Source organism: Chionomys nivalis, chromosome 3, assembly GCF_950005125.1.
Source record: "Chionomys nivalis chromosome 3, mChiNiv1.1, whole genome shotgun sequence".
Classification (NCBI taxonomy): Eukaryota; Metazoa; Chordata; class Mammalia; order Rodentia; family Cricetidae; genus Chionomys; species Chionomys nivalis.
Window position 1 is genome coordinate 66,850,231 of NC_080088.1, and position 113,187 is coordinate 66,963,417.

At 38.3% G+C, this 113,187-nt stretch overlaps 1 protein-coding gene across 3 annotated transcripts; it reads right to left on the bottom strand.

The window, feature by feature from the left end:
• Positions 1-47,687: 47,687 nt before the first annotated feature.
• On the bottom strand, positions 47,688-112,830 carry Ccdc50 (coiled-coil domain containing 50). 3 transcript variants are annotated; one of them, XM_057764171.1, is made up of 12 exons: positions 112,610-112,830; positions 83,947-84,009; positions 82,860-82,986; positions 80,109-80,199; positions 72,225-72,342; positions 66,941-67,459; positions 60,897-61,012; positions 60,151-60,195; positions 59,966-60,070; positions 58,317-58,393; positions 53,120-53,226; positions 47,688-51,569 (listed from the first exon to the last, which is right to left on the bottom strand). In XM_057764171.1, exons 1-12 carry the CDS (start codon positions 112,656-112,658, stop codon positions 51,550-51,552), a joined length of 1,437 nt encoding a protein of 478 aa, XP_057620154.1. In that variant the 5' UTR covers positions 112,659-112,830; the 3' UTR covers positions 47,688-51,549. The 3 variants fall into 3 exon arrangements, with proteins under 3 accessions (XP_057620154.1, XP_057620152.1, XP_057620153.1); XM_057764169.1 differs by lacking the exon at positions 66,941-67,459; XM_057764170.1 differs by lacking the exons at positions 66,941-67,459; positions 82,860-82,986; positions 83,947-84,009; positions 112,610-112,830 and adding an exon at positions 82,586-82,745.
• Between the last annotated feature and the right edge of the window lie 357 nt (positions 112,831-113,187).

Here is a 113,187-nt window from a genome sequence, read left to right on the forward strand (position 1 = left end):
GGTTATCACAGAGCACAGATGTATAGTTATTTATAGGAGTATGGGTAGCACCAAAGCAGCTGCATGACCAAAAAGTCATACCCCATCATAGATGGGAGCCTCGTAGAAGATAGATCATGGGATTTCACTTTCATTTAATCTTCCATTTCCTAAACACTTTAGTATTTCTTAAGATCTCTTGCAGCTGGGACTGGGTGTAGATTTGAATAATATCTGGAATCTTATGTGATGGTTCTAGGATTCCTCCCTCTTCCTACTGAAGAATGTTAGCACCTTCTTTATGACGATCATAGACTTATCACTATTGTTCTGCTCAACTAGTTACCATGGCTACCGATCCAAAGTAATCTCTACTCTAAAACGATGATTAGATGATAATACAGTCAAAAGCAGTGGCAATATGCATTTGGAGTCTTCTTGACCAACAACATACAGAAAGACAGTCTCTCTTGGCACTAGGATGTTCACTCAACAACCATGCTTTTTTTTACCCATTTAAGAAAAGAAACTTTGATTCACTCGCTGCTGTTTTTCTCATGTAAGACACTTGGAAGTTAATATTTACCTTAGTTTACTCAATGCCACTATGAGAAAACACTGACCAAAACCAAATTGAGGAGAAGATTTATTTGACTAACAGATCATTGTCCATCCTCAAGGGAAGGCAAAATCAGAACCCAAGGCATGAATTTGGGTTCTGAAGCAGAAAGCATGGAAGAATGCCTCTTACTGGCTTTATTCCTGAATCTGCTTGGCAAGTTACCTTAAACAACCTAGGACTCCGGCCCAGGAGTGACATTTCCCGGGAGTGGACAAGGCAACCCTCCATTAATTAGCAATCAAGAAAATGCCCTGAAAACATGCCCAGAAACCAATCTAACAGAGGCAATTTGTCTGTTAAGGTTTTCTCTTCCCAGATGGTTCACATTGACACCAATAGCCACCACAGTGCTATATTGTCCATGTGGTAGAAATATGTTTGGTAGAAGGTGGTAAGGAACTTTGAAGATGTACTGTTGCCCATTCTAAACATGTGCAAAATGGACTCAGGAGTCAGTAACTAAGCAGATAACAAGAGAAAACATTAGCACTGTCTAATGCAGCATGAAAACACCCTGTTGCTTTTATCATTTCTTCACAAGATTAATTTTGGGTATAGCAGCCAAGATCAGAGACTATTCTTCTTCTTCTTCTTCTTCTTCTTCTTCTTCTTCTTCTTCTTCTTCTTCTTCTTCTTCTTCTTCTTCTTCTTCTTCCTCCTCCTCCTCCTCCTCTTTCTCCTCCTCCTCCTTCTCCTTCTTGTATTTTAGATTTACATAATACACAATCCTCTTTTCCTCCATATCCCGGGATACTGCCATGGGGCCACCATGAACCTCCCCACCCTTAATAAGTGCACTGAGTCTGTTTCAAGCTCCTTGGCCTCACTTGGTTTGTTGTACCTGCCACACAGGTTAGCTACTCATGACAAGTAGGCTATCGGACAGCAAGAAAGTTATGGCTAGTGCCATGGACTCTTGGACATGGCAGGCATTTGAAGGCACTCTTGACCAAGCAGGTAATATTCATACCCAGTGTACTGTTTTAGGAGATAGTTTATCCCTCCAGTTTTCTCTGGAGTGGTAACTGACCACTCACATAGTGTTCTAGAATTTATATTAATATGACTTCACATTGAGAAAACACTGTGCACCACGGTTGTCTTTAATATATGCTTTGCCTCCCGTTCCAGTTAATGATCAGAGAAGACCCAGCCATGATTATAAGATTTTCCTACCTTAGTCTTAGGCAGTCCATAAACATGGTCATCTTTAACTCTTTCAGGTCCCAGTCCCAGATGACACTTTGAACAATTTAAACAGAGACAAGAGACTGGAAGTCTGATCATTTGGGAAGATGGGAGATTTATACAGCAAAGACATTAGCAGATTATTTCTTAAACACACCAGTGTTGTTCTTCTCGAATAGTTATCATCCACATTGAGCCTGCCTACCTGACAAAATTATAGTTCTTCTAATAAGCGCACAAGGGACTAAATGGCAGATCAGGATTTAATAGTCTTGAGCTGCCCTTAGAGACATGTTCTTTGATATAGGGAAAGGCCTAATGGCCAGGCTTAAGTCAGAGTTTCTTTGTTTGTTATGGGAGCGGAACCTAATTGAAGGTCAATCTTGGTGAGCAAACATTAGCATCCTAACATCCTTAGTTTCCCTATCTATAACAGAGTTCATTAGCATACAAGTTATCTTTTGGGTCTTTTGGAGGCAGCACTCGCTCAGCTAAATCCTACTTTGTATGACTTAATGTCTCCTAAGCAAATATATTATTGAGTCCTTATAGCGTCAGTTCTATCACAAATAGATGATCAAATCTGTGTCTTTTCTACAATGCCTGAATTTTCTTAGTACAAATAAATTTACAAAGCACAGCAGTTGTGTTGACAGTAATTTTCCAAGTACTCTTGATTACCTTAATAGCTAGGTAAAGTAAACAGGAAACATGGGTTCATCAAGTTCAATCTTAATTGCTAATATTAACTCTCAGATCACATGCTTTATACACACACACACACACAAGACAGAGTGAAAGGGGATTAAACAGAGTTCAAGGAGTTTCAAAGATGCAGTGGCAGCAGTAGGATGCTGATAAGAATGTAAGGAGAGTCTTGTTGGAATTGGATAATGAGCCCTAGCATATGTCTGCTGAGAGATACGCTGTAGAGGTATATCACAAAGTCAGAAGTTTTAGATGAAACTTGGGACTGAGTCAAACTAAAGGAGAGATGTGTTTGATCATGGAAGCCATAGAGGTGAATGGTCTAACTGGGTCTTGATAGATAGATATCTTCTACAGAAGCAGGCACATGGACAGCTGGTCCATCAGAGAATGCTGCATTAGGTGAAGATGGAGCTGAACTGAAGCCCCCAGTACAGTTGAGATTCTCTGCCTGGTGTTCTTTAGACATACATAACAACTGGTCAGATGACAGGTTGCTGGTGACTAATGCCATCACCTTGATAGATGTTCATTATCTCAGCTAAAGGTGTTTCACCCTTTTCTCCAGTGTCTTGTAGATGTTCTTGGGTGTTGTGTTCTTGGTATTATTTTAATATTTCCCTATTATTATGAAGCCCCAATATACTTTGATAAGTTTATAAAATTTTCTCCTTTAACAAATAACTCATTTTTTGCCTCAATTAGGGACTTCAGAAAAATGTTTGCATTGCCACCAAGGTGCAAAATCATCCGCTAGGTTTACACTCAAAAAGGAGTTTAATTCTATTTTCAAAATGGAGTCTTTCAGGGTAAGGCATAGTCTTAAAACATCAGTATTTTATACTATGTGAAGTAACTTTAAGCAGAACTCAGCATGATCGTTTGCAATTGCAGGCTGAGGAGACTGAAGCAAGAGGAAGTCATGGCTGGAATCTAATATGAGGCTCCTATAATAGTGCTTTCATTTATCTACTAGGGAGTGTCAATAGCTCCATTACCAGTATACAGAAGTGGTTATTACTGCTTTGTTCTATTCAATTAGTTACCATGGTTACTAGGCCAAGGTAATTTCTACTGCAAAATAGTCATGATCATTTTATACCTGGAGGGAGAAATCTATGCTTCTACAGGACTAATGATGATCTTAGAAACTCTCAAAGTAGTTTTATAGAGGTAATAATAATAAAATTTTAAGTTGCCACACCAGTCTCAGATTTTACACAAATAAGGGTATTGTCTTGAGAACACTAATCCAGAAACAATATGCTTTTCAAAGATGTTTGTGTCTTTTCACAATGTTGTAATTTATTATTGAATTAGAATAAATTCACCAGGTACAGCATTTTAAAGGCAAAAATTTGACTGATAATCCTGCTTTTGTGGTACTCTGACCAAGGTAAACAGTTTCTTCTTTTACAATATTGATTACTATTAGTAACTCCTGTTTATGTGTCAAACATAACACAGTTAATAGAACTATCTTTAAGTAAACACGTGTGTGTGTGTGTGTATTTGAATAGATACAAAAGGTTAAAGCTTCAAAAAGTTTCAGCAGTAGGCTGATAGAAATATAAACAGAGGCTGTATCAATAAGTGTCCTGAAAGCAGTGTGCCAGAAACATAGGTGTATATATTTGTATTTTCCACAATAGCAGAATTTAATTTATAACAATAAATTCACAAGTTTCAAGAGATTTTCCTTGCAACAATTTGCCTGATATGACCACTTACCTTAATAATATACCTGATGTGAGTTTGGGGTCTGTTACTCCTATTTCAGTTACTAGGATGTATTCTCATAACATATTTCTCATAGCACACAACAAATCATTGTAATATAACAATGTAATGTGTGGTTATCTAAACCACGGTAGGAGGAATTTGATAGAGACATTTTGTTTAGGGCCTAGTATTCCAAGGCCTCTTACTTTCTGTATAGCGTGGGTCTCTATTTGTTCTCATCTGCTATAGGATACAGCATCTCTGATGATGGCTGAGCAAGGCATTGAAATATGAGTATTGCAGAATGTCATGAGGAGTCATTTTATTGTTATGATTTTTGTTTATTTTGATTGTTTTGGTTTTATCATTTTACTCTAGGTTCTTGGGCTACATATTTGTTGCAAGGAGGACTGCTTGTGGTTCCCAGCTGCTTAGCCCTGAAACTATATTATTTGCAATACTGTTTGGCCAATAGCCTGGGTGTATTTCTGCTAATTCATATCCCAAATTATGAATCTCTATTAATTTGTGTATTGCCACATGGCTGTGGCTTACCAGCTAAACCTCCAGCATCCATCTCTGGTAAGGCTACATGACTTCTCTCTGACTGCACCTCCTTTCACCCAGCATTCCAGTTAGTTTTCCCCACCTACCTAAGTTCTGCCCCGCTATAGGTCCAAAATAGTCCTTTATATTAATGAATGATATTCAGAGCATAATATTTATATCTACTTTATCTCTTATCATAACTAAAAAAACTATATTACTATCTAATTTTCAACTCCATTAAAGACTCCAGAAGGATATAATATTACCTAAGTAAACAGGAAGTACATTGCAAGCAACTTCCAACACTCTAGAAATGACAGAAACATCTTGCTGTTTGGACAGTCACCCAATGTTCTTTTGTACCACTGGGGCATCCATCTTCAGCCTACAGACCCATAGTATCCAGCAGACTTTTTCATGAGGCAGGAAATTTCAAACACATTTCCATCTATATTGGCAGTTGGTCAGTCACTTTTTTCTGTGTCCTATAGAATGTTTTGCAAACTCTTTCATGAAGCAAGAGGCCCAAAAGACTGTCTTATCTTTAGGCAAGTTCAGCAGTCATTTTTCTGTGGGTCCTGCATGTCCAGTTCATTAAGCAGTCCATGCAAGAGCAGATTTTTACCCAAATGGCTAACCAACTCCATAAGGAATCTCTTTGATGTCCATCTTCCTCTTGAAGTAATTGGTACTGCCAGGAGCACGCATATTTAGAAATATGAGCTAGTTCTCTAGACTACTTTTTGCTGATTGGAGACACTATTAATCGGGTTTTTCATAGTGTATTCCATGTGCTAGGTTCATTTTACTCACCAGTTGGTCAAAATAATTTTTGAGGGGTGTTCAAAGTAACCTTTCATGGGGTGTTGGTCCATCAAACAACATTAGTCTGGAAGTCTTCCACAGGTTCATATCCTTTGTGGAAACAAAAGAAGAAACTCTTTTCCAAAACAACATATCCTTATACCCAAATTCTGAAGTCAAGATACCTTTATAATATACATCCTGGTTTATCTTAGCAGCCCATACAATGAAATGTCTCTCTGTACTTAACTACTTCACAGTCAAAAATTCAAAGAAAACACAGTAATATACATAATCTAGGCTTTCTGTGAATTTTCCATCTATACATGGCTTATTTTTACTCTATTAATTTTTCTGTACTCTGTCTCTTTAAAGACTTTGTTTTAATTTTTATCACTCTTTATACCTTTTTTTCTTTTCTCTCCCAAGCCTACATACATTCATCCAATACTGTGACCCATTTAGAGGTCTTTTATGTCTAAATCTTTCCTGTTGTGTATCTGTAATTTTTTACTGTCCAGGAACACTTCTTAAAATGCTAAGCACTTTTTAAAAACTTAAGCTGCTGCATTACTAGGGCATATATAGTACTTCCTGCCTGTTCTGCACAATCCAGCATGGCAGAGCTGCTCATTGCCTCCAAGAGCCATGCACAATGCTCCATCTCTAGGCACAGAGCAGGTTCATGCTGTCACTAAGCAATCTGTAGCACATTGCTCACAAACCCCCATTCAAGTGCTTGGTCTCCTGAAAGAGCCAGAGGTTACACTGGTAGCAAGGCCCAGAAAGCCAGCATTTCAAAATGGCTGTGGCTTTTTTTTTTTTTTTTTTTTTTGGCTAACACTGAGTCAGGAAAACCTCTCTTAAAGGAGCTGTGGCATGCTGCCAGCAAACAGCAAGGAGCTATATTAAACTCTGTATGTTTGTGTCTAGAATTCCTTTTCAAGCTCTATCAGGTTTTAGGCAGATTTTAGTCAATCACATTGGTGCCAATGTGTAGGAGGAGAGAGTTGCTTGTTGGTTCCTGGCTGCTCAGCCTTGAAATAATCACACAGAAACTATATTATTTAAATCACTACATGGCCCCTTAGCTCTAACTTCTTATTGGCTAGCTTTTACATCTTAATTAAACGCATTTCCATTAGTCTGTGTATTGCCACATGGCTGTGGCTTACCAGTTAAAGTTCCAGCATCCATCTCTGGTGGGGCTATATGGCTTCTCTCGGACTCTGCCCTCTTTCTCCCAGCATTCCATTTAGTTTTCCCCACCTAGCTCTGTTCGCCTATAGCTCTGCTGTAGGCTAAAAGCTGTTCCATTATTAACCAATGATATTCACAGCATACAGAGGAGAATCCCACATCACTCTGGATCACGTTCTTAGTCACTCAAGCAGTTTCAGGTATGGGTTATAACTCTTGGAGTGGGCCTTAAGTCAAACCAGATATTGGTTGGCTACTCTTACAAACATTGTGCTACCATTGCACTAGCATATCTTGCAAGAAGGACACAATTGTAGATCAAGGAGTTTGTAGCCAGGTGGTTATGCTTTTTCTTTGGTAGTATATAGAGCACCTTCCTCTACCAAAGACACTATAGGGGTAAAGGCTTTATGTTGGCACCAGCTCGATTTCTCCATGCTCAATGAGTTGTGTAGGTACTATGTTCAGTAAAGGGGCTTAGCAATTATTTTGTAGAAAACAACCTACAGTTGATATATCCTGGGTTCTTTGGGGACCTCTTTGGCCAACAACTCAGCTATAACCCGATCCTGGTACTGGAAGTTGAATTTAGTTTAAAAACCACTACTGTGAGATAACGATCTTGTACCCTATGAAGATTTGTGACTTGTATTGATTTAATTAAGCACTGATTGACCAGTAGCCAGGCAGGAAGTACAGGCAGGGAGACCATATGAAGAAAATTCTGGGAAGAGAAAAGGCAAAGATTCTGCCGTCATCAGCCAGATGCAGAGGAAGCAAGATGAGAATGCATCACTGAGTAAGGTACCAAGCCATGTGGCTAAACATATAAAAGAATTATGGGTTAATTTAAGTTGTAAGAACTAGTTCATATTAAGCCTGAGCTAATAGGCCAACCAGTTTATAATATAAATCTTTGTGTGTTTTGTTGGGACTGAATGGCTTGTTCTCCTTTCTACATGTTATACTGTATTTATATATTTATTTATTTACATATGTACAAATATTAGCTAGCTACCACATATGAGTGAAAATATACAGAATAACTTATGGCTTATAAAATTCTAGGAGTAATAGATTTTTTAATTATCCTGATTGATTCATTTTATACAATAAACCCTATCAAAACATTACATTGTTAAGTGTATATTCACACATATTTAAAATCCATATGACTATTATTTCAAATAAAAAAATAAAAGTTTAATAATATTATTTCTTCAGATTCTGTAAAGCATATGATAATGAGGTATGATGTGATACCTAACCCATTTATTATCACTATGCCCCTGCTATATTATCATAGAGATTAAGTTATATTATAAATGGTCTCACAAAGAACTAAGCTTTATTTCCACTCAACTGCTATATTATTAAATAAATGAACAAACTCTGTGAATAGCCTTTTTTCTTTAGATTCTCTTATATACCCAAAAGGGGAAAAAGATCAATATTTTGAACCCAAGATAGAAACATTCTAGATTATTCCTCTAAGAGACACAGGAACACTGAGTTCTGCATGCCAGTTTAAAAAAAATTGATTATAGGACTCAGTTTATGAATAAAGACTCACCCAAATATTTGTCACAGTAATATAAAATAATTTGAAAATATCTCATTCCACACAACTTTTTGTTGGAAAAATATTTTGTTATGCATGCCATTTAAATTTAATGAACCATCAGGAATCAAAGTGCTAAGAAAATAGTGTTAGAAATTTTCAGAAATATATCCTTTGCATCAGGCTTCTTGATTCACAGAAGGAGTGTCCTTGGGTCATCCCTTGGTTTCCTGACATTCCCCCACCACTGTCTGTCAGTAAACAGCAGCACCTCCTCTGGCTCTTATCATTGCTCTCCAGGCTCCTGTGAAAGCTTATCTGCTATCAAGTCTGAGTATAATAAACTCCAAACTGTGCCCTAAATCTTACTCTTCTCAGCAACTTCACAGCAACCTTTCTGTCAGTGCCTGCAACAGCCCTCCACCACTTCAATTTTCTTCACCTACAAACAGGCAGAAATCTCCCTTTTTTCTTGTTTTTCAGAACTTGAACTTGCAGGACCTTCTGGTCATTTCCTCTATACTTAAATCCTTTATAAGAAGCCTACATATTTTCATCCCCACTCTGCCATCACCTGGATGCCATGAGATTTTTCTACTTCTCTCTCCAAGGCAATTTTTCTCGCCAAGCAGTTATTCTGTTATGCCATCGTTTCTGATAAAATGGACACATACCATTGTTACCGTTTCTTTCTGGAATATGTACAAGTCTAGAAAACTATAGTCCTGAGTGCTTTCAATCAGTGAAACCAAAACCATACCCATCCCTTCTCTGTCAGTGTAATTATCCCACCTTCTAATCCAAACCACAGAATTTGATGCAGTTCTTTCTTCCTACTTATTCTTCACAATCTCACCAAGTGCTAAGGAGTAAGGCCACCAAAGTCCCTCAATTCTGTTGGATGATTCTCTCCTGAACAGTTCCAACACTTTTTTTAGCTCTGCTCCTTGCCCCTGGCTTTCCCACCATTAATATAATCCCTATGATATTATCGATGCAAACTTTCTGAAATGCAAAGTCAATCAAGCTGCATTTCAATTTCTCTAGCTTCCAAAGAACTGAGTTCTTCCACTCTCCCCTGAGGACTGGCCGCCAGTGCAGAACTGCCAGTCTTGGCAGCGTCCCCTCTCACTACATTTGCCCTGCAACCAAAGCTTTACCACGCTGAAATGCACCCAACAAATCCTGACATGTCAGTCGTATTGGAATGAATGCTATGAGTCTCTGAAAATGCATGCCCTTTTAAACATTTGCAGCTCAACACATCCTCCTCACTTCATTCAGCTGGAGCCTTGCCCAGTGCAAAGATGACTGAGCACAATCTCCCGATGTTCAACCTCAAAACTCATTGAGCCAATCTTAGGCCCTGCATCTTGTTAATTATTATGATTGTTACGTTGTTTACCTGTGTGTTCTGCAGGCAGATATACTCAGTGTTTCCTAAGATCATGGACAGTGTCTTCTTCACCTCTCTGTTGCCTTGTGAGATGTTTGGCACATACCGCATGCTTCATCTGTGAAGAATGAAGTAAGTCAAGCACAATTTATTAATATTTTTAAGATAATCATGTGATGAAATGGTGCATTTGCCCTTACATACATTTATAAGTGTTTAATTTTATGTAAGTGTACTAGTCAATTTTCTCACTACTATGACAAAATTATCAGACAAACAACTAAAGGGACTGATGTAATGGCATAAATGAATTCAGACAGATTATAAAAATATATACAGCTTTAATGGGGAAATAGACTTACAGGACCACAGGTTCCCGTGGAGAACAGGGAAGCAGAAAAGGGGGCTGCTGGGATCACGCCCGGCAGATTTATCAGTAAAACATTAGCCCAAGACGAACACGCCCCCAATGGGCAGGGCTTATCCCTACATCTCCCCCTTTTGTCTAAATAAGACAGAACTAAACCAAATACAACTATATACAATAATAACGAATAATAAATATAACAAACAATATTGAGGACAAAAGTTCTGCTAAACATTCTATCTCAAGGAGTGTAAATAACGTAGAGAGTAACTACAAATATATAATCTTCAACTCCGTCAAAGGTCTGAGAAGGGAATAAATATTACTTAACAAACGAGAGATATCCAAAATGTGCAACAATTGACAGAGACAACTGACTACCTGGGCAATCACCCAAAGTATCGTTTGCAATGTTGAGTCAACCAACTTTGGCTAAGGCCTAACATAACTGACATACCATTCTTAGAACTATGCTACCCTGTCTTGGCAGAATAAGACAATCCTGTTTCATCCACTTAGGGATATTCTGTATCTTTGTCAGAAGTTGAGGTATGGGCTTTTCTTAACACAAAGGCCAGTTCTGCCAAGAAGAAAAGCTCCCAGTGGAGTGTCTTTGGTGTTCAACGTTCTCTCGGGAATAGAGTGGCATTGCCAGGAGTAATTGTGTCTCGTTGGCACAGAATTTTAGGTTAGATTAAAGGCCATTTTCTACAGCTCTTCGAAGAGGCTGAAGATTATACTATCTATACTAAATATAATCTCTATGTTTCTAAAAGACCTGATTAACCTAAAAATAAATATGACAAACACATAATTCTCAATACCTATCTAACTTGAAGACTAAAAGAATAAACAACTGTGCAATATATGAAGACAATGATCTTCAACTGTAAACAGTGTCATTATATAAATAGTATCAGAGGTAGAAATGTACATTGTAATATGGTAGATGTATCAATACAATATAGACAAAGTTATAAGCATACCCTTATACAAAAATAGAGGTAGGAACACTCACATTCAATATTCAATATATCAATATACAAAAAACAGTACCAATACAATTTTCTAAAAACAGTAATTCACAAATACCAATCATCCCATAAAACCAGTTAATCCCCCCCTTTTTTTGAAAATACCCCTAATTTCATAAAATATCACCCCATCCCCTCAACCCTAAAACAACCACTAAAAGATGTCCCTAACCCTGAGGGCAAACTCTGTTGGGAGAGGGGATGTCATCCTCTAAGATTGCTTCTAGCTGACATGGGGGTAACGTTCTTCTTAGGGGGTTCTGTGAAAGCAAATGATGGTAAAATTCCCAAATTAACCTTTGACCTAAGAAAATTGTAACTAGTCTCTGAGCGTTTTGAGAAGGTCTGGCCAGAGTGTTGTCAAAAATGTGCACTATTCGAAATTGTCTCGTGTAGTTGGTACCAAAAAACAGGTCTAATATTAGCGCTTTAAAAAAAATTCATGACATCATAAAAACCAGATTGAGTTGATGTTGTGGGGCCCCATCTTCATCCTGGAAACTTCAAAGATTACTGTAGGAAAATTTGTTGCTTGTTATGGGAAATTTAAACATTAACAACAAGGACATATACTGACATATAAAGAAAGACACAGATATGAGGAAAGGCAAAGAAAGTTTATCAAGTACATAATTATTCTTATTCTGTCCCATTTCATGGCTCCTGACCTGAGACAGAAACTCTGAGATATATCTCTTATCAACAGGCTTGGAATTGAAGAGGGACTGAGCTATAGTCCAACTCCAAAACCAGCCCTACACATTTATAAAGAAATGTTTGATAAGACATATATAAAAAAATTAATACTTACAACACACGTTTAGTTTTATTGTTGATCACTAGTGGGTCGTAACTAGTTTCCATCCATCAGTAATTAAATATCAGGGTCCCTTAAATTCTTTGAAGATGGGCATTTTCCTGTGGAGATAAGAAAAGAAACCTGCCCCCAACCTATCTGTATTACTTACCATCAGTATGATCACCATCCTTGTGATTAAATTGTTATTTATCTTTTCCAAGTGGCTCCTCTTCATCAAAACGAACCTTTATTAATTTTGACGGAATCCACAAATTTCCTCACCTGTGGAGACAAGAGCAAATCCCCTTCCCCAATGCAGCACATCTCCTGGCTTCCATTGTGAGGTCAGCACATCCTTGAAATAAACTGGTTGATTTAGTTCAGTAGACTTTTCCATTATTCAATGTCTTTCTGGAGCTGATGTTCCCTTCTCATTAACGTTGAGAAAATTCAAGGTTAACAAAGCATTATGTAATCTATTTCTGGGGGTGTTTTACACCCCTTTCTGTTTGTTCAACATATCCTTTATAGTTTGATTTGATCTTTCTATGACTGCTTGACCTGTAGGATTGTATAGTATACCTGTAACATGCTTGATATTGTAATAATCAAAAAACCGTTTCATTTTCCTAGAGACATAAGCAGGACCATTATCTGTCTTTATTTGTGTAGGTATACCCATGATAGCCATGACTTCTAATAAATGAGTGATTACTGAATCAGCTTTTTCTGAGTATACCCATGATAGCCATGACTTCTAATAAATGAGTGATTACTGAATCAGCTTTTTCTGAACTTAAAGCAGTTGCCCACTGAAAGCCTGAATAAGTGTCAATGGTGTGATGAACATATTTTAATTTGCCAAATTCTGCAAAGTGGAACACATCCATCTGCCAGATTTCATTCCTTTGGGTGCCCTTTGGATTAGCCCCTGCAGGTAGTGGTGTTTGGTTATAGAAAGAGCAAGTAGGGCATTTCTTTACAATCTCCTTAGCTTGTTGTCATGTAATAGAAAACTCTTTCTTCAAACCTTTGCTATTAACATGATGTTTTTTATGAAATTCAGAGGCTTGTAGCACAATACCAATCAATAATCGATCAATTTCTGCATTACCTTGTGCTAGAGGACCTGGCAGACCCATATGGGATCAAATGTGCATTATATACATAGGGCAAAGCCTGTTCCTGATCAAATCTTGTACCTGGATAAACAATGAGGTTAGTTCTGTATCATCAGTTATAAATTCAGCAGTTTCAATATGTAAAATAACTTTCTGCATATTGTGAATCAGTAACTATATTAATAGGTTTTTAAAATACCTTAGCACCATAAGAATGGCATATAATTCCACCTTCTGGACTGAATCATAAGGACTTTGTTCCACTTTACCCAAGTCTTCTGATTTGTAACCTGCCTTCCCTGATTTATTGGCATCAGTATAGAATGTAGGGGCTCCAGTTAGTGGAGCATCATGGATGATTCGAGGAAGGATCCAAGAAGTTCTCTTTATGAAGTTAAGCCTCTTGCTTTTTGGATAGTTGTTATTAATCTCTCCCAAAAAATTAGCACAAGCTCTTTGCCATGGTTTATTATCTTCCCATAATTTTTTTAGTTCATCAGCAGGGAAAGGCACTATAATTTCTGCTGGGTCTATGCCTGCTAGTTGACGAAGTCTCAACTTGCCTTTTATTATTAACTCAGAGACTTTTTCCACATAAGTTTTCAGTTTCTTACTTGGTTTATATGGTAAAGAGATCCATTCCAAGATAATATCATTTCTCTGCATTAAAATTCCTGTAGGAGAAATTTTTGATGGTAGAATGATGAGAATACCATCAAGCACTGGATTTACCCTGTCCACATGTGCCTGTTGTAATTTTTCCTCAATCATTGTCAGTTCTTTTTCTGCTTCAGCTGTTAATTCTCTGTGACTGTTTAAATCTTTGTCACCATCCAAGGTTTTGTTCAAATGAATTATTAGATCAGGTGTTTTCCCAATAGCTGGTCGTAGACTGGAAATGTCTCCTAACAATCTTTGAAAGTCATTAAGAGTCCGTAGGCGATCTCTCCTAATTTGTGCCTTTTGTGTCTTAATTTTTTGCAAACCTATTTTATAACCTAAATAATTAACAGAATCTCCCTTCTGATTCTTTTCAGGAGCAATTTGCAATCCCCATTTAGGTAAAAGTATCTTTATTTCTTCAAACAGTCTGTTCAAGGTATCCATGTTTGAATCGAATAACAAAATGTCATCCATGTAATGATATACTATCGATTTGGGAAATTTCGTGCGTATTATTTGCAATGGTTGATTCACAAAATATTGGCACAGGGAGGGGCTATTTAACATACCCTGGGGGAGGACGGCTCAGTGGTACCTCCTCAAAGGTTGAGAATTATTATAAGTAGGCACTGTGAAAGCAAATTTTTCTCTATCTTCTTTTTGTAAAGGTATAGTGAAAAAACAATCCTTTAAATCAATAATTATGAGAGGCCGTCCTTTTGGCAATAAAGAGGGCAAAGGAATTCCAGATTGCAGAGGGTCCATAGGTTGAATAACCTTGTTGATAGCCCTGAGATCTGTCACCATTCTCCATTTATCTGATTTTTTCTTAACCACAAATACAGGAGAATTCCAAGGGCTGGTAGATTCTTCTATATGTCCAGCATCTAATTGTTCTTGTACCAGCTGTTCTAAAGCCTGTAACATTTCCTCAGCTAAAGGCCATTGCTTTGTCCATATTGGTTTCTCAGTCAACCATTTTAGAGGCAAAGCTGTTGGTATCTCTGAAGGGACATCAATTGCTTGTTCTTGTACAGCACGAATGGCCGGTTTTCTCCGTTTGTAATATCTTTTAATATTATTCTCAGAAATATAGGCTCTAGAAGTAGCAGGAATGCTAATTTGGGTATTCCATTGTTGTAATAGGTCACGACCCCATAAATTCATTGCAATATTGGCTACATATGGCCTTAATTTTCCTATTTGTCCTTCTAGTCCTATACATTCAACCCATCTCGTGCTCTGCCTTACTCGAGATAGGGTTCCAATTCCCAGGAGCTGAACATTTACATTCTGAAGAGGCCAATACGGATGCCAAGATTCTAGGGGTAATGATACTTACATCCGCACCTGTGTCCAGCAGGCCAGTAATAAAAATGCCATTTACACACACTCTTAGCTTTGGTCTTTGATCATTTATAGGAGTTTGCCAAAACACACGGGATTCATCCTTCTGATCATTATTGCTTGTAACAGTAGGCATGGAGCTTCCTAATTGTCCTGATGAGGCACGTTCTCTGCAGTAACTGGAAATGACTGAACCATGTTTGCCATGGGGGCCTGTGAGGCCCCCCTCTCACGTCTCACGTCTGTATCAGGTTGCCTTGTCTATCTCTTGTAGACCTGCATTCATTCATCCAATGTCTGCCTTTCCTACATCTTCTACATAAACCTGAAGGCTGAGTCCTCCTATTTCTGTTATTTCTAGAAGATGCATTATTATTATTTCTGAAAATCCGTTGTCTACAATTCCTTTTCATATGACCCATTTTGCCACAGTTAAAACATTTAGTATTCTGATGTTTCCTTTTACCATTGGAAATTGCTTCTTCTACCCATGCTTCAGTGCCATAGTCAAATGTATCAACATTCATTGTATGCAAGACCCATTCTTCCAAGGGTGCTGATATGAGCTTTAAGGGCCCCAAAATCCTTTTGCATTCCACATTTGCATTTTCATAAGCCAAAGACTCAATCATTATACGTCTTGCTTCTGGGTCAGATATCCCTATTTGTGCAGCTTTAGTTAGTCTTTGTAAAAAGTCACTAAAGGGTTTTCTGTGACCCTGTTTAACTCTCACAAATGATTCCATTCACTGTCCTGGGTCTTGCTCCCTGTCCCAAGCCCTTAAGGCTGCTGTAGTACACATGGAGAATGTGTTTTCATCCAAATTAGCTTGTTCCTGAGGGTCAGAAAAGAGCCCCTCTCCTAGAATTTGATCTAGGGAAATCTCAATTCCCTTCACTCTTTCCTGCTGTTCTAAAAGTCCAGCCTCTTGCCTGAATAAGCATTTCCATTTCAATTGCAGTCCACTCTCAAGTACTGCAGAACTCAGCTGTAACCAGTCAGAGGGAGCTGCTTTGCTTGTCATGGCCCAAGATTTTATCATCTCTTTAGCAAAAGAGGCATGCATCCCCAAAGTAATTACAGCCTGTTTAATTTCTTTGAGATCATTCATACAGACAGGCTCCCATGTATCTTCCTTGATGACCCTAGAGTTTCTGGAACCAACCACTTTCTCTGTTGTTACTACTGGAAAGGCAGGTAGAACTGTAGGTAGAGCTTTGTGGGAATTGTCCCGGAGAGATTTACCCACAGATGTAGTTAAAATTTGCCTTTCTACCCCTTGCTCTTCTTCATCAGAATTTAGAAATTCCTCAATCTTTTCAATTCTATTCACCATTGCCTTCTGCAGTGTCTGAATCTCCTGTCCAGAATTATGTTCCAAAGCCTTCATTGAGGATTCTAAAGTATGAAGTTTGTCCATTAAAGATAACATCTCATCTTTGGACATAATTTTTATAGCATAAACCGTGCCTTCTTGTATTGACAATCTTTCCGCCAATCTGTCATAAGCTTTAGACAAAATCCGATTGTCACATTCAGCAGTTTTGATTCTCTCCATTAATGTTTCAGTTCCTACTGAAAGGGACTGAATTTTATGATCAAATCAGCTGTTCCCTCTTCCATAGTAATGAATTTCTCCTTAATATCAGCCATTAATGTCAGTTCTTACAGAAAGGGACTGAAGCTTACGATCCAAATCAGCTGTTCCCCCTTCCATAGTAATGAATTTCTCCTTAACATCAGCCTGTACCTCTTCTAAATTTTGCTCAGTTTGTCGAGTTGTGTTAAACAAAGATCTGTTCTCTGCCTGGAGAACTTCAAACTGATTCTTGAGAAGATTGTTGTCATTCTCAATTGTTTTGAAGCGTTCAATCTCGTCTCGTAAAGACTTTATCATATTTCTATTATCAAACCATATAGTACCAAGGAAAACTACGAATCCCAGAAAAATCCATATCTGTGGGGTAACAGACACTTCTTGTAAAATCTCCCACATGGTACAATCAAAAAGACTGTTAAAGTCTTGAATGGTAATGTTTTCAGACATTTTTCTTGTTTATAAAAGAAAATTATTTACCAGTAATGATGTTTTCCTGCCAGTGGTGGCAAAAGAAATGCACCTGAGTCCATGTGGTCTAAGCCAGAGCCAGTCTGAAACAATTAACTCAAAACGAAAATTATTGTACTGCCTGAGAAGTTAGATTGGTCATGGAAGGGGTCACTTTGACTGCTGCTGTGGCGGCTTTTGCTTCAAAACCGCAGGTGTTTGAGAAAGCGAGCCAGGAGCGTGCAGTGAAAGCTAGCAGGCTAGGCTTGCTGGAGCCCAATCGCACTTCCCGAGCTCCAGTAGCTAATTTGCTCACAAAGGCTGGGAAAGAGCGAGTTTGCCGACCCCCCCCCCCCCCCCCCGTTCCGGGTAGGTGCAAAATAGCCCGACATTGGATGCCAAAATGTAACGGCGTAAATTAATGCAGATAGCTTATAAAAATATATGCAGCTTTAATGGGGAAATAGACTTATAGGACCACAGGTTCCCGTGGAGAACAGGAAAGCAGAAAAAGGGGCTGCTGGGATCAGGCCTGGCAGATTTATCAGTAAAACTTTAGCCTGAGGTGAACACGCCCCCTAATGGGCGGGGCTTATCCCTACAGACTGAGAAGATAGTTTAGTGGGTATAAGGCTTCCTGTGCAAGCACAAGCACCTGAGTTTAAATCCCCGGTACTTACAGAAAATGTAGGGCATGGAGCCATGCACTGTGGTGAGTGGCAACAGCTGTAGCTTGCTGATGCCAGTCTAGTTCCAGGTTCAGTGAGTGATCCTGCCTCAGGAGAGTAAGATGGAGAGTGAGAAACAAGATACCAAATGCCCTCTTCTGAACTTCATGATTGGGAGTGAATGCATGCACATGCAAAAATTAGCATGCACATACACACATACAGAGAGCAGGGCAGGAGAGAGCGCGTGCATGTAACTTAAGAAATTTAGTGTGAGGAAATACAGTTGATCACAATGAGGAAATGAGGAAGGCATGGTAACAGGAAGCAGCTAGTCTCATTTCATTTGAAGATATAAAGTACAGATTAATGCTGGCATTTACTTTGCTTTCTCCTTTACACTCAGTCCTGGGCTCCAACCTGTGGAAGCATGTCATCCACATTTAGGTTAGGTCTTCCAACCCCAAACAACACGATTTAGAAACTCATCTGCAGATGTACCCAGAGGGCCCTTAGGTGACTATATTTCCTAACTATCAAGTCGACAATTCAGTTAACCACCTCAGTAAGAATATAAGCCAAAATTAAATCAGAAACGTTTCCTTGTCGTGAACATTAGCATTTTTGTTCATAATTTTGAGGCTTATTTCATAATTTTGCGTACCCAAGTTCATATGCACAAAAGTTTCTCATTACATAAAAATACAAAATGCTCTTATAGTAAACATCAATTTGCAATTTATTAAAACTGCTTTTGTGAATATGAAAGATTGCGATAACTAGGCACATATAACTGAGGAATTGTGTATGAAAAGGAATTCCATCTACATTTGAGGAATTACAGTTTTCTGGTAAATACTTTTCTTTGGAGACCAGGGCTATGTATTATAAGAAGAACGCATGCTTAGCATGTACAGAGCACCTAGTACAAAATGATAAAAGATGGAGAGATAATTGCACAGATACATACATAGATGATAAATGAAATTATTTTAAACAGAAACATTATATAAACATCATTAAAACATTATTTTTACAATCAAATGCATCTTAGAAGTTAAAGGAGACTTTAAAATGTACAGCTCAATCTTTTCATATTAAAAGAAAGAAGAAATTGAATCTTGAAATAACAGTGTGAGTAAAAATATACGTCTTGTAACTAGAAACATCAAAAGATTTTGAAGTTTAAAAGTTAAGTTTGTTCCGTTCCTTTATTGTAAATGCTGTGTTTAATTTTTAACTTTGTAAGCTCTGGGGGCTTTTATGGAATTTTAAAATCCCACTTAGACTTTGAAGATCGAAATCAAGAGTAGTGATTCTCTCTGGTACCACTCAGTCGGGACTAAGCTCTTACAGGAAAGTGTGATGGGTAACAAAAGAGCAATCCTGTTCTCAAAATTAAGCTCCTGACAGGTGTGAGGCCTAGGCTGGGTAGCAACCTGGAGTGAGTTAGTTCTAGTGGAGCCTGAAGTATTCTAAGAAAACATAAAACAGTGATTCACAAGAAAAAGGTATTCAGAGGAACAGAGTTTCCAGACTTACCATTTGTGAACCCTTTATTTCCACGATCATAGTAACAGTTAAGATAGAGAATCTAGGCCAAAAGACGTTAAGAAGCTAACCGTGTTGTGTCTATCATAAGAGTATTTCCACTTTCACTGCACTGCTGCTGTAAGGACTGTAGTAATTCAGTGCATGAGGCAGATTATTTTATGTTTTGCTTTTTATTAAATGAGATAATACACAGGGAGCAACAAATAAGACATTTTGTAAAAATTTCCCTGACCCAAATCTTCACAAATTTCTCCTCCTTCCTTCTCTAAAGTGTTAGACATTCTAGACATTTTGGGGGTTCATATTTAAATATGATCTTAAGTTATATGGATTCTTATTCATTAAGAAAATATTAATAACTTCTACAACTTAATCTAAACATTACAAAATGGGTTCATATAGATGTTTCATGGTCTCTTACAATCTTACAAGCACACTTATTTTTTGTTGTGGTAGGTTAAACAATATTCTACCAATTTGCATAGCCATATACATATCAACTGCAACCCCAAAATTAACCTGGTGTCTTTGGGCACCAAGTTATTTACACTGCTGAATCCTACACTGATGTTAAACACATAACAAGATACAAAGAACAATTCACTTTTGCTTCAACTAAATTATTCAGAGTAAGTAAATTAATATCAATCTATGTTTTCAGTTGTCTTCTTTTATTAAGGTGTACATTCATCTCAAGAAAAAAATACCCTTACTTAGGAGTTTAAAAGAAAAATCACTTGGAAATAAAAAATAGTTTAAAGATAAAAATGAAAAGGGAAGGGAGGAAGGAAGAAAGAAAGGAAGTGAGGGAGGATGGGAAGGGAGAAAATGGAGAAAAAATGGAAAAAAATGATGCACTAAACACCTGAAAAGTAGACTTCTGAAAATGCCCAGTTCATTATTAGCAAATTCTAATGCAAAGCTCTCCAAGTGCAGCATGCACAGTTTTCTGAGCCGCATGCAAGGCTGTCACCCAGGGCACCATACAGCATGATCTTCAAAGGAGCTCACCCCCTAAAGTAAAGGATTACTGATGTGGGGAACACAGACAAGGAAAAAGAAATTTTCAAGGAGTAACAGAAACTGGGAAGAGGTTGTGAACCTTCAGAAATTTAAACTGAGTCTCAAAAGAGGGGTTGGATTTCATCAGGAAGAGAAAAAGAAGCAAAGGAGTTTCAAGCTGAGAGAAAATGGGGGGCACAGACCCAGTGAGAGGACATCCAGCGGGTCTTTCACCACCCACTAAGGAGAGTGTGAGCAGGAATGAGAATGAAGGCTGCTGAGAAAACATTGAGTCGTGGACAGTAACCTCTGAGCCGCAGAGAGCTGCCTGGGATCTCTGTTCTTACACAGGAGAAATGAACCCCACTGCTAGTTTGAACTCTCTTCTCCGAGCTCTTAGGTGGCAAAGATGGACTGCAGTCACATTCTCCTGATAAGGCTCTGCTAAGTGAATCTATGTGTACTTCTGGCCTCACTATTCTAAGCTATTTGATGATTCCTCTGTTGAAGAATTAAAACAGTTCCCTCCAAGTACATAGAAGGAGAATACTTTCAAAATTATTATATAGACAAAATAATACTTGTCTTTTAATCTAGTGTTCAGTAGAGGGCCATTTGTTTATTTCCAAGCCACCCAGACTGCAAAATAGCCACACAGAAACTTATTAATTAAATCACTGCTTGGCCTATTATCTCTAACTTCTTATTGGCTAGCTTTTACACCTTAATTTAGCCCATTTCCATTATTTTATATTTTGCCACAAGGTTCTGTCGTGTCTGTCTCCAATGGCGGCTCCATGGCTTCTCTTCTGATTCCACCTTCTTTCTCCCAGCATTCAGTTTAGTTTTCTCCACCTACCTCTGTTCTACTAAGCCACTGGCCAAAACAGATTCTTTATTAACCAATGGTATTCACAGCATACAGAGGGGAATCCCCGGTCACTAGTGCATATTATAATTATAACTTAAAATATTTTAAGATTTTATTTGTTTTTTATTTTATGTATACAGAATTTTGTATCACATTGCATGCAGTACACAGAGGCCAGAAGACAGAATTGGGCAGTCCCTGGAGCAGGAATTACAGAGAAGGACCTACCATGTGAATGATAAGAATCAAACCCGGGTTTTCTGAAAGAGTAGCAAGTGCTCTTAATTGCTGAGCCATCCCTCCAGTTCCCAGTTATAGTTTGGGTGGTGTCTCACTCCTGTTCACTATTTTCCTGGTTGGGTACCTTTTACTTATTCTTATACTTCAAACATTCCACACTGACACAAGTCAAGAAAACTGGGCTTGAAGTCATGTGTGTAGGGAGTAAATCTCTTTCATCATTTTCAATACTATCTCAGTAGAGCACTAAATTCTTTCAAGAAAGAATTGACTTAAGTGAAGAAATGATTAGAAACTTAAGGTCTGTCCACTAGCTAAGCTGTCAAAGGCTCTACAAATCCTATTTATTAGTTTACAACCCCAGAGTTTCTTAACTAAGGAAAATCATTTGTCATTATTTTTACTCTTTTTTAAATTGATTGTTTATTTTTCTTGTATTATTATACCAAGTGCAGTTATACCTTATATAGAGAATCAGTTATAAACTAGTACATGAAAGAAAAAATATTCTATACTTTAAATTATGAATGTTAAAATATTCTCTAACCAAAACAGAGAGGTAGAAACTAATGAATTAGAGAATCAACCCATAGTGTCTTCATAAAAAGAATAACATATAATAATAATAATAATAGGAATAACAAAAATTTGACAAATTTCATAGTATAAGTATTTACATAGAAAACCCAGCAATGATGATACCATATAAATACAAAATATAGTGATAATTACTCTCCTTGTATTTGAACTCATGTCTATGTAGATTATTATTTTCTCTTTCCTCTATACTGTTTCACTCTGAGATGAGAGGGTTCATAGCAAACTCCATTTCCAGATTCCTTTGTCAGGTAACTAGGTGAATATTTTTTAATCAGGCAGAATTGCGAGGAACTATGGAATATTACAGGGAACTATGGGAAATCTACAGGGAACTATGAAAAAGTAGGAAGAGAAGGAAAATGACATCCATCTGCCTTACCTTCTTCTCTCTAATTTCTTAGTGAGTGATGCTTCCTTCTGTGACCCTCCAGTCAGACACAGAAGGTCCCATGCTGTCCTCCTTTACTCCCAGGATTGTCTGAAACTGTCATCTTAGTCCCACGGGAGATCCATTTCTCCTCTTTCATCTCAGCAGCCTCTGCGTGACAACCTCCCAAAACAATCCACTGTATTTTAAATTAGCATGTTTCCCCTTTTCCCACCAGAGTTCTGGCTGATACTGCATGATTTTCAAATGAATGGCATTCTGCCAGTCTTCACCATCTTCTCTGATGACTATAAATTGGGTTTGATTAGAAGACTCAGAAAAAGCTAATGACAGTGGCCAGCTCTCTAAAGCCAGAAAATGGTACAGACACAAATAGGTGCTGAGCCCAGTGTGCTAAAGACATATTCTCTGAAGTCATGCAAGGCAAAGCTGACCTCTCTAAACATCAGTCCCTCAGAGGAGAGGAGGGGAGGGGAGAGGAGGGGAGGGGAGAGGAGAGGAGAGGAGGGGAGAGGAGAGGAGAGGAGAGGAGAGGAGAGGAGAGGAGAGGAGAGGAGAGGAGAGGAGAGGAGAGGAGAGGAGAGGAGATGAGAGGAGAGAGGAGACCGATATGATAAAATAGCTTTCAACTCAAAACTAGGACAAAAGCGAGGACAGGGGTGTTGGAGGGGTAAGGAAGGATTTCACTTTCTTTACTTTGAAAGCTTCTGCATTATTTTATGCTTTTCAACTTTGAAAATTGCCTGGTTCATAAAAGTTTTAAAGGATAATTTAGGTATTTTCTTTAAAAAAATACAGAATACACCATGATTTTCTGAGCTCAGAGCTTTTATACATCAACAACTAACTTCTGATTACTTTAAAAGTCACTTCAGAAATCTCAGTCCCATTAGCTACTCATATTATTTTTAGTGAAGAAGCAAAGGAAAACAGGTTGAAGCCATTGATGTCCCTTTGGGAATAAAGGCAATGTTTTTTTTAAAGTTTGATATTTTAGTTCCAGAAGACGGAATGATACCTGAAATTTATTTTAGAATGAAAAAAATAAATAGAAGACATAGGTCACACATAAAGGTCCATTTGAAACTTGGTTTTATAGTTTCATGGAACTTGAACAAGTTCAAGGATTCCACGTACTGTTCTCTGGAAACCCCACTGAGAACTACCAACCCAAGAACATGCAGCCTATCAGGGAACCAGAGCCAGTAACATCTTGAAAACACATACACACAAAGTCTACAGAAGCAAGAGTTAACCAGAGCCTTTCTACTTGCCTTCAAGGGTTTACACAGACATAATAGTTAATTATATAAATATATCTAGGGACAGATTAACCATGTACAAGCATTTTGCTCCTACTAATACTATTTGACTTTTTTTCAAATATAGTAGTTTTGTGGGGTTTTTTGGGAATAAAATGTTCATGTAATTTTCCTATCTCACGTGGCATGATGAACATAACACTCTGGCTTAAACAATGAAAAATAAATCAACGCCCATAGGAAATTAGCGCTTAGGCATGATAACACATCACACTGATATTGTATAGGTGATGGCTCAGGATATAATCAGCAGGAAACTCTGGAAGGTGGTCCACCATGTTGCCAAGCAGAAAGGGCTAGTTGGGCACTATAAAATGCCTCTTAAAGGAAGGGGAAAGTTTTACGAAGAGTTTACTCCAGAGATGTCAGAGCAAAAATTATTTCAGCTATATTCCAGCAAAGTTTCATCCTATATTCACAGGGAAATAAAACCAAATTATTGAGCTACACACCTCCCTAAGGAGCTAAGGTTTTTCTTTCAAAGAAGAAAGTACAGGAATAAAAACTCTAACATAACCTAGAACTACCCTTGGGTTATTCAAATATTCTATTATGTATAACAATATGCAAGGTGTTGAATATATTCTCTAAATTAAAAGGCAATGTGAACTCTTTCATCATAACTACAGAAGTGAAGAGTTTTCAAGACCCCAGGGTAGTCTGGAAAGGGGAATTCAGAACATCTCTCTCCATCAATAGCTCCAGGCAGTCAGTCCATCAGAAGACACTATATGCTCATAAGGATCAGAGGTTTGTTCCCTATCCTCTGGAGGCTGAGAAGTCTAAAGTCAAGGGAAATTCAGGTGCTGGTGCTCTGAATTTCCAGTGAGCACTTACTGACTTGTTCTGAACAACTGATCCTAGGTGCAAAGATGAAAGGGGTTCTCCGGGGTTCCTTAGATGGGTATTGAATCCCCTTGAGGAGGGCAGTGCCTCATTACTCTCACAGGCTTTAGAATTCAACATAGCAGTGGAGGAACTTAACCTCAAGTGATCAGTGCCACTCAGGAGCATGTTGGAAAAGTGAGTTTGGTTATTTTTTCTTAAGCACAGTGAGTCACAAACTCTGTAGATGGCACCCAGAAATCTACATTTTACATATTCCTTCAGGTAACTCTGGTGCACATCAATGATTAAGGACACCTCTGGGCTAATGAATGGCAGAATTCCACACAAGGTCGAATGTGGACTTTGTGAAAACACAACCATTTATGTAATCTTGAGTAGGTGAATATTCATCAGAGTCAAACTTCCTCAGCAAAATGAATACAATCATTCTTCTGTATTATTTTCAAATTTTAAATAAAGAAGAGCCACTGCTTTGGCACAGAAAATACAGTTCAGATCTACCCTAAAGAAAGAAGAATATCAAACACCATTTCACAAGGAAGTTACAACGGAAATAAACTCCCACGCATATCCAATTCACTGTGAGAAACGCTGGGGCCATAAAGGTTTAAAAAGCACAGATCTATCCTAAAGGCTCCACATGGGGAAGACCATTCTAAGAATACGAAACATGGTTAATATACTGAAAGGCAGAACTTTGGTTGCATCCGTTTCATCCATATTGCATTACTCCCTTAGAGACAGAATGTACAAGATTTCAGGCCATAAATAATTTACATAAACACCCACGGATCCTCTAAGTATCAGGGTTGTCCTCTTAAATAAGCCAAGACCTGTGAAATTTTGCCAGAGAGCTAGGCATGCCCACAAGCAAAAGCTGATCTTTAGTGAATCCTACAGCAAGCAATGTGATTGCAGTGGACTCTAGTGTGAATGTCATCTTGGAAACCAGGAATTTCTACAGGCTCTTCCCATGGTATCTGAAGTGCCCCACATTCCTTATGTCTTACCCATTGCTTGTAAAACAGATGACAAGCAGCCAGTAGAGATCGAGTATTCTAGAACTTCATATACAGGCTAATTGGCTGCCTTGACCCCAAACATTGGGTGTTTCCTCTCAGCAGAATGGAGGGAAGTGACTCACTTTTTTTTCTTGGAAGAGGGAACTGCAAGACTTCTTTCTCTCCTGAGATAGTTTTAATGTGTTTCCCAACTGTAAACAACCCCCTTAGTTGAAATGCCTAATCTTAAATTAATTCATGGCATCAAGAGAACTTAGGCCAATAGGATCAGGCACATAGCATTAGCCAGTATCCTTTTTTAAAAAAATTCACCAATGACTGTGAAGATATCAAAGCTGGTACCAGAATCCTCAAATCAATCCTAGTGATGTTGACACTGTTAGGAACTGAGTTAAACCTGTAACTGTAGACTACGCTCTGTTCATATCAAAAGATCTCCACAATTACCCTCAGGCAAACTTACTCTAGGAGAGAGAAAAACAGAGCTGTGTGTGTGTGTGTGTGTGTGTGTGTGTGTGTGTGTTTGTGTGTGCTTTGTATTAACTGCTATTCAGTTTATAATAAATATGGCTTCCTATGTGAACTTGCAGGAGATTCCTGGGGAATACTGGCCCTATGTAAAGAGTCATGTGAGTGGATATCTCTTTCAGTCTCGAGATGTTGGTGTTAGTGATGCATATTACAAAAATAAAAACAATTGAGAATAAGTATTTAGAAGCTACTCTGCATGGGGAAGCTAACTCCTGGAAATCTCTATTTTCCCTGCATAGGGTATCCAGAGGAGTTTCCCTACCGAGAGCATGCAAAGGTTATTTATGTGCCCTAACATTTATAGGATGAAATCATCACTCCAATGTGAGTATATTATCTGTATACTATTGGAATAATTAGGTCATGAGAGTAACATAAATGGGTACATAACTGAAATTAATTCTCTTACAACAGGGACCCCAGGGAATTCTGTTCTCATCTCCTACTATGTGAGGTTAGTTAGCCATGGACAACCCAAGGAGCCCTTGGGTCTGGACTGTGCCAGCACCTTGATCCTGTCCTTTCAACCCCTGGCATCAGAACAAAACTACACTCCTGTTATTTATAAGCCAGATACTCAGCCATACTTTGTTATAGTACAAACTGACCCAGACAACACAGAAACTCTCTCAACATGCAAAGAATCATCCTTTAGTAAATGTCTTCCAGGGACCCAAGAATTTGCTGAGACACACACTCCTGTAGGCCTTTGCCCAAGACTTGACATTTTAGCCAGGCTTCTGGTGAATCAGGAGACTTGTGAGCTTGAGACTCTGCTTCAGTTGCCAGGGTCAGTTCACAGCCCTGGAACTCTCTCATGCATGACAGGAGCCCTCATCATAATCCTCTTACTTTTGTTTAGCCTTTCTACTGAGTTATTTCTAGAAACATGCTCAAGGTTTAGAATTCCCCTGTAGAGCGAGCCGCCTGCAGAAGAAGGTGGGATGCACCTGTTTTATTCTTGTGTTCTGGTCTCTGCCTCTTTTGGTGCATCTGCCCATGCTAAATATTCTCTCCTTCATCCATCCAAATCTACTCAGATTTACTTGGGCCCCATTCAGTTCTTTTCATCTGAATCCTGTACTCATCTCTTCATTGTCTCAGTTTAGAAAAGTAATCCCATAAGGCCAGTACATAAATCCCTATAAATCTGTGATCAAATTTTTATAGAAAAAAAAAACTGAATCCTTCAATCCTATAAAATGTCTGTCACCCTAACCTAGCTTCAGCTGGAATGCTATCAAATCAACTTAGTTCATTAGAATCCTCCTCACCCTAGATGTTCCCCTCACGCCTTGGCTATCAGTTTCCAGTTGTGCTAGGTCCATGCTGAACCCAGCTCTCTTCCTGGCTTCAGACTGTGCTTTTAGCACTCATACTCTGTATCACCAGCCTTCTTTATTGGCCTCCACGTGCACTTTTAGCCTTCATTCTTTTTTTCTTTCCTATCTTACTATATAAATCTTTCCTCAAAACAACTTTATTACTTTTTTTTTCTCCATTTCCTAAGGGACTCCTCCCACCCCCCTCCCCGCCTTTTTAGGTGTGCCTCACTTTAGAAAGTTCCTTCAAAGGTGTTGCTGAAACAAGGCTTTCTAGTCTAAAGAGAGATATAGATAAAGAAAGGAACCCACTCATGTTGACTCTTCCCATAATTTAGCACTTCAGTGGAAGACAATCTGCTACATGAGAAGCATGCATAACCAGCAAGCACCTTAAAAGATTACCTTTTTTAGTAGCCAATACTAGGTATCTTATAATAAGATAATGTTTTTAATTTCTCAAGTTGACAAACAGTATCCAGGGTTATGCAGGATAAATGTGTCTTTCAATGTATATAGTACTTACTCTATATTATCTACGCAGCTTAGATTTTTTGTTTATTTGTCTGGTATTTTTTTGAGGTGTGGGTAGTTTTTAGTTATTTGTATGTGTGTATCTAAAACAAGCAAAAACTGTCTGTGTGAGTGTATGGACCATGTGTGTGGGTGCCTGTGGAGGCCAGAGGAGGGTATCAGATCTCTTGAATCTAAATTAATAGTCAATTATGAGCTGCCTGATGTAAGTGCTGGGAGCCAAAACCAGGTCCTTTGCAAGAGAAGCAAGTGCTCTTTTAACTGCTGAGCCATCTGTCCAGCCCTGGTAAGCTGCATAATAGTTTGCAGTCAACTCTGCAGATTTTTTTTCCTAAGAAAACTATTTAATAATTTACATGGGTAGCTAACTTTAGGGATAGTCATCAAAGCATTACTATTAGCAGAGACAAATGGCAGTAAGCTGGAATAAGAGACGCTTAATAAACGTGAATTATTTTCAGTTGCTCATAAAAGTTTTCCTTCACCAAAGTGTTCAAGGTAAATGGGTACAGAGCTATTCAAAACATTTAATTTGTCCACTTTTAGTAGATACAAAGAAAATTTAAATGTCAAAGTGGTTGAAACTATTGATGAAAGTTTGGAAAAAAAGAAAGGATTTTTTTTCCTATGTCAACGAACTACTAAGCAAAAGAAAACGTGAAAGGAACAACTGAACAACTGAAAATTAGCAAGGTAAAAATAGACACTGATTTGTAAACTAAGATGCAAAGCAAATCCATTACCTGTAATATTAATTTCCAAGCAAGGTGGAATAAATGAAGAGTTTGCAAGTACAATACATTTATTCTTTTCATTTAACAAATAATGCAGTCATCTGAGTAAATTAAAAGTAACTAGTCAAAAACATGTTTAAATCCCACTTAAAATTCACTGACAAGGAAGAACCATTCTTACTGTTTACAAGCTTACCATCTCAAATGGTTTTCTATCCCTGATAGATAAGTATATACAGCTTCTATCTCTTGCATCATGGTATGCCTATTAGTTTAGGAGTTTTATTTTATTAAAACCTAAGTCATGAAGTACCACATGTTTTCTCTTATATGTGAAATTAAAAAGTATCTGCCTGAAGTAGAGATTGGGAAGTATGTGGGTGGAGGAGAGAGTTGACGAAAGCAGATTGTATCAGTGCACACTATACACACAAAGGAAAGTATCACAATGTGTGCAAGCAATGTGTGTTAATTAAAACAGTCATGCTGGACAGGGCAGCACACACCTGCAGTGCCAGCACTCAGAAAACTGATGAAGGAGGATCACAATTAGAGGTCAGTCTAGGCCAGATAAGGAGAACCTGTTGCAAAAACAAAACAAACATAGTCATGAATGTGACTATGGAGATTACTATGTTGTAATGAAAATGGGATACCTTAAGGATAGTCAAGGAGACAATCTGGTGAGCAAATTTAAATAACTTTGCATTTTCATTTTGAAAATTAGACTCAAAGCATAGATGTAAACAACACAAAGAAACCCTAAAATTAAAGTCGGGCGGTAGTCACACACACATTTAATCCCAGAATTTGGAAGGCAGAGACAGGCAGATCTCTGTGAGTTCAAGGGCTACCTGGTTTATATACAGAGCTGGTTCCAGGACAAGCTCCAAGGCTACAGAGAAAACAAGTCTTAAAAAAACAAAGAGAAAGAGAGAGAGAGAAAAGCAATCCTAAAATTATTTTGCCCAAGGTCGTTACTGTCCACACCTGTAGCATGTGCCATCATTCCCATCCATGCTTTCTGGGTTGTCGCTTTTGTGAAGTTAGCAACAGCATGTCTGAAACAATACCTGGGCAATTTTATCAAATGATTCAGTCCTAAAAATGTACATACAGTAAGATACAGGCTGAACAGGCTATATTTAAGTATGTATATATATATGTGCATGAAATAATGAAAAAGAGGCCAAAAATTTGAAGGAGAATAGGTATGGTTTGGAGGGCAGAAAGGAAAGGGAGAAATGTAATTGCATTGTAATCTCAAATAATTGTAGTAAAAGTGATTTTTTTCCCCCTCATAGTTCTGGAGGCTGGCTAGGAAACCCAAGAATCAGGCGTTGGCATATGGCAGTGTGCCTCTTGATTTATCATGACACAGAGAAAGTGGAATGGACAGAGTCAAGAGGAATGACTTGTCCTTTTAGTATTCGATTGAGTATTGTATTGATGTCATTCCCATGTCTTCCTTTCTCCCTCCTCTCTTTCCTGTGTGTCCAGAAATATTCGCTCACAAATTTATGACCTCTTCTTTAATCACACGCACACAAAATCCCCTGTGTCCATTTAGCATTGCTCATATGCACCTGTGCTTAGGGCTGACCGCTTGGGACTGGATAACATCTCACGAAGCTCGTTCCTGGAGAAGACTGGTTCTCTCTCCCACAGCAGCCACTGATAGCCTGTAGCTCTTCATATGGGGGTGAGACCTTATAAAATTTTCCTTATCCATGTTGGCCCATGACAACCCATGTTGTCTTTATACAGCCTTGTTTGACAACTGTACTGTTGAAACTTCATGGGTATAGATTTCCCAACATATCTAGAAGTCACAGTCTCACCACATGTGCTTATACCTTGCATTTTAACATTGCACTTATTGTATGCATATTAATCTGAATATAGAAGACCGGGTAACTTACAAATGAAAGAAGTCTATTTGGCTCATAATTCTGGAGTCTGTTCTGTCTATGATAGGGCAGCTAAACCTGGTTGGTAGAAAAGCTGATGGACTAGTGGGCTTCCATCTTAGAGTATTAGAAAAGTAGAACACAGAACACACAAGACAAAACTAACTACAGGGTTGATTTATGACAAGCTTTCCATGAGAACAAACCCACCACATCAAGAAAGACACGAAACCAGTTTAATTTCCTAATTTCCATTTAATGGCCCCACTTCTCAGCACCAACACTGTGGCAATCAAATTTAAAGTGATCAGAAGGGTAAACCACGTTCTAACTATAGCACCACTCAGCTATGCACAGACCTAATTGCCCAATTACCTCTCAAGATTCCACTTGGCATATGGCAATCAGATTTCAATAAATATGGTAGAAAATACAAACATTTGAAATATAGCATGTCTTTTTTTGTCCTCCTCAGATAGGCCAATACCTTCATTCAGTCCCAGCAGCCTCAGACATCTTGACTCATACCAGCATCAATCTAACCCTTGACATTGAATAAACTATGGGCTTCTATTTTTTTTTTTAATATTTATTTATTTATTATGCATACAATATTCTGTCTGTGTGTATGTCTGCAGGCCAGAAGAGGGCACCAGATCTCATTACAGATGGTTGTGAGCCACCATGTGGTTGCTGGGAATTGAACTCAGGACCTTTGGAAGAGCAGGCAATGCTCTTAACCACTGAGCCATCTCTCCAGCCCCTGGGCTTCTAAAATACACTATGAGAGCAGTCATAGGGAGCACTAGGAAAGAAGGGAGGGGTTACAGATCTCAAATATGTCTAAGTCGATGATATTAGACTCTCAGCCTTGAGAATCAACTCAGACTTCATTCACATCCTCCAGTCCAGATACATGAGGCTGAGGACTACGTTCATTCCCAAGGTTTTGCTGGTCTAAGTTTGCAAGCTCTCATTTGGTGTGGTTAGATGCTTGCATTTTTCTTTAGCTGGCAATACATCCCTTTGCAATTCTGGGGTCCCAAGTGACATCCTGCTTCCAGGGCCTCACTAGCAGGTGATGGCTCTAGCAGCTGCTTATCTGCAGTTCTTGTCTGCCTGACCCTAAGGATCTCTGCAGCATCCTTGAAATCTGAGTGGACGAAGTCATGGGTGTGCAGTAGAGCAAACCTCCCACATGCTAAACAGGAGAAAAAGGAAACCACACAAGTTTACTATTTTGGGCCTCCAAAATGTCCCCCATTCTTACATCTTGCAGCAGGAACAAAATAGTTTTTAAATTTGCACCATCAGACCTGCCTTTACAGCTCATAAAATGCACTTATATGAGAGGTATGAGGTTTTCCTGGCCATCAACCTGTTTGTAGAGGATATTTAAAACCGAGGTTATAATAAATTGCTTATTCTTCAGAGAATAATAATTTTTATGTTTCCTATCTTTTGAGTTTAAAAAAAAGTCTTTGTAAAACTTTTACAATCCCTTATTAGTGGACACCAAATTAAGACAGACCTAGAGCAGAAGCCACAGGAGGCAGCTTTAGCCAAGGTCAGCATGGTGTACCAGCCATTTTGAGATGTATGTGCTAGATAAGGTCATCATCTACTTGGGACAAATCTGTGCCCCAAACATCTGTCCTGGAGAAACCTAAGTTGGTGAAATGGAATTTCATTACTTTGATACATTTCATACTTTGATGCATTACTTTACAGTTTCATAAACCCTCAAGACCACACTCTAAAGAAATACCATCAATTAAATCAAAAAGCCTTACTTGAACACTTCATGTTTCAGTTACTTCAGATTGCACAGGTATCTGCTGGGACTGGTTAAACTTCAAATTCTGTATCCATGGGTTAAAGACAGGCACTAAGATTCTGTGTCTTAACGTGCTGCCTGGGGCATCTGGGACACTGGCTCTCAGAACACACCTTAGATAACTAGATGCAGAAGTCTCTTATTGATTAGCATTGAACAACAGGTCTTTATTTGAAAATGGAGGCATGACAGAAGTCTGGAAAGATGAGGACAGTGTGGGTCAAGGGGAAGGAATCCGAGGCCTTCCTCAGCTCTTAATGCTGTGGGTGACATGGGCACAGCTTGTAATTGTGGAGGCCAAACTGTCCTCCATGTGGATATAAAGTGCTCTTGTAGTAAATAACTGTTTTCATTTTTGTCATTAATGAATAAACATTTTATAGTCAGTTTAATAACAGTAAATGTATTTATTTTAAAAGGTTAACTGTCCTACTGAGAACCCATCCCAGTAACTATTTAATTATAATGAAAATGGAAAATTAAATTATCTTCCTGAGAACGTGACCTCTTCTCTTTACATAGTCACATACTGAAGGAAACAGCCAGCCAGTAGAGAGTGTGACCAAAGAGCCACGAAGCAGGGGATTACAGTTTCCCTTCTCCTTCAAATGGTTTTTTTTATTTCACCTCAACATCTGGCTTTTAATTAACTGATAGGAAGCCAGGAAGACTCTTGTGTAGTCTCCAGTGTGTTTAACAAAGTCCTAGATTTCCCCAAGAAATGATTAGAGTGCAACTGGAATAGACAAAAGTCACAATTGCACATGATGCTTGGCAGCTTATAAGTGGTATACGATGAAGAATCAGCTTTGAAGAAGAGAAAAGGAGATGGGGGAGAGGAGAGAAAGAAAGGCCAAAATGTAGCATTTATCTTCACAGAGCCTGCTGTGAGTGAGCACACTCATTTTCTAGGTCTTCAGGATCAGTTCCATGTGGAAGCATCCACACATCAGAGGGTCACCATTCCCCAGCTGCCCGAGCCCTGTTGCTTTTGATCACCATCCCTGGCAGATGTGATATGATTCTTTTTTGTCAGTCTCCTCTTCCCAGCCAGCTGCTTGGTGCACAGACTCTTCCTACAGAAATATCGTTGCCTCTCGGTGACACTGCTAACTTCTGTCATAGGCTGGTCTCCTCAGTAGGACAGGGTCCTGTCATATCCTGACAGGCCAGGCTCCCAGAGCATAAGCAGCTGCTCCTCTGTCCCTTCTGCCCTAGTGTCACATTAAGAAACTTGAACAGCCTACATCTGTAGAAACACTCTCTTAATTGTGACAGGTCATAACTGCCGGGTATGCCAATTAAAATACAACAAGAGAATACAGAGAAAGAGATTGATGGTCCATCATTTACCAAGAAGCCCGTTTCCTAGTGAGTTGGTGGTTTTCAGTGAACACCATGACACTATCTGATTGATGGGTTGGTTTTATCCCCCCAGACCTTGAGCATAGCACCCATTTTCAGTCGACTTTATTAACTTTGACTATTATTGGCTTTTCTCTTTCCCATAATTATTCCTCTTCTTTAGCAACAAAAGGATTTGTCTACTTCAGATTTGCTAGAAATATCTGATATTTTCATCAGCAGAATCTTTCAACCCCCACACATATATCAGAGCACAGAAACTCACTTCCTTTCACTGGCTAAGCCCTCTGTTTTTTCTCATTGCATTTCACTTACTTAACTAAGGACTTAATTCTATACAGCTAGAATAGGGCCTTATGCAACAAAGCCAAATAGATGGCTAAGTTGAGCTGGAAGAGTCAAACTTACCATGGCTACCTAGAAGCACAGACAATGGTCCTGCTTCCTATCTAATGCACAATTCTATTTGTACATCATATGCTACATGTGCATGTTATCCATGTCTTTAAGTTCCTGGTTTAATACCCATTAAAATCAAATTGTTTAAAACTGTACCCATTATGCCGCATTGACCTTACCACTCCACAGCTTCCTCCTTCAGCATGGCAACCTCATGATCTGTGAATTGAGATTATCAGAGCTTGTTATACCTTCAAGTCCTAACATCCAGTGATAGATCTAGATTATTGATTGTTTCCTATGTGCAGATTAGGATCCATTAACAATTAAGCATTATTAGTTTCCTTAACTTATTTGGCGCATCTACCAAACAAGCTGAAAACTGACTCTCTCAAGCAATAGATTTGTTATTTTTATTTTTTCCCATTTAGCATGCCAACAGATTAACAGATATCACTTTTCCAAGTGGGAAAATAAAAGTATTTCCATTCATTAGCATACATGCCTTATAAACTAAAAAGGTTAACTTCAAAATGCTAGATAAGAAGAACATGGTCAGAAAGGAAACTTTCCCCTAAAAACGACCCATTGCTCTGACAAGAAGAATGTTCTCATAGAGCAGGCTCAGCACACACACTGCTGTTTGCCAGCCATTAGCTCTATTTTATCCCTGCCAATAAAGAAGCCAGACACTTCTGAAACCTCCTTCCTCCAAGCTTCCAGCGTGTGCAGAAAGATTCGAATCTCTGCTGTTTTAAAGGAACAGGCATGGTCCAGAATAACAAATGAAGAAACTGCTGGACACCCAAAATTAAGCCAGTGTTCATCAAAGCTGCACATGAATTCAAGTTTTCAGAAATAAGATACACACCAAAACAACAACAACAACCCAGCAAGACATAGTAATTTAATCAAATTGTATCTGTAAACAAATCTAATGAAATTAACCTGGGAAAGGGGAAAGATAAGCCCCACAGTGGCCAAACCCCTGGGAAGTCAGTAATATTGGTGTGTGAGCAAGAAGAGTGAAAGGTTAGGGAGGATCTAGATTGTCAATCATTGTAGTTTGCCAGTCAATGTAGGTTGTCAATCAGGAAAAGTTGCTAATGCATGGACTGTGCCCGTGTCTTAAAAAGTGTGTTTCTCACTATGTTTTCTGTAACTCAGACCCTGCCTGCAGGTGATGTGCCAACAGAGACTGCTTAAAGGAGGAAATCAGAAGGGCAGAAGCCTTGGGTTGTATTAGGAAAAGTAGGTCACTACTTCATGAGGATGCTTTGCTCCCTTCTGTGCCACACATTGGATTTCTACACTGGATTTTGTTTGAACAAAGCATTTCTCAAAACAGCTGTTTAGAATTCATTGCACCAACCAGTGACTAAGGATTGTCCTTTGCTTGTTTCAGGGTTGCATTGTCATGTCAGTTGATTATTTTTGGTAGTGTTGGGGATTTAACCTGGGACCTCTTGCATGTAGGTAAGCTACCACTGAACTACCCTGTCACTAGATTCGGCTTGGTTGCTTGCTTGCTTGAACAGCTGATGGTGAGACTTTCCCTAACAGTAGCACTTAGGGAGGGGTCTAGACTTTGGCTACAAAAGCATTGTTGAGAAGTGAGATAGTCAAAGGATGAAAGCAAATGTTACACCAGTAAGAAGGCAATTTTGTTACTAAATAACATGAATTAATAGCTGTCAATTCACATGGAGTTTTAAAATTTAAAAGTGTGCATATGCACCCTGTAGCATTTGGCTTCAACTAAAACTCTATGTAGAAAGCAAGGCCCGAGCTCCTTTTTACTGAGGTGTAATTGAGGCACAATGTTGAGTTACTAAATGAGGGATGTGTGACTAGAACCCTGAATTTCTGGATTTTAATCTTAGTGTCTTTCCAAAATGAGTGTTAGGTCAGACACTGTCTTACAGCTTAAACCTAAGAACACAAAATCCAGTTCACTTCATTATCCATAAAGAGGTTCAGGAAATCAGATCATGTGCTTTATCACATGAGTGCACACACGTTCATGATAGACACTGTACTGAAGTTTGCTTTCTTCTATATACTCTCCAGAAGCAGGCCAAGTCCCAGTCACAGCCAAGATGTTATGGGATAATGTCTTGACGGCACATTCCTAGCTTACATTGCTGAGAAGATTTCTTCTTCTAAGGGACACCTGCTCTTCTTCCTACTATATCTTCTTTTTTTTCACATAAGAATACATATAAATGAGGGAGAAAAAGCATGCTTTCAACGGAGGATCTACCAAATGCCTTCTTTACAAGGAAATGTTACCTTAGAACTGAGAAGGATGAACAAACAGCAAAACAGTTTGTGGAAATTAAGGTGACCTCTGTACCAGGATAACAAGAACACAAAAGTTCTGAAGAGGGACTGACCAGAAATTTTTAAGGGATTATTTTTTTGTCTTCAAAAACTGTTGTTCAAAGCATTCGTTCATATGCACACTGGCCCTCACTTATTATTAATTTATATAATCATAAACATTATTCAGTATTAAAAAAAGAAAAGTAGGTCACAACAGACAGTGGAAAGAGCATAAAGCCTCAAGTCTACTCAAAGAACTAAGTCAACTAAGGAATGCTGAGGTGGGGGAAACAGTCTTCCCCAGAAGAGAACACACAGGTTGGTTATTCAATACGAAATGTTCAGCCTTGAAAACACACATACACATAACATTATACAGATTGAATATCTTATGTTTAGGAGTAAAGGTATACATACATATTTGCATTGTAAAAACAATTAATGAAAAGAGGGGCAATGAGGGGTATTTGGGAGGGGTTAAAGGAAGGAAAGGAAGAGGAAGAATGGCATAGTTATATTATAATCTCAATCATAAAATAAAAATTCTTGTAAAAATAAGTAAAATGAAGAAAAAAAACCTGATGGCCCTAAAGTTTCTGTTTAGGGAACAGGAAATTCATGAAGGATAGTTGCTATCATCAATATGCTGAGAATTGTCACAGAAAAGATCAAAACAATTAAAGACACAGAAAATAAATTTCTTGCATTAAAAAGAAGAAAGACACATGCTTTGTAGGTATGCCCACCTGTCTTAATTAGGGTTTTATTGCGGTGAAAATACACCATGACCATGGCAACTCTTATAAGGAGGCTCACTTACAGGTCCAGAGGTTCAGTCCATTATCATCATAGTGGGGAACATGGCAGCATGCAGGCAGACATGGTGCAGGAGCTGAGAGTCCCATATCGTACAGCAACAGGAAGTTGACTGAAAGTCACACTGAGGGAAGCTTGAGCAAAAGAGACCTCAAACCCCACTCCTACAGTGATGCATTTCCTCCAACAAAGCCACAACTGCTATTAGTTTCAACCCCTTTGGGGGTCATTTTCTTTCAAACCACCACACTACCCCAACTTCTCTGCCCTACCACCACACAGGCATACACATACACCAGGAAAAAAAAAGTCTGGCAAAGAGCAGGGCCGAGTAGTTTTTTGAATGGTAGTGAGTTCTCCACACTGAGGTAGGCTCAAAGGGGAGATGAGATAAAGCTCCATTTATAAATAACAGCTATGCTTAAGGGGTTGGAAGGCTAAGGATTCTAACAAGGAGACAGAAGATATTCCAGGGTCTGCCTAGTTCCTATCATATGACTTTAGCCATCACTGAGGACATTTGTTCAACAACAAATATATGGGTGGTTTTCTTTATCCTTGAATATGGTAAACTATAACTTATTAAATAATGTCATTGAACGTATCACTATAGATTTTTGCAATAGGTTATATTGTTACCCCAATTTTATAGAAAGGGAAATGGCATGATGGTCAATTGTCATTATTAACCTGACTGAATTTACAATGACCATTGAATCACATCTCTGAGTCTGTCTATGAGGGTGTTTACCAAAACATCTAGCTGAGCAAAGAGGAATCAACCTGAATGTGGGCTGAACTAACCTACAAGTTGTGGTCCTAGACTGAATAAGAAAAGGAAGGTGAGCAGCGGGTAGGCAATCCGTGATCAGCTGCCTCAGTCTGCCATCATTCTAGCCCTCTGGATAAACCTTCAAATTGTGAGACAAATAAACCCCTCTCCTTTGATTGTTTCTGTCTTTTGTTTGGTCACAGAATAAAGAAAAGTAACTAACTTATTTTAGGGTTTACACATCATTTGATCAACACAGTTCTAACCTAAAACTGTCTGATGTTCTTATATTATCAGTACATGGCTTGATAGCCGTTACAATTCATTAACCTGAAAGTATTCCCATTTTTCTTTCATGGTCCCTTTTCAATACCAAGTAGTATGCCTAGAAATTTATACAAATTGTGTCAGGATTTACCTGGAAAATCATCATTAAGGGATCATTGCTTTCCCTAGACTGATTCTACAATATCAGTCCAAACTTCCATGATGGTCGTTTCTTCCGTGCTCTAGAGCTCAGTGCTCACAGAAATGGTGCTTTTAGCAGCCTTAAGCTATTTGTCCTTGAACTCTTGTTTTGGTTATCTTTCTCCTCTACAGTTATTACTCCTTTACCTACAAGCCTATTTCATATCTAAAGTATCTGTTTTGTGACCACAGTAATTCATTCTTTAGACTAAGCTCTTTACTTCCTGGTCCATTAACTCATGTATTACTACAGTTTCCTGTCCTTTGACAATATTACGTCCTTTCCCTAGCCCCAGTCACTTCCAAGGTGCTTCTCCTTAATTTGTTTTCTTACATCCGGCCCTGCACTGCCCTGTTGCTCAATCCCACTTCAACCTCGGCGGTGGGTCACTTTCATCCCTTTATTTCTGCTTCTGCACATGGGTTGCTGATGCAGCTGCTAAAACCAAGCAGCCATGAAGATTGATACCACCATAAATGCATGGAATCCGATCACAGCTGCTCTCTACATCCACCATACTCAGCAGTTCTCAGCCCAGGCCCTCCATCATTTCCCTCAGTCATTTTTTTTTCTAAACTGTCACCATTTTTACAAGCCCCTAGATGCCACCAGCTTAGTTTTGACTATAACTTACCCTCTCACGTTGCCTTCCTCAATCTCCCAAAATGTCCCCTTTATTCTTAGTATGTGAAATACTCTCTGCTTTGAAGAAGCTTGCTTTCTTCCACCCCTACGTGGCCTATGATTTACCCATGGTTCACATGCAGTTCTTTCTCTATACAGATGTCTAAATGCCATGTTATACTACATGTCTCCCGTTCTTTACACCAGAACTTTTAGTTTATACTATACTTATTTATATTATTAAGTTATTTTATCATACCCATTTAGTGTATTTGTAGACAAACTAGCTCTTTGTAAACATCTGATTTCTTTTCCTATAATCTGTTCTGCAAAATCAGTTCATCAGCTTTCCATGGGAAGCCTAAGACTGTCTCACCATCTCTGAGTGCCCTCTGCTGGCAATCTTAAAGAATAACACAGAAACTTACCTTAAAGCCCATAACAATTTCCCCATAGTGGTCTAGTGGTATACCTGAAATCCCAAGACTTAGCAGGTACAGACAGGAGGATCAGAAGTATAAGACAAACTTCATCAACATAATGAGGTTGGAGCCAGCTTGAGATATAAGAATGAACAGAGAAAAACGTATATTGCACTATTGGGAATATCTTGGAGGACTGGGCATTGTTGTTCATAGGCTGTACAGGGACTACAAGTAGTGATTGTGGAAGGTTGCATAGCATCTTTAGGTAGTGGGAGAGCTAATCCTTGAGGATGACCCTTCAAGTTTAGACCCATATCAAATCCTTCAAGTCCTGCGTATGAAGTGCATGACACTCAGCAATAGGATTCTACTTCGAATTTCTGGGAGGAAACCAGGACAATGACGATAGTCTATATTGTTTTGGGAGTCCGTTGGACTCTTATGACCGACAGCTTGAAGACAGGGTTTTCATTCCTAGTGTGGGAGCTTTTGTTCAATGGTCAGTTGTTCTCATTATTTTTACAATGGGGTCCATGGTTTAGATAAGTTTGTTCAGAATGACTACAGAAGAGTGGTGAAAAACTGTCTGCTTGATGTGAAGCCTATCCAAATAGCCGTGACCAGAAGGAAAGTACATTTGCCCATTATGTTAAAATTTTCCTGGTGTGTGTGTGTATGTGTGTGTGTGTGTGTGTCTGTATATATATAATTTTATTCAAAGACATTTCTGAAAACTACCATAGTCTCCTATCGCCTTTATTTAGGAATTAGTTAAAATACTTCCATCAAAGGCAATTAATCCTTGTTACCTATTCATTATCCTGAGGTATAGAATCTTGTTTTTCTTAGACCAGGATAATTATTCAATTATCTACATTACTTATAAGTTTTCAAAACAATGAGTTGGTCTACAGCTATGCTGTAGTAGATTAGCAAATATTATTATGGCATGACCTGTGTTTGGGTTTGTGGGCATATGCCATGGTGAACATGTGGATGAAAGGGACAAGTTCAGATGTTGGTTGAATCATACACCTTGTTTAGATGGACATGTTTTTACTTTTCCTTATTATTAAAATATGTTTCCATGCAAGGTATTTTGATCATCTTTCCATTTTCCCAATTCCTTCAGGATCCTCTCTAGCTCTCAAACCTACCCACATTTGTTCTTCTCTCTTTTTAAAAGACAACAAAACTAAGAAGTAGACCCTTACACATAGGAACACAAAATATATCCACGGAAACCAAGACCAAATACAGAAACAGAAGACTGATCAGAAAAAACAATTCCCAAACTAAGCAAATGAGACAGAAAGCTCCAAAAAATACCATTAGTTTTATGTCGGCCACCTATTTCTGGGCATGGATCCTGCCCTGCGCTGTGGTTAATATGCCTGGGAGAATCCAGGGGAGAGAACTAACTTTTCCTCTGCCAGTACATAGCTTCTTGATTAGGTGTGGGAGCCCATACTCACTTTTCACTCTCAGTACTAGGACTCCATCTCTACAGGCCCAATACATGTTGCCACAGTCTCTGAATTCATTGATGCATCATGTCTGTTGTGTATGAAGACACTGCTTCCTTGTCATAATAAATCACATCTGGCTCTAACAACATTTCCACTCCCTCTTCCACATATACCCTGAGCCTTGGAGGGGTTTGATAAAGACATCCCACTCGAGAATAAGTGCTCCAAAATCTCTCAGTCTCTCACATTGTCCAGTTGTGGGTCTGTGTTAGATCCTATCTACTGCAAGGAGCAACTTCTCTGTTGATGGTTGGGTGGCACTGATCTCTGAGTAGTCTTGTCATCAAGAGTCACTATATTGCTATTGTATCCTTTGTGAGAATAACAGTATTTGGATTTTTCCTCAACTTATCCAGTCTCAGATTCTTGACCACTTTAACAGTATCAAGTATGGGTTCATTCTGACTTACGGAGTGATGCTTAAATTCAATCATAAAATGATTAGATACTACCATAACGATTGTGTATCTAACAGGGAGGTCAGTGTTGTACTTCGTAGGGTCAGTAACTGGATTGATTACCTTTCTTCTTTGATCCATACAATAGATGGTGATATAAATTCTAGTCACTAGGAATGAAGCTTCCAGTTAGGCACCATCTTGTCTTCTCCGTGTTTATGCGATAGGCATCTTAACTGTGAGAGAGGCATTTTTCACGACTGCCTCCACCAAGCTGGATCCCCTGAAAGTTCCAGTGATGGAGGAAGGTCATTGGCTAATAAAGAAACTGCTTTATTTATTTATTTTTGATAGGCCAGCCTTTAGGTGGGTGGAGTAAACAGAACAGAATGCTGGGAGGAAGAGGAAGTGAGCTCAGACTCGACAGCTCTGCTCTCTGGAGCAGACGCCATGCTCCCCTCTCCCCGGCAGACACAATAAAGCTCTGGCCCAGGATGGACGTAGGCTAGAATCTTCCCGGTAAGCACACCTTGGGGTGCTACACAAATGAATAGAAATGGGCCAAGCAGTGTTTAAAAGAATACAGTTTGTGTGTCATTATTTTGGGGCATAAGCTAGCCAGGAGGGAGCTGGGCTATGGGAAGAGGCCCGCAGCTCCCTATTTCATTCCAGCTGTTCTCATGTCTTCGTATTTTCAGGTAGGGGATATCGGGATCCTAAACACTTGAACTACTGCTTCCTACTTCCACACTGGTTCTTGGCTTCTAAATGGAAGCTCTCAGGTTTGCAAGTCAAGTGTGATAACCATTGAGCTATCTCTACAGACAAGCTCCCTGCTTGTTTTTGAGAAGTATATTATTTTTAGTTTTCTCTTATACATTTAAAACCCCAAAGTGACCAGCCATTGTGTGTATGTTGTCTTTTGTAAGAAGTATTACATAAAAATCATTGTATGACCATAAATGGTAATTTCTATTGAGTTATTTATTGTTTCTAGCATTGTTAGTGAAGTGATATTGTTGAATATACTTTAAAAATATTTGAGTATATGGAGAGATAATTGTCAGGGGTGATAGACAGAAATAGGCAGAGAAACTAGGGGGCTATAAATTTATAGGTATGTAGAAAAAGGCAGAGAAATGAGAAATGTGGTTAAATACATAGGTACATAAATATTGGCAGAGAAATGGGCAAATAATCATATAGGTACATAGACACATGACTAGAAATGGGGGTGATACATATACAGGTACATAGATACAGACTAATAGGAGAAATGATATATAACATTTAAATAAATGCAGACAGAGTAATAGAGGGGTAAAATATACATAGGTACATAGATATAGGTAGAAAAATAAATGAGGCAATAAAACATAGTTACAAAGATACAAACAGAGAAATTTAGGGTTAATACATAGATATATAAATATGGAGAGTTGAAATAGTTTATTGTATACAAAGTTTACTAGTTATAAAACTTTGCTTATTTAGAATACCTAATTCTAATAAAATCTTCAAAATCAAGAATATTCTATATATAGTTTCAATACCTCCAATATCACAACTTACATCTCTATAGTTAACTTAAAATTTTTCATTATCCACTTCTCTTACTCTAATTATATGTACAAAATAGCATCATCTGTCTATTCAGCTTTACTAGATATAACAGCTCCAAGCATTTTCCCAATATACCCTATAGATGATTCAACAATTAAGATACTCATCAATTTAATGGTTAACAAGCATTTGATAACATAATAATTTTCTAAGTTTTATATGTAAAATATTAAAATCAAAGTTCAGTCACAAATACACAAAACACTTTTCTTAAAACAAATTAGTAGAGATCATGCCATTGGTAGGACAACTATGAATCCCGCTCCTCACAAAGAAACACAAAAAACATGAATCTGTCAGAACACTGTAATTCTAGAAACTGTCCAGTGAGATGAGCCCATGACTGGTTATACAATATCACGTGACCAGTCCTAAAGTGGTATATGGAGGAGCAACATTAAACAGGTTCAGGGGGGATAGGCTCCTGTAACACACTGATTTTGCTTTCTTTTTGTTTGCATGTCAAAACCTAAGACCCAAGCCGGGCGGTGGTGGTGCATGCCTTTAATCCCAGCACTCGGGAGGCAGAGGCAGGCGGATCTCTGTGAGTTCGAGGCTAGCCTGGTCTACAAAAGCTAGTTCCAGGACAGGAACCAAAAGCTACGGAGAAACCGTCTCAAAAAATCCAAAAAAAACCCTAAGACCCAAATACAGTGTGAAGAGGAAATATCTGGTGCATCTGTCCCCTGAATGGATGTAAAATAATTTCAAAATCTCAATCTTAGTTTGGAAGTTCAGAGTGCCACAAATGTCGCAGATGAGAAAGAACAAACATTACACACAAAATAGTACTTTTATGACTTATATTTTGGGCAACTTATTGAAAATTTCACTGTACAGCATGTTATATGTTTCATAAAAGCCATTGAAGTGATAAAATTCTACTAATATTTTTTTAAAAAGATCTATTGGTGTCATTTTATCAAAAGGGGGGAAACATTGCTGTTTTGCTCTTGGTCATCTAGTAAAGAAAATATGAAGCCATCTCTGACTTAATATATGGATGACTTTATGAAAAGACAGATAGGGGTGTTTGCCTCCTTATACACTCAAGATCAACAAGCAATGGCAACACCCATCATGAGTTGGGCCCTCCCACATCTACCAAGAAAATTTTCCAGTGATTTGCCTATAGGATAATCTGGTAGGGTCATTTCTTCAGTTAAGATTCCTCTTCTTAGCTGACTGTAGCTTGTGTCAGTGGACAAAAAGTTAACCAATACAACTTCGAATTACATTTACTGGAGAAGAATTTGAACTTTAGAAGGTGGCTTTCAGGGGTCTTCAACAGCAAATTCAGCTATAAATTAAAATAACACTGTATTTTTTAAGAGATATATTTCTGCAAAATGTTTTTACATCACAATTATCGGAACAGTAAGAACAATCCTTGTAAAGGTAAAATATTAAATGTCAATTAATAATTCTATTTTATCAAAATTAACTTAGGTGTCTACCAGAGTCAGTTGTATTCATAGTTTAGTCAAGAGGGTTATTATGTGCAATACAGACTACCTTTTTTTTACTACCCCCTCAAAAAATATATCAATTCTGTCAATGACACACACAAAAAAGGGTGTACTTTGATGATTTACATTCTGAACTATTTTGTTGAAAATTTCACTGTACAGGAGCAAACAATCCTGCTGGCTTTAGTTAGATGCGTTGATACTTGGCTAAATACTGACAAATATGCTTTGCTTCACAAATTTAGAGCAATTAAATCAATTCTGTACGTGGTGAAAGTTGTTTTACTGGCCAAAATATTACAGAGCACAGAGCTCGCGAGCAGGGAACACAAACCAGAAGCGGCACGAGCCGCTGTGTGTCAGGGAAAATGTCAGGGGGTGTGAAGCATGCCAAGTAGCCATGAAGTAGCTCTGCTGTGGCAAGGTTTTGGCGTAAAATCTCTTAGTAAGTGAAATCAAGCAGGGAAGGCTGGGGTGGGACACCTCTGGGCTGCAGACCTTCTGGGCCTATCCCAGTAGGAATAGAGTTGGGATTCATGTGGGCATCAGATGAAGACGGAAGCTATAAAGTAATCCCACACTACCTCAGAATTGACAATAATAAAGTCTTGTTTATTTAGGGATAGACTCACAGATGATCCTCTGCATGATCCAAATCCAGTAGCTGGGGGAGAAAGTATGAAATTATGGCTGCATTTATAGTATAAGAGGCTACACCCAAGTGGACGGGTATCTTAAAGGCTATTGGCTGAAGGCATTCCCACAGCAATAAACTGCTACAACTTTCTTAGACTTTGTAGATTTCATCTATAGTAATGAAAACAGGAGGCCATCACTGAGTTAATAAACAGATGACTTTATTAAGAGAAGACAAGATAGGTATTTACCTCAAACCATCCACAAAAACAAAGCACACAGACTTACTCATACAATACTTTGGTTTAAAAATTATTTATAATACCAATGCTAACCTGATGTTCAGGTGTAAAATACAAATCACAAAACATAAGTTTGCATGGATGAACTGATGTAGATGTACAAGTGGTATTGAAGGAAGGCTTGGACACTGGACAGTGCCTTAATGATGTCAAGCAATGATGTCAGCCTCCCCAGACACACGAAAGTAACCAGCACCATATTTCTCATCTTCCTCAACAGGTTATGGACAGGAGCAACTTGGGCTATACAAAGATGGTTTGAAATAGACTGTTGCCCACAGCCTAATTCAGATGGGTGCATACATGCCCACCAGTACCTCCACTAGTCACCTTAAGGCATTCATACAGTTTTACTCAAACTCTAGATAGGCATGTGGTTTGAGGTGGTCTCTTTCTTCAGACAAGAGACAATATTCTATTGAGGTTCAATTCAGCTCCATGAAATACGTACTTCACAGCCATTATCCCCCCTCCTGCCTTGACTATAAAGTGACCAGCCTTGGGATTCCATTTCATGTGTCATAAACATACCTACTTCCCCATACCTAAAAGGTTCTTACAAAATGAAGTGGGTGGTTCCTGCAGAGTTTAACTCAGGAGATTACATCTTTAAATTATAAGACAAATGGCAGTATCATCTCAAATTTCCTGAGAAACTTAATTTATGTAGCAAACTTATACTTTCAATTCTAGTACCTTCCAAAATTTTTGCAGGAATAGATTGTTCTTACAAGATACCCAGCATTAGAGACTTGCCATTCAGAATGTCACTTTTATATGCCATTTTCGTGTTTTATTTTCCAATATTTACATTATTTCATGAAATTAATATCTGGTTGCTTAATAAAAGCTACATGAAAATATAGCTATCACTGAGAAAGGACATCTGTCTTTCAGATGAACAAAGGCTAAAGCTATAGCCTGTGGGAATTTAGAGAAAATTTACTCAGAAGTACAACTTTCTAATTCCCAAAGCTCTTAGCAAATTTTTAGCTAGAATCAATTCCAGCAATTACAGTCTAAATTCAATGTAGCAGAATACACCCAAAGTATATAATTCATCACAGTATAGTCTCTCTCAATGCCTAAATTTTACGTTTTGCAGTCCTTGCTGATTTGTTACTCAAACCCTTCATTTGTGGAGCTCATCAATGAAGACCAGGGCAATACAGTCACATAATTAATTCTGCCCTGTCCTACAATGCTGAAATCAGTATACCATGAAAAGCAACCTCAATAGAGAAAACCACTTTCTGCTTTGCTTAAAATGCACAAATGCATATTAAACCTATGATGAGTATGTCTAGCAGTAGCACTCGGATTTATAAGAGAAAAAAAATGGCTTTCAGTGGTAAACACTTATGTGATTGCATGAATGTGCTAGTCTGTGGCATCCAACACAGCCAAGTAAAAGGGCTCTTCTATCTTCTCTACCATAGGCAATGTTTCCTGCTTAATTATCTCTTAAAAGTAATAAACTACAACTCTTCATATCACCATGTCTAATAAATGTCTCCATTTTGTTTGGTTTTCTCCTGTTTTTCTTTTTAATGGTAAATAAACATCCCAATTTGACAATTGTTCAAATTCTTAAAAATAATCTTAATTTTGTCACTGAACCACAGAACCTTTAGAATATCTTTGCACAATCACCACTAAAAGAACAGGAAACTCTCAACTGTTCAGAAAGTTTTCACTGTGTGTGGATATTCCAGCCAGGGAATTCTCCCCAAGCAGTGCTTCTGGTCATGCCTGCACTACTCTGGGAAATGAGAAGTGCATCTATTAATACAGAAGTCAAACCAAGTACTGGGCAAGAAGCTCAAAGCTCCAGATGATGTTGATGATGTCTGATGCTCTTCTATGGATTGTGTGCCAATGGAGAGATCACAGGAATACATATATACCAAACACAATGGCCTCTGTTGGACTCAAAGTAATTTAAGGCAAAACTGATCTTCACAGACACTGCTGACATAAAGTGCAGGGCTCATCAGAAAAGTGACTCTATTAATGTTTTCATAGCTTAGTCTTGCTTTCTTAAGAGACTTTAAAAGTAAATTTGAGCATTTCTGATGAGTTACACAGCAGAAGCAACAAAAGTCTTTTGAGTCTTCCCTTTAATTGTCTTACATATAATAAAACCCAACCAAACAAAAACTTCCACCACATATTTGGATAATACTGCTCCATGCAGCATTTACAGGACACCAGACAGTAGGCTTCTCTCTGCCTACATTGCCCTACCACAGGGCAAGAAGAAACAAGCATCCTGTTACCAGTCAGATACACAGCTATGGCTCTTGAAGCACACAGGCACCAACAAGTAAGATGGGGTGACTCTTGAGTGACTTCTCTGCTATGAGCAGCATATAATACACACATTATAGACTGTAAAAATCTTATTTCCCCTGAAAGATCAGGTTTTGATTTTTTTAGAGCTGCTACAAGAACATAACACAGCACAGGCAGTGAAATCAAGGTGAGCAATGTTTCCTTTCAACGTCAGTGCTCCCCCAACAAACACTATCCTCCTCAAATGGAATTCTGTCTGTCCTCTGAGTATTTCTGCATGGGCCTCGAATGATCATCAGAGTTATAATCTTAGCCAATCAGAAGTTATCTTTTAAAAGTATCAAGAACAGATGGGTGGTGGGACACACCTTTAATTCCAGCACTTCGGAGGCAGAGGCAGGCAGGTCTCTCTGAGTTCAAGCCCAGCCTGGTCTACAGAGTGAGTTCCGGGACAGCTAGGGCTGTAAAACAAAGAAACCTTATCTCAAAAAAAAAAAAAAAAAAATTAAAAAAAATAAACACAAGAAATCAAGAATAATAGACCTTTATATTTCCCAAGTGAGTTTTATACAAAGGCATTAGTCATTAAAAATCAAGGCTATAAAATGTTAACCACTTATGTGGTGAACAAAATCAATGCACCATATTACAGTAGTTTTTTGTTTTTTTTTTCAATTTGGCACGAAGAGATTTAGAGAACCTGTAACAGTATTAGAATCCAATGAAACAAAGGTTACATATTTTAAAACATGGTTATCTAGGTCCATGTGACCAGTGTCACTATGGAAAGGTTTCTTCTGGTGCACATCTATGAACATCTCTCTTCCTAAATTAGGTGTTTCTTAAGACCAGACAACCAGTTTGGTTGTTGCTGTTTTGGTTTTTAGTTCATTGCTATACTGCCATTTGTTATAAAAATCACTTGACCCATAGCATTTCAATGACATGCAAAGTCACTCCCAAAAGTTCTCAAGATTCTTTGAGAACAAAAGAAGCAATTATCTATTCTTGCAACAAAGCAATTATAACTAACAGTAGCTTGAATACAGTAGATTGAATACAGTAGCTTGAATACTGTAATCAATTTTCTTTCAAGTTAGAATATTTAATCTGACTTTTAACTATGCTCTTTGCTAACTAATAGTTAAAAAAAATTCTAGGGAAGGAAAGGGGAGAGCGTCATGTCAGGTAACCTTGTGATGAGACTCCTTAACAGACTGTGCTCATTCAGTAATACTGGGGGTATAAGGGCAAGACCTACAGAGAAATTTAGAAACAAAAGAATTAGTCTATATGTTGACAGCAAAACATAATACAGTATAGACATAATAATTAAACTGCATCAAACTGCAACAACAGAAGGGACAAAATAAATGTATTCATTTTAATATAAAAATGGTAATTAAAAAGCAGGAGCCACAGTGAAGAGTGGCAGTTCATTAAGAGCTATTAGCTGTTCCTATCATCTCAGAAATGCATTATTTGAGTGATAGCAAAATTTGAGAACATTAAGAATAATTAAGAAATTTTTTTTCTATCTTCTTAGTCATAACTAAATAATTACTGATACTCTTAAAAACTGTTCACTTTACAAAAAAATAAACAAAATATTTTAAAATTCTACTCTTTAAAAAAAACTTTGAAAAGTAACAGCTTTTCCAATACTGATGCTGAGCTGGCTATCACATGGGCCGTATTCCTTTGGCCATCCACCACCACAGGTAAGACTCCAGCATTCCGGTTAAGTGGCTTGGCATTTTTTAAAACTGTAATATGTCCATTTTATAACAATAAATATGATGAAATGAAGTCCATGAAAAGCAAAAAAATGCACTTTTAAAGTAAAAATAATAATTTCATGAAATACAAAAGTAAACATTTATAAAACAGAAATGTGGCAAAAAACATTGCTTGTTTTGACTAATTATCAAATAAAAATGCAGTTACATTTCTTTCTTTAAGGTTACCAGTATAAAATATCTTTAAGGAACATGATGTAAAATCACAGGGCAGTTTAAAGAAAGATACAGCATTAGCATAATCCAACAAGACTAAGCTTTGATATGGAAACCATTGTACACAATGGGACTGAAGGCTAGATTTTCCATTTGTCTAAAGGAAGATTTTCCTATATGTATTTCATGGCACTCAGGCCTATAATTTCCCTCTCCTCCACACTTCCCAAATGTTTGCACCACTTTGTCTGTTTCTTGCCCACTGCTTCACTCAAATTTCTATCATATGTAACTTTTATAAAGAAAGATATACAATCAGTGATCAAAATCTCTTGGGAACAGTCTCCCAGAATCCTCCCCAAGGTTAAAACAGTCTGGAAAGACAAGGCAAATGGAAGATAGGCAGTCCCTAAATTATTTCTCTCATGGTAAACTATATTTTCTTTCCTAAATAAGCAGCATATTGAAATGACAAAAAAATAATAATGAACAAACAAAAAAAAACCCATACAATGAAAATAACAGCAAATCTAGTTGGGAGACTGTCAATCAGATACAGACATAGCTCGGCTGCTATTTATATTAACTAAGTGTTATGGGCAAATAGATACTTCTATTAATTAGCAGCCTGACAAAGACTGAAGTTTTCAGGGGCGTTTAAAGGTCCTGTGGAAAGGAATACAATGGCCATCAACACAGAAGCAGAACTATACACCTGGACAAAGACTCACTTCATCAAATTCAACTTTCTGTTGAATGAGCCCAATTATTACAGGTGCTTAAGACATCACTGAGAGATTGCCAACAAAAACTGTTATATCCTAGGAGCAAGATGCTTGCTGTACACAGCAAGTAAGACTGATGGCGTCAACTCTTAGGAAAATGTTCTATTTCCTTTGGCTCCACAATTAAATTGGAAAATCAAAGCTATAAAAGGCTATTTTTTTCTTTAATTTTCAGTTGACTCTTTATGAACCTGAGTGAAAGGATTGGACAATTAAGGTTTTACAAATAAATATTAGTACATGGAGGAAGCAGCAGCACAATGCTGAAGGATGACACCCTAAGCCACCCGCCTAGCAGGTTCTGTGGCTCTCCAGAGCCTCCACTGACCCATGTGTTCAGAATTCCAGACTTCACTGCTCTGGCCATTTCCCCCATATCTTATTGTTGTCATTTTACTTTTTCTAAAGAGGATAAAAACCAAAGACAATATCCTTCAAAACATCATACTAATCAACAACTAAGCGGCTATTTCATATACTTTACTATACTTTCTTGAATCAAAATGCTATGATTTTTGGTAATCCATTTCTGCACACTTCTAATTGCTAAATAAACCTTAGTCTCTAAATGTAGATATCCTATATTGAGCAAGCGTCATTTTGTGAAGTTCTAATTACGTCTCAGAAAACAGATTCAGAGAAGAGGTGGCCAATATTCAGAAGCTGTATTTCCTTACACTGCCCAAGTGACCAGAAAACCCAAAACATGTGAAGAGAACTGAAATTATTTATAGTTAGAAAACACTTGAGAGTAACTGCAGGAATGGCACAGAAGGACAGCCAATGTGGAATGCACTCGGTATTGTTCAGTTCATATGTGCTACAGCAAGTCCATTTTCAAGGCAGATTCCATTTTTTGTTTGTTTTCTTTTACTGCTTATTATGGAAACCTGGGGAAAGAAGAAAAAGGAAAGACAATTAAAATGCAGGTAATGGGCACTTGAATCAGGAAAAAATATAAAGCTATCTTTGTAGTTTTATCTTTGTCATGGATTTTTCATTTTTTGATGGTGCAAAAGTGCAAAGTAAATACTTGAGAGTGAAGGTAAAACTCCAAACCTGAAAGCTCCCTAACTATACTATCTCACTGCAACATATAAACACTTGGCTTGGTTAATCTGGATGGGCAATGTTTTCTTTCATTTGCAAGTTCTCTATAAAGTTTTAATTTAATAAAAAGATGCAAGTTTAAAACTTCACTGTCTCCCTACCCCAGATTCATCTTCATTTATATGCACTTCAAGTGGTTCATCTTTGCTTTGTTCTTTTTAAAGCCTTTGTTTATAAAATCTCATGTACAGAATCAATTTGTCACTTTAATACTTTGTAACAAATGTATGTGGAGGACAGACAGACACACCCTGCCCCCAAATGATTCAACTGTGAGAAAGAACAAACCCACAGGCTACTTCCACTACATCAGAGATGTTGGAAATATCAGTAAATGAAAAAGAATGATAAAAACTTCACCTAAAATCTTCAAAGAAGTGCCATCAAATATGAAGACCTAACATTTGTAACTTGTTCTGCAGACTTCTCTCACTCGCTTCCCCGCCTCGCAAGGTCTCACTATGTAGTTCATATTTGCCTGGCATTCCCAATCTTTCTACCTCTGCTTCTGGAGTGTCTGAACTACAGGAAGATAGCACCACACACAGCCTTCTTTAGTAACTGACAATTCTGGACTATGTATTTTACTACCACTCTTTTGAAGATAAGGAAGTTAAAAAAGGAACTCTTTAACTGAGTAACTTTGATGAACGTGTGTGTATCTCAGTGTACGTATATACTGGGAAAACAAATGCATCCAATGATGCTTCTATTAAAAATTATTAATTTCCTATAGTTCTCCATCTCTTTCCTCATCTTCTTTATTGTACCTTTCATCTGTGAGAAGCTATGTGGCATGTATATATACACACTGTAATCTAATTCCTACTGTCAGAGATGGCTCAACATCACTAACATGCTTGAATCAAAACTGTTTTAGGTTTCAGAACTTTTCTCTGAAACATACACACAGACTATCCTTAATTTCTCACTTTTAATTGATATGACTACATATTGGCAGTTGAGGCACCCTAAATCTGAAAAGTTTACATCCGAAATGCTCCAAAACTCTGGAACTGTTTGAAGAATGTGTTAGTTTTGAAAAGCTTCAGCCTTCAGATTTCTGTTGTTTAAACTGTGTACATAAAGCATTCCAGCGGATCTAAGTGCGTTGCGATTCCCTCCAATAATGTGACCAAAGAGCACTGACTTGCACGTGGAACACACAAACACCCTGCACTTCCCGTAAAGCGAGTACTTTAGCTTGCGGTGTTTAGTAATGGACAAGAGGAGGACGGCGTAGGACGGCGTGCTTTCCCCTGCCTTAACTGGAAGACAGATTTCATTTCCCATTACAGGACCTCAGCTTGACCTAACAGACGCTCCGTACCTCTATGTGAGGGCTCCGCCTTTGAAAAATGACGAGTGGCACTGTGCTGGTTTGTAAGATGCGTGTGGTCCAGATCCACAGGGTCCATCCCTGTAGGTGGTGGGGGTCTGCAGGGAGTGAAAATTTAAAACTCTTAAGGGATGCTTACTACAGTTCCATCTTTCCCTAAGCATCACGGCATGAGTTTTTTACTGTGTGTCAGGATTCTTAGTTTAGTTCCTGGACAGTTACATGTCCTTGAATAAATTATTTTTTATCTTACTGTTCTTGATGCCTATAATCCACTAACCATATTTTCCCAGTATCTAATGTGTGAGGCATTGTACTGATGAAAGCAAATGTGCATCAAGTATGGCCTGCCAATCATTTACTTTATGTTGCCAGATTCTATTCAGGAAAAAGAAGTGAATAAATTAATAAAGCTAAATAAAGAAGAAAAGAAGGAGTCAGAAAGGGCAGCAGCAACCAAGAATGGGAGACCATTTATAAGCAACAGTGGTTCTTTATCCACTAGGTGGCAAAATTTATCTTAAAAACATGGTACTCTCTGTGCAACTCGTTTACAAGGTTTTATGTCAAAGAGAAACAAAATGTCAAAAGGAAATTTTTAAATTCTAAATTTATTAATTTAATTAAAATAGAATTTTGCAAATATTTAGCATTAATGAAAATGAAAAGAACCAGTTCAATTCTGTTTAATTTTCTAAAGGTATAGTCAAATGGTATATGTACACACATATCATATTATAGAATCTTTTGTATAAGTATGTTGAGGTTTTAAAACTTGTAGTTTGGTATAGAATTAGCTGTGTAACCAGTCTACAAAGTAAAACAATCATGTTTGAATTTCTCCACTTATCCCTAGCAGAAATCACTTCCTGGGTACTGGGAAGGGTAAAAAAAAAAAATGACAACTTGTATGTACAGGGAGAATTCCACATCCTCAATGTGGAAACTACAACATAAGTATACATGTGAGCATGGTCAGATGAGGTGAGTGGCTGACCCAAGTGTAAACAATTGTTAAACACCAACAACACAGTTGTTAACAGGATCAGATTCCAGAAGCAGTGCTCCAATACAGAGCTACCTACATATGTGTATCATCAGGAATAACAGTGCCTGCACATATGACATGTGTGTCTGGATATTTTGAATTGGAGGAGGTCAATCAACATCTGTGCTCTGTGCAGCCTCAAACCAAAGAGAACAGCACAGAGTGAGCACCAAGGGCCAGCTAGAATGATCTTTTCATCCTTGTATCACAAACATTCAAATGTCAGTTAAAAATACATTCTTAATTTTATGTTTTAATATTTTTGTCCCTGCTATATGCATAAAAATAACACACAGTAAGAATAGCTAGACTTTCATTCAGAATCATGTGTGTACAATACTGACTCTGTCGTGATTGTTTTCTCAATGTTGACTGATATTCCCAACACCTTACAAGGTGACATAAGACATGTTAGGAAGAACTGAGACAGAACAAGTGATTTCAGGATTTAGCTTTAGAAAGTAGCTAAGTTTAGAGCCAAGACCAAGAAAAGGGCATTGTTTATCGCTGTAGCTGAGAGGTCTCCTTAGGTTTTCGTAAACCTCTCTAGGGACCCCCCAAACCTAAAGACAAAGCACTGGACGTCCTTAGAGACAAGCAACTCACTCCACCAAAACACCCTCAGTTCTATGCAGAGTTGGCATGCTGCTCCGCTCAGCTGTTTTCAATTATATTTTATTTGTAATTGAAATAGATTTACATCTAGACTTACTGTTTCCTACACATTATATTGCAATGAAGAGGATTGTGTTAAAGTTAGTGATACTTATGGTTAAAGATGGGAAAAGAGTTTATGCTGTGGTTCTTATATTACAATTACCTGTTTTCTTCTCTTCTTATGAAATTATATTTTTAATTAATATGATTGCTAAATGTTCTTCATCCTCTAGCTGCTTGTACCTGAGTCAGGCTAAGTGGCTCATTAGGCTTGTCACACCCAATGTTTTTACCCACGTCACTTAACAAAGTCAGCACAGTGATCTGAGTAATTGCCATTAAACTATAAACTTTGTAACAGCAAAAAAATATTCACTCTTAGAGACTAGACTTATCTGAGGTCTAAGTATTAGGGTAATCAAAAGATGATTCAGTGTAGAGAAATATAATTGATATTCTTATAAATATGATAGAAATAAAAAGAGACTTGCAAGAGATTTAGACTTTTCTATGGTAAAAACTAAAATTGCAATTAGTATTTTCAGTATAAAATTCCTGGAACTTTATTTTGTTTTTTCTTTCCTTAGACAAGTTTTATTCCCAAGTGGTTTAGACACAACCTCCTCCTGCCTCAGTCTCACTGGGACCTAAGTGTGCACAAGCACACCCTCTGAAGTCTCTGTCTGAAGTCTCTGCAGTGTGCACAGCACACCCGCTGAAGTTTCTGGCTTGGAATTAATCCACACTACTGACTGATCCTTAATTCCCACAAGAAAGAGGGAAAAAAAAAAACTTGGAATAACAAAAGAAATGGGAACACGGACAGCAGATGCTCCAAGCTCCTCAAGAGAATCTGTTATTTGTTTTGTTGTTGCTGACTGGTCCACTGCTAAGCTGAAGTATTACAGGATGATCATGGAAACCTATGTTCTCCTATACTTTATACCAACTGTCTATGCAAATAGTTACCTACCCAATATTTCCATCATGATTAAAAATGAAAGAGGAAACAGAAGCTATGCAAAATGCATGCACTCACAAATCTGTTAAGCATATGAGGCTTTATATGTTAAAATGTTTTATAAAATCCGTATTTGGTTTCACATATACATAACATTTTATCAAATAATATTTAGAATGAGTGTTCCTTTCACTACAAAGGAGACATAAGAGTCTATGTTTGTGCAAATCCACAATAATTCTTAACAGTCATTTTAAAAGATCATTTTGTTGTTCACTTCCAATATGCCCAGAAGTCTTCAGAGGTCCTATTTATATTCTACAAACTTGTTTTTAATTTTAATGACCCTTTAAAAACAGCCACCCCAGCATGCCCTATTTTATCTGCCATCAAAGATATTAATGTTCAAAAGAGGCAAAGGACTTTGAAGGCTGAACAAAAATACCCCTAAAAATGATCTGAACTCATGTGACTAAACAAAAACCAGCTATTTACCTCCTGAGAACAGACTGCCTCTTCCTTTGCTTGGAAGCTATAGGAATGTACAGAACTACAAATGCAAAATTCCTGTATGTGCTTAGCAAAAGCTAAAGAACAACAGACTTTACACAGATTATGTTACTACTGTCCTCAGAGCAATATTAATTCATATTGGTTTCTGAAAGGCATTTATATTTTGAAAGTACATAAGCTTAAAGTTACATTTAAAAAATAATTTTACATATATATATACATACACAATATATGATATATATTTTAAAAATAGAAAATATATAGTATAATATATATTTTATATATGTTGTGTGTACATGTGTTCAAACTTGTGTTGCTGTTCATGTGTGTGCTGAGGCACATTCACATGTGTGCAAGATTAAAAGTCAAGGTATTACTAATTCAGGGTATTTAAAATTTTACAAGTGTATTTGCTTCCTTTCCTCTTTTTTTACTTTTTCTTTGAGACTTGGTTTCTTGCATCCTGGCTTGAACAATGAACACGCTGTATACACAACACTAACCTTGGTTTTCTGATTTTCTTCCTTCATTTCCCTTCAGCTAGGATCAATACACAAGCACCACCATGTCCAGTTTAGACAGTGCTGGGACCAAACCCAGGGTTTCTCTTACACTAGGCAACACTTCTACAAACCAAGCTATATCCCCAGCCCCTACTTGTTTATCTAAACTAATTTTAATGCATATGTAAAAATATAAAAATAGAACATATTTACAAGGTAACATAATTCAATATACATGAGTGTTTTCTAACATTCAAATCTGATTAAACATAATTATCTCCTCTTTTATTATTTATTTTATTGCTTTTATTACAATACTTATTGTATTTTATTCTTTGTGCATATGGGTGTTTTTGCTTTCATACATGTCTGTTAAACATATGCAGCAGTGCTTTTGGAGGCCAAGAGTGTTGGATCCCATGGTTCTAAGTTGCCATGTGGGTATTGGGGATCAAACCCAGGTCCTCTGAGAAGCCAGTGATCTTTACCACTGAGCCATTGCTCCAGTCCCATAACTTCCTTTTTAAAAGGTGTATTATTTTCATCTATGTGTATGAGTGTTTGCCTACATGTATGATGTACACCACTTGCATACTTATTGCCCACATATGCCAGAACAGGGCATAGGTCCCCAGGAACTGAAATTACAGATGGTAGTGAGCCACTATGTGGTGGTTAGGAACTGAAGCCAGGAGCTCTCTGACCCTATGCATTCTTTATAGTGAAATTTTTTCTATATTTTCATCTAGGGACTTGAAATACACCAATCACAACTGTCATTTATAGTTTCGTTCCTGCTAAACACCAAAGCTTCTTGTCCCTATTTAACTATAGATTAATTTCCATGAATCAAACCTCTTTTACTGTTCTCCCATTTTCTCCATGCCATCCTTCCATATTTAATGTTTTTCCTCATATTTTAATGAAACATTCTGAAAAGGCAATATAAACTAATAAGGAAAAAAAGCCTGCTTCTCCAGATAGCAACTCCTCAATGCTGTGACTGTGTGAGTCAAGAACACTGAGCACAGCCAGCTACTTTCATAGTGAGACTCAATCTGCATCATGACAATTAACTCCACACAAACACACACACACAGAGACAACACATTACATGAACATATACAAATGCTTTTATCTAGTGAGCTATCTTCTCAACCCCAACCAAAGTTTAAAATCTCAGATTTTAACTTAGAAATTGGTTAAACTCATCTTTCTCTAGCTGAGGGCACAAGACTTTAAATGCCAAGAAATAGTCCAAATAAAAAACAAAAAAGAAATCTCCTTCTACCCCAGTGTTACTATAAATATTGCCTACATGATTTATGCATTCCAATGTAAGATTCTGAACATAGTTTGAGAGTAACCCTGTGACACTTGAAACTACCTCCCAGTTGTCAAGTTTTGGCTCTCTGCTGGAAAGAACAGTTGTCTTCTGAGATAACTGATGTGTGCTTACCACTCCAAAGCTAACTCCCTCTTTCTCCTTTCCAGGGGCCATCTTACCTTGATGGCCTGTCAGTCTTGGAACGGTATGCTTCTTCACTCTCTTTTGATTTTGAGTGTGCTGACTTGGCTTTTGACTGCGGGCAGAAAAAAGACCAAAGAACAGTAAAGGTGAACTTCAGAAAATATCTATTCTCCAGCAAGCTTTCCTTTAATAATTTCAGGCTACATTTAGCCGAATAACATAAAAGTATTTTATATTTAGTCATTCAAGCCAAAAATTGACAGACACAATGGTCTGGTAGCTTTTCTGGGTGTGTGTGTGCGCGTACACACGCACACACACATACACACACACACACACACATGGTCTTCACAGGCATGTGTAGATAAGTAGGTGACCAGATTGAGTGGGTCAAACACTGCACACTCATAAACACACACACTCGCAATCCACACAGGCATGTGTAGATGAGTGGATTCACACACCACACACTCACACTTGCATGCACGTGTACATGAACACATGCACACACACATGTGTTTGCCGCACTCATTGTGATTCTCACAGGCACACACAGCTGATCAGATCCAGAAGACACACAGTTGATGGAATCTGGATCTGAGATCTTAAGCTCTTCTCTATATATCTGACTCATGAGCAAACAGCCAGCTAAAGCCCATTTCAAGTCCAATTTTCTAAGAAAGGATTTGTACCAGTACCAGTTACAGAATATGGAAACTGCAAGAGGCAGGACGCTAATAGTAACTAAACAAAGAAAAATGGGTTAAGTGATATTATCAGTACAGGTTCAAGGTTATTTCCCCTCATAATAATTACAGAAACTATGAGGCAGGCCCAGAGACCTAGAAGAGGAAAACAGAAAACAGTGCAGAGATTGGGTGTGTCCTGAGTACAGACTCGAGGCTGTATGTTCCCAGGCTAGTACTAACTCTGCTTCCCAGAGCCTTCCTTCACTAACTCTCCTGTCTGCTTGCTCTTCTACACTGTATGTTTTGCATTGTATGTAGTCTGTGATTTGTCTCACTCTAGAGACCCTCTGGTCTCCACCCCTTCAGCATACCCTACCATCAGCACCCAGACAACTGTCTTCTCACTGTTAAGGAAATTTCTACACTGGTCCCAGTGGTACCTTGCACACGAATACTGATTGTTAAATTGAACTTGCAATACAATTAATTCACAGTAGAATGATACACAACTACTTCTGATTAAGGAGGTAAAGTCCCAGGTCCTGCTAAAATGTTCTTGTCCTGAGATACAAGCAATGGTTGCTGGAAATATGCATTTGCTTTCCAGTCCTTCATCTATCAAACACTAAGAGAAAGCTCTGTGAAAGGGCAGAGGTACAATGCAGGCACCTGGGGAAGTGGGCAAATGAGGCTCACTGTGGCAGTTTGTAAAGCAGATGAAAACTGGGCCTCCTTTTACAGCGTGAACCCAGAAAAACGGACCCCTGTACCTGACTCTCGGACTGAAAATGATCAAAGTGAGCCTCACAGTCTGAGCAGTACCAATTCAATGTTTCCATTGTGAAACAACCATGACATATTAGTCATGTATGTAATACAGTTTTTTACATATCCAAAATGGATTTTTAGAGCTCATTCTAAAGGCAGAGTCCTGTTTTTCATCTCTCATTTTACTGTGATTTAAATGGAGCAAAACTGAAGAGGCATCACGCTACCTTGCAGTCAGGATCATGTTTTCTTTTGTCCAAAGATGACTTTTCTCGCTCTTTAGCTTTCTTGTAAGCTTTCTTTTCTTCAGCCATCAAAAGTCGAGCAATTTCCTAAGATATGGGCAATACCATTAGTTACAGATTGAGTTTGTGTCTCACAATATAGGGAGATCTCATTAATATGAACTGACCTCATCCTGGGCAACCTGAGCCGCTCTTATGTCCACATGAGTAGCCTGTGAACCAGAAGCACAACAAATAACTGTAATCTGTGCTGTCCATTTAAAACATCTTACAGAAAAGAAATTGGAATTTAAAATGAGTTGTAGCTTAGTCCCTGAAGCTGATGGCCAGTGGGTGCATTTTCACCGGCCACATTGAAGGGACTGAGCAACTCACTCGACAAAATATTCTTAGAGAACTACCAAGATTTATCAGTGCAGAAAATCAGGCTATGGAGTTCTGTTGCTCATGCTTATCAATATGCACAGCTACATGGAAAAGGCTTCCTTATCCAATAACACACATTCCTATAGCCTAAGTGAAGTACTGAAACTGCAGATGGTGGCAAATCCTACAGAAATTTTTTTCTATACATACAAACTTAAAAAATGGTTTAATTTACAAATCAATCAAGGAAAAAATTATTAACCCCAATAATGAAAGATACCACTTTTCATAATATTGTACTGAAAGTACTTATTTTTAATAACAGATAACCAAAAACTATAGAAAGTCAAGCATGGATAAGTGGGGTGATATTCTACTCCCCTTCCTCTGTCTCGATTTCCCCACCCTTAGAAAAGAGTTTTTCAACTGATGGAACCATAATGCCAACAACAGAACTCTTTAACGGTTATTATAAAACTGAATTGTGATTTGGCTTGCACATACAGCCCTATGACTTCACTTGAACTTTGATCTTAAATATACCCACCAAAAGTTCTTCCTCTTGCAATTTTCGGGCAATTTCAGCATCATACCATTCCTGGTCCCTGGGGCTCACTCGTGTGGGAGGACAGACAGCTTCTTTTATTCCTCTTGGTTTCATTCCTAGAAAAAATTCAATTCAATGAGGTAACTGGGGCTGTTTTCTAAAAAGATAAAAATATTAGGAAAAAGACATCTTAATATTTAAAATGAATTTTTTCCATGAATGGAAATAATAACACACACAACTCAAACATTTTAACAAAGTTACTTCCCAAAATCTGCCTGGTAGAAACATTTCTCACAGTTTCTGCAACAGTACAAAATCATACAAGAAACCAGAACGAAAACAAGTCTTCAAAACAGAAACCCAAAATAAAAACATAGTCACTGAATATGAAAACATTTAAAAGAAAAGAAGGTTCCAGAATCAGAGTTTTAATGTGGTTTAGACAACCAAGAGAAAGGCTTCCTCTCAGGTCCTGTAGCTATTCATCTCCCTGCAGAACAGACAGGGCCATCTACAAGTAAGGAGAAAACGTGTCAAAATGACTCTGCTTTCCCTCTGTCGCATACACAGAACCATTTGCTCTAGATCTTTCCTACAACTTTGACCCATCTGTTATTGACATTAAAACATTTTAGGGAAAACATAACATGGAGGAATATCAGAAAGTGCAATGGCCTCAGAATTGTGCTCCTCTGGAAAGAGAGGGATGAAGAGAATTGACTGACAATTGTGCTTTTGTACTCTGCTGTGTTATAGGAACACACACAGCCTTCTACAAATTCCAAATAAGGCAAAAGTTAATCTCATTTCAAAATTGTAGATACTTCTCTTTGCATACCTTTATAGGTTACAGTTAGTCAACAAGATGAATATATTGCCCTCAGAAATAATAAAACCTTTTAAGGGAATCATAGATCAGGCATCTAGCATAACCATCAGTAAATGAACACTAGAGGGATACAAATTTACTCAGATAAACTCTCTGTACTACTAGTCAAAGCCACTATCACTTGATAGTGCTTGAGCAATATTAAAACACCATCCCGACACCATGTATTCTAACTTGAATAGGCTGGGTGAGCTCTTGCCTTGGGGCATCTATTTTAAGCCCTTCCAATGGAATTTTATCTTCAAGCAACATGGAAGCACTGGCTAAGAACATTATGCCATCAAGATAAGCATATATTAAAATAGTTAGCAAAATATCTAATTACATTTAACCACAAGCTGCTAACACATCTACATATATAAAAGTAAATTACATTTAGAGAATTTTGCTTATGTTATGAAATCTATTTTTATAGATATTCTACTGAACATTGTGGTAAATTTAAAATAGAGACTCGTGCATGTGTATGTTATCATAAAAACGATAAGAAACCTTGTCTTTCTTAACTCACACTTCCCAGGACCTCACCAACCAGATCATCACAAATCACCTCTAGTGGTATTGAATCCTATGCTGGTTTGGCATGGTTTATACCAGATTTCTGACTGGTTTGGGATAGTCTCAAGAAGAGGGCATATGCAATTGGGTATTACACTTGCCTGAATTATGATTTGTATGACCATATTTAAAAAGGCAGATTTTAGAGAAAACAACTACACTTAAATAGGGACTTGAAAATGGGTAAAGTCAGTGAATGGATGAATTGTTGTACCATACTCCAATCTACAGAAAGGAAAGGGGTTCAGCGAATGGCCTAAAGCCTCGCTGCGGATGAAAGACTATGCCTGATTTTTTACCTACTGAAATGCTACAAATGGATACACTCAACTTTCAAAATATCCAACATTTTCCCAACAGTGTGATCTCCTATGTAACAAAATTTATAGAAACATCAGTTTAAATTCTAACAAAGATGTAGTTAAATGAATAGTGCTATTACACTGACAGGATGATTAAATTATAACTACTATCAGTCTAAAAGGACCAGAGTCTATTAATAAAATCCGAATTTGAACCATCATCTCTCTCTGGCCCAGCTACCAGCATGACGGTTTACTCAGATATCCGCACATTACCAGTATTTGCAGTTCTCATTCCACAGAAGTGCCCAGAGCCTAAGGCGATGGATCTCTCTAGAGGCAGGATCGCCTCCCCAGCTACAGTGCCTAAGACAATGAATGGATCTCTCTAGAGGCAGGATCGCTTCCCCAGCTACAGTGCCTGAGACGATGAATGGATCTCTCTAGAAACAGAATCGCCTCCCCAGCTACAGTGTCCTCCAGACTCAAAGTGATGAGACGTTTATAAGTATATAGTGCATTAAAGTCATCATTATAAAAACAGAGATAATCGAACATGTTGGCACTCTAAATAGAATTTGAAAACTATTCTTAAATAGAGGTGCCACATCTCAGCTGTTCCCTTCTTTCTCTATCTCCTCTTTCCCTAGGTCTTTTTGTGTGGTGCTGCAGATGACCATGCTAGGCAACTGCTCTACTTGAGCAATACCTGCAGTTTACATACAGTTAATATTCTACAACTGGAGAACATAATGACGTACCAAAGGAAACACAAAAGAACTATTCTGTTTAAATAAAATTTGATGTAGAAAGATAAATGGGAGTGGAGCTCACAAGATAGGGTCTTACTAAACTAAGTAGCCCTAGCTGACCTACAGCTCACCATGTAGACTGCGATAGCCTTCAACTCACAGAGATCCTCCTTTTTCTGTTTCCCAAGTGCTGGGAATAGAGGTATACACCTGCAACCAAGAAAAACTAAAAATACTAGTATTGGAGATAAATTTAGACTAAGTATGATTTAAAACAAAATGTAACTGATGGGATTTTGGTATTGCATATCCATATATCATAAGAAGCCATTTGAGACGAGACTGGGCACGTTCAGGGTGGTATGGCTGGGCAGTGGTGGCACACGCCTTTAATCCCAGCACTCGGGAGGCAGAGGCAGGAGGATCTCTGTGAGTTCGTGTTCAGTCTGGTCTACAAGAGCTAGTTTCAGGACAGGCTCCAAAGCTACAGAGAAACCCTGTCTGATGGGGTGGAGGAAGCAAAAAAAAAAAAAGAAGCTATTTGACATTTAGGGCATGTCACAATGTATCTGATTCAGAATTCACAAGGGATACAAGCATGTGTATTTAAGGCCCTGGAAAGTGTAAGCTAACCTGTGTAACCAATAAGCTGTCACAGATGTAAGCACAATAAGCTCCTCTCAAAGAGTTTAAGTGCTCTATGGAAAGTCAACCAATTCTCACTTTATCTTAGCAGTGCCATTTTCGGCTGTCTTCTTGCTCCCCTATTGTGCAAATGCTCTTGGACCCAGTGTTGTTACCCTATCCTGCTAGTTTAGTCATCGATAACTGAAAAGGAATCTGGCATATACCACATCGTTAAGAACTGTAACCATTTTCAATAGCAAGTGCTGACACCAGTGCCTAACTATTAGTTCTTAATGTAACTCCTGACCATGTTCAAAATCAAATACCAAAGGAACTGGGAAGAAAAAGGTTTAAAGCAGGCTAAGTAGAAAATGGTGAGTATTAAGCAGTTCTCACTGAAATCATCTTAGTAGCTATAACCATACTGCTCTCTACACCCTGTATTAGCAGAGCAAACCTTTATTACAGCTCCAGGACTACTGAAGACTAAGTAGGTGCTTAGTTTCAGGTCCCCAAACTTCTTAAAAACCCTGGCAGATGATTAAGTGCTCTAAATGTTAACTAGTCTTTTGAGCACATTCACAGCAGGTTCCCAGATTCCAAATGTAGAGGTCAATTACCAAGTCTCCTCCCATACTTCATGGAACTGTGGGCAACATTCTTCTTAATCTAGGCACAGTGTAACTTCCCCATCAGCCTACTTAATGAATACCAGCAACCTCTTCTCTATTCTCCCAGTTCTTTGTTCATGTCTTCCTAACACGATGCATCAAATATGAAAATGTTTATGTATCTGTCTTTAAATACATCCATCTGTCTCTGAAGTTAGACTCTGGCACAAGGCTCAAACAACATATGTGGTATTCAGTACAGCTTGCTAAACTAAAATTTTCTTTTTCTTATAACCAAATCCTTTATTTATTAACTTTATTTTATTTTTACTTTCATTGACTCTTTATGGAATTCACAGCATGCATTCGGATCCCAATTATCTCCCCATCTCTTTGCATCTGCCCTCATAACCAAGACCTTTTAATGTGAGATACGATAAGAAAGCCAGCAGAGTCAGAATGAATCTGCAGCCTAGAAACTAGCTTTGCAATCACCAGCAAGGCGTGAGTAGATCCCAGCGGGTGCTCCTTGATAGTTGTACCACAGAAACCTTTCCATCTTTGTACAATTCAGTAAGCACTGACTGAAGGCGAAATGGTGAATGCTATGTCTATTAATTACAGCTGCCACGCCAGTGTAGCAGCCACGAGGAAAGCCTTCGCTCAGGATGTCCCAAACAGCACAGTGCGTTACTGTATCCATGATAGACTGACTACAAGATTAAGCTTCATTGCTGCCAAAATTTAAGAGTTATTTCCTGTACACATTCACTTCTTATTTTTATTCTAATTTTGTCTTTTTTAACTTTATTTCTTGCATGTATCTATATGGTATGAAAGTATACATATACGTGAGTGTGTGCAGTGTTAATGCATGTCTGTATGGTCCCCTGAAGTTATTAGGTATTTTCCTGTTCTCTCTCAATTTTATATGTTGAAGCTAGTTCTCTTGCTGAATTCAGAACTAATTGTTTCTGGCTATGGTAGTTACAGTGTGTTACAGAGACTAACCACTGTTTCCTGAGTACTCGGATTATGGGTATCTGCTAAGGCTGCCTGACCTTTCTATGGGTTCTAGATTTAAACTCAGGTTCTCAAACTCATGTAGTAAGTGAGCCATCTCCCAAGCTCTTACCCTCTTGTTTCTGTATGAGTATTGAGAACTTGTGTATCTTGGCACTTAGAAGAAGTGCACAATTAAGAGTTGCATGTTAAACCATAAAAGGTAACTTAAAACAATGATTTTTAAGCTTTAATTATGAAAGTATCACTTATAGGAATCAGGACCACGAGGGGTGCACCCACCCACTGTGACAGTGGAACTGATCTATTGGGAGCTCTCCAAGGCCAGCTGGACTGGGACTGAATAAGCATGGGTTGAAACTGGACTCTCTGAACAAGGCGGACAGTGAAGGCTGATGAGAAGCCAAGGACAATGGCACTAGGTTTCGATCCTAATACATGAACTGGCTTTGTGGGAGCGTAGCCTGTTTGGATGCTCACCTTCCTGGACCTAGATAGAAGTGGGAGGACCTTGGTCTTCATGTAGAGCAGGGAATATGGACTGCTCTTCAGTATCGAGAGGGAGGGGGAGTGGACTAGGGGGAGGAGAAGTGGAGTGGGGATAGGGGGAGGGGAGCGGGGGGAGGGGGCAATATGTGGGAGGAGGGGGAGGGAAATGGGAAACGGGGAGCAGTTGGAAATTTTAAGTAAAAAAGAATAAAAAAAAAAATTTGGCCTAAGGGAAAAAACAAAAAAAAAACAAAAAAAAAAAATATTCCAAATGGACTCAGAAATGTCCAGATTTTAAAAATATCCTACCCTAGGCACCTCTGATAAAAATGATAAACGTCCAGATCTGAAAGCCTTGCTGACGTCTCCCTTACAGATAAGAAAGATGAGGTCTAGAGATAAAGTACTTCTCATCCCACTGGCAGACAAACACAGAAGTCAATTAACAACCAGATCTTCTTGGTTTACTTAATTAAAACCAAAAATTAAAGAATCTTCAATTTAAAATCAGAGTATCTTATGTAAGGCTGTGGCAAACAACGACTAGTATTTGGCACCTATATTTGCAACCTGGCCCTGGAGAACCCTCCAACACAGCATGCTCTTAAGGGAGAACAGTACAGATATTTCCTTATTCTGGAGACCTAAGATCAATAGGAATCTCACACAGTACCTGGCTCCAAGATTCATTTAAGGACAAGAGTTCAAATTGGAGAGACAAAGGTTGCGTACAATGCTTACTGCACTGACTGGCTTTACACACAGGATTCCCAACAGGGTGACCCATTACCTGCATCATGGTGGTGTTGAAGCTCTTCATCCTCTGAGAAGGGAGGAGTCCTGGGCTTACGTCTCCGTTCTCTGTGATCACCTTGCCCAAGGTCCCTCCCACACACAATTTCATTAGAGGGAAGCCCTGTTTTCTGTGAAGACTTGGGTGAAAGTCTGCCATGGTGTCGGGACTGTTTTTCCCAACTCCGAGCTCGAGGGCTACTCTTAGCCTCCCAGTCATCAGAGTCAGTGCTCAGAAACACCTCACCACTGATCTTCGGAAGTGGAGGTTTCCGGAGCCTCTCTTGACCAGTCTGCTTTCTTTCATGTTGATCACTGGAAGTCTGGGCATCACCCCTCCCTCTGCCTGAGCTAGAAGGCAGAGATCTCTCTGATGAAAATGGTTCCTCCATCTCTTCCAAGTTCTCCAGTAGATGCCTTGATTTCCCCTTCTTCTGCTTTACAGGCTTTCCATCATTTTGGAGTCTATAAAACCTTGAGTTTCCCACTTCCCTGGCCCTCCTTGACCTTGGCTGGTCTGAGTGGAGGTAGAAGGTATAAAAATAAAATGGATAACTTTATGAGAGTATAAATTCATTACACAGGGAATTTGGGACTCAATATTATATTTTTAGGTGGATAAAATTGTTGTGAAACTTCACAAATTGAGATATGAAGATGAATACTATCTGGATTGATCCATGCAGACATAGCCAAAGAAGTAAAAGCAAAATTTAAGTGAAATGATTTGAATCAGAAAGAATCTGATCATGATTAGGGAGAGCTTAGCAAGTTCATATTTGCTGATAACAAATGATGAACAACATCATCAAATCCTACTTTGTAATGCCAATAACAAAATGATGGACGGTGTGGTGGTTTGAAAGAAAATGGCCCCCATAGGGAGTGGCACTATTAGGAAGTGTGGTCTTGTTGAAGGAAGTGTGCCATTGGAGGGACAGGCTTTGAGGTCTCATATGCTCTAGACAAATCCAACATCTCAGACCACTCACTTCCTGTTGCTTGCAATTCAAAATGTAGAAATCTCAGCTCCATTCCAGCACCATGTCTCCCTACATGCCGCCAGTTTCCCATCATGATGATAACGGATCACACCTCTAAAACTGTAAGTCACTCCAATGTAATGCTTTTCTTTATAAGAGTTACCATAGTCAGAGTGTGTCTTCATAGCAATAGAAACCCTAAGACAGACAGCAAACATCAAATTCTACTTTCTGAAGACAATCTGCAGCTAGAATAGGTGCTACCAGTTAGAGGTCATAAAGTCTTACAAAACAGTGATGAGACTCCAGTTGTAGATTTCTAAGCATTCTCACCGAAGTGATGGTAAGATGAAGTACAATGCTCCTAACTTCCGCTTAGTTCAAAACGACTACAGATCTCTACCCTCTACCTCCAACCCCCATGTGTTCAAAACAAGCATCCCCAGATACTTCTGGGACAGCCTGGGTTCTAGTTTAGTGTAGAGGGAAGACAGAGTCAAGCAGAATGTTAAAGTAAATGACTTGTTATATTGAGGTAATTCTGTTCCTCATTTTAGTTGAATCCTATCAAGGAAAAAGCTAAAATGGAAATGACATTTGGAACACATAAACAGGTGTCATTTTCCAAATACATTTTAAAAACATCCATACTGTCTTCTAAATACAAACATAAAGTATAAGCTACAAATGAAATTCCCTAATTTAAAAGAAAAAACAACCCTACATACATGGGTGTTTTTATGGGGCTTTATCAGGCCCAAGCATACTATAAAAACAAGAAAGTAAATTAGTGAGCATTTTGCAAGACCAGAGTAACTGTAACATTTCTAAAGCCTTTTACTACACTTTAGAAATAGTAAAAACAAATTTCATTCCATAAAAAAAATGCTCAGATAACTAAGCTGTTCTTTGCAATAATCAGGCATTTGCTGAATACTAAAACAGCTTCCACGAGCAGGCAGACTTAAGGGGTCTTGGTCAGGTTGTGTGTTTTGACTGTAATATAAGGAAGTATGTAAAAGTACTATATATGGAAAGTATGCTAAATACAATACCGATAAAATAGCCTCCACTCAACAACCTCAGGTTTCTTTTACATTTTTTAAAGAAAAGGAGCTTCCCTTCAAAGGTGGATCTAGAGTAAAATCTGCTTTCTTTAACAGATACTTATAAAATGATTTTCTCCATAGTTCAGAATCAAATTTGTACTTCATCTAAAAGTGGTATAGTTAAAAAAAAAAAAAAACAAAAAAACCCCTGCTCTTTTACTTCCTGTTAACTCCGTCTTCACAACAGAGAAAGAATTAATTGGCTGCCAGAATTAATGTAATACTGACAAGGTATGAAATGATGACCGCATTCAGAGAGCCGGCTTACCAGTGTCTATACCAGTGTGTTCAGGGGGCGCTATGAGTGGAGTCCATCGGAAAGCTCAGAGCAAACACAAAGGAACTTGTTTGGAGATAAATTATGAAACTATGATTTCTTTAATTCTTCCTAAACAGTTAACTGATAGTAGTTTCATTTTCTATAGCTTACCTGTGATAGCATCTTTAAATCTGGGGTAGGAGAGAACGCAGTGAGGGATTCTGCTTGAACCTATTCCAACCATTCTAGTTGCAGAAAGAGATTTGGATGTTCTTGAGACCAAGTTATTTGTCAAGTATAACTAATGCTTTCATTGGCAATCTGTGTGATATGGATGGCACACACATGTACACATATGTGTCTACATTTTAAGTGTGTATCCATATTTGTCATTCAAGGTAAGATTTTGTTGAAACAAAATACAAATATATGTCTGTGTATGTGTTATATATATACTATACATATTTATACACACACATATATAACTTAAAGTTTACAAGTCACTCATCAAAATTATATTATTTGATCTTTTCATAATCTATGAGAAATATATTTTTGTAACTTCATTTTACAGATGAGAAAAATGCCTTAGAGAAGTCAGAGTAAGTACCTTTGTCAAACTGCAAATTGTTCTAAGGGACTAGAGTGATAGTCTTCAAAGTTTATTCATGTATTTAGAAATAATCGCAAATATGAACATGATACCAGGCAAGTGGCTTTAAAGAGAAAGAGGATTCACAAAGGAATAATTTATGTTATTTTTTCTATGAACATTCACAAATATTTTAGATAATTTAAAATTTAAAATCTATAGATAATAATTTTTAAGATTTATTAAAGCTTATATATATAGCAAAAGATAAAAGGACAAGCACTGATATACTGTGATTATTACACAACAAAGGCAAAAATCAGATTCTATTAAAAGATAAAGCAGAATCCAAGAACTGATCGTGTGTGTTGGGAAAGAATCCTACATAGAGCATAATGCTGCTTTGTAATGACAAGCTGAATAGCACAGTCCCTATGGACCCACCTAGGTCTAACTCAAGGGGTATAAAAGAAAATTGTATAGTCAAAAACACACATCATCACCAAAGGAAAAGAAATACCAGTGTCCACACAAGCTTGAGGAGCCAACATTTTCTATTCCTTAATATTCTCTTAGCACCTTCAAACAAGCCTTTATTCTACTCCACTCTCTACAAGTTTAGAAAGATAGCTAAAATAAATATAATTCTAGGTATTCTTAAAGAAAAACCACAAAAATTTAAATCGTCTCCTACAATAAAGGTGCATCAGGATACTAGTACTGTAATCCAAACACATAGGCTTGAGTCCCAACTCAAGTTAGTTCGAGTTTTAATTCAAGTACTTAAAATGGACATTTTAGTTAACTCTTCTGCTATTCTAATTCCTTTTAGACTTAAAATTTTAAAACAGAGGGAATGAAGAGGTCGCTCAAGTGGTAGCAAGTACTGGCTGCTTCTCCAGAGGACTGAGGTTTGATTCTCAGAAGCCACACGGTGGCTCACAACCATCTCTAACTCCAGTTCCAGATGATTTGGGGCCCTCTTCTGGCCTCCATGGGAATATGCAGTGCATAGACATATGTGAACGTAAAACATAAAATAAAATTAAAAAATTGAAGTTATTTTTATTATAGTGAACATGCTTCAAGAGCAAATTTTAAAATAAATAAACAAAACCCACTACTACACAAATTCTGCATTTCTAAGATTTTGACACTAAAGAATAGTAAGTAGGAACCAGAAGGTTCGTTCCTACTAAATAAAACAATGGCAACAACCTTCTTTCTTTGTGTAAGATGCAATATGCAATTTCAGAAGAAAAATGAGCATAATAAAGATAGCTCTTTAAAAAGAATTGAATTTATGTAGGAAGACATCAAGCTACTTCCCAAACAAGCCAGAGAGTTGACTGCTAACCAATTATATTCATGTTAGTTAAAAAAAAAAAAAAGAAAATAAAGAAAAAAGTGACTGAGCAACATTATTCTCAAACTACAATAATCTTACCACCTATACATACACTGATTATTCTCATTAAGGGAAAGACATACTTTTACATGATAAAATTTTTTTAAAGCAGCTGATCATTGGGTTACAAGGCCCTGTAGTAAATTTTTACTGTCTAGGCTGTCTTTAATTTTGTTCATTGGTACCCCTGGAAGTACAGTCTTGAAACTGGACCTCAATAATCAGGAAGACAAGAAGCTAGAAGAAATTTTCTTCATCTGATAAATCTTTAAAAGTGCTGAACTATGTTCTGTGTTTGCAAATATTCTGTTCCCAACACACTCTGAGATAATCCCCACCACCACCATAGGCACCACGATGAAAAGCAGCACTAAACACACAGAACTCTTTCCCTCCCAAATTCTACATGCTAATCAAACCCAGGGAAATCATCAAGGCCACAAGCTGACAGTAAATTCCATAGCTTAGGTGGTACTGCAGGCAATCAGAGGGGAAAGCAGGGTGAAGAACGCTCGTTTACCCAGTGACTGACGCATGATACATCTTCCTATTCAAACAGCGCTGCTCAGACTTTTTGAGGAAAGTGTCAATGCAGAACTGTACCCGCCGTTTGCCATATTACATTATTTTGTAATTAACACAACACTACAATGGGTTCAGCACCAAGAGTGCATTAGTGTTACAAAGTCATATTCAAGTTCAGTAAAAACATGGCCATTAAATAATAAGAAATACAGCTACTCATTAAAATAAAATAGAATATAAATTTAAAACTCAAACAGAGCACTGCCACGAATCTACATGCGGCCAGAGTCTGGGATAAGACCACGTCTTTCCCGCAGTCCCTAGCTGACGTTGTGGACCAATTGAAACAGGAGTTTCGTAGCTGGGGTAAGGACTGGTAGGTCATGACACAGGCACTGGCTGTTACCTCCATCTTCATGATAGTAGTTATCCCCAAAGGCACAGCTCCCAGAAGGCTCTGGAATGTGCTTCTTCCTCTTTTTCTCTTCTTGTAGTTCCTTCTCTTGCAAAAGACGTGCTATGTCCTACAAAGCAAAAAGGAAGTGAAAATACTATCACCAGAGAGCAAATAAGGCTGACAAGGGCAAACTGGGATTCTTCCTGTCAGCTGTCTTCTGCTGTCTAAGGCTCCTCAGCCTTCCATGCAAACATTAAACGTCATTCAAATGCCAATGTGACTGCTCAACAAGAGGGATGCATAATCTAGAAAAGCATGATAGGCTTTATTTTTTCCCTAATTAAAACATAAAGCTAGCTAAGTCTACAAAGAGAGTCAAAGTTGTTTTGTCTAAAGCTGATTCTAGCATAATTTTTAAAATAAGTCTTTTGAAGTCTTTTATCCAAATAGATGATTTGGATTGGCAAGGAAATAGTAAGCTAGAAAACTTAATAAGCTAGCTTATAATTTAGTTATAAAACTTATAAAACTAATCATGTGATTCTGATCTGCTTTTCACAGGAATACTGCTGTATTAAGAGAAAGGAGAAGATAAGCACCCCCAGACCCCGTTCTGAGCAGATGCTATGGATTCTAATTCTCTCCCCAAATGTGACCGCCCTGCAGAGGCGCATACAAACAACCTCAGTAACATGAAGATGACACAGGTGCATACAAACAACCTTTGTAACGTGAGGATGACACCTCAGGAACAACTGAGTATCTATAGAGACACCAAAGAAGGAACACTACCCATGTTTCAAGGAATTCTATGGCTCTGAACTGTTAGGCTTTAAACAAGGCACAACATTTCAACAGGCAATATGCAGAACACAGCATTAGCAAGGCTGTCAGTCAGGGTTTTAATGGTACCAGGAATTACCAAAAGCTTAAAGAGTACAAGATACAAAATACTGCAGTAAAATGGTGGACGAGAAGATGGTGGGTGGGTCACAGGCACTCCTGAACATCTTCAGCGTCTGTGTTCTGTACTATACAAAAAGATGAACTGTTACCGAAAGTTCTGCTTGCGGTGTAGTATTCCGAACGTCAAGACTGCCTATGAAAGCCCCATAGAGGAGCACGGAGACTTTTGTGCACATTACACACTTTTCTGGAGAGAAGCTCCATACCCCATCAGGTCTTCAAGGCTCAGATAACAGGGCACGAAACACAAGTATGGGAAGAACATGAGAAACTTGAGATAGCTCTTTATAACATGGAATAAACATAGTGGTACAAAAACAGTACTTCTTTTTCTTTCTGAAAATTTGGTACAAAAAAAAAGTCTTTCTGAAATTTTATGTGTCCAAAAAATATATTAAAAGAAAAAAAAACTCAAAGGAAACATAATTATTCCACATACATTAAAAAAAAAAGTCAGAGTCAGACATGGTGGCATGGCCTTTAAGCCCAACACTCAGGAGACAGCAACAGGCAGAACTCTATGAGTTTGAGCCAGACTGGTCTACAGAGTAAGTTCCAGGACAGTCAGGGCTGTTACAAAGAGAAACTCTGTCACAAATACATATATACATACATACATACATACATACACACACACACACACACACACACACACACAGACACACACACGTTAGATGCAAATCCCAGGAAACAAAATTAGAAATGATTGTAACATATTTTTATCATTCACGAATACAGTTTTGTATATATGACAACATGGATGCTAATGTCCAGTTTCAAACTTGAAACTTAAATTTGTAGAATATACACCGAGCCCTGAGAAAAGTTTGGAGTTTATCTAAATGCTCAGACTGTGCAATGCCAGGCACCCGAGCAGGTGAGTGTAAAGGAGGACACATCCTTCTTTGTGCTTTTCCATACACGAACGTGAATTTCTAGTGTACTGATAGAAAATGTCCCTTTAGTGATTCTATCCCAGCCAGCTGGTCTGAAAGGGACATAATGAGACAAACAGTAACTACGCAAGACAAGTTTCTTAAGGTTTCAATTGAGTTTGGTGTGATAAAAAGTATAAGTTATTTTTTTTTTATTTTTTTTTTGGTATTCACTTCACTTTTTCCCCATATTTTTCATTTTTTTTTAAGTCGTTTTCTACAAGAGCTAGTTCCAGGACAGGAACCAAAAGCTACGGAGAAACCCTGTCTCGAAAAATCCAAAAAAAAAATAAATAAATAAAAAATAAAAAAATAAAAGAAGAATATACAAGGCAGCTCTAAACTGGGGTTTCCTCCATGGAGCTAGGGATTGGCAGGGTGAGACATTTAACTTCACTCCTTTCGCCACTATTAAAATTGTGCAAAGCTCTTTATATAATTTAAAAATCATTTTTCTAATTATCATGAGTATATGTTTACTGTGGATAATTTGTTAAAACATAGACAAGAAAACTGTGAAAAACTGAATGTCATTTTCCATCCTTCAAGAATATACCTGATACGTCAAGTTCCTCTAGATAGGAAACCTGTAGGTTTCTGGATTGTGATAGGGAAGAGGGAACGTTCCCTGAGTTGGAAATGGTGTCTCAGAGTCACAGTGCTTCTGACAGCTTCTTAATCTCCATACCCCCCCGCCCCCCCACAAAAAAAAAGAAATCTTAAGTAAAATTGCTATGGTTATGCTTATGTTAAGTTATCGATAAAATTTCATTCAAAAAAGTATTTTGTGATGATTTTTATTCATTTAATGCCCCAAATAGAACAAGATCCATAACCTCTGTATTTTACAATTCAAACTCAATGCTTTGTCACCTACTTGAATATGTCACTTGTAACTCAGTAAACAACATATTTGATTATTTTAAAAAAAAAAAGAAAGAAAAAAAGAAACCATCTTTGTATGTCAGAAAGACCTTAAAAATAAGGGCAAACATAGATGTGACCTGTGAGATGCTTCATCATTAAACAGGCATTTGCTGATTAAAAAAAAAAGTATAAGTTATTCATCCTTAAACTGAAATGTTTCTGACAACTTAATAACATCAGAGTAAATCAGCCTGCTTTCACCAGAACCCATGTGCCAGAACTATTGCCTTAAGGTCTTATTAAGTAACACACAAACCAAGAAGAAAGAGGGGTCATAGGTTTTAGCTTGAACCCCGAAAACTATCATGCTAAACACATGTTCTCCAAGTTTCTACCCTGCTGATCAGAGAAGTGGAAAGAAGCACAAATGCCCCTGAGTTACACCAGTTCCTATGCACCCCAATATCATTTCCCTAAGTGCTGGCTCTACAGCAAGCACAATACAAAGGAAAGAGATGGGCCCCTCACCCCGTCAATGAATTCTATTAAACAACACTCTGGAAACTTTTCATTGATTTCCTGATACCGAGCTCCATCCTAGTAATGAGGCAGCCACAGTCCACTCCCGTGAGGGAGACAAAAATAATGACCTCCTTTACTGCTCTGGCTGGTCTATCCGGTGAGGAGAAGAATACATGTCAGGCACTTGACAAGCAAATGTTTCCTTTCTTCTAAGCTCTTAGTGGCTTTAGGTTCTTTAGAAGAAAGGCTTTCTAGAGTTGAAAAAGACTATCCTAAGTCACAGGCCCCAAAGGGAGTTCTTCTTCTGCTTTCCAACTCCACCACAGCCTGACGTACTCTTGGCCATAACCAAAGTGCTTTCCTCTGAAACCAAAGGCGGATGGTATTAGTCACTGAGCTGGACACTATCAGTCAACTGGTCATCTTGTATGTGAAGTCTTCTGGATCCTCAGCTCCCTTCCTACAAACACATCCTCCAGAAAGGAGCATACTGTCTGTCTCAGCAGATCCTCCAGAAAGGAGAGTACTGTCTGTCTCACCAGATCCTCCAGAAAGGAGCGTACTATCTCAGCAGATCCTCCAGAAAGGAGCATACTGTCTGTCTCAGAGATCCTCCAGAAAGGAGCGTACTATCTCAGCAGATCCTCCAGAAAGGAGCATAATGTCTGTCTCACCAGATCCTCCAGAAAGGAGCATACTGTCTCACCAGATCCTCCAGAAAGGAGCAAACAGAAAGCATTCAGTTAAAACATACACTGTAGTTAACTCTTCAAAGTGCACACTGAAAGCTGAGGGTCTAGCTCAGTGTAAAAGGACCTCAAGCATATCCAGGGCTCTGAGCTCAATCTCTAGTATTACTCTCCTAAATAAGTTAAACAAAATGTATCTTAAATTTTTAAAACTAGACAGAAGAAACTGTTTAAGTTAAGAAGTAACCTAGGATTTTTCAATTTTGTTTTATGACAGTCTTTTATTAAATTAAAAATATGCACCTTGCAGAATTCATGTTTCATGAAATAAAATGGGCAAGCATATCTTCAAGAAATCTTAACCCTTTCTGAACTCAGGCCTAATCAGCTTTAATTTATCAGTGCAAGTCTGCAGAAATGACATATTTACAGAAGACCGAGTGGTTAGAATGTGAGTCTGCCAACATTATATTTCATTTCTCCCTTTACTAGTGTCAACCATATGAAGGACAGTGTTCAAGATCTCTAGAATACTGGAAGAAAACAATGAAAACATGCATTTGCAAATTTCCTTGAAGAGGCCAAATATCATGTTCTGGACAGCAGAGAATCTGGATACTGGCCAGGATCCTTAACAACATCTATCAAGTGGCAAAGGCTCATGAAACAATGCAGGGAACGGTGGCTCAGTGCTCTAGGACAGCCATTAAAGCAGCCCCAGGGAGCCTGCAGATCTTTTCCAGAGGGAGCACTCTATTAATCACAGGACCAAGCATTTTAGGGAAATTCTACACTACACAGGGGTACGTTAGGATTAGTTCTCCAGTAATATTCTCACCGCTGTCCTCTAGTCATCATGAGTTTTAAAAGAAAGACATTTTTAACTTGAAAATGAAAAGAGATCTAAAAATATGAGTTGTAAATTACTGTCAGTAATGGGGGAAAGTGGGGAAACAAAACCACCCAAGTAGATTGCTAGTCTACTTCATTAGTTAGCATTTTACACATGGATGTCTAACTTAGGGGACATCTCAAAGCAGGTATAATCAAGGGTTGTGCTGTAAAGCCAGGAAAACTGGAAAAGGCTATAGGTATAAAAGTAGCAGTATCACTGGGATAAGGAAAGCAGGGTTTTCTCAACCAGAAGCCCCCTTCCCTTAGCCTTACTGCAACAAACATATAAAAGTAGGTTACAGTTCAAATCACAGAAAATTATACTAACAAAAATATATGTTATTTGAGCTGCTCTTAAAATAACAAACTTATATAAATATACTTTTATAAAATCTTGATACCCTGAGGGTACTATGGATAAGCAGACATAACACTGGGCTCATTTTGATTATAAATTAGTTACTAAGTTTATTTCTGAGCAGTTCATAGTACAGATGGCTTCAAACTGTTAGACCAGAACCATATTCTTGCATGACAGGGCTAGCCATGCTAATATTTACATAAGAAAAACCAACCTTTCCTAAAATAGCTGCACATCACATGTGTCTAGACCAAGTTTTAAATGTACAAAATATGATATGCTTCTATACACACACATATACACACACAGAGAGAAACATACATTTCATACATACATATTGAATATAAGAACTGTCAAGTTAAGTCAACTAAATATAGCTTCTCTTGATTCATTTTAAAACATCAACAAATGCCTCTACTGTGACCAAAATGGAACCAACCCACTGGATCTCAGACCCTACCAGTGCCCTCCACTGGACACGTAGGGAAAACTCAACTAGTGTATTTAGGGCAAATGGAGACCAGAAGAGGTTCACAATGCTAACCAGCTACCTCTCCGCCCCTCCTTTTTTCTCCATCTGTCTCCCTGCACAGTGGCTTCTTTGCTTATATCTGCTGGGCTAACACATACAACCGTAACTACAATAAACACGATAATAAATAACAACTGAAAACATCTATGGTTAACCATAAAGTCTTAGTTGCTGAAATCTCCGGGTACATTTCCCAGTTCACTTTTGACTCTGCTAAGAAAAGGGAACAGACAGGTCAAAATATAGTGGAGGGCAAGCAAATAGAAGGCCTGAAAGGAAGACCCTTAAATCACAGCACAATGGAACATATTTAGCTTACTTAATTTTTTTCTAATTTTGCAAATATATACTCTGAGAAAAAAATCCATATTGTTATAAGGTAATGGAAGTGGAAAAACCAACCAGTCAAAAGCTAAAGGAAAAGCAATTCTCCACTTAAGTAGCAGAGGCCCCTTACATACCACCTCACTAAAACCCTACCACAGCCTCTCAGTGCAAAGGTGTATCAACTGACAGGACTGCCACTTGGGGACCTAAGACTGCATGCTTAATTAAACAGGTGGAAATCAAACAGTTAAAAGCTAAAAAGCTAAATTTAGGCCTGAACATTCCAAATCTAAAACACAGGTTTTATATTGTGCCACAGTACATATAAGTCAGAACTAAACAGTACAAACAAATTTCTCTAGCATCTTACTATAATATGGAACCAAGTCACTATTTAAGACTTTCTTTCTTGATCTGCAAACTGGAATTAATAACTACCTTGCTTACTTGAACCCACATACTTAAAATCAAGTGTTTGGTTTCTCTTTCTATCCCATGGCTTCCTGAATTGAGGTAGGGTTAGACAATATAAGTAGCATTTATCTATCTGCTAATTTACAAAAAGAAGCTTCCTGTCTATAAAATACAATTACTTATTTCAGCCTGGTTCCATCTCAAAGGAAGGCATTTACTATAAAGAAGCATGGCATCCTGCAGTAAGAATGGGTTCTTGTGATACTAACAGAGCAGGTCAGAAGTCAGCCCTAATCCTTACGTGCAGTGAGAATTATCAGATAGTCACAGTTTATTTCTTTAACAAACAGCTAAATATACTCAGATATTTCACAATCACTGGCCACTGAATGAATCTTTAGGTGCAAAGGTGGCTCTTTGTCTGTAGGCTAATTTGCTAATGACCCTGCTATATCTAAAAGTGACACATGTGTAAATTGGCTCACAAGAGTCTCAATTTATGTGATTATTATTAGTAGCACCCCTGTAGCTGTAAAAGATGTTTCTGGAAATTTAACAAATCAGACTGTAATGCTGCCATTAAAGTTGACCAATTGCTTTCTACAGTGCTATAAGTCAGTACAATGACCACCAACAGCCTAAGATGTGTGAAAGAAGGTAGACACAGAATTAGTGTACATAAAATTCTCAGTCTTAGAGCATTCTCAGTATAGAGTCTTACAAATAAACAGCACAACAGCAAACATCTACAAATTCATCTTCTAACAATCGAAACATTATTGTCAACTTATTCATTTCAGCTTTAAAAACGAACTTAACAAGAATGGAAGAATCAAATGCTTTGGATCAGCATAAAAAGCAAGTGAGAAGAATGCCAGCTCCTGGGACCTCCTAAGAACTGACTCCTCACTCTAGCGGGAGCTGCTCTCTAGACTTGCTCGCAAACACTGCAACCCACATGCAGGGTTTTAGCAAGCTGAAGATTGCTCACATTTCACTTACTCAGAGCCTCAGAATGGGGTTTTATTTGAGGCCTTTGTGGATATAATAATTTAAGATCATATAGGATATGGCAGCATCCTCGAATCAATCATGAGCTTCTTGCCTATGACAATGAAGATGGGCAGCTGGGGCACAGCTTCCCAGAGAAGGTCATCTTAGACTTCCTGTTTCTGAGAATAAGTTCCTATCCTGTTAAGTCATCATGATGGAGACAGCATTGCTAGAAAACGAACTCAGATTTCATGTCAAAACTTCCCCAGGACACAAGCCATCAAGAGGCCATAAACAGTGGTGCACACAAAACAACATCTAAGCCCTACTGCATTCCAGATGAGGAGTCCTGCTGTCATCCAGAAAGGATGCAGGACCTCACCAAAGTCATACCTCATCCTTCTTCTCCTGAATTCGTCGTCTCTCAGCCTCTATAGTCAGTTTCTCCTGAATTTCTTGAGCAATTTCACAGTCGTGTTGTTCACTGTAAAACAAAGGTATAGGTGATATAGACAAAGGACACAAGGGAACACTTTTGTTACACAGAACAGTTCATTGAAAACTATTATAAGCTGTTACAATTCAATTTACATGACAGTGACAGAAAAGACCATTTCCCAACTGAACCAAGTAAAAAGTTGGATCATAAAGTGACTGTGTGGAAAATCTGGCATTCCTTCAGATATAATGAAAGCTGCATTGCTTTACCCAAGTGGGGCCACTCTACAGGAAGATAGAGGGTCTTCCAGAATCCTGCAGAAGCTCTATAGTCCAGGAGATCAATACCCACCAATATGCAAATACAGAGCACACAGAAAAAGAATGTGAGCAAGATCATAAAAACATCAATAATTTTATAATCAGAGGTAGTGTATGATTTTAAGTTTTGTATAAATATGATCTCTATTATTTTTAAATTTATAAATGAACACTAAAAGATTTATAAAATTTAAAAGGACACCAGCACTCGGGAGGCAGAGGCAGGCGGATCTCTGTGAGTTCGAGACCAGCCTGGTCTACAAGAGCTAGTTCCAGGACATGCTCCAAAACCACAGAGAAACCCTGTCTCGAAAAACCAAAAAATAAAAAAAAAAATTAAAAAAAAAATTTAAAAGGACAAAAAGAGCTCGTGTTCTTTAACTGTGGGTCTCAGTGGAGGCTTCTTTAGGAAATGTCAGTTTTCTCAATGCTTTAGACATTAGAGACATTGCAGCTATCATGGCTTTTGTTTTTAGTTTCTGCTTATTTGTCTGATTTTCACATTAATATATAAAACAGAAATTTAAGCAATGCCTACTATGAACCCAAAATAAAGTACAATACAGAGGAAACAAAAAAAGTAAGTCTTTTAGACATTCAGATGGATGAAACTAGAGTAATCATTTTGGTAAGAGAAAAGGAACCTTAACATAGCACCTTTAAGATATATTCATTTATTTTATGTGTATGTATTGAGTGCCTGTGTGTATGAATAGGCACCACATACACATTTGGTACCCAAGGAGGCAAGAAGACATTCTCAGATCCTTATAGATGGAGTTATAGATGGTTGTGCGCTGGTAATGGGAACAAAACCCAGGACCTCTTCCATGGCAGCAAGTGGTCTTAATCAATAAGCAAACTCTCCTAGTATCTTTAAGAAGCCTGGTTCTCTGAGAAGTAACTAACTATAAATTATAATCCTAAGTACAGTGTTCTGGTTTCAGGTTTTAAGAAAAGTGAGAGTTACAATTCTAGACTGTGATAATTCTGGGGAGTTATCTCTTGTACAAAGTAACCATCTAGGAAAGATGAACAAAATTATGTTTAGAAATGACTACTTCAAAACAAGCTGGAAAAATTCAACTTATAATTTGCAGTTCACCTACTAAACAAATATATCTCCTCCCATTTTCTCTCCAACAATTGAACTTCAAATATTCTGTGACTCTCAGATGTGACTGTATATTCCATTGAGAATCAGCAAGATACATTACAAAGTATTGTCAGGGGACCCCTAACTTCTCTGGAGTGACTGAAACCAAAATAGTCTAACAAATCCAAGGAGATAAAAATCATTTTCATTTATATCACAAAATGTTGAATATTCTTGGAAATTGGTAGATGTATCTAAAAGTAGAAGTGTGACCATACATACTATTGTGAATACACATCGGATTCTGTTTTAAGACAGGGTAGCAAAGAAAAACCCCTAAATGAAAAGTCTGCAGACGTGATTTTGGTCAGCCATGAGCTATGACTTCTCATGCCACTGAATAAGTTAAAAAAAATGGTTTAGACTTTATGTTACAGGTTGAGTAAGTTAGGATCTTACCCATTATCACACAGAAATCAACTTTAAAAAGGTGATAGAGAAAGCATGGAAAGCAGATCGAAATTCCAAAGGTCACAAGCAACACAGAAGTTACAAAAGTGAAACTCACGCTTAGCTTCACAACATCAAAGCCTGCTTCTAGGTAGGGTCAGTGCTAGCACAGTTGGCTAAGTGGACAGAACCATGAGGAAGGGGGACTATGAGCACAGAGCAGTCAATGCTGGTCACCCTGGCTCGAAGTGTCTAAAGGTCCCAATCTGAGTGAAAAGTACCATTAATGAAAATTTCTGCTGTGCCAGCTAGCCAGACTGCCAGGAAGAAAAGGCTGAAAGCTGCTACTTCTCGCTTCCTAGGCGCCCACAACATTTTCTCACATTTAGCACTTATAACCCATCATGCTACACCTCAGTGCCTTCTAGAACATTGTGCTTCTTAAAAAGTAAGGAAACCAAAGAAAGATGGTACAGTAAACACAGCTAAGAAAACTAAAGGAACCCATTATGGCACATAAAGAATTGGTATCTATTATTACAATGCTTCCCCCAAACAAACTTACAGTCAGAAGATAAGAGATTATTTTCTTCATGGCATAGGTACAAAGACTAAATTGAAAGAGACAAACCAATCAGCTCAAAGTCAAAGAGTTAAAAGTGTGCGTACTATGACTAACATTTCCCAATGCATATTTCAGTAACCAAGAGAATTACTGGACAGCCACCACATAATTTGTAATCCCAGACAGAAAAGACATGGAGAGCCAGAGGGGCCCTCCCTGCCCCGGCTGCTGTCCCATAGGCATGCTTCTATCAGTGCCATTTCCCAGATCTCACAGGTCTTTGTATCGCTTCTGGAGCTGAGCTTGGGCTTTTAGATCTTCCTCTTGGAGCTGCTTAGCCACCTGCAGATCATGCTGGACCAGACGGTTCCGCTGAATGTTTGATGCCAAATGATGCTCAACTGGACAGGACCATTAGAAGGGGAGTTACAATGTGTTGACAGGTCAATAACAAGCTTATAATCAATTTAAGTAGGGCCTCACCATTATAAAAGTCTATATACCCACCACTCCACTTTATGCTTTTAACAAAAGATAAAATTGCTTCAGGAGTTACTCTACTGAGTAAAAAGGAGATCAACAGGAATAAGTCAATTGCTTTTCTGATCATGTGACATAAATGTAGCAGTACCAGGATGTCTATATAGACACTTTAAGCTGGCCACTGTTCTTTCTACTGAATGCTGTTGCCATTCCAAGAACTCACAAATCATGAACTCATAAAATACTATCTAAATGGGTTTTACTTTCTACTAAAACACTAAGTATTCAGAAAAATCCACCATGTGGAGTTGGGAATATACCTTTGTTAGCAGAGTGCATGCCTAGCATTCAGGGAGCCCCAAGTCCCATCCTCAGAAGGGTATCAACAGGGGGTGGTATCACATGCCTACAATGCCAGCACTTGGGACACAGAGGCAGTAGGATCAGATTTCCAAGATCATCCTAAACTACAATGGGGGTTTCAGATCAGCCTGGGCTACAGGAGACCCTATCTCAAACTACAAAAAAATCTGCAGTGCGACTTAACACAGACACTACTATTGCCTATGGAAAATGTCCCATTTTCTATTCCAAGGGCAAGCTTCTGACATACTACAGACACATTTACAACCACTGTCTCCCTGCTATGGAAGGGAAGGGAACAGTCCTTTTCCTCCAGAGAGTGAGCACTGTTCCTATCCCTGACTCATTTCAAAATATGCAGAATTCATTATTTACCCTTGTCACTTGCCAAGACCTTTCTTCAGGGGAGATATGAGATATACTTAGTGACTTTCTCTTTACCTAACAGGAAGAAACAGCCTCAAGCTACCACTAAAGAGAAAGCTGCAGGCTCATGAATTAGAGCTGGTACTTACTCTCTTGTTCCTGCAGGCTATGAGCCAGGGTGTGGTCCTCCAGGACAGCAAAATCTCGACACACTGTAGAGGAGGAAGAGCAGAATGGAGAAATTATTAGTATTACTATATACCTGCATAAATATAAAAGAATTTTGTGTACTTCAAAACAATTTCAATATTTTGCAATTTATTAGATTAAATAAATTACAATGCATAAAATGTCTAATAAAGTATTAATTCATCATTCACCAAAATTCCTAGTGATGGGGCTGGAGAAATAGCTCAGTGGTTAAGAACAATTATTGTTTTTGCAAAGGATCTTGGTTTGGATCCCAGCAACCCACATGTCAGCTAATAACAGTGAGTCCAGCACATTCTTCTGGCCTCCATAGGCACCAGGCACCAGGCACCCATGTGTCATACATATATAAAAAACAGAAAAACACTCATACACATAAAACAAAACAAGTCACAAAATAAAAAACCATAGAGCCTACTAAATAAATGTCCAGCAAGTGTGCCACAAATCAATGGTTAGCTCTTCCTCCCAGAGCTCTACAAACTCCTATCTGCCTCTCTAGGGTGCAGTTAAAATAACTAGAGTCAACAATGCTTTGCACATTGTTGCACAGGAAATCTGGTTTCTAGCAGGGTTTGAAGAGTCAAAGATTCTTGCTGCACCTTGACCTATAGTTCTTCTAGAGAGCTGAGCTTATTTCAGAGATCTCACCTTATTTCCTTAGGTAGGAGATCTCTCCTCTGAGGTTAGTCACCATCCTTAATGGCTGGACATGTAAGCTAGAACGGAATTCCTAGTTTTGTGTATACCAAGAGGTACTCCCCAATTATCTGAAATCCAAAGATAATGGGAATCCTCGAGACCATGGATCCTCCCCTAATTTAGCAGCCATGGGTCATTTGAAATAATGTAGGGGGATCCTGGAGATGTCAAGACTATTTTGAAATGGATATACAGCACAGGAATCATTTCTGCCCAATAAATATGTTCTTTTCAAATGTAACTGTTGAACTAGTAATTCCAATTGAAATGTGTTCTTATCATCAGATGTATATTCAGAAACTTCTAAACACTTGAGGCCCAGCTTGAGTCACTGTTAAACATATGGAGTGAAAGTGCCGTCAAATTATACTAGTTAACATCCTGGGCAGAGAGATGGTCCGCATAAGGACTATACAATGTGGTCATTGGTAGCAAGGCTGGAATTAAAAGTCAATGTTTAACAGTAAAAGTTCAATTTTCCCTGACAAGTTGACAGCCCTTTTTAATTCCAATAAACTGGAAGAAATTATTGCCAAAAAAATTAGTCTAGAGACTTCCAACATGAAGTCTCTAAGGCATTTCAATTAATTAGTACAGAATTTTTTTTGGCTAATGCATATGTGTTTTCAACTTAGAAGAAAGAAGTGTTCACAATGTATTGCCAATGATGAATATCACCAAATGCATGGCCTTATTAATTGATCTTAATATAGTACTAATGGAAACACTTATGTTCAAAGAATAGGTGTTTTTTTTTTTTTTTATTTTTGGATTTTTCGAGACAAGGTTTCTCTGTAGCTTTTGGTTCCTGTCCTGGAACTAGCTCTTGTAGACCAGGCTGGCCTCGAACTCACAGAGATCCACCTGCCTCTGCCTCCGTACTGGGATTAAAGGCGTGCGCCACCACCGCCCGGCTAGGTCAAGTTTTTATATTACTCTTATGAGCACTATATTTGAGAAAAGCATTTTGAAAAGAAGACTATATGTAGGAAGAATGGCAGTTTGTAATCCCGGCATTTAGGGGCTCATGAGGAAAGACTGAAAAGTTCAGGCCAGCATAAGGTACACAGCAAGATTTCATATAAAAGCAGTAATAATAATTAACAGAAAACAAAGTCTATAATACATAGTATATGGGACTATACTTTAAAGAAACTATTTTTCAGGATTATAGATACAAACATAAATACATATATGTATCTATATTATATGTGCCAGCTTCTTGGTTTCTGTACTTCTTAAACGTTTTGTAACGTATTTCTTATACTTCAGATATTTAATTTCAGATTGTTTAAATACTATTTTCAAATCCACTCATTTTGATAGTATATATTAGGCATAGAATAGTTCAAAGGATTATCCATCATCTGAATACTATTTCTTTTAAAATATATTTAATCATTGATAACTGGTCTTAAGACTTTTTACTGATGAAATGGTATCTACAAAGAATGATTACACTAGTAAAGAAGACCGCAGAAAGTGTACATGTGCACACACAAAGAGGTACGCTGTCAAACACATGATTAACATGAAATTCTCTAGCAGCTTCCAAGTATAGAATTTCATTTAGAAAGAAATATTATTAGTCTGATGTACAATTCTTTTGTGCCAACTGCATTGCCATTCAAGGCCTTCCTGAGTTTGCTGCATCACTGCTCTCAAGAAAGCTGAAGCAGATAGAAATGTGGACATCTTTGTAAACCAGAATGGCACTGGAGAAAATACTTCACAGCCAAGTTCAGAAGACAGATGAAACCCCTGATCCTTCTCAGTCCTACTCCATGCGAAGTGAGCAATACTGACAGTCCAGCTCATCTTAAAGCACACATGGCAAAGCACTGGTGAGGGAACTTCTCACACTGCTTCATTCAGTTTCACTCACCAGGCGTTTTTGTAAACTGCAGTCTTGAAGGCAGGGACTGTGTGGGGGCTTCTCCACACCTTCTCTACACAGTGTATGCACCCAGAAAAACTACGGGATGCTGATCAAATGCAAAATGCTGACGATTCTGAGAAAGAGTGCTAACTAGAAGGCACTCCAAGTGAAGCAGCTAATGAAATCAGTATAAGAAAGAGCAGACTAGCTGGGCGGTGGTGGCGCACGCCTTTAATCCCAGCACTCGGGAGGCAGAGGCAGGCGGATCTCTGTGAGTTCGAGACCAGGCTGGTCTACAAGAGCTAGTTCCAGGACAGGCTCCAAAAAAAAGAAAAAAAAAAAAAAAGAAAAAAAAAAGAAAAAAGAAAAAGAAAGAGCAGACTAGGGGGCTGGAGAGATGGCTCAGAGGTTAAGAGCATTGCCTGCTCTTCCAAAGGTCCTGAGTTCAATTCCCAGCAACCACATAGTGGCTTACAACCATCTGTAATGAGGTCTGGTGCCCTCAGGCATACACGCAGACAGAATATTGTATACATAATAAATAAATAAATAAATAAATAAATAAATAAATAAATATTTTTTAAAAAAATAAAGAGCAGACTATTCCAAAGAGAAGAGGAAGAGCTTTCAACCTTCACACAGGCAGAGGGTGATAGGACAACTGAAATGTATGGGAAATGAGAAAGGCAACTGCAAAAAGCAGCCACGCCGAACATGTCAAGCATATAGTTCCCTGGGAGGAGCAAGGGAAAAAAAGCCTCATCCAAGGGAGACCTGGTGAAGAGAATAGACTCAGACTCAGAACAAGCCCATAGCACGCACACACTCAAATCCTACAAAAGTAAGTGATGGATCAGCAGTGGAGAACTATTCTGTCACATGGTGTGACTTCAAGGTCCATGAGTAGGCACTATCTTGAGATGTGGGGGCCTGAAAACAGAACACACCCAGAAGTCAGATGTCTAAATAGAACCTGTCACCGCCCGGAGTGCAATACTGCCCTAAGAAGGCAGTGACAAATTGAAAAGAGCAAACTACAGAAGAAGTGAGAACAGAACACCACCTACAGCAAATGTTCTGTCAGGTATACCTCAGGCAGGTTATTACTGTCCAGAACATATAAAGGTGACAAATAATAATCCCAAGAGGCTAGGTTGTAATCACCAGGTAGAGCACTTGCCTGGCACTTACAAGGCCCTGGATTCTAGCCACTGCACACATCTGTAACCAAGCACAAGAAATAGAGGTGTGATGATCAAAACAGTGAAGGTCATCTTCTTCCTCACCATGAGTCTGAGAAAAGCCTGGACTACATCTAAACCCATAAGCAAAAAAAAAAAAAAAAAAAAGGCAATCAAAACCAGTCAGTAAAAGTGAACCAATGAGGTGAACAGATGCCTTTAAAAAGAAATCCAAAGATCTAATAGTTAAAAGTTTTCTGAGATCCCATCTCACCACTATTAGAATGGCTACCATCAAAAGAACAAATGACAACAAAGGATGGTGGAGATGGTGAAGCTACAAGAAATAATCCTACATCACCGTGCGAACAGGAACATAAACTGTTCATTCATGTTCACTACTGCTCTATTCACAGAACAAGGAATTAGAGATGTCCATCAACTGATGAGTAGACAATGAAAATGTACATATGCACAATGGCATATTAGTGAACAGTTTAGAAAACAAAATTATTAACTTTGCAGGTAAATGTATGGAGCTAGAAAAATTCATCCTGAGTGAGGTGACCTAGACCCAAAAAGACAAGTATTGTACATTTTCTCTTCTATGTGAATATTAGCTTTTAAGCCTCTGGTAAGCATGATACAATACTTGTAATCACAAAGATTAGGTGTAGAGTAAGGGACCAGGAGGGAAGAAGGGTCCCCGAGGAAAGGGAACTAGCATACTGGAGAGATGCAGTAAGGGTGTGACTTGGGTAGCAGGGTTAATTGGAAAGGGGATGCAGGACTGGGGTCAGAAAGAGAACATGAAGGATAACTAACAATAAGGTCATTGGAGGGGTCATATGGAAATGTGCTATTGTAGAAGCTGTCCAATATATACAAGTATATGAAGATATGAATGGAGTCACCAAAGCCCAGGGAAGACAATGCCCCAACTAGACATCTCTCACTACTAAGTGAAACTTCCAGTGCTAGCAATGGTTATATCAAATTCAGTCAATGACCATAGGGAAGGGGAAACCGTGATTAGAACAGTACATGAAAAATTGATTCATTAATAGATGGAATGTAACAGTATATGTATAGCCACTGAGAGTATTAGTGGTGACGCCTCAGAAAACTAAAAAGAGAACTGCCATTTGACAGTTATATCACTCCTGTGTATAAAACCAAAGAATTCTAAGTTAACATGTAAAGATGGATTTCAAAGTAAAGTTAAAACCAATTTAAAAAAAAAACAAAAGCAAAACACAAAACTGCTTAGGTGCTCTTCAAGCTCAGTGTCCTGATGTATAGAAATCTAGGAATCACAGCAAATGTAGTGAGCTGTGTACACTAGCACATGCACTGGCAAACACAGCAGCATTCCCAGGGCAGTTTTTATATGAAATCTATCCAAAAAAAAAAAAAAAACTCTGTGATATTATGACAGACTCCACTACAAGCCAATCAAATCTGCCCTTTATAATTTTATTTCTTTTTCTCTTCTTCAAACACTAATCTGTTTCTTCTTGTTTTATCATCATTTGTCCCTACAAACAGATCTACTCACCAGCTTCACTTCTGAGCTTCAGACACTGCCTGTGTCCCAATTCTCCCTACAATAATTGTAGGGTTTTCCAAATACATAATTACAGAACTACTTCTTATGCAAATAGCACCCCACACATCCTCTTCTTGACAATCAGTCACAAAGAAGAAACTTTATTCCTCTATCAACAACTCTAAAAAGTTGACTATCAGTGATTAAAATTCCAGTCCAAAGAAAGCAAATGTAAAGTCTTAAAATAGTGTTTTTAAAATGTTTTCTTATCCATTAATAGTAACAGATTATGACCATCTCAGTTTTCCTTCAATAGAGAAAGAAATTAGTCTGTATTTTACATAAAATGCTTTAAAGTATTGGTTTAAAAAACACACTTAAAACATATTTATTGCTTGTGAACTAAGTATTCTCTTTAAACTTGTGTTAAGGATATATCCTTTTGATTACTGAGAAATTTAGAAGCGACAGAGCATAAGTCAATGGATTCTCCTACCTTTTGTAGTAGATAAAGAGGGGTATCCCCTCACATTCTCCACAAGCATGCCCAGGCACAAACAGATCAAAGTGCAAGCAGAAATTCTACTTGCTTTTCCAACAAATGAACTCATTCTCAAACTTCAGCCAATTAGTAAGCATTTATTTACACTGGTAAGAAAAGGCTCAGTAAGATTCAAAAGAGTAAAGTGATATTTTCTAAACTAATTCTGCTCAAAGTTTAAACTATATTCTTTCAGTAAAAACTCTTCCTTTCCCTCCAGCGTAGCTACAGAGTGAACAGATATATTATAGTAAATATATGGGTGTTTGTGTGTGTGTGTGTGTGCACTATTCAACCTATCCATACAAGTAAAAAGCACTGCCACATAAAAATGCTTAGACTACTAATGCGTTCACTAGAGACTATTTCTTTCAACTCCCCCTTTTATGAAATGATAGAATTGTATGTGTTGTCCTTTTTTAAGTGAGTACTAGGAGCAGCAGATGGAATACTCGCTGACTCCTTTGAGAGAGGGCTTGGCATTGTGTTTGCTTTCATTGACTCAATGAGGATATTCCAAACATAGTCTGTACTGAGAATGCGTGACAGTCACAAGTTAACATTTATAGGACTTGCATGATTATTTCTCCTAACCATCTAAAATAAAAATCAAGGTTTATTGACATCCTCATTTAGTTTATGGACAAAACTGAAACAAAATGAAGTGGCCTGAGCAAGATCGTCCAGCAAACAAAACAAACATTAATGAAGTTCACCTCTTCTGGTCTCAAATATTAGTGTGTTCACCTCTTCTGGTCTCAAATATTTATCTCAAATATTAATTTGAACTGAGATAAATAATATGCATTTCTGAATATCAGAAAGGACTGATAATATTAAATGCTAGTTAGAATAATACAAATATATGGGTGTTTTTTTGGACTGGAGAAGGAAATTAAATTTCAGGAAAGATGGTCTATATATGCATTTGTACAATGGTTTCAAAAATCCCCCAATAGAACAGATGGAAGGTAATTTACTTTCCTACAGTCTTTCCTTGGAGTACACCTCTACCACCAAGGAGACTCCTTCTCAATGCACTCTGAAAAAGCAGTAAGGTTAATCATCCATGGTGCTTGTTAGGACCCAAAACATTGTAGTCATTTTTTATTGGAGCACCAAAAAAGAAAAAAAAAATCAAGGAAATTAGGACGTTACAGCGATTCCCTGCTTCTCTCTATGGCATGCCGAAGACTCTCCCCTCAGGAGAGAGATAGTACTAAAGAATTTTAGACGAATGTGTCTAAGACAGTGGCTCTCAACCTGTGGATTGAATGACCCTTTCACAGGGTCACCTAAGATCAATGCAAAACACAGATACTTACATGACAATCCACAACAGTAGCAAAATGATAGTCATGAGTAGCAATGAAAATAATTTTATGGTTGGGGAGGTTACTGCAACATGAGGTAATGTATTAAAGGGTTGCAGCATTAGGAAGGTTGAGAACCAATGGTCTAAGAGATAATATCACTGATCTTGGAGAGCCTTACAGAATACTTTGATTACAGCAGAAATATCTGACTTTTTAACGTGAGTTTATTTTTAGAATGTTTCAGAAAGAGAAAGCATAAAAATCTCAGTAATATACTGTAAGATTACGAAGTAACTGAAATTCTTTACCATTTGGGACATTTCTATTTACCAATTATCTTCCATAAAGGGGATACTTACAATCCTTTCAAGTAATTTTATAGTAAGATGTATTTTTATACATACATAGTAAGATATATTTTTACTGTAATTTAAATATCTAAATTAAATATCTAACCATAAGGCAACAAATACTCATTAAAAATATCAGGTTCAGCATAAGGTTTTATTGATTCTATATATACTGTTCCATTAGAGCTTTTGTGTTTTATGAAAAAATACAAATAAAAATAAAATTTACCTAAATTTCTGAAACAGCAATGGTAAAGTACTAAGATTATTTCATTCTTATCAGAAAATTAAAGCCGATTCTTCACTTGGAAAAACTATTAGCATAAACTATGCAAGTAAATTCATGTTAGAACTTAAATAAAAGCACAGAATTATAGAATGGAAAGATAATATGCATGGATTTAAACATGTGCACAAACGAGTGTACACACACCCACATAGACACACAACACATAGACAACACAGACACACACAATATACACACAAACACAAATACACAGATTTATCTCTCTCTCACACACACAAATCTCTCTCTCTCTCTCTCTCTCTCTCTCTCTCTCTCTCTCTCTCTCTCACACACACACACACTCACTCACTAACACCGCACACAAGGTTAAGCATAGAAGAGATATTTTTAAACATTTTTACTATTATGAAATTTATCAAAGTAAATTTCTGCTTTGAAAATTTTTTTCCCCTCCAAATTCAAAGCTAAGTGTAAAACCAGTAACTTAAACCACTTACTTGGCAAGCAGGACTTAGCTAACCACATATGCAGCAGATTATAGGCCAGAAGTTCTGAAAATGCTGAGATGATACAAGTCATCAAATCAGAAGTACTACTTTAATATCGTAAGCCATCTACTTCATTATCAAGACCACAGAGTAAATGGGTAAGGAACTAAAAGAGAAAAACGCTGAGTCAGTAATTTCCATCTGATGGAAAATGACCAGGGCTCAGAGAAGCAGGAAAAACTCTGGGGGAAGCAGCAGAGAGATAGAAGGATTCTTACTCAGACTAGTAACACTTTTTCTTAAAATGACAATTTCCAGTAACTTGCCCTTAGAAGTTTAGAAAACACATTCTATAAACTTCGTTTGTTATAAAAAAAAAAAAATGAACCTAAATCTTTTGGCAGGAGCAACAATCCAAAAACTACCCTAAGCAAGTTACATTTTAGATCCTGTCTATTCTCAGAAAATGCAGCTGCACAGACTGATAGCAACACCAAGACTCCAGGAATTAACAGCATCTGGTTTCTCCTGGGAGAGAGTTCATTCAGAAGATTACCACCAAAGTGATGGCTGAGTTCTGCCTTCTTGGAGTCTGTCCAGCAGTCACTGCCCCTGTACCACTGCAGTGATGTGTATTCCATATGGCCCAAACAGTCAGACACCAGGTGCAAACCACGGGCTGACAGGTCTATTGAAGAGGAATTTATCTCTGACCTAGGGACACAGTATTTTCTCACACTGTATTAGTCACTTGTATCTAGTTCAGCCTGAGTTAACTATAATCAAAATTTTAAAACTGAGTTCTCAGTGCTATGACCCATGTTTCCAGTGCTAAACTGATACATGGGACTAGTGGTACTAAATAGTTATATATAGTATGCTATATATACTATGTATAGAATATAGCATAATTTCATTATCAAGGATGTCTTATTGGGTAACCATGTTCTAGATAATAATTACATCTGGACAGGTGGGACAGCGCTCATTTAGATAAATGGATCACTTGAACCTGGATTAGGCTCCACAACATTAAATGTCTAAATCCAAGACCATCTTTAAGTGTACACATGTGCATAAGTGTGCAGATGTGTGTCAGTATGTGTATATCCAGGTACATGTGAAAGTACACCTGTTTTAATAATATTTCTAAATCACTTTGCAATTATGAGCAATTAAGGGTCTTTAGCACTTTATTGCTCTTATGTTATCCATCAATTCAGTTTCAGATGCTTGAATCCTGAGATCTTTCCTGTCTTTTTGTCCCTTAGTTTGGCAGCAGATGGTAGTGTTGGTAATCAGGAGGATACAAAGGAAAAGAGTCATTCTATATTCCTGGGGCCATCACATTGCAGATATAACCACAAAGTTAAAGTAAACAAGGCCTAAGTAGAAAAAGGAGTAGGCATTCACCGTGGTTAATGGGGTTCACTCAATAACATACCCAAGGACCTTGAAATCAGATTAGCCAACGTGTATACTCATGAATTTCAACATGCCTTGAAAATCAAGCTGATCACAACTGAAAAAAGGCATTCTCTTAAATGTTACTGTCTTCCCTGCATTCCTTACATATAGTTACATTTTATATGGTTGATCTACTTTATAACAATCCAGGAATATTTGAACTTAAAATAACTAAATTATTCTATCATAAAAATTACTAAAATGGAATCACCTCTACTTTAAAATGTCCATTATTTTCGGATCAACATAAAATTTTCTAATCATCTTTATAAAAAGATGGAACTCGTATACATTACTGTATGACACTGTGAGGTTCTAGAAGGCATTCAATGAATACACAATACACAGGGAAGCAGAAAAAGGTAACAATGACCAGCTCTACAATTCTCTAATTGAATATTCTGATAAGCCATAAATGTAAACACAAATTTACTCATCTGCAATATGAGAGAAGAAACCACTAGTAAGTGCTTAAGTAGTGGAAAGCATTGTTTTTTTTGTTTGTTTGTTTGTTTTTGTTTTTTTTTTTTTGTTTTTTGAGACAGGGTTTCTCTGTGGTTTTGGAGCATTGTTATTTTAAAGGCATTCATTCTGATAGAGACAGTCTCATGGTCTAGAAAACAAGAGACTATTGTTAGTCATAGGGCATCCTCAAAAGAATATGACATTATATAAGCAATAACATACAAAAGTTTTTTTTAAAGCATTTTCCTCTAAAATTACCCAGATAATAAGAATCTATTTATCCTACTTTGAGTTCATCTACCTTGAAAGGAACTCCAGCGATCTGTTTCACTTTCTGAATGCCATTTCCCTGGCACTCTGCTGGTTTCATATGGTTTGGCGGCTAGTTCTCTGTTTGCCTTAGCCTAGAAAGAAAAGCCACTCATCTCCTTAAACTTCTGTAGAATAAACCTAGTGGTGCTCATTAAAACCCAAAATATCACATCCAACCCAACTTACCAGGGGAAATTAAAAAAAAAAAAAAAATCCCTATTGGGTTCTGGCTTCATAGAACAAAAGAGTTCCCTTAAGTGCTAGCTCCTACAACACTTGTTCATCCTGAGCCAGACTGTACACTCTCAGTTTCTCTTCTGGAAGTACATACTTGACTAACATGTTTTCTCCTATTATCATTAAAAAATTAAATTCATTAAAAATAAAAAACTGATACTAAAAACTTTCAACTTTACTGCAGTTATAGATGATAAGATAAGCAAACAAAGTGAAAATATTCCTTAAAAAGTTTCCCATAAAATGTACAATGCACAATTTCACTCCGGTAACTTGGTCAGAATCTACACAAGTTTCCAGTAACCTTGGTGTATGTAAATAATAATTAGGTCAGAAACACGCGAGTAAGTCTTGAGATTCCCACAAGTGTCCTCTGACATATCATCACATCTCAGAATCAAGTCACGGTATGGGTAAGAAATGTACCTAGAAGATACCCCGAGATCTGGGCACCTTGCTAGAATCAACTAAGTCTCACAATGATGTACGTATCCACACATAGCAGACCTACTTTCCTCGCCGTCAGTCAAGGAGACTACTTTAAAATTAGATATCCTATTTCAGAAATAAAGTCTATCTAGAGACCCTACAATAATTACAAAGGAGAAACTAGCCTGTGTTTCTCAGTATGACCACAAGACTTCAAGACAAAAAATTAGGAAATGAACAAAATTCTTTAGAAAGGGATTATGTAAATTGAGTGAGGTTAAATTTTTCTTTTTGTTCTTATTTTGTTTATTTCTTAAGAGAGAAAACTTTATTCATCTAATTGGTATTCAAATTATGTATGAATATTTAATTTTTTGCTTTATATATATGGGTGTAGTGTTTCTAGCATGTATACAATACACGCATGTGCCTAAGTAGGCCATGAGGACTTAGGTTCTCTGGGACTGAGGTAAAGACAGCTGTGAGTTGCCGTCCCATGTGGGTGAGAGGAATCTTACCTAGTCCTCTAGGCCCTTTGCTATTCTATCTCTCCAGCCCCACATGAGGATTCTTGATACCTTCCTTTTCTTAACAAAGGCTGGGAAGTCAGCTATTACCATGAAGGAAAAAGCAAAAATCAAAGGTGGATTGCAGTAAGAATGCTAAGATCCAAGGTAAACAGCACAGAGTAGCAACGTGGATATGTTGTGAATTTTGTTTATTATTTCTCAGACAAAACATCAGTTTCAGAGTTACATAGACCAGGAGTCACATATTGCTCAGTCATCAGCTAAAAACCTTCAGCAAATTCTTTAATCTCTCTGTTCTCATCTGGGGAACCTTGACCTCATGTTTCTCACCTGGGAAATACAGTTCAGTGGGTGCTAAGTTCAGGTACCAGGAATCTGGTGCGTTATGGAGCAACAAAACTCCACATAAAATGGGAATAAAATGAGCATTTTCATAGAATAAAAGGATTTTGATAAATACTTGGACAGGCGTTTATTCAGATTTAATCATTATATTTTGTATCCATGTGTTCAACACCAGGATATAAGTATGTACAATTATTTATCTTTATAGCCACAAAATATTTTCTTTAAAATGGGGAGAGAAGTGTTTTATTAAGATAAAATAAATTATGCCCATAGGAAGGGTAAAGAAAATACTTGCCATTTAACAAGAAGTAATTCAGTAAAGCCTATTATTAGTGTTGGCATCACAAAAATTAATAACATCTTATAATTGGTTATTTTCTATTAAGTATCTCTTCTAGACAGGTGTTATTAACCCATTAGTGACTCAGATCTAGGCTTGTAAACTAGAAGATGCAGTCACTACGGGCCTTTAAAAATCTACAGAAATGCTCTCAATTGCTGAGCCATCTCTCCAGCTCCAAGTGTGGATGTTTGATAGATCTTTATTTTCAGTGAAGGCTGAGCTATTACTATGAGGGGAGAGAAACAGAACTTCTTTGTAACTAACATCCAACAGGACAGCACATTTCCAAATCAGAGTAAGTAGAAGTGAAGGGGAAGCAGAATATCTAAATGTTTGATTAGTCTCACCATTCCAAACTTTCACAGACAAATGTGTAAGATTAACAGAGCAATGCAACATTCTCTATGAAAGTCACATAGTTAGTCTGTGAAACAGAACAACCATCAAAGCATCACAATTGAAATGCATTAGAATTGCATACTTAGAAGCACAGCCATGTAAAATCCAAGTAACACTTTAAAATGTACAGGAAAAAGTTGTGTGACTAAAGCTAGATGGATTTTCCTAATTTTTGTACTTTTAATTGTTTTATAATGGAAACTTTCTACATAATCTATATATCATTTTGATATCTTTAATTTTAGGAAGCATGATATTGTTTAACCAATATACAGATATACAATGGCCTTACTGTAACACATAAGCACATCTGCTCTTAGAAACATCCAGACTTTTAGTGTAAATTCTGCCATCTGATCAACAGTGAATTCTGACAGGCTCCTTCTCACTCTGCACTGTGGAGGGAAATCTACATTAATCCAGGAATTCATCCACGAGACAGAACTGCAGGAAACAAAGTTTATTCAATAGAATGATACAAATCTGTCCCACTGCAGCCTACACGAAGCTACCCACACACGTTAACTGTGTGCTAACCTTGTCCTGCACCAAATAACTATTTCCACACTGCTGCTGTGAAGCTATTACCAGTAAGCAAAGCAACAAATATTTGCTTTCCTTCATCAGCGACCCTCCAATAACCATCCTTTGGCAAGCTTCTCCTTCTCCAGCCAGCAGTGCTCACAATCCCTCCACTATCAGTTAAAGGGAGACCGCGTTATCAGTCATCAACTGCCTGGTGACTACAAATGCAGACTGCACCTTCTGCTCAAAGGTTTCCTGGGGCCGGATGCTCAGTTACACTATGGCTGTCTTCGCAGGGTTTTGAGAGCTGTGACAACCCCACAACCAAAAACAACTGAGGAGGAAAGAGTTTATTTCTTCTTAAAACTCTCAGGACACAAACAGTCCATCACTGAGGAAGTCAGCACAGGAATATAAGGCAGGTACCTGGAGGCAGAAATGAATACAGAGGCTAGAGAGGAGTGTGGCTTACTGTCTTTGTTCCTAATGGCCTGCTCTGGGGTGGCCCCGCCTACAGTGGGCTGGGCCTTCCCACACATCAATCTCTACTTAAGGAAATGCACTACAGGCTTGCTCGAAGACCAATCTGGTGGAGGCATTTTCTTCCTATTTCTTTTTTCTGTTTTTCTTTATGGGTTCTTAGAGACAGGGTTTCTCTGTATCGCCTATGTTGTCTGGGAATCTGTTCAGTGAACAAGGCTGGCCTAGATCTAAGAGATCTGCCTGCCTCTGCCTTCTGAATGCTGGCATTAAAGATGGACACTCTCTCTTCCCCAGTGATTTTAGCTTGTGTCAAAGTGACATAAAATTCCAGCTGCCTGCATCTTGAATCCGGTACAGAAAGCAGTTGCCTGCATCTTGAACAAAAAGAAGACAAGATCTTCATATACCTTTCAAATGCAGAGAATAGACTTCACTTTTTATTTATTTATTTAATTATTAAAGATTTCTGCCTCCTCCCTGCCACCGTCTCCCATTTCCCTCCCCCTTCCCCAATCAAGTCCCCCCCCCCATCAGCCCGAAGAGCAGTCAGGGTTCCCTGCCCTGTGGGAAGTCCAAGGACCTCCCACCTCCTTCCAGGTCTAGTAAGGTGAGCATCCAAACTGCCTAGGCTCCCACAAAGCCAGTACGTGCAGTAGGATCAAAACCCATTGCCATTGTTCTTGAGTTCTCAGTAGTCCTCATTGTCCGCTATGTTCAGCGAGTCCGGTTTTATCCCATGCTTTTTCAGACCCAGTCCAGCTGGCCTTGGTGAGTTCCCGATAGATCATCCCCATTGTCTCAGTATGTGGGTGCACCCCTCACGGTCCTGAGTTCCTTGCTCGTGCTCTCTCTCCTTCTGTTCCTGATTTGGACCTTGGGATTTCAGTCCGTTGTTCCAATGTGGGTCTCTGTCTCTGTCTCCTTTCATCGCCTGATAAAGGTTAATATCCAGGAAGATGACTATATGTTTTTCTTTGGGTTCACCTTCTTATTTAGCTTCTCTTGGATCACGAATTATAGGCTCAATGTCCTTTATTTATGTCTAGAAACCAATGATGAGTGAGTACATCCCATGTTCCTCTTTTTGGGTCTGGCTTACCTCACTCAGGATAGTGTTTTCTATTTCCGTCCATTTGCATGCAAAATTCAAGAAGTCATTGTTTTTACTGCTAAGTAGTACTCTAATATGTATATATTACATACTTTCTTCATCCATTCTTCCATTGAAGGGCACCTAGATTGTTTCCAATTACAATTATAAAATGGGGCACTGAGATGAACAGAGAATTCTCAACAGAAGTTCAAATGGCCAAAAGACACTTAAGGTTATGCTCAACTTCCTTAGCGATCAGAGAAATGCAAACCAAGACAACTTTAAGATACCATCTTACACCTGTCAGAATAGCTAAAATAAAAAACACCAATGATAGCCTCTGGTGGAGAGGTTGTGGAGAAAGGGGTACACTCATCCATTGCTGGTGGGAATGCAAACTTGTGCAACCACTTTGGAAAGCAGTGTGGCAGTTTCTCAGGAATTTCGGGATCACCCTACCCCTGGACCCAGCAATACCACTCTTGGGAATATACCAAAGAAATGCCCTATCATACAACAAAAGTGTATGCTCAACTATGTTCATAGCAGCAATGTCTGTAATAGCCAGAACCTGGAAACAACCTAGATGCCCTTCAATAGACTTCACTTTTATTGTTCTAAAGTGTGCACGGTAGTGTGTGTCCATATTCGTGTATGATCATGTGTGTAAGTGTGTATACAAATGTGTTAAAGGTACTTTCGTTTTGTTTCTTTTAGGTTCTGGAACTAAGACAAAAGCTCTACTACTAAACTACACTGCCACTTGTTACATAAAAGATAAGAATTATTTGAAAGAAGGGCTGACAGGCAGGTCAGTAGCACAGTGTTAGCCTAGCATGTCCAAAGGTCCATGGTCCAATCCCATGGTCCAATCCCCTGCACCAAAAATAAATAAGAATTATTTAGAGACTTAAAAAGGCTAATATGTATCCTTAGAAATAGAACATTTTTTCCCCCAGGTAAGACAGTGAACTAGAAGCCATGTCAGAATGAGTGGCTGATCACTGTTGGGAAACAAAGTGAACAGGAATATTTTCCCTTCATCAGCTGCTTCTCCAGTCCCCAGAATCCATTTGTTCAAGGCCCCAAGAAAATTTCTCTTCTGCCAGACTGAAAACTGTGCTCTACCAAGGGAGCTACTTGTTGCTAGGACTGCAACCAAACACATCAGCCTCACAGGTGCAGAATCTGGCAAACTCAGATATGCAGTTAATTGCACACTGGGCAAAAGAGCTCTTCTGTGAAATCTATCAAGCAGTGCAAGTGTCAATTTATGGAATGTGTCCACAGTGGCTGCTTCTAGAACCATCATTGTGCCCCAACAAGGATGAAAAAACCTGGGGAAGTAAACACATGCTCTGAACAATGCTTTGGGCAGCACACAGCTATCCTGGCTGATGGCCCTGCATCAAATCAGCTATCTTGAGCTCACAGTTGTGCCAAGGAGTTCCATATGAAAACCACACACAGAAATAGAGCTGGATTCCAAAAGAGACAAGTATAGGACTGGGAAAAAAAATTGCACAGGGTAAAACTCAGACAAGAGGCAAAAGGAATATGTGTTCTTCTCGTAACCCATGCAACTTTTTCTAAAGCACATCATGTACGGGACAAAAATAAAATATCTACAAATCCATAAATAATGAAGTAATGTCATGTATTCTATCTGACCACAATGAGATAAGACTAGAAACTTCAGGAAATATACTCTCATGGAAACTAAACAAAACACTAGAATGATGAATGGTACACTGAAGAATCAAGAAAGAATTTTTTTAAATTCCTAGAATTAAATAGCCTAGTAATGAATCTTAAGTCATTAAAATAACAAAAACAAATCAATCCCAAAAGCAGTAGACAGGCAGAAATAAGGAAGAGATGGTTGGAAATCCATGAAATAGAAATGACATAAACGATAAAAAGAATCAATGGATCAGAGCTGGATCTTTGAAAAGATAACACTGACAAAGGCTTACACAAACCAACCAAAAGAAAGACAGAGAGAAGGCATAAACTTGAAAAATTAGGAATAAAACAGGAAAAATTAAAAAACACCAAAAAGAATCAAAAAAATCATGATGACATACTTTAAAACTTTACATTTCACTAAACTGAAAAATTTAAAGGAAATGGGTGGAGATCTCTGGAAACTAAACCAAGATGAAGTGAATTATTTAAACATATTTATATAAACAATGAGATAAAAGCAGTAATAAAACTCTCCCTACCACACAAAGCCCAGGTCTAGATTAATTCAGTACAGAATTCTACTAGACCTTTGAAAAAGAACTGATGTCAATACTCCAAAATTTATTATTTAAAATAGAAATGGAGGTACACTTCCAAACCCTTTTACAAAGCCAGTATCACCCCATACCAACTTCATAAACAATTATAACACAATCTCTCTAATCAACAAAGATGCAAAAATTGTCAACAAAATACTTGTAAAGCAAATTCAAGTACACATCCAAAAGACCAAGTTAGGGATGTGGATGTAACTCACATAGCTACTTCATAGACACGGAAACGACCTTTGATACAATAAAACATCCATTTATAATAGAAATATATATCCTGGGGAGACTAGGAATACAAGAATCATATCTAAAGACAAGGATGGTTTTATATCACAATGACTATCACACAATCATGTATAATTGCAAACATCAAAGCACTGACACTAAGATCAGAGATAATGGGACCACTCTATTCACTTCTACTCAATAAACCACACGGATTCCCAGCTACAGAAATAAAATGAGAAGAAAATAAAAGGGATTAGAAGAGGAAGAAGAAGAAGAAGAAGAAGAAGAAGAAGAAGAAGAAGAAGAAGAAGAAGAAGAAGAAGAAGAAGAAGAAGAAGTAGTAGTAGTAGTAGTAGTCTATTGCAGTCATGAGAGATTCCAAGTTCCCAAAGAAACTCCTAGAACTGAGAAACACCTTCAACAAAATGAGCAGATACAAAACTAACAAAAAGACAAAGAAAAAATTCACTGAGGGGGAAAAAAAAAATCAAGAAATCCCATTCACAATACCCTCAATAAAATAAAATACCCCAACATAGCAAGGAAATGAAAGACCTATAAAATGACAACTTTAAAATGTAAGGTAACTGAAGAAAATACAAAATGAATGACCTCTCATCCCTACGAATTGTCAGAATATTGTGAAAAGCAAACTACAGATTCAATGCACATCCATCAAAATTCCAACCACAATTCTTCATAGAAATAAAAAACCAACAAACAAATCCAATCTTACATCCATAGGGAAGCAATGAACATCCAGGCTAGCCAACACTGTCCTGAACCGTACAGTCCCCTTGGAGAGTCTGCATCCCTGTTTTAAAGCTACACTGCCGCAGTAGTAAAAACATGGCACAGCCACAATCCAGATATACCCACAGATCAAAGGACCCAGATATAAGAACACACACCTGTAGTAATAAAAAAAAAAACAAAAAACACTGAAGAGGAGACACAAATGATGCAGGGGAAACTGAGTAGCTACATGTAGACAGATGAAGTTTGATCCTAATGTCTCACCCTGCAAGAAGATGAGCACACCTGGTTACTCTAATGGATGTCTACCCTGCATGCATATTTGACTCTTATTAAAAGGGTAGAAGGCTTATCAGTTATGAGCTATTGCAAAGGACTCGAGTCCAGTTTCCAGCACCTATACCAGGAGACTCCTAACACCGTAACTCCAGTTCTAGAAACACCTGAGGCCTCTGACCTCCAAGGAACCCACATGCATGTCACCTCACCCAGACACCACACACCGATGCACACATATACACAGAACCAAAAGTAATAAAAATAAGGAAGAAGAGAAAAGGAGACATGAGGAGGAAGACATGAGGTTGGGAGCGGATGTGATAGAGCAGAGGGTCTGAAAAGAGCTGGAAGAGAAGAAGTGGATATGATCAAAATATACTGTATTCATGTAAGAAATTCTCAGATATATTTATAGCATTTGTGTGTTTAAAGGAGTGCTGATTTTACCTTTTCCACTTAAACTGAATGAGATCATCCTAAAGTACAAATTAAACATAACTAAAATGAAAACCTTTGAGCTACTTTGATTATGATTTTTCTCCTTCTTTTCATCATTAAACCATTACAAACTTACAAACTGCATATAATTTTTTATCTAAAACTTTCAGAATTGTTTGCTATTATCTCTCTTTATTTTTAAAAACTGGCCTGTTAAACTTGAATGTTATTTGTTAATGTCCTTTATCTAAAAATCAACTAAAGGAGGAAAGGGCACACATGAGAACTCAGAGTTAAATACAGCACCATCTAAAACTGTATTTTCTCTGTCCTCAACAAAGAAGCTGGCACAGAAATTTCTGAATAATGTATATATTTTACCAGGGTCTCACAAAACTAGCATTAACCTTTAAACAGATTAGACTATTCCCTGCAACAACCCCAAATACAAAACTCCTTTAGATTTCTCAGAGATGACAGAATTCATACAAGGAAAGTAAACATGACTTAACCCTCGTTCCTACCACTACGCGCGTGAGCTCATGAAAGGATGCTAGGTCGTACGCTAGCAGCATTTCAATTACCCTAGATCATCCTGTGCGGAAAACACAGTTTTCCAGAGAACTATCTAATAGACAAAACCCTAAAACCTAGTCTGCTTGTGGCCTAGTCAACATACAATTGACTGTTCAGAGAATGGGGCAGGCTGGTCTAGGAATAGGTACTTCAAAGGGAGCTCAGGAGACACATGGGAAAGAGGTAGCTCAGGCTTACAGAGAATCACTTCTAGAGCTAAGCTAGGTAGGCCAGGTGTTATGAATGAAGAAAGCCTCCATCTACATAGTGAAGACATAAACTCCAGGCAGAGGGCAGAGGTTATGGCTCACAGAGAATGCTGGCAAGAGTAGAAAGCAACCCGCCAGCAGCATCACCAGATGGAAAGTCCCACCGCACTGCACAACATGTCAAGGTCTAGGGTACTCTCACAGCAAGCTCATGGGGCATGGCCCAGTAAACATTATCTGAGGAAAACATAAGGAAATGGGAACCAAAAGATGGGACTGACTTCTCTGAGTTGCTTGATCAGTGGTTCTCAACCTTCCCAATGCCATGATCCCCTTTGAAAAGGTCATTCAACCCCAAAGGGGTCATGACCCACAGCCTGAAAACCATTGTGCTAGAGTAATACAATATAGTAAAGAAGACATACAAACCACGTCTTACAGAACTAGGTACAAAGTATTTTCTTTTACAAAGAAGCTTCTCAGCAGAATTGAATTTTTACACTGCAAGCGGATGTAAAATTGAATGTACTCTTAAGCTGAACCAAGTATCACAAAGTAATTGTAGGGGTGGCTGGGTTACAAGAAAAGTGTAAAGTAGAATGGGTACAGCAAAGGAGTAGCCTCCTACACCTGATCTTAAGATAAAAAAGATAGTTTTATTACATATTACTAAAGAAGAATCAAAATGAACATTTCTTAGCACTCTTGCATGACAAAATCAGTTCAACATCTGCTCCCCACATTTTTAGGGAACACACAGGGAAAACCATAAATAGAGAGTAAACAGTAAGAAGAGTCTTTGTAAACTTGGTACTGGATGCATGAAGCCTCAATCATGTCTAATGCATTTTATAGTGTACACTTTATGTTTCGCTTAATAACTCTGAATTTCAAAATAAATCATGACCCTCAAGACAGTCTTGGTTTCCTTCAGGTTTAACCAGCCAATGAAGCTTTGCATTTACACAGCCAGAAAGGATCTAATAAGAATCCCACCCAATCATCAAATCCCTGGTCTTTCAACAATGCCGCTTTCTGTTACCAGCTTTCAAACATCAACCCTACAGAGCTAAAAACAACAAAACATACTCATGGCTCACCGTTCCAACCAGGATGGGTGACGACAACCTTGATACGGAATGCCTGACAAGAGAGGTTGCCATAAGCCACCTGAAAAGCAAGGGATGGGCAGCATGCATGGGTCCAGCAGCCTTAGGTGCTGGAGCCCCAAGAGCAAGGGATGGATGATAGGACAGCACAGCAGCCTCGGAGGAAGGAGCAACCTATAGCCATCGGCCTTTAGAGTCACCAACCAAAAGTAGCGTGTTAAGTGCAGGAAGGTACTCTTCAGGCAACCAAAAGAGAAACATAAATACCAACACAGCCACAAAACATTTGACCTATAATCTGTCCTGTCTGCAGAGTATGCTAGGCCAAGGATGGCACAAAACTGGTGGTAGGAGTAGTCACTAATGTCTGATTTGATTTAAGGCCTACTCTACAAGAAAGAACCCATGCCCATTACTTCTATGGTTACCAAGAAAACAGCCCAAAGACGTAGGATAAAACCAAACACTACAGGTACAGGTCTTTAAAAAAAAAAAAAAAAAAAAAAAAAAAAAAAAAAAAAAAAAAAAGCATCACTAATATGACACTTAGTGACATTCTGAAACGATTCCTAATGATATTCTGCTATATTATTTATTCAGTCATCATCAGAGAAGCTTCCTCCAATAGCAGATGGAAACAGATGCAGAGACCCATGGCTAGATATTAAGCAGAGAGTGAGAAAGACATTGAAACACATAGTTCTAATTGGGATATCTCTATCAAGTCCCTCCACTCAGAACTCAGGGAACCACAAGGAAAAGGAGGCAGAAAGTATGTAAGAGCCAGAGGAGTTGGAGAACAAGAAGAACAAGGCCCACCGAGTAAACTAAGCAAGGTACACATGAACTCAGAGACTGGAGCAGCAAGCACAGGACCTACCTACATCTGCACCAGGTCCTCTGTGAATATAGTAAAGCTTTTAGCTTTATTTTGTATTTTTAATTTATTATTTATTATGGATCTCCAGAGTGTGAAAATGAGTGTGTATCTCCTTCTTGTGCCTGCTCTTAGGGACTCTTTTCCTCCTCTCAGGTTGCCAAGTCCAACTTCAAAATGATGATATTGCTTTATCTAACTATATTTTAACCTGCCACGTTTGGTTGGTATTTCTCAGAAGCCTGTTCTTTTCTAACGAGAAAGAGAAAGAAGGTGGACCTGGAAGACAAGAGAGGTAGACAAGGTAGGAGGAGAAGAAGGAGAAACTATAATCAGAATATAATATATTAGGAAAGAATCTATTTTCAATAAAAGGAAAGAACAACAACAAAAGAATGGGTTGCACATACAATAAAGAACAGTGTAAAATTATGAAGCCAGACAGCAGACATCTGGGGAAACAAAAGAAGCAGACCCCAACTTAGAATCCAGCTATCACTGACAAAGCAAGAAACGTTTTGTAGGCAGAGCAAGAATGTGACCTATAAATGAAGACAATGACACTTTCTAAAAGAGCTGCTAGCCCAGATGTGAGCACAAATGGGAACTACAAATGGGAACAAGCAGAGCCTTAATTGAGTCCTTTCTCCATCTTTCTCTACTTCATTTCCCAGTGTCCTCAAAGTTAGAGAATGTGATTCTTAAAGTAAATTGTGAATTCCTCTAAGGTAAGGAAACAAGACTGAGTAAGCTGTGAACACAGAGACAGAGGAGAGCGCAGCACAGACTGATGCTGTTCACACTTTACCATATGCATGGTTAGAGCAAACCGAGGAACATTAACCCCAGCTTGAAGATTCCTTTAAAAAGACAAAGCAAAAAGCCCAGTGGTGACCTCACTAGTTATCTGTCATATCTGTCACTAAGGAGCTTCCTGGGGATTACAAGCATCCATCAGATATAAAGCTTAAAGCTTTCAAGGTTTGGTGGCACACTGGTCTAGGTCCACCTCTCACTGAGTCTCTGAAGTAGCACTTCATCTATGCAAATGCACATAAGAGACTGTGAAGACAGCCAATTACTCAAGCAATAAGCTGAAAAAAAAATGAGAAACTAATTTTAAAAGCTGGGTCTCTTGGGAGTAGCTACTAGGTCTGAGGCTCAGTGGTGGAATGTTTGCTCTCAGAGGAGAACGACACTAGTAGCTGAAATATCACAATGTTATCTTAGGCAAGTTCCACTGAGCAAAATTTAAAAGTTATCTTTTGTTTGTGATTGATGAGGTACGAGACAGCAACATTTAAAAAGGTTACATAGAGGTATTTAATAATGTTGTATACAATGCTGTGATATTAGAAGATTTAAAACTGACTTTATTCGTAAATTGGATGTCTTAAAGATGCACCTTCAGAATGTATAGAGAATTGTCCAAGCTCAATAAGAAGTCTAATTACAAAAATCAGCAAACTTTTAAATAGACTCTAAAGCTCTTTACAGCCATATACTAAGAAGAATGTTATTTCATCCCATATAAATCATAACTCAATGAACTCCACTGAAGGAAAAGAAAGAAGAGGAAGTACTATGTAAACAAGTACTGTGTAAAAAGTAAGGTTTTCGTGACACTATGCTCACCAGCTACCTGGTATACACACCTTCATGTTTGTGTGAATGTGTTTTAAATGAAATTGTGTCAAAAAGAACAGTTTTAATTTGTCACCTTTTCAAAACAAATAGTATCTGAGCACTCCTTTATATTAGTTTCTTATTTCAAACATCTGAATATAAAACCAATTATCCTTGTAGGTCTTATCAAAGATCTAGGTGTCCTAATTGTCTATTTATGAAGCAAGGACATCTTTAAGTGTGTCACCAGTTAAAAAAATCCTTCATCTAATGGCACTAACAGTGCTTTGGTCACTGAAGCAAAATTCATTTATCTGGAAAATGTACATACGAAGTAAAGAAAAACTAGGAACTATGATTTCTCTTGAGTTTACTTCCCTAAGAAGTTTAATTTTAGACAGCTTATATCCTTAAACATTAGCCCTTTCATGAAAGCTAAGTACACAAGAAAAACAAGCATTTTTTCCAAGTAGAAAAACACTGAGGCAGGAGTGTGACTTTCAGGAATCCATGGAATAAGTTATTTGCTCAAACAAGAGAGCTAAAAAGAAAAAAAAATGTTTAGTTAAAAAAAAATAAAGCCCATGAGGCATCATGAAAAATATTACCCCCAAAGTAACTCCTCAGAAAAATCCCTGAGACAGTCTTACTCTTCATAATTCTCACTCTACACTAGTAGTGCACTAATAGACATGAAGCTCTTCAGAAGTTATACTTACATATCCACACAGCAATTGGAAGAAAAGGGGGGAGGGAAAGACGAAAAGGGGACAGGAAAGGAAGGAAGACTGAACCAGCAACAAATCCCACTAAGAACCTCACTTGTAGCTGGGCAGTGCCTAGCGCAGGCCTTTAATTCCAGCACTCAGGAGGCAGAGACAAAGGGATCTCTGTGAGTTCCTGGCCAGCATGGTCTACAAGAGCTAGTTCCAGGACACGCTTCAAAGCTACAGAGAAACCCTGCCTCAAAATACCAAAACCAAACAAACAAACAGAAAAAAAAACCAAAACCTCACTTGTTTAGCACGATGCCCATCTCTACTCCCTGCATTTTCATAATAATGAAAAGGAATACTTTGCCAACAGAAATAGTTTGCAGTGTTTTCTACTCTATCTTTTTAAAAATGGCAGAGAACTTCACATTTTCTAAATGGCAATTATACTCTCTTTACATGAGGATTGTGGGGTTTGTGTGTGTGTGTGTTTGTTGTTTTCTACTTAAAAACAACTTGTCCAATTGGGGAAAATGCACTATTATTTCAAGAAACTATTACTTACCTGCACAGTACAAGAAAGGGACAGGCTTTTACCTCTTTGAGCTAGAGTTACTTTTAGAACACATATGATGGTAAAAGTGTACAAGTTTGTTTTGGTTCTGAGAAAGTGTCTCTTATGTGTAGCTCAAGATTGCCTCAGATTTATAATCCCCTGCTTGTTGAGATTACAGGCACAGCGCAAACAGTTAAATCTGAAGGTTCTTTAGAACAATGCACATATTATAAATTGCAGTCTAAATCTCAGCCGTTTAGCCCAAGGCACTTGTAGTATGCAGCTACCCTCACACCTTACATGGAAATCAGCCGACTGTTCTAGAAAATCTGTATCTAGACACTAGAAATGGCTCAGAGGTTAAAAGCACTGAGCATCCTTCCAGCTGCCTTGTATTCAATCTCTAGAACCCACATGGCAGCTCATAACTATCTGTAATGCCAGTTCCAGGGGTTGCAATACCACCTCCGGTGCTCCACAGCCACCAAACACCCACATAGTGCAGACATATGTGCAATCTAAACACCCAAATATTAGAGTTAAAAAAATTTTTTTGTAAAAATCTGTCTGTACAGTTCCCAAATTGTGTCACACCACTTTGTACTTAAGAAAATATGATTTTAGTATATTTTTATTCCAGTATTATTTTCAAAGCCAGATATATAAAACAAGAAATTTCTTCTTTTGTATATCTTACATGTTTATCAGATGAATTCTACTTACAAGATATATATTCACATAAATATGTGTGTGTGTATGTAGATGTGTGTCCTTATAAACTCAATGATGGCATTACTGGTATGTGCTAGAATTAAAAGGAACTATGTCTTTAAAAGAATATAGTATGAGAAGGAATCTAAAAGAGTTATGGTATACACAGAATTCTAAACCAGACAGGGAACATCTAAAATATGTGCACTCACTTAGTTATTCATTCATTCACATATTCATATGTTACCTGCATAATTTCTGGCTCCACGAAAGCTATGAATGTAGATGTGGAGAAGACAGTGAGGTAAATAAAATGTTTCAAAGATTCTTAATCGGAATCTCATTAAAATCAGCACAATCTGCTGTGGAAATTTGAAGAAAAGGAAAGGAAAGCGTTCCCTGGAACCAGACAAATGCTGATACCACATCAGCTGCCCAGAGGGCAGGCATTAAGTGTTGGATCTCTGGAGCTACTGGGTAATTTACTGGGGCAGGCATTATTTTATCTTCCTCTTGAAGTTCTGAAGTTACAGTATTAATTTACCCCACTGTGCCACCTGGGAGTCTCAGACTGAAAATCAACCAGCATTTTCTAGGTATGACTATTTGTATAGCTATTTCTAAAACTATATTGAATTTTATCTTTTATTATAAAAAATAATTGGCTTGAAAACAGGGCCTATACTCTAAAAATAAGTCACTCCTGTGTGCACAGATTTTAAATGTCAGCCATGTTGCTACTTGCATGTACACAATGGGGTGGAGGGTGCAGATTATTAAGGAAGTGGCAAATGATCAGCCTTGCCATCTAAACAATAGGAACACAAAACAAGATTTGGCAGGCCACTAAAAGAAAAGACACATTTTCCATCACAAAAGCTTATGGATGTTCCAAATATTCGTTGACTAAGAGATAGTAGTGTATGGACATTTAAATGACTTAACTCTGTTCACCTGTATAAACTCAGTCGTCCTTGTTTCCTAATTTGCTTTTGAAAGAGTATGAACATCCTGACTGTGTGTGTATAAAGGGCCTGACAGAAGCTCTGACCTCCATAAAAACCAAAGAGGCAAACGTTACATGTTAACCTAGGAAATAATTCATGGAAGTATTATGGTACCCGGATATCTGTTCTTCATACATCAGTTTCAAAGTGTCCTACGTTCTCTTAAAGAAAGGACAGTAGGAAAAGGTCACATTTACATCTTGCCAGACTCCACTGGAACCACCCCATGACATCAGATGTAACTGTACATAAATAAAGCCACCAAGGTTTAAAATCGAAAGAAAAGTGGAAAACATAGAGACAGATATCTTTTTAATGACATTCAAAAACCTGAGCCAAAATATTAAGCAAAGTGCGACTAAGACCGTTGGAGTTTTAGGACGGCACAGTGTCGGGGCACACTCTGCTCCACCGTGGGCACCGTCGGGTTCTCTTTAATTAGGGGGAAGATATTGTTGGGTGGTAACTGGGCCATAATTAAGCATTATATGAGAGAAAGATACAAGTTATTAGACTTGAATATTTCACAGATCAAAATCTCCCCACTGTGGGGGTGCTCCTAATAAATCTATCCGTCCTTTGATGATCTTAGAACCAGGGAAGCCAGGTCTTCCCAAGGACAACGACTCCAACAGCTTCCGACCCTTCAAAGTGAACTGGTATCAAATTCTAACCTAACAAGGGCACGTGAAGGGAGCCACACTATATTTTCTTATCAGTTTATCAGAGTATGTAAACAGGAATGCCAAGCATGTTCTCCAAAATGAAAACCAATTTGAATGTATCCAGACTCTTGGTATTTGGGAATGGGAAACAGTTTTAGATGCAAGTGTGAACTCAGGTACTAGCAGGACTTAGGCCTGTCTTGGTAAGAAATCAGAAGACCTCAGGCTTACAAAGCATCCACAAAAATAAAGTGCTTGCCAGGCCACTGACACAAGATGGGCGGTTGGGGAAGGGGGAAAGCACGGCACCAGGGGGCTGAAGCTTTGTGTGTATCAGGCTTTGTTTGAGCTCCTAGTCTCACTCTCGGCCACACCCACAAACAATGAGAGTACTACCAAGGCTTTCTCCTGAGCCAGAAAACCAGCCACCACACACGTTACACAAAACCCATATCTAAAAACAGGAGACAGCCTGGAAGAGACAAACTCTACAACAGGTCTCCTGGTAGAGAACCAGTTTGCCTTCCCCATCGTTCAGCTTCTTAGCCTAGGTGAACTAAAAAAATAAAAATAAATTAAAAAAAAAAACTATAATAACCAAAGTCAAGTCAGGAACCTAAACGATGGAAAAATGCTAACACTAAAAGCTTCGCCTGAGGACATTATTACCCTTTAGAAACAAAGGACTAGATCCAAACCAGCTACAATTTGAACTATGAGCCACTGAGCTCCCTTTAACTGCAGGGCAGAGGCAGCCAAGCAGTCACTAAGAGGCTTGGGATTTCTAGGTTGGCTTGAGCAAGACCATTTGTGTCACATTAAGTTAGCAAGGAAACCTAAAGTCCGAAGAAAGCAAATTCCTTAGTTTTCATTTCCACGCACCCCAGGGTTGGCCACAGGTCCCAGAAGAAACCAATGAGATCCACAACAAAGGCCCAGCGAACTTCTGGCTTTACCATAGCACACTTAAACATTCTGGGGTTTGACATGCTTAAGTCTGGAACTTCCTAAGACTGGAGAGCCAACGACTGAAGTTAAGATGAGCCAGTAACCAAAACAACTTTTTTAAAATGTTAGGCCCGAGGGCATGTGATGAAGGCTTTTTGCAGTGATGGGCCTGGCCAGGACTAGGCAATCTTATTTTCCTGGACTTCAATGTGGGAGCCATGAAAAATGAGGGTCATGAGACTCCCCACCCTTTCCATTCTGGTCTTTATTAAAAAAAGAAGGGAGAGGGTGATGCTTATGGGGACTTGGGGTTCATCCATTTAAGGCAATGCCAAGCTTACAACGTGAAACCCTTTGGAAGGTGAGAAAGAGCCAGCCAGACACTGTGGTAGAAGGGAGAGGGGAGGAGAATAAAGAGGGAGAGAAGGAAGGAGGAGGAAGTAGAGGACAGAAAGGAGGGAGAAGAGAGAAGCAAAAAGAGCAGGAGAGGGTCATGTTTCAAAACAAAGGCTCCACTCCGAACGCCCCCTGGCCCTGGCCAGGCTGGCTGGGCTGTGGTTTCTACCACACTAAGCGTCCATTGGACAGAACCGGGCCGCGGTCCCGGCCGTGGAACCTCCCGCAGCCCCTGGCGGCCCAGGCCGGGTCTCCGCACGCGTGGCCGGCCCCGCGCCCCACGCAGCCCCGCTCCCCGGGACCCGCGAGCGAGGCCCGGCCTACCTTCCTTCACGCCCGGCAGCTTGGACTGATCCACACTCACGTCGGCCATGGCACCCGCTCTGCTTCGGGCGGGCGCACGGAGGAGACCTTGGCACACGCACGCCCACCCCGCGGGCCGGCCGCAGCCACCCGCGCACACGGGCCCGCTCGATGCCCAATTCCCCCCGGGCCGGAAATGCACCGGAGTCCAGTACGGAGGGAGAGAGGAGACAGAAAGGCGGTGGCGGCGGCAGCGGTGGAGGCGGCGGGGGGGGGGGGGGGGGGGCGGGAGCTGCAGGGCTGCACCGCACGCACGGGCGTGCGAGCCAGACTGCCTCCTCCTCCTTGCTTTTGTGGCTGCCGCGCCCAGACCGGCCGCAGATCTGTGTCCTGGAGGAAGGGACCGACAGCTGCACCTGCCAGCCCGACCTGATAGGACCTGTCTAAGAACCTCTCTGAGATTGAGACTTCTGTAAAATGATTACTGAGTGCCAAGCAGGCGCTCTTGTATCCAGGGTTTGAGCATATATATGTATCTATGGACCTTTAACAGAGGGAACAACACATTGAATTAAAACACACCGAATTAATAAAATTCT

What these genes read in the sequence shown, in the direction of transcription:
- Ccdc50 (XM_057764171.1), bottom strand. Translation starts at nt 112,658, where the DNA reads ATGGCCGACGTGAGTGTGGATCAGTCCAAGCTGCCGGGCGTGAAGGAA. An exon ending in TTCAGGAGAAGAAGGATGAG is followed by an intron (nt 72,343 to 80,108) that starts GTATGACTTTGG and finishes TTTGCTTTGTAG; the next exon opens with GACATAGCACGTCTTTTGCA. An exon ending in GGCGGAGCCCTCACATAGAG is followed by an intron (nt 51,570 to 53,119) that starts GTACGGAGCGTC and finishes TTCTTTCCCCAG; the next exon opens with GTTTCCATAATAAGCAGTAA.